The sequence below is a fragment of the Stenella coeruleoalba genome, assembly GCF_951394435.1.
Source record: "Stenella coeruleoalba genome assembly, chromosome: 1".
Taxonomy (NCBI): domain Eukaryota; kingdom Metazoa; phylum Chordata; class Mammalia; order Artiodactyla; family Delphinidae; genus Stenella; species Stenella coeruleoalba.
The window spans coordinates 160147552-160269447 of NC_137169.1; the positions used below are offsets into that span (position 1 = coordinate 160147552).

Genomic DNA, 121896 nt, shown 5'->3' on the forward strand with positions numbered 1-121896 from the left:
AATCTTGAGTGGGTGAGAGTAGATAGAATCTAGCCTATGATTGGAGGGGTTGTCCTCATCAAGGAGGGTAGACAATGTATACACAGCAGCAGGGGAAGGCAGAGCACAGAGGCACAGGAGCATGGAGGTGGGTAGGTGGGGGTAAGGCCTTTAAGTCAGAGTAAGGATGAAGGAGGAGGTGTTAGCATTTTGGAGGACAGAGGAGGGGGTGTGGAAGTGTTGTCCAGAAGAGTGGGGACTATGGCATGATTGCCATGCAACGTTGAGGGTCACATGAGATGAATGGTCATGAATTTAAAGCAGACCATGCAGTATAGCTGTGTGTTGCTCCCAGCCATGCTCAGCTGCATGGGAGCAGGTACAGAGTGGTAGGTGAGTTGGGTTTAAACGAAGCTGTGGTTTGGCTGAGCATGACAATGAGTAAGAGGTGTCATGGCTCTCCTTTAAGATGTTCCCATGGCTGTGAGGACCACATGTGCTGGTTTCCCAGAATCCTCCTAGTTTATGCCTGGTTTCCCAAGGCAGCTAGTAATAGTGCCTCCTTTCACTTTCAAAACTATTGATTTGGGTAATAAATGAAATGATCATTCTACCTAGAGCCAACATGGAGTCACTGAAGTTTTCTGAACAGAGTGTTCATCATTGTTTGACTTTTTAAAAACACTAAATAGATTGTAAATTCCTTGAGGTCAGTGTCATGTTTCATACGTCTTGTCTCCTGTTTCTAGCATAACTTCTATATGTGGTCTTCTCGTCTCTCAGTTAACCTAGTAAAAGCACAAGTGATTCAGAACTAGAAGAGCCATTGAGGATAATTCCAACATTAGCTAAACTTGCTTAAATCTCAAAACAAAGGAAGGGGATTGAGGCAATTTACACACCAAGAGGACTATTCATAATCCTGCTCAGGAAGATTATGGGGGCAAAGTCTTCAGTACGTAAGAGTAGAAGGGAGGCCAATCAAGACTAAGAACCCTGCAAGGGGCAGGCTAGCCAAAGGAAAGATTTCAAACTCAAATGTTCTGCTTATCTGTTGCTACATAACAAATCATCCTAAAATTTAATGACTTAAAAACCACAGCAACTGTCTTACTATCTCTCATGATTTCTGTGGGTCAGGAATTTGAGTAGGGGTTGGCTGGGCAGTGGTGGCTGGGGATCAAGTCTTACATGGTTGCAGTCAACTGGCTAGAGCTGCAACAGTGGAGATCTAAGAGTTTGGGGCTGGCAAGGCATCTCAGTCTCTTCATGGAGTCACAGGGTCTTTCCATGTGGCCTCCTTGCTTGGGCTGATTTCAGGTTGCTCCCAGCATGGTGGCCATGTAAACCAGACTGTGTACACAGTGGCTGAAAATTTCTAGGATGAATGTGACGGAGATTTCGCCTTGGAAGTCAGAGTGCTACTTCTGTCACAAGTCTGACTAGTGTCAGATGAAGAGGACATGGAAATTACTCTTCAATGGGAGAAGTGTCAAAGTCGCTTTATAAGATGATCACGTGGGGTGGGCAGTATTGTTTTGCCCATTTGTGGAAAATATAATCGTGACACCAAGTCTGGGTTCTTCTACCTTACTACCTTCCAAGGAGTCTTATTGGAAGACTCAAGACCCCATGTTTTTTTGTTTATTTGTAACTTTAACCACTTTTATGTTGAGGATGCTTCCCCAAAAGGAACTTCTTACTTAGCTCCCCTTCCTGATATGTGTGATGTGTGTAAAGGGTTTGTCTAATGTCCAAATGGTTTAGAAAATGGAGGTTGTAAGCTGTACCTCCTTAGAGAGAAACTCGACAGTATAATATGTACAAACTGCTCCATTTCAGCAGTTCAAAAGAGTTATCAGTATGACATCACATGTTGTATTAGTTTTTGTTGATGTGGATCAAGTTACTATAAGTTTAGTGGCTTATAAAAACACCCAGTTGACAGGAATAAAGACACAGACCTACTAGAGAACGGACTTGAGGCTACGGGGAGGGGGAAGGGTGAGCTGTGACAAAGCGAGAGAGAGGCATGGACATATATACACTACCAAACGTAAGGTAGATAGCTAGTGGGAAGCAGCCCACAGGGAGATCAGCTCGGTGCTTTGTGACCGCCTGGAGGGGTGGGATAGGGAGGGTGGGAAGGGAGGGAGACACAAGAGGGAAGAGATATGGGAACATATGTATATGTATAGCCGATTCACTTTGTTATAAAGCAGAAACTAACACACCACTCTAAAGCAATTATACCCCAATAAAGATGTAAAAAAACAAACAAAAAAACCCACCCAGTTGTCATCTCATAGTTTCTGTGGGTCAGGAGTCTGGCATGTTTTAGCTGGGTCCTCTGCTCATAGTGTCACAGGCTTAAACCAAAGTGTCAGCCAGCTTGTCCTCATCTGGAGGCTCAGCTATGAGAAGGTCCAGTTCCAAGCTCCCTCAGGATGTTGGCAGAGTTCATTTCCTTGCAGTTGTATAATTGAGATCCCCATATTCTTGCTAGCTGTTAGCCGGAAACTGCTCTCCGCAACTGGAGGTTGCTCACAGTCCTTTGCCGTATAGACTATAGGCTATTTAAACAGGGCAACCGGGCTTCCCTGGTGGCGCAGTGGTTGAGAGTCCGCCTGCCTACCGCAAAAAAAGAAAAACAAACAAAAAAAACATGGCAGCCTACCTCTTCAAGGCCAGCAGCACAATCTCTTTCATACTTAAAATCTCTGACTTTTAAGGTGGGCCTTGTCTCTTTTAAGAGCTTACATAATTAAGTCAGGCCCATCCAGGATAAGCTCCCTTTTGATTAACTCAAAGTCAACAAATCTGGAACCTTAATTACACCTGCAAAATTCCCTTCATCGTTGTCATATAAGCTAATCTTGGAAGTGAAATCCATCCTACTCACAGGTCCCATCACACTCAAGGGCAGGGGATCATACAGGACATGTACTCTGGGGGATGGGAATCTTAGGGACCATCTCAGAATTCTGCCTACTACACTTGATCTTGGGAGAACTTCTGGCTGGTGGGTGTCTTATATCAATCAGGTTAAAGATTTTTGAATCAGGAAGGGAATGTTGGGCCCATTAAAGGAAGCTGGAAGGGTAAACTAGAGGGGGAAAACCCTCCAGCCTCCTTAGCTTATGGTGCAGGTCGTGTGTAACACAGCTCACCTTAGAACTGTGTTTATAACTCCCATTTAATAACTAACAGAAAATAATTTATTTAAAAAAAAAAGCAATTAAGATACTTCCCTGGCAGTCCAGTGGTTAAGACTCTGTGCTCCCAAAGCAGGGGGCACGAGTTCAAACTCTGCTTGGGGAGCTAAATCCCACATGCCACATGGTACGGCCAAAATAACTAAATAAATAAAATCTAAAAAATAAAAGCAATTAATAATGTGATAAAGAAAAAAAGATAGAAATAAATGAAAAATTAAAACTGTAGTAAAAGACAAGGTTAAAATAGGGTAACCATAAAGTTAAAAGTGATAAAGAGAAACAAAAAATGGAACTGAGAAAAGTTTAAATGAAATAAAAGAAAGAGGTATAAAATAGTAAGAAAAGACAAAACACATTCAAAACAACGAAACCGTGGCAAATCAGTCCAAGTTAAAGACCAAATGATTAAAAGGACCAAATAAGTTTTAAAAACAAAAATGATGGAAGTAAACAAAATGTAAGAAACAAAGAAGTAAGGATCCCATGATAAATGGGTCTAAATATGGAGCAGTGACACATTCAAAAACTTAGTTAGCAGTCTTATGCTTTCTAGGTCAACCAGAATTCTTCAAGCCGAAGCAACCATAAAATCCAACATACCCATGTGAGTGTCTTTCTCAACCAGGGCTCCTTGTCTAAATTCCAAAACACAGAAAATTGAGTAATGATTTTCTCAATTCTCCTGAGGATGGTACACAACTAGTACCATTTAAATGCAAAAGAGAGAAGTTAATTCATTGCACACAGTGGGTGCCTAGAGCATTAGGGCTTAACTCTTTCACCAGACTGGCTAATCTATGTCAAAAAGTATGCAAATGAGAAAGGATAAGTCTATTAGACATAGAGTCCTGTGATGCTTTTTTAAAAAAATTTATTTATTTTATTTATTTATTATTTTTGGCTGTGTTGGGTCTTCGTTGCTGTGCAGGCTTTCTCTAGTTGTGGTGAGCGGGGGTTACTGTTTGTTGTGGTGCACGGGCTTCTCGTTGCAGTGGCTTCTCTTGTTGCAGAGCACGGGCTCTAGGCACACGGGCTTCAGTAGTTGTGGCTCGCAGGTCCTAGAGCACAGGCTCAGTAGTCGTGGCGCACGGGCTTAGTTGCTCCACGGCATGTGGGATCTTCCTGGACCAGGGCTGGAACCCCATGTCTCCTGCATTGGCAGGCGGATTCTTAACCACTGCACCACCAGAGAAGCCCCTATCTTTGAGTTTTTAATGAGTGCAAGATTCCTGGAACACCACCCTGTTGCTCAATTGGAAGAAAGTCTGCCCACAGTGGAAGATAATGAAGACTCTGACCCCCTCCTCAAATGATTAACTGTGATCAACTTTTCCTTTCTCCCTTTAAAAACTCTCATGGTCAAGCCGACTCTTCAGAGTTCATACTTGGACACAAGTCCTCCTTCTCTCCAGGTTGCTGACCTCCTGAATAAAGCAACCTTTCCTTCCAACCAACACTTGTCTCTCAAGTATTGGCTTTGGAGCAGCGAGTGGCTGAACCTGAGTTTGGGAACAAAGGGACTCCTACAAATACTTAGTTAGCTTTGCTCAACTCTGAAACTTAGTACCTACTGGAAGGTAAATACGTGTACAACTTACTGATTTCTGCTTGACTTCTTAACCGCATGAACATGTTTGATCATTCTTCCCTTGAAATAGTTATTTCCTTATTGTATTAGTTATCTGTTGTCATGTAACAAATTACTCCAAAACTTTAGTTACCTACAACAACATATATTTATTATTTCATGCTTTCTGTAAGTCAGGAATTCCAGAGCATCTCAGCTGGGTGGTTTTGTTCAAAGTCTCTCATGTAGTTGTGGTTGGGATGCTGGCCAAGGCTGCAATCATCTGAAGGCTTGGCTAGAGCTGGGGATCCACCAAGATGGCTCGTACACTTGGCTTTTGGCAGGAGACCCCAATTCCTCTCTGGTTCTCAGCTGGAAGCCTCAGTCCTTCATCATGTGGATGTCTCCATAAGATGTTTGTGTGTCCTTACAACATGGCATAACTTCCCCCAGAAAGAAAGGAAGGAGGAATTTGTAGACCTTTGATGACCTCACCTCCAAATTCACACACTGTCACTTCCACTTTATTCTATTTCTTAGAAGTGAGTCAATAAGTCCAGCCCACACTCAAGGGTATAAGGATTAAACTCCACCTTTATTTTTAAATTTTTATTTATTTAGTTTTGGCTGCACTGCACAGCATGCGGGATTCAGCATGTGGGACGGGGATCTTAGTTCCCCGACCAGGGATCAAACTTGCACCCCCTGCAATGGAAGCACGGAGTCCCAACCACTGGACAGCCAGGGAAGTTCCTAAACTCCACCTTTTAAAGGGAGGAGTATAATAAGGAAGGAAAAAACCTTTCTTCCTTTACCCTCTTAGGTTGATTGCCTGGGGCCCTGAAAATTAGACTGACAAAAGACATTAACAAGAGAAAGACAGAGTTTATTAATGTTTGCAGAGCTTGTACATGCAGGAAAAACAGTGATGAGTAACTCAGAGGGGTGGTTAGAACTTGGGCTTGTTTTTTGTTTTAACAAAAAAACAATAAATTTGTAGAGAAGTGACAGGACAAAGGAAAAGGGTTTCAAGCTTCCAAGAATGGCAAACTGTGGGAAGATAAATATATGCAGAAAATTCATGGAAGAAAGTGTTATTTTAGTGAGGTTTGTTATGTAGAGTTCTCTCAGTGCCATCTTTGGGCTGATAAGAGTCTCCGGTAATTAAGGGTTCAAGCCTGCTTTTAGGCAAATAGTGGGGCTTCTTTTTTTTTTTTTTTGGTGTTTGCTGTTTCTCAGTTGTCTTTAGTTCAGCATAATCTTTATACCAAAGTGGCATATTTTGGGGTGACATATTCTGATTCCTTACAGTATCAAAGAATTTGTGGACATGTTTTAAAACTGTCATACTTGTCTTCTGCAGCAAGACAACTCTCCTGGTTGTCTCCCTATGTCTCTGGTTGCTCACTCTCAATGTCCTTCTACGGTTCCGTGTATTATTCCTGTTCCTTGAATGCTGGGTTTCTCGGGTCTACTCTACCAGAGTAGGGTCACCCCAGTCTAACTTATATTGCCCTCTTCAGACCCTTCTCCTGGACTTCAAATACATGCCCACCAGCCCTCTTGCTGTTTCTTCTTAGATGTCTCAGGGGTAGCTTAAACTCATCTCACCCTGTTATTTTCATCCCCACACCTGGCTTTTCTCTTGTGTTCTCTATCTTGTAAATGACAGATATCCCTATCTGGTCAGTTCCTGGAGTCAGAAAGTTAGAAGTGATCCCTGCTCATCCTCCCTCATCTCCCACAACCAATTAGTCAACAATTAGTATACTTCCTAAAGTTGTCTCAAATCTATCTTCTTGGTTCCATCTCCATTGCTACTATTCAGTTTAAGCTAACATTATGTCCTGCCTGAAATTCCACAATAACCTCCTGTGGTAGGCAGAACAAAGGCCCCCAAAGATGTCCATGTCCTAATCCCCAGAACCTGTGAATGTGCCACCTTACATGACAAAAGGGACTTTGCAAATGTGACTAAATTAGGATCTTGAGATGGGAAGATTATCCTGGATTATCTGAGTGGCCCCAAAGTATTCACAAGTGTCTGTATAAGAGAGAGGCAGGAAGGTCAGACATGGAGAAAAGATGTGACAATGGAAGCACAGATTGGCATGATACCCTCTGAATATGGAAGAAGGGGCCACAAACCAAAGAATGCAGGTAGCCTCTGGAAACTGAAAAAGAAAAGGAAACGGATTTTCTACTCGAACCTCCAGATGGAGCCATCCCTGCCAACATCTTAGCTTTAGCCCATTGAGTCTGACTTTGGACTTTTGACCTCCAGAACTGTAAGATAATAGAGTCATGTTGCTTTAAGCCACCAGATTTGTGGTAATTTGTTACAGCAGCGGTAGGAAGTGAATACACATCCTATTCCTGCCTCCAGCCTCGCTGTACTCCAGTCTATTCTCCACACCACCCCAAACACAGATATCATCTGTCCACATCCCCATTCAAAACACTTCCATGACTTCTCTGCATCCTTAGGATAAACTCCAAGCTCCTTATAAGATGCTATCTCCAGCCCCTCAGCAGTTTAATGCCCCATAAATTCATATAATAAATTTATATCATCATGCTCTCTCCCCATTAGACTGAATGCTGTCTCTATTTAGGACCTGTTTTCCTCTGCTCTCTCACCTAAATCCTCTAAGTCAGTTCCCAGCTTAGACATCACTTCCTCAGTGATGGTCCCTGCCCCCATCATGTGTTTAGATCCTCTGTTGGAGACATTACTGTAATTTCCCTATCACACCCCCAACCCACTTTACTGCTATGACTGGTGAACTCAGAGACTGCACATCTGTCTTGTTTACCACTCTGTGCCCAGCACCTTGCAGGATGGCTGGCACATACAGGTGTGCAGTGAATACATAAATGAGTGAGTAGTGGGTCCAGGGAGACTTAGTGGAGGTGGTGGTGAGGAGCTCCAGGACTCCTCATTTCCCCTTAGAAAACTGGGAAGAAAAGCCCATGGGGGAGAGAAATGTGGAGCTGGCCGGAGAGCAGGTGGGAGTCTGAATTGCCCTCATTTCTCTTCCTGCTCAGCCTGGTGGGGAAGATGCTGGGAAGGGGAACAGGGCGTCACTGCCCTCCTGCTACAATTAGCTGAGACTTTCATTCTCCCTCTACAAAGAGGAGAGAGCAAATCAAAGGAAGATAAAAGTGCACATCCCACAAAGGACATCGAGATGAGTGGGGAAGGAAGGGAGGGTGGTGGGAGAGAGAGGCAGAGGCAGAGAGAAAGCCCTGCGGCCCAAACAAAAGCCTAAAACCAGCCGATCCCAAGGATCAGACAGTGGAGACACAAGGACAGGAAGAGAACAGGCTGCATGGGGATCAGCAGCCCCGTCAAGCCAAGGAGGAGAGGGAATGAAGGAAGATAAAACACCTATGTGAATAGCCAGGGAAGAGGGTGGGGAGGGACCCCGAATGGAGTTGGGACAAAAGCATGAAAAGACAAGATTGCCACCATCCCATGAGCCACTCCGTGCCCCGGGGAAAGCAAAGAGCGGGGAAAGCAAAGAAGGGCGGGAGACAAAGGCTAAGAGAGGAAGGCAGAAAGGGAGGGAGCACAGCACTGGAGACAGGGCTGAAAGCACGGGGGGGACGCGGCAGTGCATCCTCCATGGAGGTAAGCCGAGGCTCTGAGGGGGAAGAGGTAATCAGCATCCTGGCCTGTATTTGCTGAAAGAAATCCTACCTGATTATGTTTCTTGTGTTTGAACAATATAGATATCCATGATATAGATATAGGTATAGAGATAGAGATAGAGATAGAGATAAAATTTAAGAGATGAACAAAGAAAAGCACGTCTTGAGCTTTCCAACAGGTATGCTTTCGTGTCTGGCTTCATTCTCTCAACATGATATTGCATGTAGTGTAGATAAGCCATTGTCACTGCTGTATAATATTCCAGTGTGTAAATACACCACAGTTTATATATCCATTCTTCTATCCTCTGGTAGAGGAGTTTAATTCTTGTCCACAATCTCTTACCTGAAACCTTGGGGTCAGATGTGCTTCAGAATTTTAGAAAGACCGTGAAGTGCATACATCCTTTGTTACACAACTCTCCATGCAGGGTCTGTAATAGTCCCCTGTAATCAAACACATCAATGCTTCTGCAAGGAAATACATGAATATTCCTCCTAGATATAGCTTCACTTCAGTTCAGGTTGGGTTATGCCAACAAATGAGTTCCGGCCAGATCAGGTGATGCCTCCAAATAAGAGATGACAGCCTTCTTGGTTTTCAGGGCTTTTTGAATTTCAGAATAGAGAACTGGTCATTGTGAACCTATACTTTATTAGTCCCCAATAAAATTTGCTTTGGGAAACCCTGGCAGAAAAATAAATAAGATACCACCCTACAGATATCAGCAACAGTCAGGACAAAGGTCCAGTGATGTTTAAGCAGTAAGATGTAATTTAGAAGGGTTGTCAGGGTTGGCTAAATGGGGTTCAAACCCCGACACTGTGTGGGAGGAGGGGAAGACTCCTGCTGGCGGCTTACATCTCTGACTGCCTTGGTCTGTTCAAACATTGTGAACCTTCTCTGTTTTTATGAACGCTCCTCATCTTGTAAATAGTTGGTTATATTTTGTGTGCAATTTTAAAGCTCATTTTTTTCTTTTAACTTTTTTGTTTGTTTGTTTGTTTTTTGCGGTACGCAGGCCTCTCACTGTTGTGGCCTCTCCCGTTGCGGAGCACAGGCTCCAGACAGGCAGGCTCAGCAGCCATGGCTCACGGGCCCAGCCGCTCCGCAGCATGTGGGATCTTCCCGGACGGGGGCACGAACCCGTGTCCCCTGCATTGGCAGGCGGACTCTCAACCACTGTACCACCAGGGAAGCCCTAACTTTTTAATCTGTTAGTCCTCTAGTTCTGTTTTACTTATCTTGATCATTCCTCATCTCTGTTTTGTCCTTCATAATTTTATATTACATTCTTTTATCTCATCTTATCTTCTCATTTTTATTGTTATTGTGCTATTTTTTGTTTGTTTGTTTGTTTTTTGCGGTACGCAGGCCTCTCACTGTTGTGGCCTCTCCCGTTGTGGAGCACAGGCACCGGACAGGCAGGCTCAGCAGCCATGGCTCACGGGCCCAGCCACTCCGCGGCATGTGGGATCTTCCCGGACCGGGGCACGAACCCGTGTCCCCTGCATTGGCAGGCGGACTCTCAACAACTGCACCACCAGGGAAGCCCCTGTGCTATTTTTTTAGTGATGGGGAAAAGACCCCGGGGGTTTGGAAGGGCAAACAGTGATAATTTATCCCGTCCCTTGAAGCCAGATTGCTCTGTACTCAGGAAAATTTCTTTTCCTGAGGAGATTTCTAAGGGGTGGGGAGCCCTCAAAATTTGAACTCAAGCCTTAACCAAGAATTGGTCCTAGCACTTTTGAAGCCTTGGAAAACACCTGGTCGCAAAGCAAGAAGCTGTTCTAAGTGGTGGGGATTTATTTCTGGGCAGATATATCTTTGTTCTAGGAGACCAGACCCTGGGCTTCAATAAGCCGGCATAGATACCCTTCACTGTCCCCACATACAGGTACTCATCATCCTTTCACGTGCTGAGGATGCAGCAATATGTGTTTAATCTCTCCCCGAGTTGCCGGCGTTTCTTTTCCACAGGGCTGTGGAAAGCGTTGTTCCTGTAAATCAGAGATGAGTGAATATGTGTCCCTTTCTAGCTATTGCTACATGGGGCACAGAGAGGAAGCTGCCAGAATGAGGGCTGGGCATTATATTCTCCCCATCTGGCACAGATGCCCTTGGACAGCCAGACTGAGATAACCTTAGAGCCACCAGGGGGGAATGCTAAAGTCTTCTCATGGGGTTACGCCCAACTGAAGAACCCGACTCTGGGGAACGTGTGAAATGGGGAGAGAGGCTGGTTAAACCCTTTCCTCAGAGCTAGGCAAAGTCCTAGACAAGCTCTTTTGTCCCAAAGGGGTGCACATCCTGTCAGTTACCCCAGGAAGGGGCAGATCCCAAGAGGGAGACCTGGGAAAAGTGGGCCTGAGAGTGCTTTGGGGCTCCAAGGATAAGATGTCCTCCCACTCCAGGAAGGAGAGGGCAGGCCTGGGGAGCAGGGAAGGGGCTGAGAATGGGGCTGGGGGCACTCAGAGAATGTCCCTGCTCATATGGTGCGTTTCTCCCCAGCCTTCATGCAGGTTTTGTCTGAACAGTCCCACCAGATTCCACCTCAGCTGTGAGCATTTAGGGAGCTGCCTGTGTCCTCACAGAGCAGTAGAGGGAAGACCCACATCCGCAGCCCATCCTCCGGGCAGTGCTGTTGGGACAATGGGGGCTCCATGGGACTAGAGGCCATCAGCCTCAGGTCAGACGGCCACTGGAGAGCTGTGGGCTGAGTTGGGGTTTATTTTTAGTTCATTTCATTATTTAGTTGCACACTGCTTTTTACATCATTTTAATAATCTTTTTATTTCTTTTAATGTACTTTATTTTTTTAATGAACTGCTATAATATTTTCTTTTCTCTTTGTTTTCTATTTCTTCGGCTTAATAAACTGAGTGCTGGGGGCCCAGGCCTCAGAGGAGAGCTATGCGGCAACCCAAGCAAAGAAGGCTGGACGCTCTGCCCTCTCTGATTGGACCCGCTGTTCCCCTTACCAGATGCATCTTGTCCCCAGTAGCCCCTCCTGACTCTTAAAAACTTCTACCTGTGGAATTCAGGAGCCCTCAGGCCAGAATTCCTCCCGAGGGAGATAATAATACCTATACTGATAATACCTCTGAACTAGGGAGATGATGGTAGCACTTACTATGTTTAAAATTAGAAAGGTAGTACGTGCTCATTAACAAGAAATGCAAATACAGAAGGGTATGAAACTAAAAACTGTGTGTCCCCCAACTCCCCCAAATCCTAGCTCCAGACTCAGAGTAACTTTGCTAACATATATACGGAAATATATCTGTGGCACATGCACATGTCCATTTAAAATTTGGTAGGTAACGTCAAATTGTGCCCTCAAAACCTCTAGGCCAATTTATATTCCTACCAACAGCTTATAAAAGGGCCCCTTGGGGCTCCCCTGGTGGCGCAGTGGTTGAGAGTCTGCCTGCCGATGCAGGGGACATGGGTTCGTGCCCCGGTCCGGGAGGATCCCACATGCCGCAGAGCGGCTGCGTCGGTCAGCCGCGGCCGCTGAGCCTGCGCGTCCGGAGCCTGTGCTCCGCAACGGGAGAGGCCACAACGTACTGCAAAAAAAAAAAAAAAAAAAAAGGCCCCTTTCCTTTGTCCGCACCCTCACGAGCACAGCAAAGAGTCTAAACCGGACCTTTTGAAATTCTTTCCGTATCAGACTGCCCCTGTCCTGCACCCCTCCCCACCCCTTTCTCAGGCTGTTTGGACTCAGGAAATGGGGTTGAGGTGACTGTTTGTCCATTAATCTAGGGAGATACAATGTCCTTGGCTGGACGAAGCTCCTGCTCTGGCTCCACCCTCCAGGCAGGCTGTGTGCTGTCACCTTGAAGGTCCAGATCCGGAAGCAAATGCCAAGGGGCTCCCTTTAGCTCAGCAGAAGCAGTAACTTATCTAGTCAAGCAGAAGACCCCCAGGCATGCTTGAGAATGGGTGGGTGCCTATCTTCTTGTTCATGTGGGCAGACAGCCCACTGAGCACCAAGTGTGAGTCATACTTGAAGGTCCATCTGGGTTTTTCTCAAAGCCTAACCCTCTCCCAGTGGGAGCGGGCAGAGCCTTCCCCTCCATACTCTCCCACCACATCTGACAGCGTTGCATTGCTCTGGCGAATGTTCCCAGTAGCGTGTGTACGCCCAGCACTGGACTGTGGTTAGGATGCTGGGTCTCCCTGCCAGCCCACCGCAAGTGGGGTGCGCAGTAAGTGGGTGAGCAGGAAGGAGGTGGGTGTCAACACTGTCAGTTTCAGACGTACTCCATCTGCACGTGAGAGAGATGAATGAGAGGGCGGTCCAAACTAAGGTGTAGCTAGCAGGTGGGACAAGGTGGCGGCAGAGCCAGAGATGAGGAGAGAGGAAAGTGGGCAGAGCTGGCTGGAACGAGGCCCTGATGTTCCCCCGGACCTGGATACCAGCTGTCTCATCAAGGCCTAACGACTGGTTGAAAGATGAGAACTAGTGGCCGTCCCAGACAACTGATTTGAGTACTTCCTCTCTAAGTTAACTGAATATGTATCTTTGACCTCAAAAAGCAGCCCTGGGACTTCCCTGGCAGTCAGTGTTTAAGACTCTACCCTTCCACTGCAGGGGGCACGGGTTCAATCTCTGGTCAGGGAACTAAGATCCCGCATGCCATGTGTGGCATAGTAAAACAAAACAAAACAAAACAATAACCCTAAGTTTCGTTACTTGGAAGTTAAGACAGACTCCATCTTCTTCTCCTGCAATGGTGGGGCTCTATGTGACAGGAGCCCCCAGAGGAGGAGACGTTAGTGGGCTGTAGCCCATGGTGCCAGGTGCTTGGATAGATCATCTAGGGTCTGCCTGTTGTGGTGGGTGAGGGGTCCCTGACAGGGCAAGAGGTCCCTTATTCCCCAGCTGCCCTCGAATGGAACAAAATACCTCCTTAAATAGAGGCAATTTGAGTCAACAAGCATCCTTTTAGCTATAGACTGGCTTATCCCACACCCATTCAAAACCTCCTTTCCCCAGCCAGTCTCCACTCTAGAGGCTGAAAAATGAAAACCATCTTTTTATCTTCCGTAGCTGTAGGTGACTTTTGACCATGTCCTGGCCCATTAGACATAAGAAAAAACCTGTCTGTGTTTTGGGAAAACCTTGTTTTTTAATAAATGGGATAGGTATATCTGGCACCATTCTTTCCCTCTGCTGCCCACCTTGAATGGGGATATGATACCTGGAGCTACAGCAAACATATTGTGATTCTGAGAAAAAGGCCAAGAAAAATACAAGACGTTAACCCTAATATTATAGGGCTCTAAACCCATGCCAGCTACTGACAACCTCCAGTAAGCAAAATAAATCCCAATTTATTTAAGCCCTTATAAGTTAGCTTTTCTGTTTCTTGTTATTGAAAAGCATTCCTAAGTGATAAACTTGTTTATGGTTGTTTTCAAAGGAAGGAGGCTTAAAGGAGCCCCTCAGACTTTACAGTTGAACAGGGGAGGAGTCAGCACAGCCCTCGATCTAGGAAGGATCTCTCTCCAGCAAGACCTGGACCTCCTAACACTGCTCAGGGGCCCCACGTTTGCCTCATCAACCCCCAGGTGAAGGGCCCTATATTGTTCACTCAGCGCAGGATAAATCTAGGCCCCCGGGCTGAATGCCAAAGAAGTGAAAGAGACAGCTTCACCCTGATGGTCCTTCTGCCCCTCTGTTCCCTGAGGATCCCACGTGTGCTCCTGAGACGTGAGCCAGGTCCTGGGCGTCACGGCCAGGTTGACGCTGTAGCTGCTGTGGAGGCAGCTTTCGTCTGCCGTTCCCTCAGCCCTCCTCCTGGGCATCCTCTGAGCACTGAGCCCCATCTCATGAGGGTTTCCAGGCAAACTTTGGTGATCCAAGCAATGCAGAAAATAAAGAGCAAACCCAGGGATAAGCAGTGAAACAAGAGTCTTCACCGTGTTAGCCCTTTGCCACCTTTGTGAGGGGATGTTAATCCTCTAGTTAATCCTTACTAATGTTTCCTTCTCTCTCCTTCAAAAGTTCCTCTGCTTTTCCTTCTCGGCCTGCCCTCCAAGTATCCTCCATCCTTTATTCTTCTCACTCTCATCCTTTATTCATTTTTATGGCTTCTAAATCTCCTGAAACCCTGGGTCTCTTTCCCCAGCCCAGATGTCCTCCTAAGCTCCAGCCTCAAATGCCCAGCTATTTCTTGCACATCTGCACCTGGGCTCTAGAAACTTAATATATCCCAAACATAAATTTCTCTTGTCCCCAAATCTTCTCCTACCCCTTCATGTCTTAATGGCACCAATACCCACTAAATTAATTTCCTGTTGCTGCTATAACAGATTACCACAAACCTAGTGGCTTATAACATAGTGCATTTATTATCCTACAGTTCTGGGGATCAGAAATCCAAAATGGCTCCCACTGGGCTAAAATCAAGGTGTTGGCAGGGCTGCATTCCTTCTGGAGGCTCTAGGGGAAAACCCATTTCCTTGTTTTTTTTCCAGCGTCTAGAGACCACCTGCATTCTTTTGCTTGTGGTCCTTTTCCGTCTTCAATGCCAGGAATTGTATCACCTTAACCTCTGTATCTGTCATCACATCTCCTTCTCCAAAAGTCTGGCTTCACTCTTTCACTTAGAATAATTCTCTGGATTACATTGGACCCACCTGAATAATCCAAGATTATCTCTCCATCTCAAAATTCTTAATTTAATTACATCTGCAAAGTCCCTTTTGCCACTTAAGTAACATTTTCATAGTTTCCAGGGATTAGAATGTGAACATCTTTAGGGGGTCATTATACTGCCTATCACACTCACCTAGACTCTTCCCTTTAATAATAATCGCTACCATTTACTGAACTTTTTTTGTAGTTCAGGCTCTGGGCTCTCTTTTTTTTTCCCCTAAGTATTTTCATATACTACAGAGACAACACAAAATGAAAACAGGCCTTTTGACTCCCAAAATTCAACTGGTAGGAAGCAAGCTAGGAAACTACTCAGCTGCAAACACATGTTAGCTTTCATGAAAAATGAAGGATGACACAGAGGTCAGAACCAAGAACTCAGAAGGGAAAGCCAAGAGCCATGAAGAATTATTCCATCTGCCTGGCAGGATTTCAGAATTGCTATGGACCACTTTCCCCCTTTTTGAATAGCTATTTTATGCCTTTCCCAAAGTGTATATTCGGTGTGTAGTGGGGCAGGGCGGTAGTCAGGTAACTCATCTCTTTGTTTAACTGGTCAAGAGGAACCTTTCATGTACTGAAGGAACTGCACAGAGGAGCCTTATCTGCACCTGGACTTGATTTAGATGATGAGATACAGCTGGTGCTATAATGGGGCAAGACTTCTGGGTCTTGGGGGGTGTGGGGGTGTGGGTGGTGAGCGTATTTTGCATGTGGAAGGGATGTGAACACTAGGAACCAGAGGGCAGAGGTAGCCAGCCTCCACAATGGCCCCCAGTGATCCCGGTTTCCTGATAGTCACACCTTTGTGTAGTCCCTTGAACACTGTACCAATAGCATATGGCAAAAGTGATGGAATGCCACTTCTGAGATAGCTTATCAAAAACTGTGGCCATTGTTTTGGGTGTGCTTTCTCTCTGCCTCTGTCTCAGATTACTCTGGGCAAAGCAAGCTGCCATGTTGTGAGTAGCCCTATGCAGAGGCCCACGGGGTGAGGAAGAGAGACCCCCCTGAGCCAGAAACACCCAGCTAAGCTGCTTCCAGAATCCTGATCCTAAGAAGCTATGTGAGATAATATGTTCATTGCTTTACGTCACTAAATTTTGGGGTGATTTGTTATGCAGCAATAACTATTTCAAGGCGCTAGAGAAGTAGGAGTGAGGGGATCATTTAAACCAATTCCACTGTTCAGATGTCCTCAAACAGCTCTGTTGACTGGGGCCTCATTTGTGGCTGTTTCCGCTGCCAGGATGCCTTATTTTCACATGGCCAACTTTCTTATTCAGTTCTCTCCAGAAAGGTTCTTCTGGCTGCCCAACCCAAAGCAGTGCCTCTGTTACTCATCCACGTGCCTTCCTGCAGTGATTCTCTGCTTGCCACTTATCACTCTGATATGTTTGTTCGCTTGGTTTTTACTGTCTCCCCCGCTAGAATAGAAGCCCCATGAGAGCAGGGAGCTAGTCTCAAAACAGTGCTTGGTATAAATAAATAAGCCCAACCAGCTCTCATTTCCTGCCAGCACTTTCCTACAGCCAACCCTCCTGTTTGACCGAACTGAACTACTTGACATTTCTTTTCAGTCATTCTGTTTCACACATTGTTCTTTCTCCTAGAATGCTTTTTCCCTTCTTCAATTGACGAAAACCTACATATCTTTTTTTTTTTTTTTTTTTTTGCGGTACGCGGGCCTCTCCCGTTGCGGAGCACAGGCTCCAGACGCGCAGGCTCAGCGGCCATGGCTCACGAGCCCAGCCACTCCGCGGCATGTGGGATCTTCCCAGACCGCGGCACGAACCCATGTTCCCTGCATCAGCAGGTGGACTCGCAACCACCGCGCCACCAGGGAAGCCCAAACCTACATATCTTTTAAGAAAGTTCAGCCTCCTGAGTCAGGTGTCCCTCCTGCTTGCTCCCATATCATCCAGAGCTTTCCCCACCCTAATATTTACGATCCATAAGGTGTGATCAAATGTCTCAGTGTCCGTGCCCTGCCAGAGGCTGAACTCTAAAGGGCCTGGGCTGTGTCTCCTTCACCATTGCATCGCCAGAGACCTAACAGAGTGCTGAGCCTGTGGCAGTACTCAGCAAGCGTTTGACACGTGGAGAGATGAATCACAAGAGAGGGAAAAGCCCTGTGAGAGGTGGCTGGCATTGGCATGTACCCGCACCGCGTCCTTGCTCCTAGGGCCTCGCTCCACCTAAGTGAAACTCACTGTGTGAAAAGATCCTTGAGAGAGCCAGGTGAATTGTGGGCATTGGAAATATCCCTGGGGGCGGGCAAAGGAGTGACCTTGGTGGCCAGGCACTCAAACCCCAACGTGGGATGTTGCTGCTTCACCTATCCCCCAACTCTGGCTTGGGCGGGTTCTGTGGAGCTTCCAGTGGCCCTGGGACTTCAGTAGACTAACAGACTGCACCACCATCTTCCCTGCTCTCCTACCACATAATGGTTGGAAAGCTAAGTTGGGGGTGGTGACGGCATTGGTGATAGGAAGGAAGGTATGAATTAGAAACAAAGTGGGGGAGAAGAGGCGCCACTGCTGGCTTGGATGATTTAAGATTCTCCCACTTTGAAACTCCTAACAGCCCCGTGGATGCACACATTCCTCCCAACCCCAACATAAAAAGCCCTTTCTCAGGACAAAAGCCCTGTCACCGAAAGCACTTATTTAACAACAATAACAGCAAAACACACAAGGTACAAAAACATTTTTCTCAATTCAACAAATATTTATTTTCCTGAAAAAGCAGAGCTATATAAAGAAATAGAAAAATGCGGATTTTTTTTTCTTGTTTTTGATTGAAAAGCCTATTGGCATAACCAGGAGAACAACATTGCCCCAGTGAGCCAAAGCACAATGGGAAAGCACTTTTAAAATAGAAAAGAACTCTAATATATAAATATACCAAGGTAATTTTAAAACACGGTAGAGCCTCAATGCTTGAGTACGGGATGGGTCTCATGTTCACAGGCAACTTGTGTTGTGAGTCCCCAGTGGGCTGCCTGGGGATACAGTTTAATCCAGGGTGAGCCTCCGTCATCATGTTAATAAGCCGTATGATATAGGGGCACATGTAAAGCTACCATAATGAAGATATACCTAACTAGCAAAAGACACTGAAAAGTCATTTAGAAAGCCAATGAGAGTCCAGACAGCCAGCTTTGGGTTAGGAAAGAACACTCAGTTTCCCCATCTGTAAAATGGACTTGGAGACCTTTACTGTTCCTTCAGATGCTAAAAGGCTGTGATTCTAAAGGGGTTACTCGGGAATCCAAGGGCAAATATGGTGGAGGAGATATAAAAATCCCATTAGGGTCCTTATGGGTACCTCTATTAGAAACAAAGGACCAGGCCCAATGAATTGCAATCCCAAAACTCCTCTAAGGAAAACCAGTGGGCCCAGCCCAAATCCTAGCAGGAGTGTGTAACCTGTGTGCCATGATTCCTTCACAGGTTTCAATCATCTGTGAAATTGATCTCTGCCACTGCTGTGATATATTTTAGTGATGTATGTCATGCAGAACGTGGATCTGGGCAAGTTGGGTGAGACCGTACCAGGCCTATCGCCAAGTGGAGGCAAGAGGCTTTGCTGAACATGAGAGAACTTTCCCGGGATGGAGACTACTGCAGTGTTGACAAGCCGGGTGAGTAGGAGATGACTGCAGATACTTTCCTGGACTCTGTGTCTGCGTGGACTGCAATGGTGAGTGCAATAATTAAGCTGACTTGTTTAGTGTTGTTTTGAGTTCTTTCAGTCCCTTCGAGGATACTGCCAGCAACTGTAGTATTTGAAAAGGAGCCGTTAACAGCGTAAAGAACGCCTCGGTAAGAGGGCTCCACAGAGGACAGCTTTCCCCAGGTACCTGCCTTACTGCGCAGAGAATGAGGACCCTAGGGCTCACTCTCTAGCCCTGGAGCTCTTGTCGGCCTCAGCTGCCTCTCTACCTCTTCTCCAGTCTCGGTCCCCAACCCTCACCCAACCCACACAGAAGCACCGAGGGGGACCTGCCACGCCCTCTGTCTCCCCCCACCCCGACTCCCCCCAACCCCCGCCCTAAACCCACAGACACCTCTTTCGTGAAGACTATTCCCTGGCTTAATTATTTGCAGATCTTTCTCTTTTGAGTCTCTCAAAGTCCAAAGACTCTTCAGATAATTAAACCTGGAAGGACAGGAGGAAGAGACCCACCCCCTGGGCCTTTGAAATGGGCTGGGCGATTAGGTCACAGCTGATCTTTATTGTTGCAGCTGAAGATTATTTACCTCATTCCCAGAGGAGTTTGTGTCACCCGCCTGCCCCACCTCCAGCTCTGCGAAGCTGAAGCTGACCTGCCTTGGGTCTGGAGCCCTGCCGTCAGCCTCCAACGAGAAACCAGGGACAGTGGCTGGCCTGTTTACTCATTTTCTCTCCTTGGGGGCCTCAGCAGTTGTGTCCCCGCCCACCACCCCAGACTTTACTGCATTTCTCACTCTCCTTGTCTCTGCCACACCTTTTGTCTTTCTGGCCCTGGGCCTCCTCCCCTGTTCAGGCCTCCTGGGGACGAAAGCCCAGGGTCAGAGAGAACTGTTCAAGCACATCCCTGCAGCAGCCTCTGAGCCCAAGTTCAGAGAGCTTTCCCAGGCATGCCCTAGAAAGGAAACCAGGGCGGGAGGAATGAGTTTCCCTAAAAATATATCTAGATTTCCCAGTGGAGGGACGAGTGGGAGGGTGGAAGACAGGGCCATGGACTACACTGGACACTCAGCTCCTCTCTGAACCCGAGGTGAGGAGGCTACTACTGGAAAAAAAAACCTCCCTGGAAAAGAACGGAAAGAGAAAAATTCTTCTACCCACAGATAAATCTCTAAGGGCTGTCCTGGGCCATGGAGATTAATTATATTATTATTTGTGATAATAATACACTTCATAGAGTACTCTAAAATATTTTTAACTGATTTCATTCTGCTCATCAGCATGACCTCATTTGTCTGGGGCTATGAGGCAGGCAAAGAAGAGCTCCATGTCCTAAAAGAGAGAACTGGGAACAAGAGCCAGCTAAGTGACTTGCCCAAGTCAAAACCAGAACCCTAGTGTCCTGCCTCTCCACCTCGGATCATTTATGTGGTTTCCTTGTGACAATATGGGGGTCTCCTCTGGGAGGTTGTGACTTTCACTTTGCTGGGTTTAAATCCTCTGGTAAGATCACCTGGAGATGCAGAGCTTCACCTGACAGGGGATTCAAAGTCTCCTACTTCTTTTTTTAAAAAAATTTATTTATTTAATTTATTTACTTTTGGCTGCGTTGGGTCTTCGTTACTGCGCACCGGGCTTTCTCTAGTTGCAGCGAGCGGAGGCCACTCTTCATTGGGGTGCGCGGGCTTCTCATTGCGGTGGCTTCTCTTGTTGCAGAGCTCGGGCTCTAGGCGCACGGGCTTCAGTAGTTGTGGCTCGCAGGCTCTAGAGAGCAGGCTCAGTAGTTGTGGCGCACAGGCTTAGTTGTTCCACGACATCTTCCCGGACCAGGGCTGGAACCCATGTCCCCTGCATTGGCAGGTGGATTCTTAACCGCTGCACCACCATAGCCTACTTCTTTTAAGTGGTAGGTCCTTCCTGGGCCCCCACCCTCATCCCATGTCATCTTGCTTTAGAGAGCGGTAACGCCTCAGAATGAAGGACTGACCACTGCTGCCATTCATTATTGCACACCCATAGTGTGCCAGGGTCTGTCCAAGAGTTCACATGAATTATCCTACTTAATTCTCCCAGTAACTCTGGGTAACTCTGATGGGATCAGAGATGTCAACCTTCCCTAGGTCACACAGCTAATAAGAGGCAAGGTTTAAGCCCAGGACCTCCTGGACTCTGGAGCACATGCATTTACCTGTGAAAGATGTACTGCAGAGGAGAGATGAGAAAGTGGAGGCCCACGGAGAGAGAGGGATTTGCCAGACATACAGCCCGGGTACCCTGGCTTCCAGGACCAGAGCAGTCCCTTTGACCCATCTCAGGTCATTGGCAGCTTCCTCCTTCAGAGTCATAATTTTATCCCCCACTGCCTGCTATGTCAGATGATCTATGACCATCACCCATTTTCACTTTATAAAGAAACTTCTTACATTAAAAACAAACCCCCAAAACTCACGCAAACAAACAATTCCTCAAATAATTAATGAGATCTCTGAGTAATCCTCCTATAAGTGTCCTCATAGATGCCTGATATGTTCAACTCATGTGGTCTCCCAATCCCAACCCCAATCCTTGCTGTGTTTGAACCAGGCCAAAGAAACACCAGAGCAGAAGTGGTCTTCAGCACCCCGCCGGAGTTTTTGGTTTGGCTCCCATCCCTCAGAGCTCAGTGTCGTATAGAAGAGACAACTCTTCTCCTAGCTCCAGCACTGAGTCCAGTAACCTACATCTCACTGGCCACTCCTGCCCTACTACTGCCTGGATGGGGGCCATTAAGTGCTCAGGCCTCCAATCTCCAGGGGCCTCTGTCCAGAGGGCACATAAGCCACACCTGCTCAGTGAGACCTGGATGGGGAGTGCAGTGGGGTCAGGATAGCACTGAGTGAGCCTTCTGCAGACCCTGTCTGAAAAACCAGCTCTCAAAAAAAAAAGTCCTGATCTGTAGAGATTTCTGATTTCTGCAGTTTTAAACCCCCTGTGGCAGCTGATTGAAAGCTACCATTGGATTTAACACTCCTGAACATTGAACACCTGGCTCCCGTGAGCTGGCACAGGCTGGCTCCAGCACACAATTGCCCCCTCCTGTGATGCCCACCCTTGACTCCTAGATGTCCTTGACGCAGGGGCAGTTTTTACGTTTTGTCTCAGTCTCTGGCAGGTGCCTGACAAACAGTCTAGGAAAACTGGGTCCCAGACTGTGCATCTCCCCAAGCTCCCAGGTTCCAGCCACAGTGCAAAGAAGCAAACAGTATAAAGCCTTGATGTCTAAAAGTTTTTTTTTTCTTCCAAGGAGTTCAAAGCAGTTGCTGTGTCTGATCTTACCTCATCCTCCCAACACCCTGGGAAAGTAGAGACACAGCAGGAATGATTTTGGTACCCCTTCCCGAAAGTTGGAGACACTGAGGTCCAGAAAGCTTAGCTTGGTCAAGGCCACCAGCAGTTTGGAGCAGAGGCTAGAACGGGAAGCCCAGTTATGCCTCCCATTCTCAACCTCACAGCCCCTTCCCCCACTCTGCCTTCTCATGACCCATAGCAGGAGGCGGATGGGGATGGAGAAGCACGAGCTCTCCCTGTGGTTTTCCCAGACAGAACAGAGGTCTCTACTTCCCAGCTCTCCCAGTCTCAGACCACACACCCTTAGCTCCTCCAGGGGAGCTGGCCCGACAGGCTTCCCTTGGGGCTGTGCCAGCTCTGTCTCCGCTCATTAGCAGGTCTGTTTCCAGGTGGATCCACTGTGGGGTCATTAAAGCAATAAACAAGTTCCCGATGGTGGGCTGGACCTGGCACCCACTGATCCCTGCATTGTGCAGAGTTCCAGCGGGCCCACACAGCCCCCGAAACAATGCCTCACTTCCTCCCAGGAAGACGCAGACCTGAGCCAGTCTCCTGGGCTGGCCCACGTGCTCTGGCCAAGTCATTGTCTTCAAGTCGGACGGGTCCAGCCATTCCCATGACCAGGGTAATTGCATCCTCTTTTCTGTCCAAAAGTACGAGGAAGACAAGGGGCTGGGGCCAAAGAACCACAGCTCCCCTAAGGATGCTGCTGCTCAAACCCCCCCAGTTTCTGGTCCTCACTGCCCACCTGGATTCCACGCTTTAGCCTCTTCCTGGAACAGGGTGCAAAGAAGACTCTAGAAACAAATGCAGGGCAGGAGCCCTAACCAAGCCTCTCAGTCCTCTTGGCACCCTTTTTATATGCTTAGCTAGGATTGTTTCCTTTGTCTCCAAATGGTTTGTATATGTATCTCCCCGGGGGAGGGAGGGGTGAGTGGGGGCAGGTCCATGAATAATGTGAGCAACAAGGTCATCCAGCCTTGCAAAGAGTCGTTCGCCTGCTGGGGAGGAACGCAGGCCAGCTCAGGCTGCTCCTTCTCAAGGGATTCTAATGGGTCATGGGTGGGGCCCTAAGCCACAATCACCGCCAATCTGGATTTCTTTCTTTTAAACAGTTCTATCTGGGATTTCCTAGGTGGAATGACGTCTTAGGGCAGGAGAGGACCTGGGACAGAAGGAGCTAGGATCCGAAAAGAGGATGAGACTCCGGTGGAGAAGAGACCAAGAAGCCTAGGCCAGGAACTTCATGTACAGGCCAGAGAGCCTGGGCCTGTGGTCCACAGGATAAGTGTGGAGGTCTGGAGGCAGAGGTGCCAGAGAGTCTGTGTGCAGTCTCTCACCCTTGTCAAGACCCAGTGAGAGCTGGTGAGGCTGATGTGTTTAGTCGAGGGCCAACTCTGCATCAGCTGAACACAATTTGCTAAGACTGGTCAGCTTTGACCTCAAGCCCTTACCTGGGAAAACACAGACAGCTTATCCTTAAAGCCAGCTGGTCAGGGGTACAGGAGGTTCTGGATTGTGGAGGCTGGTGAAGAAAGGTCTGGCTGGGGGTGGCAGGTGGGGAGGACATGCTGGGAAAGAGACCTTTCCCAGAGAAAGGAGCCCCTGCTGTGGGATGGCTTTGGGGAAAAGATGTTGGTAAAGGGGGGATGCTGAAGGGAGATGGGAAGATAGAGACTGAAACCAACCTCAAACTCTACTCCTTCAATGTAGGATGTGGCCAACGTTGCCTTTTTTTCTTTTTATTTACTTATTTTTTGCCGTTTTTTCTTTTTAAATTAACTTTATTGAGGTGTAATTTACTTAAAATAAAACATACCATTTTTAGATGTATAGTTCGATAAGTTTTGACAAATTTTTAAACCTATGTAACCACCACCACAATCAAGATATAGAACATTTCCATCGTCCCCAAAATGTTCCCTCCAACCACTGGCCCCAGGCAACCACTGATCGGTTTTCTGTCACCATAGACTAGCTTTGCAAATTCAAGATTTTCGAATAAATGGAACCATGAAGCATGGACACTTGTGTCTGGCTTCCCCCAGTTGTTGCATGAACCTGTAGTTTTTCTTTTCATTCCTGAGTAGTATTCTATTGTGTGACTTCACCACAGTATCTTTCTTTATACTTGTTCATGGACACCTGGATTATTTCCACTTTGGGGCTGTTATGGATAAAACTTCCTTTAACATTAGTACAAAAGTCTTTGTGGGGCTTCCCTGGTGGTGCAGTGGTTAAGAATCCGCCTGCCAATGCAGGGTATGGGTTCGAGCCTTGGTCTGGGAAGATCTCACATGCCGCAGAACAACTGAGCCCGTGCGCCACAACTACTGAGCCTGCACTCTAGAGCCCGTGAGCCACAACTACGGAAGCCTGCGTGCCTAGAGTCCGTGCTCTGCAACAAGAGAAGCCACCACAATGTGAAGCCCATGCACCGCAATGAAGAGTAGTCCCCGCTTGCACAACTGGAGAAAGCCCATGCACAGTAACAAAGACCCAACGCAGCCAAAAATAAATAAATAAATTTATATTAAAAAAAAGTCTTTGTGGGTATATATTTTCATTTCTCTTGGGTATATATCTAGTAGGGGAATTTTGGGGTCATATGCTAAGTGTATGCTAATTTTATAAGAAATCATCAAAATCTTTCCAAAGTGGTGCATTTTATGCACCCATCAACAATATATGAATGTTCCGGTTGCTCTGCGTCCTTGCTCACACTTTGCATTGTCCATCTTTTTTCTTTTAGCCATTCCAATAGGAGTGTAATAAAATCTTGTTGCAGTTTTCATTTGCATTTCCTTGATAACTAAAGATGTTGAATATGCCTTATTGGCCATTCACAGATTTTCTTCAGTGAAGTTATTATTCAAGTATTTTGTCCATTTTTTAAAAATTGGGTTGTTTGCCTTATTATTGAAACATAAGAGTTCTTTATATATTCTGAACACAAGTCCTTTGTCAGATACATGTATTGCAAATACTTTTTCCCAGGCTGTGGACTGTGACTTCCTTTATTGTTTTCCCAAAATGTCCTTTGAAGAGCAGAAGTCTCCAATTTCAATGGAGTCAAATTTATTGTTTCTTTTTTGGTGTCCTTAGAAATCTTTAATAACTCCAAGGTAACAAAGATTTTCTCCAATGTTTTCTTTTAGAATTTTATTATTTTTGCTTTTATGTTTAGGTCTATGATCCATTTCTAGTTTACTTTTGTATGTGTTATCAGGTTGTGGTCAAGGTATATTTTTTTCCATAAGACTATGCAGTTGTTCTAGCTTCTTTTGTTGAAAAGATATCCTTTCCTCTTTAAATTACTGTGGCGCCAAGGAGCCCTCATGCTGCAACTAAGGAGCCCACCTGCTGCAACTAAGACCTGGCACAACCAAATAAATAAATAAATATTTTAAAAAATAGGCTTAGCATCATATTAAAAGTCATGGGAAAATAAATAAATAAATTCATTAATTACTGTGGCACCCTTGTCAAAATCAATTGACAAAACATGTGTAGGTCTATTTATGGACTCTCTGGTCTGTTTCACTGCCCATCCTTACACCAACACCACACTGACTCCATGACTATAGCTTTAGAGTATGTGTTGAAGTCAAGTCCTACTTTGCTCTTCTTTTTCAAGATAGTTTTGGATGTTCTAGGTCCTTTGAATTTCCATGTAAATTTTAGAATAAGCTTGTCAATTTCTGCAAAAATTACTGGGTGATTATCTTAGTCCCTGGGGCTGCTATAACAGAATACCATAGACTTACCGTAGGCTTAAACAACAGAAATTTATTTCTCAGTTCTGGAAGCTGGGCAGTCCAAGATAAAGGGACTAGCAGATTCAGTGTCTGGTGACAGCCTGCTTCCTGGTTCATAGATGGCCATCTTTTTTTACTGTGTCCTGACATAGCAGAAGGGGCAAGGGTTCTCTCTGGGGACTTTTTATAAGGGCACTAATTCATTTAGTGAGGGCTCTGCCCTCATGACCTAATCATCACCCAAAGGCCTCACACCTAATGCAATCATTGGGATTAGGATTTCAGCATGTGAATTTGGAGGGGGGAGACACAAATTCAGTCCATAGCAGTGATTATGATTGGGATTGCATTGAATCTATAGGTCAGTTTTGGGAGCATTAACATTTTAACAATATTGAGCCTTCCATCCATGAACATTGCATATCTCATTTATTTTTTTAAAGGTAATTTTTAAAAAAAATTATTTATTTATTTATTTTTGGCTGCATTGGGTCTTTGTTGCTGCACACAGGCTTTCTCTAGTTGCAGTGTGTGTGGGCCACTCTTTGCTGCGGTGCGCAGCCTTCTCATTGTGGTGGCTTCTCTTGTTGCAGAGCTTGGGCTCTAGGCACGCAGATGTCAGTAGTAGTGGCACACAAGCTCAGAAGTTGTGGCTCGTGGGCTCAGTAGTTGTGGTTCGCGGGCTCTAGAGTGCAGGCTCAGTAGCTGTGGCGCCTGGGCTTAGTTGTTCCGCAGCATGCGGCATCTTCCCGGACCAGGGCTCAAACCCGTGTCCCCTACTTTGGCAGGCAGATTCTTAACCACTGAGCCACCAGGGAAGCCCTATTTGCAAAGATTTTGTTAAGGCTTTGTGTCTATGTTCAAGGGATATTACTCTGTAGTTTTCTTTCCTTGTAATATCTTTGGTTGTGGCATCAGTGTAACTCTGGACTCATAATATGAGTTGAGAAATGTTCCTTCTTCCTCTGCTTTCTGAAACAATTAATGTATTATTAGTATTATTTCATCCTCAAATCATTGATAAAGTTTTGCAAGTTTTTCAAAAAATTATGAACTCAAGTCTTGAATAGATAGAAGGCTATTCAGATATTCTATTTCTTCTTGGGCCAGTTTCTCTAATGTGTATTTCAAGTAATTTGTTCATTTCATGTAAGTTGCCAAATTTATTCTAAAAAGTTGTTAATAATACTCCCTTCTTACCCTTTTAATGTCTACAGGATTTGAAGTGATGCTCCCTCCTTTTCATCCTGATGTTGGTAATTTGTGTCTTTCCTCTTTTGCTGTTGATCAGTCTAGCTAGAAGTTTATCGATTTTACTGATCTTTTCAAAGAACCAGCCTTTACTTTCATTGATTTTCTTCATTGTTGGTCTGTTTCCTATTTCACTGATTTCCACTCTTATCTTTATTATTTTCTTCCCAACATTGCTTTTTGAAGGTCATAGAAGGCATAGGTTCTCACTCTCATCTTCAATCATGAATCATGGAAGGTCTGAATGGAAAGGGATCTTAGTCATAAACTTGTCCAATCCCTTCATTTTATAGGTGAACAGAAATCTGAGGGGGAAGGAATTTTCCTCAGGCTACTTAGTTTTTTTCCAAGGCCAACTCATTTATTTATTCCTTCCTTCATTAATATATTCTTATTCATTCATGTAAGACATATTTGTTGATCTTGTACTATGGGTCAGAGACTGCTCTGTTCTAAGAACAAAGTTGAATAAGTCACAGTCTCTGCCTTGAAAAAATCTCCCAGCCTAATGATGGAGATAGCAAGTAATCAGACAATTACAATGCAGTGCCAAGTACCATAACAGAGGTGTTTTCAGGGTGCCATGGATGGCTGGTGTGAAGATAAGGGTGGCCAGTAAAGGCTTCAGATAAGACATTTTAAATGGATTCACCAGTCAAAATAACTCTTCTTCACTCCAGAAAGAGCTCTGCGAATCTACAAACTATTTGTTTTAAACAAGGCAAATAGAAAGCAATGCAAATCTCAATAAGCAGTCATCAATTAATCAATTAGCTAATTTTGTGTCCAGCATCATGATATGAGGTTTGGGAGAATACGAATTATGCAGATGATTAAATCATGCTTTCCAGAGAATAAATATTCTCTCAGATTCCTGTTTACACATTGATTTTCTTTTTTGCAGATGGCTGATCCCATCCATAGACGGTAAATATATGTCAAAGCTATGGAGTTATCTTACTGATACTGACATCTTATCTATTATCTCCCTACCTATTGCTGCATAAAAAAATGACCCCCAAACTTTGCATCTCAAAATAATAAACACTGTTATCTCACACAGTTTCTGAGGTTCAGGAATCCAGGTGTGCTTAGCTGAGTGATTCTGGCTCAGATTCTCTTAGGTCTCTTGGGAAGTTATCAGCCAGGGCTGCAGTCTCTGAAGACTTGACTGGGGCTGGAGTGTCCGCTTCCAAGCTCACTCACATGGCCGTGGGCAGGAGGCCTGAGTGCCTTACCACATGGGCCTTTCCACAAGGCTGCTTGACATGGCAGGTGACTTCTCTCAGAGTGAATGATCCAAACGCCAATCTGCCTTTTATGACCTGGTCTCCGAATCACATATTGTCACTTCTACCGTATTCTGTTCATCAGAAATGAGTCACTAAGTCCAGCTCACACTCAGTGGAAAGGGATTACAGCAGGGCAAGGGCATGCACACCTAGAGGTGGGCATCACTGGGAATCCATCTTGGAGACTTACTACCACAGATATCCTCACAGACTGACTACAATTTGAAGAATCTAGAAGCTTAGTGACATTGAGATTGAAATGGCCAATTCACCTTTGCCTCATTTTCCACATAGAACTGCAAAAAAGGACCTAATTCTTAGAAATGAAATTATTTCATAGATCTAGTTACATCCTAAAATAAAAAGTAATAGGAGTTTAGGGCCAAGACGGAGGAGCAGAAAGACCCTGAGCTCACCTCCTCCCACAGGGACACCAAAATTACACCTATTTACAGAGCAACTATTGATGAGAAAGACTGGAAGACTACCAGAAAACAGCTTCTGCAACTAAAGATACAAAGAAGGAACCACAACAAGATGGATAAGGAGGGCAGTGATGTGGTATAGTCCAGACCCATACCCCCGGGTGGGCAACTCACAAACAGGAGGATAATCACAATTGCAGAGGTTCTCCCTGAGGAGTGAGTGATCAGAGCCCCATAGCAGGCTCCCCAGCCTGGGAGTCCTGCACCAGGAAGACGAGCCTCCAGAATGTATGGCACTGAAGGCCAATAGGACTCATTTCAGGGGAGAGCTGTGGGAAATAGAAACTCCACTCTTAAAGGGCACACACAAAACCTCACATGCTCTGAGACCCAGGGCAGAGCAGTAATTTGAAAGGAACCTGGGTCAGACCCACCTGCTGATCTTGGACAGCCTCCCGGAGAGGCAGGAGGAAACTGGAGCTCAACCTGAGGACAAAGACACTGGCAGTAGCCATTTCGGGGAGTTTGTTCTACCATGAGGACCCTGGCGCTGGTAAGTGCCACTTTGGAGTCCTCCCTCTAGCCTATTAGGGCTGGGACCCAAACCTGCCCACCAGCCTGTGGGACCCAGGACCGGGATGCCTTAGGCCATGTAACTAGCTGGGCAGAGTCTCAGCCCCACCCACCAGCAGGCCTGCTGCCTTAAGGCTCCCTGAGCCCATAGCGGCCCTGGAACCTGGGCCTGTGCAACAGAGGGCCCAGGACCCAGCACCACACACCAGTTCACTGGCACTAGCCCCGGGACCCGTAGGGTCCTGCAGCCAGGACACAGCTCTGCCCACCAGTGGGCCAGCACTAGCCCCAGGACCTGGCCTCACTCATCAATGGGCAGGCACCAGCCCTGGGATCCCATGGACCCTGGCCCCACCTGCCGACAGCAGAAACCAGCCCTAGGACTACCATAGCCTTGCAACCTCCCAAACCAGGACACAGCCCACCCACAAGCAAGCTAGCACCAACCCCAGGACCCCCTGGGCCCCAGCCCCACCCACCAGTAGGCCCATACCAGCTCCGAGACACCTTGGACCCCTCAGCCAGCTGTCCCAGGATCCAGCCCCACTCACCAGCAGGCCAACACCCCAGACCCTGCAGCCAGCCACGTCAGGAACTGGCCCTTCCCACCAGCAGGTTGACACTAGATCTGGGACCCTCAGACTCACAACCACCCACTGCAGAACCCAGCTCTACCCACCACTGGGCCAGCACTAGCCCCAAGATCCTTCAGGGCCTTGTAGCCAGCACCCTTGTGACTCAGCCCTGGCAACCAACCAGACCAGGGGCCAGCCATGCCTACCAGACTGCCCACAGTAGTCAGCCTGCCACCAGAGGAGGACCTATGCAGCCCAAATATAGGGCACCCCTAGAACATATAGCTCTGATGATCACAAGGGAGAGCACTGCTGGAACGTATAGGATCTTCAAAAGGCCATTTCTCCAAGGTTGGGAAATGTAACCAACCTACCAGTTACACAGAAATAAAAATAGCAAATTAGGCAAAATGAGGTGACAGGAATATCTTCCAAATGAAAGAACAAGGTAAAATCCCAGAAGAAGAACTAAGTGAAGTGGAAATAGGCAATCTACTCAACAGAGAGTTTGAGGTAATGACTGCAAAGATGTTCAAAGAACTTGGGAGAAGAATGGATGAACAGAGTGAGAAGTTAGAAGTTTTTAACTGAGTTAGAAAATACAAAAAAGAACCAAACAGAGATGAAGAATACAATAAATGAAATTTAAAATACACTAAAAGGAATCAACAGTAGATTAAATGATACAGAGGAACAGATCAGCAAGCTGGAAGACACAGTAAGTGGAAATCACTGAAGCTGAACAGGAAAATGAAAAAAAGGAATAAAAAGAAATGAGGACAGTTTAGGAGGCCTCTGGGACAACATCATGCCCACTAATATTCACATTACAGAGGTCCCAGAAGGAGAAGAGAGGCAGAAAGGGACAGAGAGCATATCTGAAGACATAATAGCTGAAAACTTCCCTAATCTGGGAAATGAAACATCCAGGTCCAGGAAGCACAGAGTGTCCCAAATAGGATCAGCCCAAAGAGGACCACACCAAGACACACTGTAATTAAAAATGAAAAAAAAATTAAAGATAAAATATTAAAAGTGGCAAGAGAAAAGCAACAAGTTACATACAAGGGAGACTATCAGATGACTTTTCAGCAGAATCTCTGCAGGTCAGAAGGGAGTGGTAGGATATATTTAAAGTGATGAAAGGGAAAAACCTACAACCAAGAATGGTCTACCGGGCAGGACTTTCATTCAGATTTGACGGAGAGATCAAAAGTTTTACAGACAAGCAAAAGCTAAAAGTTCAGCACCACCAAATCAGCTTCACAAGAAATGTTAAAGGGACCCCTCTAACCAAAAAAGAAAAGGCCATGAGAAACATGAAAGTTACAAATGGAACAATCTCGTTGGTAAAGGCTAATATACAGTAAAGGTAGTATAAATCAACCATGTATAAAGCTAGTAGGAAAGTTAAAAGACAAAAACAGTAAAATCAGCTATATCCACAATAAGTAGTTAAGGGATACACAAAACAAAAAGATGTAAAATATCATGTCAAAAACATTAAATGTGGGCTTCCCTGGTGGCGCAGTGGTTGAGAGTTCGCCTGCCAATGCAGAGGACGCGGGTTCATGCCCTGGTCCGGGAAGATCCCACATGTCGCAGAGCGGCTGGGCCCGTGAGCCATGGCCGCTGAGCCTGCGTGTCCGGAGCCTGTGCTCCGCAACAGGAGAGGCCACAACAGAGAGAGGCCCGCGGACCGCCAAAAAAAAAACCAAAAAAACAAAAAAAACATTAAATGTGATGGGGGTGGGAGGAGTAAAAATGGAGGGTTGTTAAAGTGTGTTTGAATTTAAGAGATCAGCAACTTAAAATAATCATATATATATATTGCTATGTACAGTATGGGGAATATAGTACATAACTATGTATTACCTTTGTTATAGTGACATATCATAACTAGACTTATCGTGGTGATAATTTTGAAATGTATAGAAATACTAAATCACTATGCTATGTTGTGTTACAGGAACTAACATAGTGTTGAAGGTCAATTATACTTCAAAAAAAAAAAGGCCAGGGCAGAGGGATAAATTGGGAGATTGGGATTGACATATATACACTACTATATATAAAATAGATAACTAATAAGAACCTACTATATAGCACAGGCAACACAACTCAATATTCTGCAATGGCCTATAAGGGAAAAGAATCTAAAAAAAGAATGGGTATATGTATATGTATAACTGATTCAGTTTGCTGTACACCTGAATCTATCACAACATTGTAAATAAACTATACTCCAATAAAAATTTTTTTAAAAAGCAAACAAATTCATAGAAAAGGAGAACAGATTTGTGGTTACCAGAGGCAGGGGTGGCTGGAGGGGGAACTGGATGAAAGTGGTCAAATGGTGCGAACTTCCACTTATAAGACAAATAAGTACGAGGGATATAATATACAGCATGATAAATACAACCCACACTGCTGTATGTTATATATGAAATTCTTGAGAGTAAATCCTAAGAGTTCTCATCACAAGAAAAACAAGTTTTTTTGTTTAATTTTGTATCTATATGAGATGATGGATGTTCAATAAATTTTGTGGTAATCATTTCATGACATATGTAAGTCAAATCATTATGCTGTACACTGTAAACTTATAAGTGCTGTATGTCAATTGTATCTCAATAAAACTGGAAGGAAAAAAAAAGTAATAGGAGTTTTTACTGAGAAACCTATCCAGCCCCGTGCTGGGAGAACTACTTTAGATATTAGGAGGAAACTTCAAGGAATCTTCTGGAAGGATGTAACTATTATCCTTTGATAGTTTAGAATTATAAAGGATTATGACTCAATTTATTTATTTTAAGGACTGAAGACAGAAAGGAGTGGGGATGAGGGGTATTATGGACTGAATGTTTGTGTCCCCCCAGAACACACATGTTGAAGCTCTAACCCCCCAGTGTGATTTGGATGTGAGACCTTTGGGAGGTAATTAGGTCTAGATGAGATCATGAGGGTAGGCCTCCATGATGGGAATTAGTGTTCTTATAAGAAGAGGAAGAGAAGAGAGATGAAAGCTCTCTCTCTTCACCAAGTACAAATACAGGGAGAAGTCAGCAGCTTACAGGCCAGGAAGAGAGTTCTCATCAGGAATTCAATCAGCTGGCACCTAGATCTTGGACTTCTAGCCTCCAGAATTGTGAGGAATGAATTTCTGTTGTTTAGGCCACCCAGTCTACAGCATCTTGTTACAGTAGCCTGAGCAGACAAATACAAGGGTTTACTGTCACTTGATTGGGTAGAAGCAAGACTAAATTCACAGTGTTAGGATTCTACTGAGCTTTCAGTGGTGGAAGAACCTGCAGGCTTTCACAGCAGCCTCTGTTTGCAGAGGGGCCGGGCTGATGGCAGGGAGCTCCAACAGCTGAAGAAGTAACTGAAAGTGTGACTGGGGAGCATGAAAGTAACCATTTTCAGGGCCAACTTGGAGTTCTAAGCCAACAATAGAAAATTTGGAGAGGAATCACATTGCTGGTGGAGGGGTGGGGTCAGTATGGTCATTGGTGTAGATTCCTTTGATGAAAGATAGTTTTTAACAGAATAGGTTCTTCTGTTTGCATAGTTTTTTCATGAAAAGGATTTTTAAAGTGGGAACAAGAGCTAAGACCTAGCTTACTTTTCCAGGACTCAAGAAAGCAGGACGCAGCGAGGAGGCTTGTACAGTCATGAAATGTGGCAGCTCATCCACCCTCATGCACCCTGGTGACAAGGAAATGTTCTCTTTCTTGCCTACAGGAGCAACCCAGCAGGGATATATCTAACTCTTCTCTGAAACTTCTCAGAAGGACATGATTCCAGGCTCACCTCAAAAGAAGGGAAAGTTTTGGAGGCGACCTACATGCTAAAGAGAACCGATTCAGCTACTGTAACAAAGGCCAGTGTCATAGTGTCTCGGTTTATTAGTCTCTCCTGTAATTTTCCAAAAATAAGCTGTACGGAGCTTCATGGGGGCTCTGTAGTATCAGAGACCCAGACTCCTTTTTTAATGCCCCATCTCATGGTCTGAGATACCTAGTACAGCTCCTGCCACCATAAGGGAGAAAGAATGGGCAGATTACTTCCTTTCTTGTTAAGGACATGACCAGAGAGTTGCACGTATTACTTTACTATAGGGCAGCCAGGAAGTTGTATTATCACTTCTGCTTAGGTCCTATAGGGCAGAACCTAGGCACGTGGCCATGTTTAGCTGCAAGGGAGATGAGGAAATGCAGCCTTTTGATTGGCAGTCAGTTTCTCAGCAAAAACTTGTATTATTCTAGAAGAGAAAAACATCTTGTGGGAAAACTAGCAGTCTCCGACACAATAACCTCTTTTAATCTTGCATGGAAGGAGGGCAAATCAGATTAGTCATAGGTAAAGATACTTTTATTAGACTATAAACTTTATGATGGCAAGGAGACTAGCTCTTTTTGCTCTTCACTTTGTCATCATTGCCTAGCACACAGTTCATGCACATAGTAGGTTCTCAATATTTATCAAATATATGAATGAATGAGAGACAGCTAAGATGTAAGGATTTCAGAAGACCCTCCACTGTGCCTCTTCCCAAGGACTTTTGTTGCAAGGATCCAGAGAACTTGGTTTCTTGTCAAAATTAAACCTGAGGAGTTATGCTGGGATTCCTTCCCGAAGCGAAATTCCTACCCACCACAGCCACCCTTACAAATAGTGTGGTTTCTTTACAGCCTTGGTCTAACATCTAGTGATGCTTAAGTGTTAGATGATGCAGTGCAGTCTGATGGCATATGATGTGAGAAAGCTAGGCTCTTCCAACAGTTCTAATGTGCTATTACTATAAGCAAACCTGATATCTTCCGGGGAGAATTTTATCCCAAGGTCTCTTATATTACACAGATTAATTCTTATAGATGGGAGGAGCCAGCTTTGCAGCAAACTGGGCATCTATTGGGAATTGCTGGGAGGGTCAGCTCAAGGAGGTACAGCCTCCAGCCTCCTCAGCTTGGGGGCTGGGTTAGCATCCCAGCTCTCCCCTGAGGGCTGTGTTTCCAGCCTCGGCATTTAATAAGCTGAGAGAATTGAAAACAGTAAAATATGGAAGATAATACAACAGTCAATAAAAAGATAAACTAAGAAGAAATAAAAAGATGGTAAGACCAGTTCTACAAAAAGGCAGCAGGCAAAGTGATAATATGAACTAAAAACAAACCAAATAAACTAAAAAGAAATTAAAAGATGGAACAAAGACATGGTAAGGCAAAGGTTAGAAATAGTAGATGGAAAATAAAAAGATAATACAATAACAATAAATCTAGAAGATAAGATGAGATAAAAGAGTATAAAATATCTAGAAGAAAGAAAAAACAGAGATTAAAAATGACTGAGATAAGTAAAATCATTAAAACCAGAAAAATAAAAGACTAAAGGGATTAAAAACAATAAAATGTGTTAAACCGATACCAAAAGAAATAAAACATTTAAAAGACTGGTCTATGAGGGAAGAGAGTAATAGCTCAGTTTTGTTTCAAGTTAAAATAGTGCTGCAATGCAAGTGCAAAAGCCTTCCCCTTCATGCAGACACATTCTCTGAGTCCAGGCAGCCTCAAGGTTGTGCAGACCTCCCAACCCCTAAGCACCCATGGTTACTTGCTAGGGCTGGTCTAACAAAGTGCCACAGAGTGGGTGGCTTAAACAGCAGAAGTTTATTTTCTCACAGTTCTGGAGCCTAGAAGTCCACAATCAAGGTGTTGGCAGAGTTGGTTCCTTCTGAGGGCCACAAGGGAAGGATCTGTCTCAGCCCTCTCTCCCTGGCTTGGAGGTGGCCATCTTCTCCTTGTCTTTCCTCTGTGCGTGTCTGCATGCAAATTTCCTCTTCTTATAAAGACAACAGTCCTATTGGCTTAGGGCTCACCCTAATTACTCCAGTTTAACTTAATTGCCTCTGTAAAGACCCTGTCTCCAAATATGTCACATTCTGAAGTATTAAGAGCTAGGATATAGGAATCTGGGGAAGGGCCCATAATAGCATCCCTAAAAGGAGTTCCTGGGAGGATACCCTCCAGGCAGAGAGATAAGAGCAGAGAGCAGAACCTTTGACTTTTTGCCTAGTTTGGGGCCTCTGACAGAGCTGAATTTTTTTCTCCTTGATTTGGATTTCTGATTAATAGTCTTCATTTCACTTGAACCCACAGGGCAGTAAGGCTGAGCCCAAGAAGGATAAGACTGTGGAGTCCCTGACCCATTTTGTCTCATGACATTAGGGCTGCTGGGAGCAAGAAATGTCCTGGCAGCCAGTCTCCTGTGCCTAACGGAGAGGCCCACCCACAAGGCTGGGCTGGTGTGCCTAGCTTCTCCTGCCAAGACACTTCTGCTCTGGCTACAAACACCTTGTGATATCGAAGGTGCCTTCTAATTCCCTGCAAACCCACAGCAATGATCTCCAGCTGGGTTGTGGCGCTTGTACATCATTGTCTTCTGCCTTTTCCAAGCAGGGGAGCCTTGGAGAGCTGGGCACTGGAACACCCCACTCTTAGGAATGAGTGTTCTGTACTTGGTTTCTCTCTGAGGTGGAGCTCAGAACTGTGTGCAGTGGAGAGAAGCCTGGAAAGTCCTTCTCTTGGGGAAGAGGAAGCCCTGACTCACAGATGACCTAGCCCAGATCACCTAGTTCAATCTCCTCCTTAATGGATGAGGAAATAGAAATCCAGGAAGGAAAGACTTGCTCCAGAGTGTTCTCTCCCTCCCCCCTCAACACGCACATTCACTGGGCGGGCAGGCAGAGCCCAGCCCCCAGGCTGCCTTCTGACAGGGCCAGCTTCCAGGGCCTTCAACCTGTGCAGCCATACATGCCCTGCGCTTGATTTAATGCTGCTATCGCCATCTTGAATTCTTAATACTTTGAAACAAAGATGCCACGTGTCATTTTGCAGTGGGCCCTGTAATTTGTGGCGGCCAGTCCTGCCCCTCGCCCCACTTCCCACTGTGTTCCGATGAGGAAGTAAGCACGAGCCACCCAAGCTCTCTTGGCCACGAGCTGTCGGGAACAGAGACTTTGGGTACAGTTCTTAGCACAAGATAAGCCCTTCAGAGAAGGAGGAGGAAGGGAGGACGCCTTTGCTTCAGGTCCAAGGCTGTCCCTCTGGCCTCGATTCCTCAGTGAGTCCTCAGCTGGGGCACGAGCCTCAGTCACCCACCTCGAATCTGCAGCCTGCGGACTTGGCCTGTCCTAGCCCTGTTCTCTTCAAAATCCCCTCAGTCTCCCCGGCAGAAACCCAAGGGGGCGGGAGAGGGGAGGGATGAAAGGAAAGTGAAAGTATCAGCCTCTCTGGATGGCCCTTCTCCTCCTCCTCCTTCCTCCTCCCCCCCGGTTGCCATGGAGACCAGAACAAAGCCTCTCTTTCCCCTCTTTTCTGGATTGTTAATTGTCTTTACTCCATGGTGCCTTTGTTAATTGTTGCCAGTCCCTCCCAGGATGAGATCTAGGTCTCCTCAAGACAGGAAAGAGAGTTAAAAAAAAAAGTTAGGGGGTGGGGGTGGGGCAGTATAAGCCCCGGGGTGGGGTGGAAGTGAGGAGGGGAGGCTGCAGCAGGATTTTCTAAATTGCCCAGGCTTCTGGGAAGCGGACACCCTCTTTACCTCTTTCACTCCGTCCCTCAATCAGCTGCCTTTTCAGGTGGGGCCCAATGGCCCCCCTCTGAAGGAAGGGATGGGAAAGAATAGAAAGAGAGAAGAAAAAAACAACCATTGTGTGTACGTGCACGTGTGTGCGTGTGTGTCCGTGCATGCGTGTGTGTGTGTGTGTGTGTGTGGCAGGTGCCCTCTCAGAGGGAGGTGGCTGTCCTTGCACTGCACCCATTCCAAGTTGACCATTGAGACATGTGGCCTGCTTTTTATCCCCAGCATTTAGGACTACTAGTAATTAAATTTACAGAGAGAATGCCTGCTAGTTCTGGAGGTGAGAATGACTACTCCAGCCCTCTTCCCCCTGCTCGATTCCCCATAGTAGCTACACATGTGAAGAATAGAGCAAAGATGTTTTAGAAGCACACACGTGCGTGTGTGTGTGTGCATGTGTTTGTATATGTAAAGGACTCAAGTCATCAGCACTAGTGCACTCAAGAGCACACGCACCGAGTGGGGTCCCTGTGTGTGCACACGTGCAATTGTGTTGCGGGGGGTAGTATGGGTTGAGACCTCTGTCCTTCATTGGGAGAAAGTCCTCCACTTGGGGGACGGGAGGCTGACTGTCACGTAAGAAGCAAAGAGCTGTTTCTACTTCTAGGGTCTAAGCTAGAATCTAGGCTGTTAAATAATACTCAAGTGTTAGTTTGTATGGTTCAGAGTCTAAGGACCCCATAAGAAGTGAAGCAGGGTGGTATAGTAGAAAAAGCATGAATTTGAGGGCCAGAAACCTGAATTCAAATGTCAACTCTTGCCCCTTCATTATGTGGTCTTGGAAACTTCCCTTCCTCTCTCTGAGTGTTATTTTCCTCATCTGTAAAGTGGAACTGTTCCCATCTTCACAGAGTTGTTGAGAGATTAAAGGAGATCACGTGGGACTTCCCTGGTGGTCCAGTGTCTAAGGCTCCACGCTTCCAACGCAGGGGCCCAGGTTCAAACCCTGGTCAGGAAACTAGATCCCATATGCATGCCACACAACTAAGAGTTCTCATGCCACAACTGAAGATACCGCATGCCACAGTGAAGATCCCGCAAGCTACAACTAAGACCTGGTGCAGCCAAATAAATAAATAAATAAAAATTAGAAAAAGAAAAGGAGATCATACGTATAAAGTACCAGCCTTGGTACCTCTCCTTTCTGTGCACAAAGAGAGGACCAGGGAGATGGTTCTGGGAGGCTGATTCCTTCCAGATCTTATATTCTCAGATTCCGATAGGCAAATTAAACGTTCTATGAATCCACCTGTTATCTTCCTGATCAGCTTCCATACTAATCAATACTGAGGGCAACTCTCTGGAAAAACTTGGGTTAAACTGAGTTAGAGGCCCACCAGCGTCAGCTGGAAGGGAGTGCCTTCTCTGAAAGCCGAGGCCCACCTGAGTGAATACTCCTGATTCACTCCTGACTCAAATGTCTGACTATAGGGACCTAGAAAGGCACTTCCTCGGTCAGTAGGAGGAAGAGCTGGTGCCCAGACAAGCTCTGCTAGGCTGGGCCTACCCTGACCTGACCCAAGCTACAAGCTCCCTCCTCTAGGCTGCACAGAGAAAATGGCCCGTGGAAGGTGCCGGTGGTCTTGCGGGGAAACAGGAAGGGCTTCAGGCAAAGCAGCCAGACAGGGATTTCCATGTGCTCTCAGCTCACTTCCTCTCCTGGAGCTTCTCTCCCAGGCCCTGCTCCTGTAACAGTGAGGAAAGCAATTCACAAGATTCTGTGAATTTAATCCTTGTATACTTCTCCAACATTCATTTGCATTTTACACTTTGTCTCTAACCTTGGAGGTTAAAGCAGTGTGGAGAACCTCAGCAGCCCCGAACACTGCAGCCCCCACCAGTGTCTCAGGAGCATGTTTGCCACCACACGAAGTGGATTGGAGACCACACTCCCTGAAGCCAGTCAAAGGCGTTCCTTCAGCAAATTTATTTTGAGCATCTCCTATGGGCTCTGGAAATTAAATGGAAAGTAGAGCAGACAAGTTTCTTCCCTCACAGAGCCTACAGTCTAAAGTGGAAACAGAAAAGCACAAGAAAACAGAAAACCGATAAAATAACTAAATATCAATTGTTGTAAGTGATATGAAGGCGGCAAATGGGGCCTAGAAGAATAAAGGTGGGAGATGGGGGTAGGGGATGATTGTAGGTGGGGAAGGAGGAAAGATGAAGGAAAGGACATTTGTGTTGAGAGCAGAGAACGAAATGGAGCCACTCTGGGAAGGGCAGGGTTTGGGGAGGCACTTTCCAGGTAGAGAGATATTTATAGGGTTTGAGGTCTGGTTTAAGGCTGATACTTTAATATGGGGATTGGGCAAATTTTGTGAGATAACCATTCAGGATTGAAGGACACAGCAAGGGGAGGGTCTTGAAAAATAAACAATTGTTTGATAAGCTAGTGGTTTGCCAGGTTAAACAAACTATTGTCCTGAGAAGGGGGCTGTTTGAGCAGTCTATTGTTCAGATAAATTGATTTTCAGGAAGTTCCTGAGGCAAATAATGAAGTTACTTACTGGTTTACAGTCTTATTTTCCCAGGCAAGAAATTTCTGGAACAAATATTAAAGTCACATCAATGTAAGCAGCCTTAGTTAAATTATGTGGCTGCAAGGAGTCTCAGTTCTCAGAAGCAGCAAGGCTGTGGTAGTCTAGCTGAGATGACGATGGCCTGGGCTAGGGTGGGGACAGTGAAGACAAAGAAGTAGATGGATTGGAATATATTTTTGGAGACAGATCAACAGCACTCACTAAGTAGATTAGATCAGAAAGAAGGAATCAAAGATGACTCCTAGGTTTTAGGTTCAAGCCACTGGGTAGGTGGTACGATTTGCTGAGATGGGAAAGATGGTACAGGGTATAAAACAGGCTTAGGGGGGTGGTTATAGGCTCAATTCTGAACATGTTAGGTTTAGGATGTCTGTGAGTCCTTGGGTAGAAATGTCAAGTGTATGGTTGGATACATGGAGTCCTGGAGACTTAAATAAAAAATTGGGAGAAACATCAGTGCCTCATTTGTATTTAAAGTAATGGAAACAGTTAAAATTTCACCCAGGGAGAGAAAGTAGAGAGAAAGGAAAATGGGGTACAGGAGAGCCCACAGGACACACCCACCTGGAGACAACGGTGGAGGAATAAATATAAACAAGGGAGGCTGAGAAAGGGCAACCAGCGAGGTCGGAAGAAATTCAGGAGAGTGTGGAATCCTGAAGTGTTTTAAGGAGGGAGTGGTTAAATGTGTAAGTTTGATTGGTGTTCCCAGGAAATAGTGTTGTAGTATAGAAAGACCTAGAATCTTCAGAGTCAAATCACTTCCTCCCATCACTTACTGGCTATGACTCTGAGCTTCATTTTTCTTACCTAAATGGGGATAATGACACCACCCTCACAGAGTTGGGATAAGGTACAAATAGATGTTATATATGAAAATAGTACTGTGCCTAAGACACAGTAGGCAGGTACTATAAAGATCCCAATTCAAGTGGCAGTGATTGGGAAGGGTGCACACCAATGAAGTAAGATATAGTGGGCGGGGATATTGGAGAGCGGAAAGCCCACTTGCCACCTCTCCTTTCTTCCTGTCTCAATTTGCCACAGCTAAGGATAGCTACAAGGAGGGATCCATAATGAGACTGCCCATTGAAGCTGATCAGGGGCCAGAGAAAACAGCCTGACATATGGAAAACACAGGTATGCTGGCTGGGAGGAGGAAAGGCTTGGTGGTACCTGGCTTCATAGTTTCTGAAAGGGCTTCATCCACAGTCGTCCAAAAGCCTGACTCTGAAGAGTTAATGTTGATTTCCCTCGCCTCCTTACGCCCACCTGTTTCTTCCTTTCCATCTTCCTTACCCCCAGCTCAGGCCCACATTATTTTTACCCTGGTTACCGCCATTGTCTGGTCACTGGCCTCCCTGCCTTCAGTTAGACTGATCTCATCAGAGGCCCTGCTTAGAATTCCTCAGTGACTGATTGATTCCCTTCAATCAACCAATTGATTGACAAATATTTATCAAGGATCTGCTCTTTGCCAAGACCTGGCTAAACACAAGGGAGCCGGAGAGACACATCCCTTCCCTTGTGGTGCTTACTGGGGAGTCAGACAAATGAACAGTTACCATATACTATCTATGACTGGGGGGCTTCCCGAGCCCATACATAGGTGAGGTACCTGACGCAGATTTGGCCATCAAGAGAGGCTCTGGAAGAGTATATATCTGGGCTGAGACCTAAAAGATGAATAAGACAACTTAGCCAAGGAAGGTGGTGGGGAATGATGAAATCCAAAGCCTCAGGAAGTCTTAGAGCCTGGCTGACCATCACCTGCTGAGATGCCGGCCACCTGCACTGTGGGCACAGTGTTATTTGCAGATCCAGGATTGCCACGCCTTTAATCTGCTCTACTTTCCAAGATGCAGTTCAGATGACACCTCTCCCAAGAAGACTCTGATCTCTGTCCCAGACGCTAGTGCTCTCGATGGTCTCCACGCCCCATGTGCCTGGCTGATCTCAGCACTCTTCCACTTCACTGTAATCATGTGTTCACTACCTGTCTCCTTCCAGAAAGGGCAGGGCATTTCTCATTCATCCTGGTGTCCCCAGCACTCATTTGGGCCAGGCATAGCCATTTAATAAATACATTGATTTAAAGGAATCCCACCCCCCCACCCCCTGCCATATCGAACAGGTCAGGGAAAACAATAAAAGACTTGAGAGAGTGCAAAATGACAGGACTAGGGAGTGGTCTGACACATCAGGAAGCAGTCTAGCTGCAGGTGGGATCAGGTTCCTAAGGGAGGTTCTGAAACGGTTTTTAAGAAACCCTAAATCCAGGTTATCTGTCTGGAGGGGTTAGGAGACTGGGAGTTGGATTGACAACTTCTTGGGTCTTGCTCTAAGGAGCTAAGATCCTCTATAACGACCTCATACCTGGGCAGTGAGAGTGGACAGAATCCACCTCTTTCTTCTATTCCTTCCATCCCCTCACTCCACTTCCACCCATCTCCGCCGCCCAGGAACCTCAGCTCTTTCCTTTCCAACAGAGGATTCCGGCTGTTGATGCCTGGAGGGACCTGGCTGCAGGGAGGAGGAGGGAACTCTCTGTCCCTCCCTCCTTCTCCATCTCCCCACCCTTCCTCCCTCCTCCTCCCCCGGCCCGCTCTCTGTCTCCCTCCCTCTTTCTCCTCTGAGGCTGTGGAGTCGCCTCGCAGCAGCGAGCAACGAGCGCCCTGCTCCCAGTCCCGGCTTGGAACTTAACTGTATGAGTGCGGGTCCTGGAACCCCGGCCCCGGAGCTGCGAGTCCGGGTCTGAACCTGGGGCGCAGCGGTCAGCCTCCGAGGCCCTGATTTGGGACCGAGCCGAGGCTCTGAGCGCGGAGCGGGAGAGCCGGGCGGGCCGGCGCAGCAACCGGCGAGTCAGGGAGCAGTACCGCGGAAGGCAGGGAGACGGCCGCGAGCTGAGGGCAGAGGGCAAAGTGCAGAGAGCGACCTGGCTCGGCGGAGGGCGCCGCCCGGCCGGAACGGAGCTCTCCGCCCCGGACGGCGGCCAGTAGTAGGGTGCGGACCCGGGGTCGCCACGAGTCCCGAGCGACTCCCCGGCCGACGGCTGGGGGCGTGCCTCCGCCCAGCCCAGCCGCCCCAGCCCAGCGCGCCCGTTCGTAGCGTCGCCGGGGCATGTGAGCGGGAAGCCCAGGCTGCCAGCCGCGAGGACCCGGACGGAGGAGTAGCAGGAGCGCGGAGCCGAGAGCCGCGAGCCCAGCGCCCGGCTGAGTAGTAAGTGCGCCCCCTCCGTGCCCAGAGCGCGCCGCCGCGCCCCCCTCTCCAGCCCTCCGAAGTTTTGACACTCGCGACCTCGCGTTTCTGGGCACACGCCGGCTCTCTTCTCTGCGAGTTTCCATCCTTCGCAAAGTTTTTTAAAAAGGAGCGGACCCCCACCTACCCCTCACTACTCCGGCGGTGGCGTCTGTTCGCGGGCAGACCCGGCTCCTTGTGGAGAGAGGTGGCAGCCTGGTAAGGCCGTGGGTGTCTGTTTCTGTGTGCGCACCACAGGAGCCGGGCTTGGGGTGCCCCCACCCCGCCACGGCCGCTTCTCGCCCACCGGCCGGGGGCACTAGGTCTTTCTCACCAGCCCGTCTGTGCGCCCAGTTCAAGGATTTCCCAGCGGGAAGCCGAGGCGACCAGTGCGCGTCCGGCTTGGGGCTCCGGTGCCCGCACCGAGGCGCGGATCTACCCCTGTCCTGGTTGTGTGGGGTGCCGGGGGCCAGCCACGCAGCCCCTCTCACCCTTCCAGGTTCGCTTCCCAGCGGACCAGCCGGGCGCTGCATCCTGTTTGTTTTCTGCTCCGGCTGCTCCAGTTTCACCCCCCTCTCTCTTCCCACCCTAGCCTTCTTCTTACCACTCCTCCACCTCCTGCCTTTGGATGTCGGAGGTGAATCTTTTCATCCCTGTCTCTGTGCAAAAGCAAATGTGCCTGGGGGTAGGGAGGTACGGAGGTGGGAAGGGGGGCTAGTCGCTCTGTTACCAGCGGCTCGCCATTGTTTTCCCACCCCGCGCGTTCTGTGCGTAAACACACACACACACACACACACACGTACACACACACACACGTACATGTACACACACACGTGCGCGCCGGCTGCTTCCAGTCCCCAGACGCGCAGGGATCGCCCGCGGGATTCTCCCATCTGCCCGCCTGGTCTTCCAGTCTGGAGGTGCTCCATTACTTAACTGGAGCTGGGGAGGGCAAGAGACGTGGGGGTTGCCGGAGAGTCACGGGCGGAGCCGCGAGCTGGGCCTGGGCGGGAAGTGAATTTTGAACTTCAGCCCTGGACCTTTCCGGGAGGACCCCGAGCGCACGAGCGGCGGCCTCCAGCCCTGGAGGGCCGACGGCAGCTGCAAGGACTCCAGCGGCGCTCTTGGCAGCCGCCTCCGTGACAAGGGCTAGGAGGAAGCCGAGGAGTTTTCCTGGGAAGTTTGCTTTGACTCTGGGAATTTCCGGGCAGGGCGCCTTGGCGCTGGCGCTTGAAGGGGTCTGGCGAAAGACAGAAAGAGAAGATGCTGCTGCTCTGGGCGGAGTTTCCAGAGACCCTGCTTTCTACTGTGCGCCCTTGGGGAGTGGCGCTCGAGATGCTGGGGTTCAGCATACTTTGGTCCTAATTTCCCGTCTGTGGACAGTGTGAGCTTGGGCGAGTCCCTTAACTTTTCTAGATTTTCCCCTATGCAAAATGGTCAGAGTTAATGCACACATCTTTGAAACTGGCATCTAATGATCAGTTAAGGGATACTGGTTTGGAAGGTATGAATGCCAGGATGGTAGTTGGCCCATTGCAAGCCTAGCTTAGAGGTTAAGAGACAGGCCTCTGGAGTTGGATCCCAGATACTGCCACTGGAGACATGGTCTAGAGAAGTTTAATCTTACTGCTCTGTATCTGCTTGCTCATCTGTAAAACGGGTTTAATATGAACAGTACTCACTTCGTGGGGTTGTCTTAATAAAGTGAAGCTCATACAACAGTACCTGGCACATAGTAAGTGCTGGAGAAATGTGACCTGTTATTGCCATTATTACTTAGCTGACTTTGTACAGACCCCAGAAGAGCATTTTGGGGTTGTGCTCATTTAATCAATTATAATAGTTGTCCACTTTTGGGAAGGAAGAAACCTCACACTTCTTCCCACCCTTTCCTGATTTTAGCACCTCCCTACTCCTTGCATAGTTCCACCTTGTGAAGTCGTTTTTTTTTTCTTTTTCTCCTTCCTCTCTTCTTCCCTCCCTCCCTCCCTTTACAACTTTTGTGAAAGGCATTTTATTCCCTCCTTTTCCTCATTCTTAAAAATAAATCTTGGCCCAACTGTAGTGTTCTCAGTGGAAATCAGGCCCCAGGAAGGAAGCATATCCCCAAGAGTGTCCTGACCTGGGCTGCTGGCTCAGGATTGGATGCGCATTTGTGTCTCTGGGGCTGACAGGAGCCCCAGTGTCTGCAGCCCTGGGGAAGAATCAGGTGGGATGGGCTGAGGATGTTCCAGGGGGAGCTCTGCTCCCGAGGTGGCATAGGTGGCATCTGTGTTGCCTGCTGCCGGGGCTCACTTGGGAACCTGGAATATCCCAGCTGCCTGGGCAGACTGGATGTGGGATTTGGGGTAAGTAAGGGGCAAAAGTTTCACCTTCAACTTTCAACTTGCAATTGGAGTGTTTACTAGGAATTTGGGTTTGTCATAAGCTTCTTGTCTGATTCTGGACCCTGCAAATGCACAACACAAGTAAGGGGTAAGCTGTGTGACAGTGAGGAAGAAGAGCAGGCAGCTGCTGCCCACCCACAGTGCCTTGGACAATGGACTCCTCTCTTTCTCTTCTCTGACCCTCTAACCCCATCACCAGTCATGGGAGAGGATGGCCAGGAGATTGGTTCTTGGAGCTTGGAGATCCTGCAGGTAGGCTCTCAGTGATGAGAACCAGCATTGCAGTCACCCTCATTCATCCCTTTAACAGAAATTTGTTGAGCTCCTATTATGTGCCAGGCCCTGTGCTAGGCAGCAGGGCTTCAAGGGTGACCAAGACAGGTAGTGTGCCTGCCTTCAGAGAGCCTTCTTTCTAGAGGGAGGAGACCGGCAATAAATAACTTGAAATAAGTAACCAAGACAATATTAGATCCTGTGTGATTTTCAGAAATATGACACGGTGATGTGATAGACAGTGTATGTGTGGGGACAGGCAGGGGAGGTCCTAGATGGTGAGGCCAGTGAAACCTGCCCTGGAGAGAGACTAGCTCAGTCCAGGCCTGAAGGGTGAGAAGGAGCCAGCTGCACAAAGACCTGAAGGAAGGGGATTCCAGACAGAGGGAACAGCAAAAGAAAAATCCCCGCAGCCAGAACAGGGTTGGCAGTAACAGTGGGGCTGGAGAGGGAGACTGGAGAAGCCAGGAGGGCCAGAGCCTGGTCACACGGGACCTGGTTAGGAGCCTGGATTTTACGGCCAGGGCCATGGGAAGCCATTGGAGAGTTTTAAGGAGGGGAGTGACGTGATCTGCTTTATGATTTTAAGAGATTATTTGGTACAGAAGAAAAAAACCCAGCTTATTTGGTAATCAGAGTTGCCCCAGGGGAGGGAAATGGTGGCTGAGGGATGAGATGAAGGAAAGATGGTGTTTTCAATGTAGACTCTTTGTCCTTTCCAAATGTAGTACCATGTGCATGTATCAACTATGCAAAAAAAAAAAAAAAAAAAAACCCAAACCAGAAAGCATAGTTAAAAAAGAATAGCTTAAGCCTGGAAAATGTATATAATAAAAAGTTTTTAAAAAAATCTAAAACTGTTATCATAGTACCAATTTTGTAAAGATAATGATATGTACATGCACGTCCATCACGCACCTACACAGATGGAAGACTAGGTGGCTGCCTCAGTGTTTACAGAGGTTAATTCTGGACACTGGATGTATGGGGGATTTTTATTTTCTCCTTTATCTTCTGTTGATTTTTCCAATCTTCTTCAATTGTCATGAATTACTTTTATAAGTGGGGAAAGATGTGGAAAAGAGACATCACTCCGGCTACTACATAAAGAATAGTTTGAAGGGGAGCAGGAATGGAAGAAGAGAGGCTGGTTAGGAGGCTGATTTGAGTTGAGATGATGACTTGGATAAGGCGGGCCAATGGGAGATCATTCTGGAGGTAGAGCCAATGGGTCTCACTAGCACACCGTTGCCTAACACGATGCACTGCTCTTGCCTAGAGAGGGCATTCCACCCCCAGCTCAGATTTTGTAGTCAGGAATGCTGGGATCAGTAATGGTGACAGACAATTTCCAGTGCTGCCTTGGCTTTGGAAACGTCTTGAGTTTTATCCACATCCTTATTTCCATCTTTCCTCCTAATAGGGAGAGCCCCATCCTGAACATTTTGCTACTATGATAATTGGCAGATTCAGGGCAACATGATAGATACAATACGAAGGATTTAGAGCCAGGAGAGATGTTCATCACATAACATCTCTGAGCCTCCATTTCCCCATCTATGAAATGGGGCAACAGCAATACTTATCTCTTAGAATTTGGGAGGCTCACGTCTGATTAAGTCTGCAGCAGTGCTCCATGAATGATAAGGGTCTGGGTTTGCTGTTGCCAGACAAGTGTTTGCTTGAGCGAGGCCTGCTCCTCCAGAGGATCTAGGTGTTCCTGTCCTTGAGGGCCTGACACCTGATTCTACACAGGTTTTCTCTTCTCTGGGGGTGCCTTTTGAGATTGGCCCCTATTGGGCAGCTCCCTGAGTAGGTCACCAGGAAGCTGATGCCACTGGAAAAAGTGGAATTCAAATGCAGCTGTGCCTGCACGCCCCCTTCCCCAGCCTTATTCAGGGCTGAAGCTGAGTGTTTGAAAAGGGCTCTGTGCTCGGAAGGCCTGGCCAGGCCCACAGTAAATCGTGCTTTGAATGGGAATTATTTTTGTGCTCTGTGTTTGCTTAAGAGGGCTCACTCCTGCCTGAACTCGCTGCAGTCCTCACCCTTTGCTAGTCCTCTTCCTGGAACCTGGATATGTTAGCCAGGAAGGCTGTAACAGTGCCTGTCACCACGCGGGGGACCAGGACCCACGGAGGGTTGCTTTCATATCTCCTGTCATCTCCCTCTCTCCCCACTCCCAAGCAGGAAGGCATGCCCTGGATGGGGTTCTTTGGCTGGATGACAAAGAACCCCTTCTTTGGGTGACGCCCCTTCCTTGGTCCTCCTTCCAGCTCCTTGGGAAGACTCAGTTAGGAGATTTGTTACAGGCCATCTCAGCAGGGCCACCTTCAGCCTCTGCCAGCTTCTCTGATCAGGAGTGACTCTGTTCCTTTTAAAAATTCAAATACTTTCTCTAAGAAGCAGTGATATGGTAATTCCCTCCTAAGAGAGGGGTGGAGTAGGGTGGATGGGGCATTCACTTCCGCTTGAGTGCCTGTTACATCCGTGGGCCTAGCCAGAGAGCCCTGAGACTGGACCTGCTCAAGCCTTATGATGGTGAAGGCCCTTGTGGCTCTCCTAGGAGCAGGTTTCTGTCCAGAGTGACAGTGGTCAGAACTCTGAGAGGCTGTGAGGTGAGGAGGAAGTGGCTGGGGTTTCCCCTGCCTGCTCCCACGGTCATCAGTGGGTGAATCCAAGGCCTGGGCATGGCTCAGGATGTGCTATATGTGGCCCAGCATCTCAGAGTGTGCACATGAGGGCAAGACAGGAGAGCAGCAGGGACCGAGATTTGTACCCAAAGGCCGAAGATGCCAGCCAGGGGTGTTCTTATGGGGGAGGGGTGTGTTGGGGGGTAGAGGAGAGAAAGGAAGAAGTGGGGACAGTATCTCTAGCTGCCGCCTTTTTTCTTAAATAGCATGATTACCCAGGCTCATTCGGTCACTCAGGGAAGCCTGACACATGTCATCAAATCTGAATTCAGTTCTCTTGATACACACAACAGACTCCCCTCCCCTCATCAGTGGCCTTAGCATTTAAATGGCCTTGGCACAAAGCCCCATAAGCAGCCCTAGGGATTGTGGCCAGGTTGGGGGGGAGGGTTTAGTGTTACTCCCCATCTTGTCCCTCTGTGTCTTCTGGGGACATGTCCGAGGTAGAGTGTCAGTGTTTTGGCTTGAAGGGAAGGGGCCACAGATGGGGCAGAAACACTCAGGCTCCGTTCTCCCCTGGTGGTTTGGGTCTGTAATCCCTGCCAGGCCTGGAGCTCCCTGGGGGATTCGCCCCAGAGGAGGCCAGACTGTTCTCCTCCCCTCAGCCTTACCTCCCCCAGTCCCCACCCCCTGCTTGACTCAGAATGGAATGTGCAGCCTGTGGAACAGGATGGGGTGGGAACTAGTTCCCAGAGGGCCTTGGTCCCCATCCCCTCCCCTCCCCCCACAAAGTGGGTAGGAGCCTCAGGGCTGGGTCCTGTTCCTGCAGGGCTGGAGGTGCCCCGCTCCAGTCGCAGGCCCTGTGCTGAGTGAGGGCAGAGGCGGGTACCACGGGGACCCAGGTCCAGGCATCTGAAGGAGCAGCCAGGGTGGGGGCATTTCTTTACAAGTCCAAGACGTTGATGGGTGGCCAGTGAGAGTCCAGGGGTATAGCAAGCCAAGCAGGCCCGTCCGCAGCTCTGGTAGCTGGGGTGGCCTACCCCAGACCTCCACCCTCTGTTGACTTCTGTTTTAATTGCGGCTTATATTTTCTAATTCCTATTTTCTGTAGTTTCCAAAAGTAGTATAACAATGTGTATTACTTTTGTAATCAGGATGGAAGGGATTTAAAATATATGTAGAATTGCCAGACAGGGAAACAGACAAAGTAGTCAGTGTTTCTTCTCTGGAAGACTGGGAGTCAAGGCTTGACCAAACAGTAGAATATTCTGCAGAAAGAGGGGTCCCTGGCAGGAGGGGCAATAGTTGGAATATGATAAGAAGGCCTGTGACACTGGACTGATACCTTTTCAGGACGACCATTGAGTAGGCCTGTTGATCCCCCCGGTGGGCTCTGGGAGGGGGGCTCTGGGCTGAGGTGGGCTGTCCAGGGGCTGGGCCCAGAGGCCTCCTACATTGGCTCTGGCACCTGGGGGGAGGCAGGAAGGGGAGTGAGCTTTGGTTTAAGCTGCCCTCACACTGACTCAAAACAATTAACTCCTGCCTGGCCACACACGACAGGTCCGGTGCAGCCCAGAGTGGAGGGTGAGGAGTTTCCTGTCTCAGTGTGAGGTGTGAAGCTCTGGAAACCTTGCTCCTACTGAAACACTGCCCTACTGAAGGAGCCTAAAGTCATTCACCCATTCCTGTGAGGCTTTGGTTCCTGGCTTGTCCCTCAAAGGGTGGGGTGGGGTGGGGGGGTGAGGAGGGAAGGACGAATAAAAGGTTATTGGGGAGGGACTGGAAGGAAGCCTGTGTGCAGGTACAACCAGGCTGTCCGAGGCCAGTGGGGAGAGGAGAGTGGGGAGTGAACAGGGAGCTGTTGAAAGCAGAGGGGAGAGCCCCTCCAGCCCCTGACATTTCTCTGGCTGCCTGGCTCCCCTCTCCGTGGCCGGTGGAGAGGGAGGGTATATGCGTGTAAGTGCGTGTAAGTGGCTAGGCGGGACCTACACCCTGAAGACCTTGGTCAGCCCCTGCTGGACCCCAGGGGACAAGGCTGTGCCTCTGAGAGCCCCCAGGGGACAGTGGGGACATTAGACCAATGTCAGGAAGGCAAGGGGAGAGCGGACTGGGAGGCAGAGAGAGAGCCTGGCCGGGGCGCTGCTGAGGAGGCCCGCAGAGCAGAGCGAGGCCTCCTTTCATCCCTCCTCCCTGAGCTTCAGTTCTCCAGAGCCTCTGGTGCCTCACACAGATTGGGGGTTCAATTCCAGTCCACCTGGTGAGGGGGGGGCAGTGGGTGATCACCCTCCACCCTCCTTTCCCTCTCTACAGAGATGCAGTCTCCTCCCGCTGTGTCATTGTGAGCATGGGACTGCAGTCACCCGCCCCGCACCGAGCCGGGGTGAGGGTGGAGTGGGTCCGGGAAGAGCTCTGGAGACTCAGTGGGGTCCTCTAGCTGGGGCTGGTGGGGCAGGGAGAGGGAGGCCTCTCCTCTTAGTCCGGGTGAAGGGCTCAGCTGTCACAGGTACCGGAGCCAGGAAACAGGGCAGAGAACAGAGAAAGGGGATCTGTCACATCTTGCCTGGGGTAGAGGTAGGTAGCAGAAGAGCTTTCTTTTTGGTATTTGAGGAAGTCAAGGGATGAACGTGACTGTCAAGTTGGAATAAGCATACAAGTCTGGGTGAATGGGGTTCTTGGAGTTGTGCAGTGCACAGTCTGCACAGCTGTACATGCTGGCCCTTTTGGAACTGGTTCAGAGCATCAGGTCCCTGTGGTTTTCACAAAGCGAGTTCCTTTCTCTTTTACCAGCTCTGCCTGGCCTTAGGTCCATATTCCTCAGCATGAGACCCCCAATTTGGAGGTGATTTTTGGCTGTTTGTTACCCCTTTCTAGGTGTTGATTGACCTGGATTTTGGGGAACCAGAACTGAGGAGCGGGCTTGTGTGTGAGCGAGGGTATGGGTGCGTTGGGCAGTTTAGAGAGGGTCTGGAGAGTTTGACCACCCTCCTTGTGGAGTCAGAGTCCTGTTTGGATAACTGGCCACAGGTGCAGCGAACCTCCTGACTCCTGAGTGAAGGCTCGCTGGGTTTAGGAGTTCTCAGATGGGGCAGGCAGGTGCGGAGGAGGGCAGGGTCCTGCCTTCCCCGACGGTGACCCCTCCCCCAGGCACCTTTGCTGGCCTGCGACCCACTGGGTCTTCTTTATGTCCCTGCCTTCCTCTCTCCCCCTTCCATCATCAAACTCACTCATCCCTTGTCCTTCAAGATCCTGCTCTTTGATCTCTGAAGAGGTGACTGGCTAATCGGATTTACCAATCTAAATTCATGTGCTGGTGGCAAGTTAACAGGTAACTCTTGAAGCTCTTTTAACTGGCCACCAGGCCTTATCAATCCAAGGGGGGACTGTCAAAGTGGGAACCTGGGGTGGAGGTGGGGTAGGTGTTTGGGCCTGAGGGGGCTGTTCCATTGCCCATCCGCTCAGCAGGTAGGAGGGGAGCGCCTGCCTCCAAGCTGTGCTCTGTACGCTGGGGCTGAGAGACCAATGCAGCCCTTACACGGTTTTGAGGAAGATAAGGATTAGACATTCACTGACAAAAGTGAAGGTAGGGAGGTGTGGGGGAGGGCTGTGGAGCATCAAAGCATCAGGGAGGGGCACCACAACCGGATTTGGGCCATCAGGGGAGGCTCCCTGTAAGAGGAAACAGAATGACCTGGAGGGTGAGGAGGAGATAGCTTGTCAAGAGCATGTCAGAGAGGAGAGAAGGTTGTAAGGACAGATGCCCCCCATGTTTTCCAGGGCCCCCACCTGGGTCTCCCAAGGGCATATCCAATGGTCCTGTCCCTCACCAAGGACCCTGGGGCATCATGACTTTGCGGGGGAGGGTGATTGGTGGGCACTCAAAGACAGGGTGGCTAGGGGCTCCTGACAGCCTTGTTCGACTATGAATTGTGTATGACAGCATGGGGGAGCATGGGTTTTGGGGTACACTAATAAACATGGGGTGTGCGGGGGCTGCCTGTGGTGTGTGGCCCAAGTGACCCAGGGATTGGAAGCCCAAACCTCTACCAGGCAGCTGCGGTGGGAGTCGGGGGGCGGGGATGGGGTGCAGGATTGCTAGGGCCAACTGCAAATTAGCCAGGCTGGCGTTAAATGCCTTTGCTGCTTCTCTCCTCCCCTCCTGTCCCTCCCTGCCCTCCCGAAAATCAACAACTGTGTCAACAGCGGGGTAATTGTGCTTGGCCGGCAGCCTCTGGGGCTTCCAGGACCAGGCAGGTGCTGGCAGGGGCTGCCGAGCCCCACGCTGGGAGCAGTCTGGGTCTGGCTGCCAGGGCTGCAGGATAAACAAGGCCTCACACAGGCTGGCTGGGAGGGAGGGAGGCCGCAGGCAGGCAGGAGGGAGAACAGGTGTCTCAGGAGCATTGCAGAAACAAAGGGCCTCTTGTCTCCTCCTCCCCGGCCCCAGGGAGCAGCCCCCTCCCCCCTCTCTCAGGCCCTGCCTCGAGACCAGTGGCCAGGTCAGCCAGGGGGTGCTGGGAATGAGGGAAGGGCAGGTGCTGACCTCCAGACTCCCCTGCATCTTGGTGCTTATTTTTTCTTGCTTGAGGCAGAGGTAAAACCAGTCCTTACGAGGCACTAGCCCTGGAGGCAGGGTACCTGCCTCTGAACAGACCCACTGGCCATGAGGCCTCTGGGGGTCTCAGTTTTCCACCGGAAAGACAGAAAGACCCTCACCACTGCTGGGACACCCAAGGAAGAAATGGATGGGAGACAGGAAAAGGACCTGGAGCTTTTTAGAAGAAAGAAGCAGCAAACGTCAGGAGTGATGGAAGGTGGGGCAAGAAGTAGGGAGACCTGGGCCAAGGGATTCCAGGTGGGATTTGGGGTGGAGTTGGCTGGGGTGCAGCAACACCCTCTTCCCTCCATAGCCCTTAACGAAACAGACCTTTACTGAACACCTGCCATGTGCCAGGCACTGTACTAGGGATGGAGAGGCAAGGAAGAATAGCATAGTACCCGCACAGACAGATGGACTGGAGCCAGACTGCCTGTATGGTCTTGGGCAAGTAACTTAACCCTCCGTGTCTCAGTTTCCTCATCTGTAACATAGGGGTGATAATAGCCGCTGCCTCATGGGACTGTTATGTAGGTTAAATGTGTGAAGAGATGCCTATTGTATATAGTAAGGGATACATAAGAGAAGGCCGTTATTGTTCCGTTATTGTCCTTGTCCCTGAGAGAGTATCAGGGGCTCAAATCTTGCCAGAGTGCAGGAAGCAGACAGGTAAACAAATAATTGCAGTCCAGTCAAGTGCTAGAGACTAGGGATGTCAAGGGCTCTGCGATGCCCTGGAGGAACAATCAATTCTTCTAGGATTATTAGGGAGTGATTCATAAAGGAGCGGCAACATTTGAACTGGGCTTTGAGTGAGGTATAGGAGTTTTCTGGTCAGGAATGTAGGAAGGGCCTTCCAGGCAGGGGCACTGTGTGAGCTGCAGCCCTGAGGTGTGAAGGCGCCTGTTTGCACCTGCATTAGGGTCTGTGAGCCCGACAGCTGGAGGGTGACTGGGCTGGGCTGCAAAGGGCCTGAGCTGCAGGGGGTTTGGGCTCATCCCTAGTCTGTTCCAGGGTCAGGTGCCAACTTTGGTCGTCACTCGGTATCTTTCTTCCTCCTCCCCACACCAATACATTATGAATCACTCAGTCTAACGCTGGAATATTCTTCAGCTTATAGAGAAACAGGATGGTTTGGTGAAAACACCATGGGGTCTTAGAGTCAGAAATTTCTGGATTCGAAGCTTTTGTATTTTGAATCTTGATGTTGGGCCATTTACCTAATTTCTTTGAGCTGCATAAATTGGGGTCATGGCTTCTCCCCTCTGGCAGAGTTATGGTTGGGATTGGAGGAAAGTTTCTAGATATATAGCATTTGCCCAGTAAACGGGAGCTGTTAGGGTTACTCCCTGTGTGGTCTTGCCGATGCCATAAACCTTTCTGGGCCTTGGTCTCTATCTGTAAGGGGGAAACAGTGGTCTGTCTACTTCCTTCCACGATTTTCAAACTGGTAATGGGCCAGGCTGCCCATTTCCTGGGTAGATCAGTCAGGCCCAAGACCCAGGACCAAAAGGATCAGCTGGCAGCCTTCCCAGGGAACCAGCTGGTCCTGCTGGACTGAGTGGAGGGAGCTGACCTCCGGTGGTCCAGCCCAGGTGCTGCTCCCTCTGCAGCAGGCAGTGGGGCTCCACATCCTGCCTTTCCCACAGGGGTGAAGCCCTCCAGGGTTCCTCTAACAATTGCTGTGCTGGTATTTGAAGGGCCGATGGGCAGTAGAGGCCAGCGGGCACCAGAGGAGACCAAGGCCCTGGTCTAGACTGTGTGTCCTCAGGCCTGTCGCTTCACCTCTTAGAACCTTGCTTTTCCCATCCGCAACTTGGGGAGGACCATTTGGACCCCTCCTGGGATAAAACAAGAATGCTGTGTTGCTGTGGCAATAGAGTCAGATGAGGACGATGACAGCTACCCTAGTAATTTTGGTTGCAGTTTCAAAATCCAGATGTGGAGTCAGACACTTAGTCACACTCCCTCGTGTATACCTGGTGGTGCCGTCCACAGTGCGCTTCCCTCCACGCAGCTCATCTCAGGGGTGCCTCCTGAAACCTTGTCAGAGGGCAGAGAGTATCTAGCCCCCCATTTTTTTTTTTTGTGGTACGCGGGCCTCTCACTGTTGTGGCCTCTCCCGCTGCGGAGCACAGGCTCCGGACGCGCAGGCTCAGCGGCCATGGCTCACGGACCCAGCCGCTCTGCGGCATGTGGGATCTTCCCGGACCGGGGCACAAACGCGTGTCCCCTGCATTGGCAGGCGGACTCTCAACCACTGCGCCACCAGGGAAGCCCCTAGCCCCCCATTTTGTGGATGAGAAAATTGAGATTTAGAGACAGGGTGGTGGGGCCTCGTAGTTCCACACTGACTGTGGGTCTGAAGGGATGAGGCTGGTCACGTGACATGTCTGACCACGCAGCAGCACAGGAGGGAACCCACTCCAGGATCCTGCTGCAGGGTCCCCTGGTCTCCTGCCCTGGCATGCTGCCACTGGTTTTGAGGAACTGTTGATGGGACGGGCTAGGGGCATCGAGGAATGCCTGGAGTCCGTTGGGTCTCCTGACAGTTGCAGGGAGCCCATCCCGGGTCCAGATCTGGAAGGGTGTTTGCCTTGGCGAGGCCACCATCCTCCTCTCCTCCCTCATTTGCTACCTTGGCTGTGCCCATCGTGGGCATGACCCCATTTTCTCTTCCTCCTTCGTACTCACGTTTCTCCAGTGGCTTCAGGGTGAGGTGAGGTCAGGGAGAGAAGCTGATTCAGGAAGATGAGGCTGGGACAGTACTTTGGGGTCTCCTGGCCAGGTGATCAGATAGCTTCCTAGGTAGCCCTGGAAACTACCTGAGTAAGACAGAGGCAGAAAGAGCAGCAGTGACACTTGGATTTTTCCAAGGGCCATGTACATGTTTACATATAATTTGCATATAACGAATACACTGAACACAATTTTATAATCTATCCCCAGGCGGATTTGCCTTCTACTATTGTTCTTTTCAAAGATGGCTGCTCCTGGCTTTTTACTCTTGTCTGGCCTCACTTCTATTCTGTTCTCCCCATCCCCCTCACAGAGGGCAGGTGATGGGGGGGGCAAGAAGACACAGACAGAGGGTCAGCTTTAGGTCAGCCCTGCTATTGATCACCCTCCCTGGGGTGAGCACAGAGGGTGGCCCCCGCCACTGAACACACAGGCCTGGCCTCCCTGCCGCTCCCCAGCGGCCCTCTCACCTATGAATGTGGCTCAGGGCACCTTCAAAGGCAGGTGCACAGAGCTTGGCACTTAGCAGGTGCTCAATAAATCTCAGGATAAATCGAGATTAGAGACAGGCAGGAACCTTGGAAAACAAAGAGATACCCTGTTCAGGCTCCTTGGTGCCCAGCTTTTGTGCCCGTGAAGGACGAGGTTGATGGGGAGAAGTGAGCCTCTGAGGAGAGGATTTCTCTCCTGACTGTGGCCAAAGGAGGCATTTCTTTCTCTTCTTGGCCTTGCAGGAAATAGTGGTGGGGATGAGAGGAGCAGAAAGAAAGGGCCAGGCCTTCTATTATTTTGTTTTTCAGATCAAGAGTCTGTTAATAGCAATTTATGACGACCAGGTCTGCAGCCAAGTGCATTCTGTTCTCCACTGTTGGGGGGAGACTCGCAGGGCCATGGCAAGAGGCTGGACGGGAAAGACAACCAGGTCAACACTTTTATGATCGACCGTTCGGTGCTTGTACCAGGGGCAGCTTTAGCACGGGGCCAGCTTGAGCCCAGTCCTGTGTGGGGATGGCATGGCCTCCCTGTGTGAACCCAAATGGCTTCAGTAAGTGGGGTGAGCTCCCCTCCCACATCATGCTCACTGAGGCTTGGGCTGCAGATTGCTTTCTGTGAAATGGGGTCAGGGCAGTGACTCTCAGAGCAGAGTCACTGTAGAGTTTCTCAAGACGGCAGGGCCTGGGAAGAACCCTACAGAGAAAAGGAGAGCAGCTGTGTGGGAGAAGACCCCAGAAGAGGGGGAGTGGGCAAGATGACCACCCTTGTGGAAAGAATGGTGCACAAGCAAAACAACCCCCTCTCTGCAAAAGAGCTGAGCTGGTGGAATTTAGCTCGGCGGCTGTGAGATCGGGGCAGTAGATAGAGCTCTGCGGGCACCTGGGCTCCGTGTGTGCAGGTTGTTGTGTGGGGTCCTGGAAGACAGTGGAGAGGACAGGCGCAGCCCCCATGGCGCCCCCTCCACCAGGCTGGCCTCTACGCTTCCCTGGGCTCATCACCAGTCCCCATTCCTGGAAGCAAGCCCCCTTCCTCCATCCACTCCTCCTGTAGGTTGGTTTCATTCTTCCCTTGATTTCCCCTCATCCCCCTCCCAACTGTTTGGCTTTGACTGGAAGTAGCTACATTAGCCATTCTTCAAGGGGTCAGCGTCCCCCAGGGGGCCAAGGTGCCAAAGGGCAGAGAACTTTGGTCGGTGGAGGGCTTCTCAGGGTTAGGGGCGGTGGTGCCTGATCCCCGGGCCTCTGCTTCATGGCTGGGGGGAGCCCATGCTGCTTCAGGGAGAGCAAACCACTCAAGTGGCTGTTTCTCGCATCCCAACTATGTCCCCAGGCTTGGTGCCATTGGACGGTTGTTGAAGGGCAGACTCGCTGGAAGGATAAGAAGCTTTTGTGGGACTCTGGAAAGAGCCAGGGCAGAGAATGTAATGCGTTGGGTAGTGGGGGAGAGGGATGTTGGGCAGTGAGAGAATGGGCCTGGTTTCCAGCTGTGAGGATTGGACTATTATCTTATTATTATCCTCACACAGCTGACAGCCACTCAGCCCTGAGACGGGTTCCTTGTCCTCTGTTCTGTGGGTTGACATCCTCTTGCCCGGCCAGCTCAAGGCTCTTGCCAGGAGTTCATGAAAGGATGAGCTCTGAGATTTGATCTGGCATGGATAAGTTCATTAGGTGTGTACGGAGCATGTACTCTGGGCCCAGCACCAGACTCGGGGCTCCATTAGCAACCCCTGTGTCTTGCTAAGACAAATACTAGTAGGGCTCCTCTGTGCCAGGTGCTGTAAGGAACAACGGGGGCTAAGCTACCAGCCGAGAGGCTAAGGAGCCCTGCTGCGGTAGAAAGGGGGGCGGGGGGCGTTAGCTTATAGTTCAGTTAGGAAGAGACCTCCAAGGTCAGAGGGAGCCTTGAATGCAGGCCAAGGAGCTAGGACTTTGTTGACAGCGAGGAACCAGAGAGTGTCTCAGAGAACTTTCAGAACGGGTGGCTCACTCATTCAGGCTGAAACTTCTCTCTCATTATTCTGCAACAAACTTCCAACAGAACCCTGTGCTTTTCCTTTCCATTCAAAGACATTTTTGCTGCCGTCAGGTTGTGCTGAACCATCTGGTAATCGGACAACTTCCCTTCCCCTGCAGGGCTGCGGCTTCCCAGGGTGTGAGGCCAAGCCTGGCAGCCTGTGGAGGGGAGGTCCCTTTTCCTGGTCTGCCCTGACCCACACTCACCCCGGCTTTGGTCCCACAGGGGCTCAAGTGAGTGAGTGTGGCCAGCTTTCCTGGGATATGCCATTCCTCGATGAATGAGCAAACTTACTTTGTTCAGGATTGATCAATATTAATCTCTGGATGTCTTTTTTGAAGGCGGTGGTTTGATATGTAGTTTTAACAAATAAGGTATTCAGGGATGAGTAAGCTCTACCAATTCCTTATTATGTGAAGGCACTGGGTGGTGGTGGTGGCGGGGAGGAGACCAGACCCTGCCCACAGGGAAGCTGTAATCTGTCTGGGGAGGTGAGACAGGATCATGGGAAATAGCTGCATTGTGGGAACAAGCCCTTTCAGCTGAGTTGGCCTGGGCACCAGGACTGCTGGAGTCATTTCTGTCTCCATGGGCTTGGTTTCGGAGGCTAGGTACGAGGTGGAGTCAGACAGATCCCAGTTTGAGTCCTGGCTCTGCTTCTTCTGAGCTGTGAGATTTCTGGCAAATACTAGAACTTTCTTAGAGCCTAGTTTTTTCACCTACAAAGTGGGAAAAGATTAATACCTACTTCCCAAGGTTAAAAGGATTCAGTGAAGTGATGTATATGTTACAGTGCTTAGTTCGGGGCCTGCAGTATAGGAGACTCCAGTGAGTTGGGAGCTGGTATTAGTATCGCGGCCACTGTGGTGGTGGCTGTTGGGGCTTGTGCTGGGGTGGGACAGTGCGGCTCTCCTGGGGCCTGTATGGATGTGGGGCAGCTCCTCCCTTGGGTCATGAGCACAACCTCTGTGGATTTGGGAAAGGGGGAGGAGCACTTCTCCAGAGTGTGGCGGGTACAGACTTTGTCGGCTATGACACCTCTCTCAGCCTCCCACTGTATTCTTCCTTCAGATTTGGCACACAAATGTGCTGTGCGACCCTGGCCAAGTTACTTAACTAATCTGTGCTTCAGCTTCCAGAACTGTAAAATGCTGCTGACAGTCGTACCTGGTACTGAGAGGATTAAATAAAAAGGGTTATATGGAAAGTGTTCAGACAGTGTCTGGCACAGGGGGTGTGTCTTATCCAGGCATTTGCTGCTGTAATTATTGCTGTGGTTATTCTGTTACAGGAGTGACCCATGCACTCAAAGAAACAAGGGAATGAGCTGCTGCCCCAAGTGTTCCAGGAGTTTGGAGCAGGGGTGGGGGTGTGGGATGGAGGTGGGCCGGGGCGTGGGCCCCAGTGTGTGGACCCCGCTCTGCTGGCGCTGGGGAGCAGCCCAGAAAAGGGGGTGAACTCTATCACACACTAGCTGCAGGCAGGGTGTTGCCAGGTATAGAAGAAATGATATGGCTCACAGTGCACTGCCTTTTGTCCTTTGCCCAGTGTTGTCCCTTAAACTGGTCACTAAGGGGACAGTTCTACACCAAGTAGAATGGATTTTTGCAAAACTGGTGAAATTCACGTATAAGTTGGGATCGCTTGGAAGCATGAAACCACCACATTCACCAAACCCAGCTGCTGGTGAATTTTAATAATTCATAGTAATAGACAGCCTTTAACTAACCTTTGGACTCTGGGCCCTTGGGAGCTGCCTGCAGGAACCTGGCAGGAAGTGGAGGCTGTCCCCCGGCACCCAGCTCCAAAGCCGAGAGGGCTAATTGGGTTGGGAGTGCCTGCGGGGAAGCAGCCTTTTCTCCAAGGTCCTTGTGCTGTGGTTTTGGACTTGGAGTCAGGTGGACGGACCTTCAGTGGGATTTTGCTTCCACCCCTTAGCTTCAGATGCTTCAACTATAAAGTGGGTTTTATTGCTGCCAAAAATACCTGTGAGGCGCTTAGCTTGTTGTGCTCGCTGGAAAAATGGCAGGTGCTGTCATGATCCTTCTGCTGATTTGGGCTGCAGCCTGAGGGTAGAAACCAGGGGCTTAGCAGCACTTATATTTTTGCAACATCAAAGACCTTGGAACCCCACCCCCCCCAGCTTAAAATTTTATCTCTGAGAGAAGAAGTAATAATTCATCCCATGTGCAAATGGAAAAACTGAGACCTTGCAAGGTTGGGTGGTGTGTCTCAGGCCCCACAGTGAGTTACAGGCGTCCAAATCCCTTATACTTATATGGGGCTTTCTAAACCATCAAGTGTATTAAGTGCTTTGACATTTAGAAAATCACTATGTTGAGGCTCCAAGCAATCTGGTGGGGTGTATTTTTTTTTTTTTTTGGTGGGGTGTATTTTGACTCCCAATTTACAGATAGGAAAACTGAGGCTCAGAGAATTAAGACTTGCCCAGGATTGCACCTTGATTTCGTGGCAGAGGTAGGGCTCAAACTCAGACCTTCTGCCTCCAAATCCAGGGCTCATTTCCACTGTGCACTCAGAATTATCACGTGGGTCTGTGTGATCCTCTCTGCAATAACTTTTCCCCTCCATACCCGTAGATCTGCTAGGTGGATAGTCATGAGCCAGGAGGGAGAGGGTTAAATTCCTTCCTAAGCGAAGGAGCTGGTTTTGAGCTGGGTGCCTCCAGTGACCCCATCATTGACCCTCACCCCCTGGGTCAGGGCGACAGGCTGTGGGGGAAGGGAAGCAGAGCAGCTTTAATGGCCCTGTGCGGGCAGAGGGAGGGCCTAGGGGAGGCAAGAGCAGGGGAGGGGACGCTCATCTCTCTTCTTCTTTGGACAAAGATGGACAGAGATGCCAGTGGCTTTTTTCAGTTTCCATAGAAAATCCCTAAGGTTCTCTTGCAGTAGAAGGCCATCAGCGTGGCCTGAACTCTTAATCAGGCCATGGAGCACAGGCAGCTCTTAGATACTGGAAACGCTGGGATGTGTTCTTGGGTAAGTGGGAACTGGGATAGTTTTTACTGGTAAAGGTACCAGTAATAGAAAACGGAAATATCAAATGAACCTTAGGGGAGGATGGGACTTTGGTCCCAGCCTGTCATTCACTGAAGAGGAAAAGGATGATTCGAGTGGCCCACAGAAACCAGCACCTGTGCAATAAGTGGATGACTCTGCAAACTGGGAAGGCTGCTCCTTTCCCTCCTTCTCTCCCCAGGTGGCCCCACCCCAGTCACCCCCTCTGTTAGCTCAGACCTTCTTCTTCTTTTTTTTTTTTTTTTTTGCGGTACGCGGGCCTCTCACTGCTGTGGCCTCTCCCGTTGCGGAGCACAGGCTCTGGACGCGCAGGCTCAGCGGCCATGGCTCACGGGCCCAGCCGCTCCGCGGCATGTGGGATCTTCCCGGACCGGGGCACAAAACCGCGTCCCCTGCATCGGCAGGCGGACTCTCAACCACTGCGCCACCAGGGAAGCCCCAGACCTTCTTCTTTAGACTATTTGTTTGGATTATTGTCCCTCTGTCCTCCCCAAATGGACCTCAAGGAGGTCCAGAGCTATAGAGTAACTGCCCAGGGTTGTTCAGCAAGTCGGGAGTGGGGAGGTGGGGAGAGAGCTGTTCTGGAAACCAGGCGTCAGCCCGGTGCTTTCCTTGAAATTGCCACCCTAAGAAGGACAATTGAGGCAAAGATTTCCGGGAAAGCCAAGGAACTGACTTAGAGGAAGTGAGCGAAGTCTCTTCCTCTATCCGCATCTTCCTGCCCCCAGATCCCTTTCCCTCCCTGCTGAGGAATCCTGAATACACCTGTCTCTGCATGGCAGGTAAAAGCCTTTCATTGTTCCTAGAGGTGAGGGAGGCACCGAAAGGAAGGCCTAGCTGGTGGGGCGGGTCTGGCACTGTCTGGCTCTGGCCTTTTTAGACACTTCAATTAGTTACGTTAATTATGGCTTTGTGAGCAAGGGGTTCTCTAAAGGCAGCCAGTCTCCAGCCTGTGCGCTCCCTGACCCCCGGCCGGACATGAGTCCCCAGCCTGTGAGTCTGTGTTATGCTCTCACCTCTGCCTGTCTGCAAGATTAAAGGTGCCATGAAGGTGTAAATTATTAACAGTTTCATGTTCTCCATCTTTGTTTTTGTGGTAGCCTATACGATAATGAAATTTACCATTTTAATCATTTTTAATTGTACAGTTTGGAGGCATTAAGTACATTTACATTGTGCAACTGTCACTACTGTCCATCTCCAGAAGTTTGTGTCATCCCAAACTAAAACTCTGTATCCATTAAACAATAACTCCCCCTTTGCGCCTCTCCCCAGCCCCTAGTAACCTCTATTTTACTTTGTCTCTATAAATTTAACTGTTAAGTACCTCGTATAAGCAGAATCAAGAAATATTAGTCTTTTGATTATTTCACTTAGGCTTACTTCACTTAGCGTAATGCTTTCAAGGTTCATCCATATTGTAGCATGTGCCAGAATTTGCTTCCTCCTTTGTTAAGGCTGATAATATCCCGTTGTATATGTGTACCACATTTTATTTTATCCATTCATTCCTCCACAGGCACTTGGGTTGTTTCCACCTTTTGGCTATTGTGAATAATGCTGTATGAGCACAGGTGTGCAACATCCTTCAAGGCCCTGCTTCCCCTCCTTTGGGTAACACCCAGAAGGGGAATTGCTGGATCATATGGTTATTCTATGTTTCAGTTTTTGAGAAACCACCATATTGTTTTCCACAGCAGCTGTATCGTTTCGCATTCCCACCAGCAATTGTCTGCATCCTTGGCAATACTTCTTTTTGCTTTTTCTTTTCTTAAAAACAATACCATCATAATGGGTGTGAAGTGGCATCTCATTGTGGTTCTCCAACTTTTTATGGGGAAGTCAGGCCCCGAGAAATGTTGAGACGTGTCCTCCCCATTGCAGAAGCAGTCAGGCCCTGGGCCCACGCTTCCGGGCCTCTGTCACAGCCTCCATATTCCATCCTGTACTCCTTTTGCTACATACTTGTCCCATCAAGAGGAGGCAGGTGAGGGGAGGGGGTATAAATTAGGAGTTCGGATTAACATATACACACTACAAAATATAAAATAGATAACCAACAAGGACCTACTGTATAGCACAGAGAACTATACTCAATATTTTGTAATAACCTATAAGGGAATATATATATGTATAACTGAATCACTTTGCTATACACCCGAAACTAACACAACATTGTAAATCAACTATACTTCGATTAAAAATTTAAAAATTAAAAAAAAAAAAGAGGCAGGTGAGGTCCTTCTGCTACCTTGCTCTGTCTGCTGTTTGTCAGGGCCCTTTCCTTCCCGTCTGTCATGGGAGCAGAATGGCCCTGGCCCACCAGAAGTACCTGGAGGGTAGATGACCTTGTGGGTGAAGAGGAGGTTTCAGTAGTATGAGATTTAAAGAGTTGGATTGTTTTAACTATGGGCATTGGATAAAGTAAATTATGGTACAGCCACTGAAGAGATGGGCAACCATTACAAATGACTTCATGAAGAATTTTCCTTTCTTTCTTTTTTTTCTTTTTCTTGGCTGTGCGGCTTGTGGGATTTTAGTTCCCTGACCAGGGATCCAACCTGGGCCCTCGGCAGTGAGAGCGAGGAGTCCTGACCACTGGACCGCCAGGGAATTCCCTAAAGAATTTTAAATAATTTCCATTTTTTAGTAACATGAAAACTTCCCCTGATATACTATTAAGTGTGTGTGTGGGGGGGGGTATAGTACAAAAGCTTGCTGATGAGCTGAATGATGAAAAAGAAAACGACACACAGGAAAAATATTTGATGGAAAGAGGCCAAATTGTTATCAGTTGCCACCTCTGGATTAATGGGAAGTGACTTTAATTTCTTTTTGTCTTCTTTATGTTATTCTAAATTTGCAGATTTTCTACAATGAGTACACATTCCTTTTAGAGTCAGAAAAAAACTGATAAAATAAGATGACTGCAACAATAGTTAGGAACATATGTTGGGGGCGTCTGTGAAGTGCACAGCTCTGCTCGCTGCTGTTGGTGAGAAGCTAAGGGAGAGGGAGCGGAGGTGTTGGGGTAGAGGCCAAGGAAGGATGGCCAGGAAACAAAGAAGAGGTGATAGCTTAGGGAGCTCAGGGACTGAGGCAGCCCTGCGCCCTCCAGTGCTGCCCTGAACTCACTTGGAGGATGCTATGTTAGGACCCTGGCTTTGAGTCATTTGATGTCTGCATGTGGCGTTTGCCTTTGACTTTTCTAACATCAACTGAGCCAGGACCTGCTTGGGTCCCTTGACCCCGCATCATGAGAGCAGCAGACGGCCAGCAGAGGTTGGGGTTGAGGGCCTGGTGATTCAGGCTCCAGGTGATGATTTTCCATGGCTCTTGGGACCTCAAACAAGTGGAAGAGAAGCCAGTGTAATCCAGTGCTTGAAAGAAAGGACTCGACAGCCAGTTTCTGGGTCAGTGTCCTGCTCACTCTACTCACTGGCAGTAGCTTAGCCTCCTTAAGCCTTTGTGTCCTCATCGGTAAAACAGATAACAGTAACTATTTCACAGGGCTGGGGCAAGTATTAAAAGAGCTAATGCCTGTCCGTACCCTTAGCTTATTGTGTGCCTGATTCCTGATGTCTGGTTGAGAGGTGGATTCTGACGCTAGACGGCCCGGGCTCAGATCACCTCTGCGCCTCAGTTTCTCCATCTGTAAAATGGAGATCATAATATCATCTACCTCAGATGGTTATGGTGAAGATCGATTAAAGTGATTCAAACAGTGCTCAGAAAATGTTAGCTATGATCAGAGGGGTACACACCAGAGTGGCAACCGGTAGTGTGTGTCTGGCATCTGCCAACTCATCTGATTGTCCCAAGAGTCCTATCTCACTGGTTAGTGCCCGTCATTCAGTTGTTAAATACTTTGAATGTCACCATTGTTATTTTATTATTATTACCATTGGGGGCTCCAGATGTCAAGGTCCCTCCCAGAATCATACCATACCCCACCCCTTCGCCAGATCTAGCTCTTTTCTGCCTCAGTGTCCAAAGGGTGCTGGTGCTGGAAGTTGGAGTCCCAGGCAGACTAGGGTGCAGGCTGGCTGCTTTGGGGATTGTTTGATGAGCATTTTAGATGAAATCAAAGACTATGAAACGGTTCTCCTCCCCTTGCTCCCCTGCCCTTTCGAAAAGGAGCCAAAGCCAAGAAAAAACAACCACTCATAAATAAAGGGGACCATGAAAATAACAAAAAGAAAGAAGAAATCTTTTGTGGCAGGCTTGTGTGCCGATGTGGTAGATAATGGGAGAGGAAACATGGACTTTGCAGAGAAACAGAACGGAACACTTTGTTCACTGGAAGAATGAATGCTGCTTGAGTAAGAGCTGCTCAACTGGGCTTTCCCATGAGTGAGCTTGTCTTGGGGGAGATGGTGGTGATTAGGTTTTCATAAGGCACAGGTGGCATCCCGCGCAGAAACCCTGGGTTGGGGGAAGGGGAGGCTATGGGGGAAGCAGCAGACCTGAGCAGGGTGCCCTAAGGTGAGGCTAATGCGTCCCAGTTCAGGCCACGGGCCCCGCCCGGTTCAACCCATGGGCCTCGGCCATGATGACTGCGGTGCTGCCAGCCACCTTGTTCCTCCATTGTCTGCCCAAGCTGGGGAGCTGGATGCTCAAACCCCTCTGGAAGCCCCCAGACCTCCCCTCAAGGTGTATCTTTTATGGAACCTTAGGGAGGTACATCCCAGGGAGGAGAAGATGAGGCCAAGTGTATTTGCTGATTAATTGCGTGCTGAACTTCTGGGTCAAGACCGTGTCCTGTCAGCACTTGCCTGGTGGCCTTTCTTGGTGACTGGCATCTATTGACTCCTCTTTCTTGTACCACTTACCCATCTTGATCGCTGCCCCATTTCCCCTGCCCCTGCAGTGGCTGGCTGAGGCAGGAAGAGGGAGAAGTAGGGAAGGAACCAGATACTTTTCCTGAGCCCTCAGGGACCTGAGGATGTGGTGTGAAGGTGCCCACTTTGAGAAGGGGCTGTGGGCTCGCAGATGTGTGGAGGCTGGTATTTGAAATACCTTTAAGAAGGACCTTCACAACGTTCACTGGCTTGGGGCAGAGTGCTCTGGCCGGCAGAAGTTCCCTGGAAGCACAATCATTCATTCATTCAATCATGATAACAACACTCTAAGTGCCAGTCTGCTTTGTGCCAGGCATTGCACTAGTATTTTTTTTTTTTTTTTGTGGTACGCGGGCCTCTCACTGTTGTGGCCTTTCCCGTTGCGGAGCACAGGCTCCGGACGCGCAGGCTCAGCGGCCATGGCTCATGGGCCCAGCCACTGCGCGGCATGTGGGATCTTCCCAGACTGGGGCACGAACCCGTGTCCCCTGCATCGGCAGGCGGACTCTCAACCACTGCGCCACCAGGGAAGCCCTAGTATTTTATATACAATACTTATTAACTCTCCAACAACCACGAGAAGTAGCTATTGTTGGTCCCCTTTGCAGATAAAGAATCTGAGGTGTGTAGAGGTTAAGTCTCAAGTATTCACTGGGCTCCCTCTTGGAGCAGCGAGGAACTGGCTGACTCTCCACCTCTCAGCCGTCACCCCCAGCTCCAGATTACAATGGTTATGCCGGTTACAGCTGTTTAGCACGGCTGTGTTCAGGCACTGGCCTTTGCCTGTTATGTTGTTTACTCCTCACAACCACACTAGTGGGTATATATTACTGATCACATTTATAAAGAAAGTAGTAGGTTTGGAGAGTTGAATAAGTCGGCCTGTCCATGCCACTAGTTAGAGGGCTGCTGGGGTTTGAACTGACTGTGCCTGTCTCCAGAGCCTCCGTGTCACCATAGACCCTGAGAGCCTACCTAGTCCACGTGGCTTGGACTTGTCACCAAGCAGAAGCCAAATGCTGCTCGGCCCACACCAGCCCCAACAAAAGGGATGTCTGCAAAGATGAGACTTTGTTCAGCCTGGTGTTCACAGGCCACTCCCACTTGTCCTTTTCCCCCTCTGCAGTCATTCTTCTAGTCTCAAACCTCCTGTCCCCTCCTGGGGTTGGCAGGGGATGGCAGGGGTTAATGGAACAACACTTTACCCTCGAGCTCCGGCTCTGGAGGAGATGAGGGAGCTTGTGAGGGTCTGCAGAACTTCAGTGCCATCGGGAAGGGAAGGCACGGGGGGTTGGTCAGGTAGGCCGTGGCACTGAGGATGTGGGTTTCCTGGGCAAATTCAGGTCCTTTCAGCCTGTCTGCACTAAGCGTGGCCTGGGTGTCTGGCTCAGTGTAGGCACCGGCCAGGGGAGATTTCAGGGTGGTTGGGGACACCGACAGAACACGCAGACAACCTAAGCAGGGTAGTGAAACAGCGCCAAAGAGAGGGGGACCTACAGGGGACAGGTGGAGATGGAAGAAGATGACACTTCCAGTTGTCCTTTGGGTGTGGGTCTTCTGCGTGTTTGGCATGCAGGGGTGGGGGAGGCTTCCCCAAAAGGTGAATGAGAGGGTTCAGTGAGCAAACATTTTTTTTGTTTTTTACAAACATCACATTCAGTCTTCTCAATAATTCTACGAAATAGTTATTATTTGTTCCATTTTAGTGATGGAGAAACTGAAACTTGCCCATAGTCACACAGTAGTATATGGTGGAGCCAGGCTTCAAACACAGGTCTGGGTGACAATAAAACCCAGTTCTTCTAGCCGTATCAGGATGACTCCCAGCAATGCCAGAGGGTCACACACACCTGCCAGCCTCTGGAAAGCCAGGGACATTCAGGGATAGGTGTCTCACTCTGGGTGCTCTGGGGGTAGGGAGGGAAAGACAGCCTCCTTGCTTTAGGTGTCTCTTCGTCTCTCCTTCCCTGAACATATATTCTGTACCAGATTCTCTAAGCTTGTGATTACCTTCTAATCACAAAGTAGGTATTGGAATTTCCATTTTACAATGAAGAAGCTAAGGTTTTCAGAGGTTGAATCTTTCCCCCAAGTTTCCAAAGTTGCCTTGGTTTCTTTCGATTAATTCTTCCTTGGCCATGACTCAAGTCAAAAACAACTAGAATCCTGTAAGCAGCAAAGGCAGTGGCAGATCTATCTTTGCTAGACCGGATCCTGTTATCTGGGGTAGAGGAAGAGCAGCCAGGGCACCAGCCGACAGATGAAAAGACATGCGTTTGGGCATCAGTGAGGCCTGAGTTCAGATGGCTCCACCGGGCCTTGGTTGGGTGGGAAAAATGAGTGGCGAGCTCCTCACCCAGTGCTCTCAGCCACGTGGGTGTTCTGTCACTGCATGCTCTTTGTCGTGCTTTCCCTTTGGTTAATGTTCAGGGCTGTCCCAGAAGGGAGGCCTCTGACAAGGCCAGTCGGCCTCGGCTGCACCACTTCTGCTGTGTGCCTGCTCTGGGCTGGGCACTGCTCGTGTAAAAGGCCAGACACTCCTGAATCCAGGACGTAGGCTTGGACCTGGCCACTGGGAGGTAAGGCCAGGACTGTGGCTGCTTCCTAGCATTGTGGGTGGGCTGCTGATGGGGCTTGGGAGGGGCTGGAGACAGCATCGGGTGCAGGCAGGAGGGCCCCCAGAGAAGGGAATCCTGGAGACACAGTTTACCTCCTAAATTTCACCCAGGCCCGTGGGGCAGGCACTCATCCTGTTGGGAGCCTCAGCAGTCCTTCCACGCTGCCCTCTCTGTCTCTTCCTGGACTCTCCAGGAAGAGAAGACTCAGATGGGGCTGTGAATGGGAACGGCACGGCTAGTTTCTCCTCAGCTTCTTCAGCACTTCGTGCCTTGGGCTGTCAGCTCAGTCTTGGGGGCTACCAAGGCTCTGTCTGGAGCTGGGCTTCTGGGCCAGAGGTGCGGGGGAGGCTGCCTTCTCCTGCTGACTGGGAGGACAGGAGCTCTTTGGGGGTTCAGCAAGCCTCAGTCTGGCTGGTCGTAGCCACTTGATCAGCCCAGAAACAGCCCAGGAACGGGGGGTGTTGGCTGTGGCCTCCGCCTGAGCAGGGCTAGACCAGGCTGGGCCACGCCATGGATCTGATACCCCAAGGGCCCACAGAGGCCGGAGAGGGTGAGGGGGCCTCTCAGGAAAGCTTTGTTCCAAGCGTGCAGCCAGCCCAGCTCTCAGCTCTGAGTAAACAGCAGAGATAGGATCGGGCGTAGCCAGGAAGGGTGGCAGGGTGCGGCCTGGGAGAAGAATGGCAGGATGTGGCACCGGGGCACTGTTCTGGGCACCCACGCCTCAGGCTATTGTTAGGGCTGCCTGAGGCTCTCAGCTCTCTGGGGCTTTGAAAGGAAGTGACATTCCCCTGGGACTCAGGCCCTGCCCTTCTCTGCCACATGGTTCTCTCCCTGGCAGTGCCCCTCGGCACCACCTGCTCAGGGTCAGCTTGGGAGTGGGAGTCTCAGTAGAGAGGTTAGGTGTGTGCCTGGTGGAGAAGTGTTGTCATTGGCTCTCCTGGGAGGGTCTGCCTGTCTGTTCAGACTGTCTTCCTGTACCCCTGGGTCTGAGTCACCTGTCATGCTCCGATGACTAGAATTTATCTCTATCTTTATCTGTATCTAGATATTTATGGGGGGGAAGGGCTGTCGTTGTGGAGGGAGAAAGGTCTGAGAGTAAGAAGCCCTTTGATTCCAGTCCAGCTGGGTTGTTGTTGGCTGATTGGAAGAGGAAGTGGCTGGTGATTTGTCTGGGGGAGAAAGGGGCTTGGTGTGTGTGCGCCTGGGGTGGGTGGGGGTCAGAGGAGCTGGGAGAGGGTTGGTTGTGGGGAGGAGAAAAAGGAGATCAGCACCTGTAGTCTGCTTTGTTGCATAAGAACCGTGCTTTGAGCCATTGGCCCTCTGTGGAGGGCAGGCATCTCTCTATGCCTTGTCCTAGGCACTGGATTTGGGGGCCCAGGGCCTCAAAGCCATCAGCTCAGAGACTCAAGACGCTGCGGCATCCAGGTTGAGGCTGGCCAGAGCCCTCTCTCCCTAGGGGCCTTCACCTCCTACAGATGCTCAGGTGAGGTAAGGCCAAGGAGAAGAAGACAGCAGAGGGTCTATGGGTTAGGTTCCCCGGATGGCAGGGAAGGCAGAGCAGGAATACTGTTCCATGTCCCAGCTGGTTGAAGGTCTTCTGACTCTGTATTCCTGAAACAGTACTGCCCAAACAAGCCACATGAACTTGACCTCTCTGGGCCTCAGTTTTCCCATTTATAAAATATGAGTAAGGCTGGGTGAGAGGGAGGAGATTGGGTACATGGGAGCACTTCCACCCGAGTGAGAGTCCCACTGGAGAGTCCTGTGGGCTTGTGGCCTCTGACCAGGACCTGGGTGGGAACTGGTGGAGCCCAGTAATTCACATCTCCTGTGTACTAAAAGAGTCTTTGACTTCTGGGCGTCTGGGGAGAGGGGAGGATGTGGCTGCTGACCTTAAAACCTCCTGAAAAACCATGTGTATGATTGAAGCATGGAGCATGCTTTGTAGGGAAAGGGTAATAAGGGAATTTTTTTTTAAGTCTCTGGAAGAGACTTAAGGGAAGACTCCAACAGGGTCTTTAAATTCAAAAGGTGGTGTGGAAAATGTTTCTTACCTGTCCCAAGGTAGGAACAAAAGGAAATGGACTTGCTTTGCTACTGGGAGATTTGGGTCACTCATAGGAAGAACTTAGATGCAAGGAAGATGCAGCTGAGGATAACTGGGTGTGGGAGGTGGAGATGTGGGAAATAAACCACAGAGAGCAACATCTATCTAATAATGATGGTAATAATAGCTGTCACTTACTATGCATTCAGGTCTGCCTTGTGCTGAGCTGCTGAACTGTATTAAATTCTCTGAGTGTTGTACAAGGATTTATTGAGCACCTGTATGTTCCAGGCACTGTGCTAGACTCTGGGGCTACAATGAAGAGCAAAGACAAGGACCTTTCCACAGTGTGAGGTTGGATGGGTTCTCAGGCTACAGGGCGAGTCAGAAATAAAACATGTGAAGGTATCATTACCAACTGTGAAAAGTACTTTGAAGGCCAAGATTCAGGGTGCCAAGAGAATGTAAAACAGTCACATCTCATAGGGTCTGGAGTGTTAAATGGAAGGCTCATCCCTTCATACAGGTTTTTTTTTTGTTTTGTTTTTTTTGCGGTACGCGGGCCTCTCACTGTTGCGGCCTCTCCCGTTGCGGAGCACAGGCTCCGGACGCGCAGGCTCAGCGGCCATGGCTCACGGGCCCAGCCGCTCCACTGCTTGTGGGACCTTACTGGACCAGGGCACGAACCCGCATCCCCTGCATCGGCAGGCGGACTCTCAACCACTGCGCCACCAGGGAAGCCCCATACAGGGGGTTTTTATTCCCATTTCACTGAGGAGGAAACTGGGGTTTAGAGAGGTTATGTCACGTGGCCACCGTTGCACAGCAATTAAGTAATCAGAGTTGGGATTCAAATGGACTCAGGTCTATCTGACCCCAGAGACTTTTCTCTCAACCACCTGGCTCTAGGAGCATCCTGGGCTATATGACAACTTAGTGGGTGCTCACCCTGTATCATTAAATGTTCATGGACACCTGTGACGTGGATTATTACACCCATTATGTGGATTAGGAGATGGAGGCTCAGAGTTAACTTCCCAAGGTCACACAAGTCAGCTGGTGGCAAAGCATGGATTTGAATCCAGACTGTTGAACCCAAAAGCCTGCATGCACTCTGCATCAAGCCTGGGCTGTTGCTTCTCCATAAACCAGTGGGTCCAGAGAGGGGACCAAGGGAGAGCCAGTGCCAGTGCCTGAAGTAGAGCCAGGCGCCTGTGGGAATGAAGGGCCCTTGTCTGGGCTGCTAGCAGGGTCTGGCAGGGTTGTCTGGTGGGTACCACGCCCTGGTGAACAGACTGACACCTCCACGCTACCTTGGCTGGTCACCAGGAGCCGTTTTCTTTGTTACCAGGTGCTGTGCCAGAAGCCAGGGTGAGCGGTTGGGAGCTCCAGGAGGTAGGCTTCCCAAATAAAGATAATCCCAGTACCCAGGTGGAAGTACTCTTGGGGGTTAAGTGTGGGTAGAAAAGGCCATCAAGCTCAAAGGGAGGAGATGTCTTAGTGCAGCACTGCTACAACAGAAATATAATGTGAGCCACTTATATAATTTTTTAAAGACTTTCTTTTAATGTGGACCAGTTTTAAAACCTTTATTGAATTTGTTGCAATATTGCTTCCATTTTATGTTTTGGTTTTTTTGGCCACAAGGCATGTGGGATCTTAGCTCCCCAACCAGGGATTGAACCCGCACCCCCTGCACTGGAAGGCAGTCTTTAATAAACACTGGACTGCCAGGGAAGTCCTCACATATATACTTTTAATGTTTTCTCGTAGCTACAATAAGAAGTGCAAAAAGAAACAGGTGAAACGAATTTTAACAATGTATCTATTTAACCCAACAGTATCCAAAGTGTAATTTCAACGTGTAATCAACAACCAGTTATTAATGAGCTGTTTTACATTCTGTTTTTGTACTAACCCTTCCAAAGTAGGGATGTAGTTTGTACTTAGCACGTTTGCATTGGGACCGGCCGTGGTACAGGTGCTCAGCAGCCGCGTGGCAAGTGGCCACGGTCCTGAGCATTGCGGTCCTGGAGTTCATTAGGGCAGATCATCGTCTCCTCTGCCTCCGCCTTCAGCTGGGGGGATGCACAGCGGGTCCGCAGCTCTGGGTGGGCGGCTGTCGCTGGGGGCCCAGCCCGGTGTCCGACGCTCCCTTAACTGTGCGCCCTGCGGCTGCCTCCGGGGTCTCTGGGCTGCAGTGGGAAGAAAGGCTTTGAGGTAGGCGCTGGAAGGCCATGAAGTTGGGACCGCCGGGAGGAGAAAGCCCTCAGGACCCCAGTCCCGAGCGAGGAGGCCACCCGGCGGCTTGGCGGGCGCAGTGGCTTGGTGGGTGTGGGCCCGCGGCGCGGAGGCGGCCGGGGATCAGAAGCCCACAGGCCCGCATTGTTCGCCTGTCACACTTCCTTTGGCTTTATTGCCTTTGTCCAACACCCTATTGTCTGGTTTCCTTTTGTCCCCATTTCAGCGCTGCTGTCTTTTATTTTCCAGCCAGCCTGGTTGTTTTCATTTCTTTTGTCTGAAGTTCCTGAGAGGAAGGTTTTATTTTCAGCGGTTTGATTAATTCACAGCTTGAGCCCCGGGTTTGTTTGTTATGTAATTGCTGCCCTCAGCTTCAGGATAATACCACTCCCCGACTTCCCCTCCCCCACGCCCAGCCCCCCTGCTCGGGGCCTGGCTCTGCGCCCCTCCCTGTGCCCGGATGGGCCGAGCGCCTGCTTCCTGGCCACTCTCCGGGTCCCTGGGTGGTGGGAGGGGACCCAGAGCTGCACCCTAAAGCCTCAGGGTGAGCTGGGCTGGGGTGTCTTCTCCTGGGCTGACGTATGTCTCCTCTGCTCATCCTGCAGTGCCCTGTCCTGAGTCCCACGCCAGCCCCCAGGGCACCCTGCCCTTTGAAAGTGGAGGGAGAGTTTAGTCTCGTCTGATCTGTAGGATGGCATCAAATCAAACACATTAAGTTATTTCATGTGAAATACTGTACATGTATTGTACACAGTGTATACATCTATTGTACATGGCACGTTGCATCATTCGTTATACATTACAAGAAACATTTTATTACACAGTTGATGTAATATACAAATGTTATACTGCACCTGCAGTTTAATTTAAGGGATGTTTTACTATATATAGTTTTTGCCTTACACTCCCCTCCTAAAAATTTAATGCCCATGTAAGCAAAGTTTAAAAAAATTTTTATTTAACAGTGCTTTTCAAACTAGTATGTATCAGAATCACCTGGAGGGCTTGTGCAAACAGATCCATGCCCTCCTCACCACAGAATTTCTGATCTGTGGGTGACCCATGACTTTGTCTTTCAAACAAGCCTCCCACGCCCACCCCCCCCCAGCTATGTTGAGGCTCTTGTCCTTGTGCTGCATTCCACCCAGCAGTGCTTTAACAAAGGCTACTTCGGTGCTTACTAGTACAAAGCATTATTCTAAACACCTTGTAAATATCAATTCATAGCCCTCACACCACCCATTTTACAGATGAGGAAACAGGTGTGGAAAGGTCAAGTAACTTGCCCAAGGTCACTCAGCAGCTAGTGAAGTAGCTGAGGCAAGACCCATGCATACTTGGAACCTGCTGTGTGTCCCCACCTGTCTTTTCCCGGTCACTTTGGAGGGTGAGCAAGTGAGCTCTGGGCAACTGCTACTCTGACCTTGAGCTTGACATAACCACTGAAAACTACTCCCAGGATCCTGCTCGTCTATGTAGTGATCCCACGCAGTGGGATGTCAGCAACAGGAGGCAGGGGATGCAGTCTCTGCGTATATTACACCAGGGACTACAGAGGCCTACAGGGGCCAGACTCTAATTGAGAGACTCTAATATAAGAAAATATTTTTCTGAAAGCTACTCATCTCTCAGCTTACTTCATTCCTCACTTTTGGTAGATAGATACACGGATATAAGAAATTGTTCCAAATAGTTCACTTTTATCTTGCCTCTACTCTAAGGAAAACAAAGAGTAAGTGTATAGGGTAGTTGATACTTGGTTTCCCTTTTGGGGAGTAGGAGGGAGTGGTGGAGAGTAGGGCGAACTGGCCTGTTCATAGAGAGTAACTGCTGCTCAATTCCAGCCAATTGTTGCCACAGACCAACTTCAAGAGAAGTTCAAATCCAGAGTTTTATGGGATATCTCTTGATTTTTAAATTTTGGTAACTAATTACAAGTACGTACATACACAAACACACACAGACACGTACTGTATATATGATCTTGGCTTTGTTGGGCTCAGAAGGAGCCAGTTGACAATCTCTAGGCTTCTCAGGGAGACCCATCAGCCCACTAGTTCCAACACTGCAACAGGCAGGGCATGCCAAATGTTGGCCCAGTCTTCTCTAGACCTTTCTGTTAAAAAAAAAAAAAAAGGTGGGTGGGTGGGGGGGACAAGAATCTTTTCCGGTTTGTCACAGTGAGTTCCAAATGGAAGCTTGCCTTTTGCATGAGTGTACCTCTTTGGGTCTGGGGGAACAGTCACTGCCTCGGGGTTCAGGACTCGCCTCCCTCCCTCTGCCCCTTCTCCCTCAGGATGTCCATGAGAAGCCCTGGCTCTGCCCAGCTGGCCCTGGATGACGTTGGCACCATGGTGAACTGTACTGTCAAGTCAGAGGGGAAGAAGGAGCCCTGCCACGAGGCCCCCCAGGGCTTGGCCACCGCAGCTGAACCCCAGCCCGGAGATCCAGCCCGGGCCCCACAGGATGGCGCTGACCCTCCAGCTCCAGCCCAGGTGCCCAGCACTCTCCTAGGGGTTCCTGGGTCAGTGTCCCCACCCCGCCTCTGTAGCTCCTATGCCTGTGCCCTTTCCCCTAGTGGGTAGAGCAGGCACCCACCAGCCTAGCTGGGCAGAGGGGCAGGCAGAAGCATTCTCCTCTGGGGCAAGACTTAGGTGGGTGGGTGGGTCAGGCTACCTGTCAGAGCGGGACATGAACTCACTTCTGCCCTCACTCACCTGATATGAACTGCTCACCTATGTGTGACCAGTCCTTACCCTTGAAGACTAGTTGAGAAATAGGACACACATGCTCACAGGCTGGCTTAAAGATAATCTAGTAGCTTTTTCATATGATTCGAGAAAAGCAGCCTTATTAACTGAACCAGAGTTAAATTGCTATTAAAGACAATACGGTTCCTCATCCTCAAAATGAAGGAGCTGAACTACATGAGTGGTGAAGATTCTTGCAGCTCTTAAAAATTCCATGATTCCATGCAAGAGATGTGAAAAGGGAATACCAAATCAAAAGCCAAATGAGTGAAAATGAGGAGAGTTTTAGGGCTCTGAGGAGGGATCCAGCCAGGAGGAGTATGTGAAAGGGGGCTAAGGGGTAGGGGTGGTGATCGAGGAAGACTTCCTGGATAAGTAGGGCTTTAAGCTGGGTCTTAAAGAATGGAGAGGACTCAGATGAGAAGAGGAGAGAGGGGACAATGTCTTAAAGAGGGTGGGGTGGGGGCCTTGAGAGTAACCTGCGGGGCTGGAGTGGTAGGTGCATACAAGGGAGTAATAAGTAATAGCTGGCTTTTGGCCTCTTAAGTCTGCAGTGGCAAACCTCATTCACGTGCATTATCTCCCTTGATCCCAGCAACAATCCTATGGCAGGGGACGTATTAGTATTTCCATTTTTGGAAGACCGAGGTCAGGTTCAGAGAAGTTCAGGGACTCATGTGGGCTCAAGCACCTTGTGAATCACTGAGCCCAGGTCTCTTGTCTTTAAACCTTTTGTTCTTTTCACCAAATCTATCAAGCCAAGTCAGAGCAAAGGTTGGGAAGGTGGGAAGGGAGGGCCCTACTGGAGGGTGGGGCTGGGTAGATTCTGGAGTTCCCCTAGGATACACATCCCCGGGGCGCTCAGCCCCCCACACTGCAGTCTGCCCCCATTCCCTTGGGGGGTGACAGTGATATTCAGTGTGTCTTACAGGACAGCAGCTCCCTGGAAAGCAATGGGTCTCCAGAACCCAAGAGACCAGGAGGCTCTGAGGCTGCTTCTGGAAGCCAGGAGAAGCTGGACTTCAACCGAAATTTAAAAGAAGGTAAGACGTCGTCTGCCCTAGTTAGGGACGGGGGCCTGGGTGGGGAGGTGTTAGGACAGTTACTCCTTAGCCCTTTGGTATCTTCCAGTCGTGCCGGCCATCGAGAAGCTGCTGTCCAGTGACTGGAAGGAGAGGTTTCTGGGAAGGAGCTGTGTGGAAACCAAAGATGTCAAAGGTGAGGGCCCATATGGGTGGGCAGGGGACAGATGTCTGAACCCCTTTCCCTTCTCCAGGCCTGGCCCTGCAGTCTAGGCCTGTAGGGCAATTTCTGGGGCTCTTGGTGCCCTCACGCCTGGCCTGTGCCACTCTGGCTCCTGCCTGGTCCTAGGGGTCTGCACCATCCCTCACCCGGGGGGGTCCAAGCACTAGGCTTATTCCCATGCAGCAGAGGCCTGGTGGGAATCAAATCCCCTGGGACCCTTGAGACCTTGGGGATGTCTTAGCCACTTCTCAGATCTCACTATAAAATGAGCCGAACATTCCCTTTCACTGCTGGAAATTAATTCCAGGCCACCAGGACCTCACTAAGTGAATTAAAGTGTTGCCTAGGTTCATCAGGGTGATAAGTTTCCCAGTGTGGTTAATCACACTCCCAGAGGAATCTTTAAACCAATGCAGATCCCCAGGTTCCACCCCTGCCTACTGAATGAGAACCCCAGAGGATGGGGGCCTGGGCATCTGTATTTTTCATAGGCTCCCCGAGTAATTCTGATGCACATGGTCTGCATCCTGGCACTTAGGAGTAACTGCTGCATCTGACATGAACTGGATTAGAGACAAGGAAGCACTGACATTGCTAGTTGAGGACCGTGTGCCAGATCCGGGACTAAGCTTTACATTCAATACCTTTAACCCTCCCAGCAACCCTGTGAAGTGTCGATCGTTGTGCTCATTTATATATTCAAAAACGAAAGTGCAGAGAAGTTGGTAGCTTGTCCAGCAGCTCCCAGGAGGGATGAATTAAAAGGGGAATTTGAACCCAGATCTGTCTTGCTCCAAAGCCTAAGCGTGTCACCCTCCAGTGGGTTAGTTATCCACCCTGACCCAGTGGCACTGGGCACTTGAGGACATCCCAGAGGTGGGCCAGGGCTGAGATGCCCCACCGTCAGCATTTCCAGGGCCTGGAATCGGTGAGTGATGGTGGGGACCTTCAGGTGACAAGGTGAGGAGGCCCCTCCAGGGCAAGGACTGTATCTCAGTCATCTCTGTGGTCCAGCCCCTGACGGGGGCCTGGGGCAGAGCGATTGCTCAGTGTCGTACGGATGGACCGGTAACAGATGAACAAACAAAAGTTCTCAATGGTGGTTGCTTCACTGTGGAGCAGGGACCCAGGAGAGCCTGGCAGAGAAGGAGCTCCAGCTGCTGGTCATGATCCATCAGCTGTCCACCCTGCGGGACCAGCTCCTGACAGCCCACTCCGAGCAGAAGAACATGGCTGCTATGCTCTTTGAGAAGCAGCAGCAGCAGATGGAGCTGGCCCGGCAGCAGCAGGAGCAGGTAGGCCCTGCTTGGTGTCTGGCTTTCTTTCCAGGGATGGGGGTCTGGTCCAGGGCCTAGAGCGGAGCATGGTGGGGGCAGGCGGGGAGGGGGCCGTGGGCAGGGGCTGGGCATTCCCACCTCTGGCGGTTCATCAGCCCTTGTGAGGGGACAGGGCGTGGAGCGGTGCTGCGGGGCTCTGAGTAAAAGCAGCTGGCGGCTTCCTGCCTAGCCTTCATCTTTGGTCTCTGAGGAAGGGGTGAGCTCTCCACAAAAGGAGAATAAATCCTGAGGGTTGGCTGTTCGGCTTCTTGCCCTGTCCAGCTGTCCTCCATGTCCTTGCGCTAGGCACGGGAGGCAGGGTGTGGATGGGGCCGCAAAGGCTTGTGGGAGGTGGGATCCTGGGGCCTAAGGTGCGTGTTCCCATCACCTACTCTTTCCTTCTGCCAGATCGCCAAGCAGCAGCAACAGCTGATTCAGCAGCAGCATAAGATCAACCTCCTTCAGCAGCAGATCCAGGTAAAAAGAGGGGAGGGCTGGGTGCTGGGATCCAGGTAAAGAGTGGGGAGGGCTGGGTGCTGGGATCCAGGTAAAGATGGGGGAGGGCTGGGTGCTGGGATCCAGGTAGCCGGGGGGAGGGCTGGGCTCTGGGGGAGCAGGGGCTTGAGGGGTTGACACCAGTGTGGAGAGGTACTGGAGACAGGGAAAGGCAGGGAGTGTGGACTTGGCAGAACCACTCAGGCATGACCCTAAGGAGGGCAGCTCCTCCCCTGTTTTTGTCCCCTATTTCAAGGGCAGGGCCCAGAGTATCTTCCTCCCAGCTGGGACCTGAGGGCAGGAAGACAGAGGCCCACAAAGGGGACATAGGGTCAGATGGATCCTTTTGAAAACTGTCCCTGCCCCAGGCCTGTGTCTCTCATCCCCAGGTCCAACCTCTGTGTCCAGGGATGACCACAGCTGGGTAGCTGGTTGGGCCCCCCAGGGACTCACACAGGGTTTCTTTGCCCTCAGCAGATCAACATGCCTTACGTCATGATTCCAGCCTTCCCCCCAAGCCACCAACCTCTGCCTGTCACCCCCGACTCCCAGCTGGCTTTGCCCATTCAGCCCATTCCCTGCAAGCCAGGTGAGTGTGGGAGGGGAGGGTTGACCTGAGGTCAGGGAAGGAGCCCAGGAACCACTCTCATCCATTAATGTGCAGTGTGGCCTTTCTGGGCCTCACTTTGGGAACTGTCTAGTCAAAGAATAATCCCTTCTTTCTGAATTTCACTGGGAGAATGAAAACAAATAGCACACTGAAAACCATAAAGTGCTTTCCAGACATAAGAGGATGTTGCCTATCTAGGTCTAGCCCCCCAGTTCTGTGGGACATTTCCTGTACCAGAATATTAATGTTTTGAATGTTGACTGAGATTTATCCATCTCCCAAATTCATGCTGTTGCTCTGCCCTGACAGTGGCATTGCTGCCTTCTGCCCTGTCACTGAGGCTCAGTGACCACAGATAGAGCAGCAACAAGCGTCAGGTGCTGACTGGTTGTTGGGCAGCCACGAGGGTGATAAAATGTGGACTTTGAGCTCAAGGAATTTACGGTCTGGGGAGGGAGACAGAAGGATACCAGCAGCCGGGGAATCTGGGAAGGCTTCTTAAGGAGGTGGTGCTCGCTTGGGTGCTGGGGGAGTAGACTTGTGAGGGTGAAGCTGGGAGCTGAGGGTGGAGGGAAGGGGCCTGGATCCTGAGGCAGAAAGCCCAAGGGGGTGTTGGAGTTGAGGGGAGCACATGGCAGCTAGTGGGATATGCCTGGGGAGGGCAGTCGGGGCTGAGCACGGACTTTGGGATTTATTTTGTAGAATGTGGGATGCACGGGAACATTTCAGCAGAGGATGTGTTGTCACACTGGCTGTGGGTGGTGGGGAACAGAGGGGTACCAACTGGAGGTAAGACGGGGTAGGGGCTGCTGAGGGGATTCTAGAGATGGGGGATGACAGTCTGGACTAGGGCAGTGACCGTGGGATGGAGGCAGAGATGGAATTATTAGCCTACGATCATTGATTCCTTATGAGAGGTCCTGGGGACAGGGCAGAGATGCTGCCCATAATTGATCCAGGAGGGGAAAGGGTTTTAAGTCAACTCCCTTTGGTCAATGCTCCCTGTTCCATGTGAGAGAGAAGGCAGGGGAAATCTAGCTGGGTGAATTCCTACGGGTCCACCAGCAAGGGCTTTGGGCCGTGGGCACAGTTCATGGACCAGCACCACTGACTCCTGGGTGGGGGAAGGGAAAACACAAAGGACTGAGAAAGTCAGGCCCTACTTTGAAGGCAGTTTCTAATTTGGGGTGGAGGAGTGGGGAATGGGAATGGGGAGGGGTGAAGGGGGAGGACAGGTTGCACAAAACCATTGCACCTACAGGTGTCCATAGAGCCGAGCTGCAGGGGTGAGGAGGGCAGCGGCCTAGTTGTGGGGAGGGGGCCACACCCTTGCTGGACAAGGGGGGCTGGGGGCAGGAAATAAGTTGTGGAGGAAGACCTGGACTGGCTAGGCTGCCCCCTGCTTTGTTTGCTCCTGAATCCTAGTAAGCAGGAAGCCTGTGGCTGTCAGATGCGCCACCACCCCCTCCCCCGCTACCCCCCCCCCCCCCGCCCCCGCCTCGGCTGAGTACGAGTAACACCTCTCCCAGGTCAAAAGCCTTAGGTGGTGCCCGGGTGCCTATAGCACAGGGTCCAAACTCCCGGGCTCAGGCTTCACAGGCCCCGAGCCCTGCTTGCCCATCGAGTGCCAGCCTCATTTCCCACCTCCCGCTTTCCCACCTGCCCACCTGCCACGCCTGCTCACGCCTCCCCTCCCCCCAGGAAGCCTGCTCCAGTCACCCCAGCTGAACAGAGTTCTCTGGTATGCCACCCATGCAACCCGTATCACCGCCAGCCATGTGGTCAGTGGTTTGTCTACATGGCTTATCTCTCCACCTCAATTGTCAAGTCAGGGATGCTGGTCCTCCTTGAGGGAGAATGAAGCCAGCTAGGTAGCAGAGAGAGAGTGCATGTAGGGGGGAAAGGTCTAGAGGATGCGGCTGGGTTCAGAGTTCAGATCTCAGATCTCAGTGCTCCCATTCAGTAACTCTATGGGCACCCATGTAACTTCTCCCAGTCTTCATTATCCATACAATGGGATGATGTATTGAGCACCTATTATATGCTACATACTAGGGATTACGTTGAGATGATGCGCATGAGGCCGGCTGCTTTTGTACCCTGCACGTAGTAGGTACAAAACACAAGGACCCGTAGAAAGAGTGGATGGTGTACCTGATCTCGTTTCACCATCGGGTGGGAACTCCGCGGTCAGTGGGTTGGGAAGGGCAGGAACAGGGTGAAGATGCTGATCGGTGTGCCGGGCAGTGGGGGACGAGGGCACAGGAGGTCCTCAGCAGTGCTTTGGGGCTGGGAGGGCAGTGGTTGGAAGCCAGCTGGGCCAGCTCCGAGCCTCTGCCCACTCTGTGCTGCCGGGACCTCGTCAAGCAGGGCGTCTGCTGTTCTGTGCTCATCCAGGACTTTTCTCCTTGCCGCCTTTTCCGTAGTGGAGTATCCGCTGCAGCTGCTGCACAGCCCCGCTGCCCCAGTGGTGAAGAGGCCTGGGGCCTTGTCTGCCCACCACGCCCTACAGGTACTGCCCCCGCCCACTGGCCGGGGGCTCCCGCCCTCACCTGTGGTGGCTGGCTGCCCGCCTAGGGGACCATGGGGTCCTTTGTCCTTGTTCTCCTGCTTCTTCTGTCTTCCTTTCCTGTCTGCTTGTCTCCTCTGTCACCCTGTGTCCCCGCAGTCCCTCCATGGAGGTGTCCTTTGGTGTCTCTAACCCTCTGGGTCTCCCTCAGGAGCCCTCCCAACCCCTAAACCTCACGGCCAAGCCCAAGGCCCCCGAGCTGCCTAATGCCTCCAGCTCCCCGAACCTGAAGATGAGCAACTGTGGACCCCGTCCTCCCAGCCGTGGGGCCCCCACACGGGACCTGCAGGCCAGCCCCCCCAGCATGCCTTTGGGTAAGCCGCCCCTACACCTTTCCCTTCAGCCCTCTTCTAGGAGAGAGCTAAGAGGGCAGGATATGACCCTGAGCGTGTCCCTTCCGCTCTGTGGGTTACAGTTTTTATAAAACAAGGGGTTAGACTTGCTCTCTTTGGCCCCTTTTAGTTCCAGCACTCAGTGTCCCGGAAGAAGATCCCCTTCCTGCTCTCCCCACTGTATCTGATTGGGCACCTGAATCAGGGATTCAGGCCATTCTCATTTCCAGTCTACTGTCACCAGGACTCCAGTGTAAATGGCGCCCCCTTGGGGATGTGCAGTGCAACAGAGGGGAAGAAGGAGCACCACCCCAGGGTGGCAAGACATGAACTGGGTGTACCTCCCTCAATAGCCCCTCCTTTCCCTTCCTTTCCTTCCCCTGTCCCATAGGCTTCCTTGGTGAAGGGGATGCTGTCACCAAAGCCATCCAGGATGCCAGACAGCTGCTGCACGGTCACAGTGGAGCCTTAGAAAGTCCCCCCAACACCTCCTTCCGTAAGGTATGGGCTCCCACTACCCTGCACCTGGGTGGGCAGGGGTGGAAGACACAGTGTCTGAGGCTACCAAAGGGAAGAGCGGGGGAGGGGAGCGGGGTGCTGCAGAGGGGGCTGATGTACACGTTGCCCTGTCTACCCAGGACCTCATTAGCCTGGACACATCCCCAGCCAAGGAGCGGCTGGAGGAGAGCTGTGTGCACCCACTGGAAGAAGCCATGCTGGGCTGTGACGTGGACGGTGAGGGCTCGGGGTACTGGGCTGATGGGCAGGAGGGCCCACCTCTGCTTCCCACCAGGGCCAGGGTGGGTCAGGTTGTGTCTGTCTCCAATCGCTTCTCTCCCTTAGTCTGTCTGTGGAGTCCCCTTACGTATCTGTCCCTTGTCTGTCTCTGGGCCCCTGCTGGTCTTACTCCTGGCCATCCCTGGCCCTGTGGGAGCCTCCCGGCGCCCTCTGGTGGTCAAGTAGGGGATGTTTTTTTCTGCCAGCCCTGGAGGACTCTTCCTTACCCCACACTGGCTGCCCTGCCTGGCTGACTCCTCCCCTGCTTCCCAGGCTCCCGCCACTTCCCTGAGTCCCGGAACAGCAGCCACATCAAAAGGCCCATGAATGCCTTCATGGTGTGGGCCAAGGATGAGAGGAGGAAGATCCTCCAGGCCTTCCCAGACATGCACAATTCCAGCATCAGCAAGATCCTTGGTAAGGGCCAGTGGGCGGGGGGGGGGGGGGGGGGGGGGCGCGGGTCTCGGGGGGCTCTAGGGGCTCCAGGAGCCATAGTCAGCAGGATCTAGTTGCAGGAGTCAGCTGGGTCTAACTGGGGCTTTCTGGGTGATGGTCCACGCCGTGGTGAACTCCAGTGGAATCTGATGGCGCGTGGGAGGCAGGCAGGATGTGGGACAGCTGGGTCCTGGAGTCCGGTACCATTGTAGGGCTCTTCTGATAGCACCTGCACCGAAGAACTCAGGTGGAAGAGAGTGTGTGTGTACGTTCTTTAGCTCCCCGACCCCATCTCTCCCTAACTTGTTCCCCTGTTTGCCCAGACCCTTGGAGCTGGCTCTGGCAGGAGACAGGAGAGACTGGTATTCTTGGGCTCTCAGTAGAAAGGTCTTTGAAATTATATGTCCTCTTTGGAGGCCAAGGAGAAATGTGGGGCAGGGCCGCTGGAGCTAGAAGAGGGCAATTGTTCTCAAACCTCAGCTCCTCCAGTTCAGGTCTCTTGTCAACTGAGACACCAGGTATTTTGTCCTCAGCAGGGAGCCTCTGGGGATTGTTGGGGGCCTGGGTGGCTACTCTTTTGTTTATGCAAAACATGCAGACCAGAGGCCTCCCAGAGTCGCTGTGGAGTTTGGTATGTGGGTGGGTGCTGTGTCTTAAGGTAGCAGTTGGATATCCTTATACATGCCAACCTCATTCATTCGCTCAGTATCTATGGAGCACCCACACTGGGCCAGGCCCTTGCTGTGTATAGGTGCTTGCGCATATATCTGGGGACCAAAACCTTCTCGGGGCCTCCAGGATCTGCAGGGGGCTGGGGGTGTCAGCAGAGCCCAGCTGACTGCCTGCCCCTGGGGGCTGGGCCAGGCTCCCGCTGGAAGTCCATGACCAACCAGGAGAAGCAGCCTTACTACGAGGAGCAGGCAAGGCTGAGCCGGCAGCACCTGGAGAAGTACCCTGACTACAAGTACAAGCCACGGCCCAAGCGCACCTGCATCGTGGAGGGCAAGCGGCTGCGGGTGGGCGAGTACAAGGCTCTGATGAGGACCCGGCGCCAGGATGCCCGCCAGAGCTACACGACCCCGTGAGCAGGCCTCCCCAGCGCCTGAGACTCTGTGTGTGTGTGTGTGCACACAGCTCTTGTGAATGGCCGGGGTTAGCGTGTGGCCTTAGTGGGATTCCAGGGGAGCTGTGTGTGTGCACGCATGTGTGTGCATACGTTTGTGTGGGCATTATGTGTGTGTGACTGTAGTGGTGACTGTGACCATGGTGAGTCCCTGGTGGATCAGGATATAGATTTGTGACTGACAGGGGACTAGTGGGTATCTGGAGAAATGTATCTGTGGGTCCCCTTGACAAACTCAATAAAAATTCAGGGGTACTAAAAATCAAGGTACTAATAATCATACGGAGGATTCCGGAGTTGACCAAAACAAGCATCCTAGTGGGTTTCTTTAAATCGGAAGCTCCCTGGGGCATATGAAATATACAGTTTCCCAAAACTGGATTTACACACGATCCTCTGGGAATGTCTGGACCCGTGGCCCTGGGGCTGCATGTGTGTGTTTGGGTTTGTAGCTGACAGTGAATTTGCCATCAGAAAGCAGCCAGGGAGCCGGGTGTATGCGTCTTGGAGCCAAAAGGGTGGGAGCTCGGAGGGCACGCCCTGCGGGGGACCGGAGGAGAGCAGGGTCGGGGTTGAAGTGCGGGTGCATCTATAACCATGCCTTTCTTCTGTCCCGCAGCCCGCAGGCCAGCCAGGTGCAGATGAGCCCCTCAGATGTCCTGTACCCTCGGGTGGCAGGCGTGCCCCTGGCACAGCCCCTGGTGGAGCACTATGTGCCCCGCAGCCTGGACCCAAACATGCCTGTCATCGTCAACACCTGCAGCCTCAGGGAGGAGGGCGAGGGCACAGAGGACAGGCACTCGGTGGCTGATGGCGAGATGTACCGGTACAGCGAGGATGAGGACTCAGAGGCCGAGGAGAAGAGCGACGGGGAGCTGGTGGTACTCACAGACTGATCCCGGCTACGTGGGCCTGGCCCTCCTCCATGGGGAAGACCGGGCCCCACGCCAGCAGGCACAGCAACCCCACCCGGACTGCGTTGGTACTTGGACTTGCGCATGCCTGGGAGATGGGCACAGCTGTGCATTTGTAGATACATTCATGATGGGAGATGCCCCCTCCCCACCACACCTGTGGGCACACCTGAGGATCTGATGGCCCGAGTGGGTCCTGCATGGCGGTGATGGGCTGGGCTGGCTGAGCTCCGTGGTGGCCCTTGGGGCTCGTGGCCAGGGGACACTGTATGACCCTCCCCTCCTGCAGGTCTGCCCACCCCAGGGGTATGGCAGCTACAGACCTGTTCTCCTGGGGCCACATGCTTTGTTTCCATTCTTGTCCTGGCTGGACCAGCCGCCATGGGACCAACACGCACCGCCCCACCACAGTACCCCAGATCGCTCCTCTACCACGAGGATCGCTTTGTACTTTGTGCAAAGAGGTCTGGCTCTCCTCCATGTCTCTATCTTCTGCCAAGCCTTTCGTGCCTCTGGCTGGTGTGTGTGTGTGTGTATGTGTGTGTGTATGTGTACCCATGTGCGCAAGTGCACATGTTTTCATCTGTTCTTTCATTGCACAAGGTATTTATTGAGTGCCAGGCACTGTCGCTGACTTCCTGTGGGTGTGTCTCTTGATGCCATTCTTGCTTCTCCGGGGGGCTCTTTCTGTGCTTCTCTTTGTCCCCAAATTGCTACCTCTTTGTCAGTCTGGGTGTCTCAGGTTCTGTGTGTCCTTGGTGCATTTCTCTGTCCTTGTTTCTCTGCAGGGCCTTTTTTTGTGTCTCTCCCTTTCTCCGTGTCTGCCCTTGCCCCTTTAACGCCTGCTGGGTGTCTGTAAGCCCCTGGTCTGCCCTGGGCTCCCCAGCTATCCTGACCTCCCCTGCCTGCCCCTTCACTCCCTCCCTGACTCTGCATGTCAGTTCCCATGGAGCCATTTTTAGCTCCCAGCAGCATGGGAATGTGCTCAGCTTCCAAGGGGCTCTGTCATGGTGCCCCAGCCCCTGGTCCCAACCTGAGTGCCAGGAGTGGGGGCAGGAGGACTGATGGTGCCCCCTTCTGTAAGTGACAGAAGCCCTGGAGAGGGGGCTCTTGTGCAGCTGGTCTCCACTCCTCTGTCCTGAGCAGGGGATGGGAGCTCCCCACCCCCACCCTGTCCTTGGAAGGCTTCATCCTCTCCCACCCAGCTCTGCCCCTACACCTGCCCGCTCCCCTCCCCTCCCCCACTCTACACCCCCCCTCCCCTCCCCCACTCTACACCCCTAACTTGCCTCAGCTCCTGATCCCTTTCACAAGGTCTTTCCCTAGGAAAATCAAATCCCGTTGGCACCTGACTCCAAAGATCCAGAACAGCCCTGGGGCAAGGTGGGAAGGGAACCCCAAATCCTACAGGGACAGATGTGGAGTCTGTGTCCGTTCCCCCATCTTCTCCCCTTCTACTTCCCCGAACCAACTTCTCTCCAGGCTGTTTCTTTTTTTTATGACTGTAAACATAGATAGTGCTTTATTTTGTTAATAATAAGATAATGATTAGTAACTTAACCAGCACATTTCTCCTATTTACACTTGGGGGAATTTTGTTTTCTGTTGACATAATAAAGACAGACCATTTCAGAATCTGGTCTTTGCTGGGACGGGACGGGATGGGGTGGTGAGGCTGGCCCAAGTCCAGAATTCCTAAATGTGCCACCAGCCCGGGCACCACTGCCCCCGGTGGCAGCTCCATGGAACTTCAGGCATGGAGCCAGGGAGGAAACATCCTAGGCAAGGGAGCCCCAGGCCAGATGCCACCCCCAGAGCCCACACTCGAGTAAGACCCCGCCCCTGCTTCAAGGAGGTGAGCAGACCTCACCACAAAGTGCCCACCCAGGTCCTAAGAAAGAAGGCAGTGGTTAAGAGCACTGTAATAAGAGTCAGGAAGCTCAGGTTCTCCCCAGAACTAGCCACATGGCCTTGTGTGTGTGTGTGTGTGTGTGTGTGTGTGTGTTGGGCGGGTGTGTGTGTGTCAAGTCTCCCCTTTGGGCCTCATTTTCCTCATCTGAAGACAAGGAGTTTATGCCTTAGCCATGGCTCTTCTTTTGGAGAAGGAGCCCTTTGAAAATCTAATGAAAGCTGTGGACCCTCATTCCAGAAAAGGGCTCACATGGACACCACGAGCCCATTTATAAGCCCCCCAGGATACTGATTAATGAAGCAGGGTCTCTATGTACTTCAGGGCTCTGTGACCTTACGCTTTGAAATGAGATCTCAAAGACCTACGTGTCACACTAAGAGAAATAACCATCCCATAGACCTAAAAGAGCTGGGTGACTGAAACTCAAAATGCAACAAGAGTTGATAAAAAGACCAACTCTTGTAGCTGAAAAATGAACCCCATTAATATGGAGTGGGGGCAACAAAGCTGAACAGTACCGTGTCAAAGAGTTGGGCTTGGGTTGGATTAACAGAAGCATGTGTTAACAAGCAAGGTGATGGGCCAGTGTACGCCACACAGTCCTGGTCTCAGGTGCATCATGCCAGCCCCAGGCCCCTGAAAAGAAAAGGCCATTCTCACACTGGAGGGGCCCAGAGGCAGGCATCCTGTACAGAGGACTGGAGGGAGCCTAGTGGATGGACACGTCCTTCAAGGAATGGTTGAGAGGGCCAGGGATGTTTAGTCCAGAAAAAAGGAGACTAGGGTAGGGCAGAAAGGACAAGATGGCTTTCTTCAAAGCTGTCAGCTGGGCAACACATAGATATTTGATGTAGCTCATGAGGGAGCACTAGGACTTGGCCTTTTGATGGAAGTCGCGAGGGTCAACATTTTTGACTTAACATAAAAAACTTTTTGACAAAGATGGTCAAAAGTGGTAGTGAGCTTCCCAACACAGAGGCTCTTGAATGCTGGAAAATGGATTTCTAAATTGGAGAGGGTGGTGGTGAGAGAAGGTAGGTATGGTTGATTCCCGCGCCACAAACTTGGGAGTAAAGACACCCCAAGAATTAGGGTCCCGATCTTTTGATCTAGGGAGGATCCTGGCTGCTAGCCTTTGCTGGTTTCTCCCAGCCCAGCCTCCCAGAGCTTTGAGTTTCCTTTTCTTTGCCCTCCCCACCCCAGGTCACCGGCAGGGCAGTGGCAAGCAGCAGAGCCCAGCCTCTTGGGCCCCTTGCGGAAAAGATGAAGGTGCTCTTTGCGAAGAGGAGCTTGGCTGACTGTGGCGCCTGCCCCCTAGTGGTCACAGGGGAGAGTTGCTCATTTCAACTTCCCTGTCCATCTCCGCAACCCTCCAGTCCCCACCACCACCCCTCACTATGTTCCAAACCAAATCTGGGCAGTCTGGTCAGGACACTCCTGGCCAGGCTCGCCCTCACCCCCTGCCAGTCCTGAGTTCCTCTCACTTCCCTATTCCCAGGTCCTCTGTGGCCTCAGGAGAGCCTGAGGCCACTACTGCCCACCTCCTACTCCCTCCAGCAACCCTTGTCCTGTCCTCATTCCAGCTGCTGAGAGAGTCACGTGCCCTGCATCCTCCTGGGGTGGGAAAAGCTCTGCCCGGGAACCTGTGGTTGGTGCCCTGGAGCCCCACCCCCCTGGCCCCCGGAGAGGCAGGATGGGGTCAGATGGGTTAAAAGGCCAGGAACAGAGCGTCCTGGACATTACCATTACTGGGAAGGGTGGGGCACGAGCTTGTTCTCTGCCCTCTCTGTGCCTCTCCGGAGGTTAGGGGTGAGAGCCCAGCAGAGATGAAGAGTCCAGGAGTGCTTTGCCTGGAGAGCCTGCTAAGTGTCAAGAAGTGGCCTGAGGGAGTGGAGTCAAGGCCACCCTTGAGTCTCCAAGGCCTGGTGCCGAGCCCGGTGGGCAGGGGGGCGGGGTGGCAGTGAAAGGCGAGACGGTGGGCTTTGTGCGGGAGGGGTGTGCCTAAACTCCCCTGCCCCCACCTGCCCATTCCCCTGGAGAATTGGAGGAATGAGGATACTTTCTTAAAGGCGGTAGTGGGATGGTGCCTGCAGGTTAATTCCTTTGGTGCTGGTGGTGGCCGGGCTATAGGGGCACAAGATGATACCTGGGGGGCCCTGCTCACCGCTGTACCACCATCTCAGTGCTGTGACATCAAGGCCCCAGGAGGCTGGAAACGAAGCTGCCTTCACAGTGGTTTTCTGCCCTCAGCTCCAGAGGTGGATCTGAGAGGAACAAGGAGCGTGGGCACTGCCATACAGTCCTCAGGAAGGTGGTGCGCATGACCACCCGACCCCACAGATGACCTTCAGAGGCCCTACCTGCCCAGCCCTGGCACCCTCCCTATGCCGGGGAAGATCTTTCAGCCGTGTCCTCCACTAGCGCCCTTCCTAGATGCGATACTGCTACTCGTCAGGGGCCTGGCCACCCTGGATCACCATGACCTTGAACAAGGCCCCAGCTGCCAGTGCCGGCTCAGCTCCAGCGGCTGCCATGGCACGCTGGTACTTTTGTAGGCAAAAGCCAAACAGGCAGGGTCCACCTGGAAGGCACCTGCTGCTGCTGCGGTTGCTACCAATAAGGGAACCAGGTGCCTTCTGGGGGCCCTGGGAGTGCAGCCTGGGAAGCTGGGAGGGTGCCCCACTCACCTTGGAGCTTCCGTTCTCCCTCCCTCTGGCTTTCTGAGAAAGTGACATATTGGGTCCGGAAATCACCCTTGCCTGCTCTCAGGCACAGCAACCTTCTGCTCAACTCAACTACTTGGGGCCAGTGAGGACAAAGGAAGAAGTCCTGAGCACTTGGATTTGGAGTCTTACTGGTCCATCACCTGGATAGGCCAAGTTCTTGGAATCCACGGTCTAGTTCCCTCGAGGCTGTGTCCTCTCAGGGTCAACTTATTCTAAGATGGTCAAAAGCAGAGGAGCTGTGAGACCACCAGCTCTGCCCAGGTCTACCCAAATCAGGACCCCAGGCCTTGTGAGCCAGGTAAATGGAGGGTGTGGTGCAAAGTGTGCAGCCCAAAGGGACCCCAGAGAAGAGGGACTGGAGTGCCCTGCCACCCCCCACCGCAGGAGAACTAGTCACACCATCTGAGTCAAATCCTACCAGTGGCACTCAGACACAGAGTGGTCCATAAATGGCCGTTTTAATGCAGAAAACCATGATAATTTACAAATGAAAAATTTTATAGGCCAGAGCCAGAAAGGCCTGAGAGGTTGTGAGGGCAGAAAGGAGGTGGAGGCCATTGAGAGTCGGGGCAACAGCTCCTTCAGCACCTTCACGACCGACCCCACCCAGGCTCCTGCAGGCTGGCAAGCCCCGGTGGTCCCTGGCCCCTGCCCTCAGACTCCCACTAGTCATTCCCCAGTGTGGAGACCGTGGGTCAACTTCAGGACACAAGGTGGACATGGAGAGACTGTTCCTTGGAAGTGAGGGCCTGGAGGGCAAGGGAGGGAACAAGGCAGGAGCCTGCTGGCTATGGTCCAGCCACCCCACTCCTGGCTCTGTCCCCTCTGGCCAAGCCACAGCATGAAGCAGAGCCAGGCTTTGGTGGCCCATTCCCTTGCCTTCCCTCCCAGCAGGAGGCAGAGGTACAGAACACAAGCCTGGAGCAGAAAGGGCACTGGAGGAGAGCACACGTCGTCAGGCTGAGGTTTGGGATGGGGTTATTTGATCGGATATGGTTTGGAGAAAGGGAGTAATCTCAGATGAGGTGGCTGCTGGGGGAGCCATCAAACCCAATTCTAGACCCCCCCCCCCAAGATATGTACATCCATCTGTCAGAGTTGGCAGGATGCTGGTTTGGGCTCAGCACCTCCCACATGGGGCATGCAGGGGGAAACAGGCTGGAGGCTCAGGGCCCTGGAGGTAGAAAGGAGCCCTCCCACCTTCCCCCTTCCCCAAGCCAGGAAGGTCAAAGACACGTCTAAGGCAGCCCAGATGCCAGGATGGCCCGGGGCTGGGAATGCCAGCCTTTCCAGGGCGGTTGCGGTCTGAGCCCTGGCAGGCTGCAGGCACTCCCCACCACCCAGTCTGGCAAGGTGAAGAGGACCCCCAGAGCTGGGGCCTATCAGCCCCTCCAACCAAGAATGGTCACCAGAAGCATCACTGGGGGCTGGCGACGGGCAGAGCCTTCTCCTGGGACAGCCACCTGTCCCCTCGCCCACCTTGTCCAAAGGTGAAGACCCCAGAGCAGAATGGAGCCCTGGAGAACAGGTCTGGCCAGGCAGATGGGAGGGGAGGGTTGGGAACGCTGGTCACTTTGGCATCTCCAAGGCCGACACTTGAGGCTTCACCTTGAAATACTGGTTGAATCGGATCACTGCATACCTGCCAGAAGACAGGAAAGGGAACTGAGGGTGAGAAGGGCAGCCAGGTGAGCCCTGCTGGGGGCACTCACACCATGAGGAAAGTTTCTCACCAGCTCAGCCCATCTAGGTCTGGGCAAATGGACCCTAGCCCAGGCTGGGGTTTTTTGTTTTGTTTTGTTTTCACTTCCACTAAAATTTTATTTTTCTTCTTAGATTAGACTGGAGCAACCCCTCCCCAAACATATTGGTTTGTCTGTTGAGTCTTTACAGCTCAGTGTGGTCAGTACGTTCACCTTGTTGAGCAACGGATCTCCAGGACTTTTTCGTTCTGTAAAACTGGACTCTTATCTCCCCCACACAGCAAGTGCCCAGTTTCTAAGTAGTCAATACTCAAGTACAGTCTCGGTACAGCCCCTAGTATATCACTAGGGGCCACTAAAGGAGCAGTTGGGTCTGATACCCCATGCAGGGAGGCAGCACAGTCAGCTGAGCCACCAAGGGACCTCAGCCGGTCACCCACCCCTCTGGAACTCTGGCCCCTCTGCTGTAAAATGGGGTTTGGACTCGTGATCTTTCAGACTAATTTCCAGCAATTCCCTTCAGCACCGGGCTCTGTGGGGAAGAGCCCTGGCAGAAGAGCCGGGCAGTGAAGCAGATAGCAGGCGGCGGGGTGCAAGGGTTTCTGACCACTTCCAGAGAGGGATTCTGGGCACACGTGCTTCCCCAGGCATCCCTGGAGCAGTGACCCGCCTCGCATGGGCTGGCTGGAATGGGGATGGTGAGCAGGGCAGAGGAATGGACCTGGACATTCTCTTTGGGGTGTCCTTTACCCCCACGTACTGGGTTCAAGGCTCTTCCTTTCCTCCACGCACCCCCCACGCCGCCACTGACTTTCAACTTGCTCCCTGCACTCACCTGAGGAAATTAAAGTCGATGGTGGAGAACTGGCTCTGGATGAGGGCCCAGAGTGCCCAGAAGAAGTGAGACGCCTGAAAACACATCAGAGAAGATCAGTGTAGTGAGCCCCCCAAACCTGTCATGGACCCCCATAGCTGGAGGGACACAGGCACTGTGGAAGACACAGAACTAAGACGCTGGCAGAGACACAGTGGGGTTTCCCCAGCACAGGTGGGGGATATTCTAGAGGTCAAGTCACTGGATGGTATCTGGGGACTCCACTCCTAGAAAAAGGCAAGCAGAGTAGGTTCTACTGCCCTCAGGCTTAAGCAGACTCTCAGCTTGTTCCCCAGCCTAAGCCAAACCTGAACTCCAGCCCTGGCCGCTCCCCTACCCAGGAGAATCTTCAAGCCCAAGGTATCCAGGACAAGAGAAATCCCTAAGGCAGAGCTCAGGCCTGCTTGCCAGTGGAGGGGGTGGCACCCCGTCTGCAGTGCCCTGGCCACATGGGCATCAGAGGTCCAGTCACTGGAAGACCTCTAAAGGGACTTCTTTCACCCCTTACCCTCTCTTCTATCGCAAGGTGGGTGAGGTCAGACAGTGAGTGTAGACATGAGCCGGGCTGCTGACCAAGGGTTCAACTGCCTCCCCAGAGCCAGAACCCCCCCAGGGCCCAGACCACCCTAGGCTCAAGAAGCTAGAGCGCCGTGGTTCCTGCTGCTCCAGAGACCCCCGGCCAGGGCTCCCACTCCTGTGGCTCTCCTGCCCCACCCCAAGTCCTGCTCACTCTAGGGTTGGCTCTATAGCACCTCCCCCCATTTTATTTCCTTTTCACGACTTAAAAGGGGCAGAGATCAATTAGCAAGTGGGAATGGTTACTAAAAATTTAGCAAGATGAAGGCATAGGTGGAACAGTTAAGAGGAAGAACCTGAAAAAGAATCACTTGGTTGTACAGCAGAAATTAACATAACATTGTAAATCATATGCTTCAATAAATTTTTTTTAAAAAAGGAAGAACCTGATAAGAATCAGTTTTATACCAATGAGGAAAATAGAATAGGCAATTTAAAATTACAGGTAATTAAAGATTTTATTTAAGTTCTCTGATATATTGTGAAATTCAGGGCAGCTGACTTGTCTTCTCGCTTATGCATGGCTGACATTAGTAAGACTAGTTAGCAATCCCCTTGGTGCATTCCGTGGAGACCTGGCATGAACCATGTACCTTGGATAATTAGCACTCAAAATCACGAACTGACAGCACAGTAATTTGAGAAGAAAGAGCCTGATGGGAAAGGCTTACACTGAGTTCTGAGTGAGTCAGTGGAGACAGTTAACAAGGAGGATTAGAACTGACATTCTCTATCTTCTCCAAAGACGAAAAAAAAAAAAAACCAACACAAAACTTAAGGGATGTATTTAACTGTGGCATGAAAGGCTAAGGTTAGACACTAGAAAGAACTTGTCCAAATGAGAGATTGCTAAAATAGGAAGCTGGGCTCTTTCTTGGAAGTAGTTCTCTAGGAAGGAGAGAACCTGGACTTGATGGAATGGGAGGAAAGCAGGGAATAGGGTGTCAGTATTAAGAGGATGCCCAAGATGGCTCTTCCCAGAGTCCCCCTCTAGGCTGGGGTTCAGGAGCATATGATGGGACTCCCCCAGGACCTCACCCCTGACCCTGGGCTCTGCTTCCTCCTCCACCACAAGGCTGTGAGAAGGTAGGAGCTGGGGGTGGGCCCTGAGTCCCTCCTCCCAGCTCTCCTTCCCCCACCCCTTCCAGTCACAAGCACTCACCAGGGCAAACTTGTTGACTTGCACATAGAGCCTCTCCACCTCCCTGGGGGTCACAGCCATCCCCTTCTGTGCCTGCAGGTAGTAGCGCAGCCACTGCAGCTGGGTCTCCCGCGCTGGGTACCAGCAGTAATCGACCTCATTCACACCTGATGGGGAGGCAGCCGCACAGAAGTTGCTGGGAGACGGGCCCACCTGGGGGTCTCCTCCAGCTCAGTAGGTGTTCCCTGATCCCCTCAAAACCTCCATCTCCTGTGTCCTGTGGGGCTGTGCAAAGAACGCAGCTTCTTTGACCACCAAACTCTAATGTGTGGAGGGTCGACCCCCATCCCAGCTGGGGGCACTGCTTTCAGTGGGCTGAGCTGGAGGAAAGCACAGAGACAGGCAGACTCGTTGAGGGGCAAGGCACAGTCCTGGAAGTGATGGGGAAGCCCTAAGACAGCACCACTGTATCCCTGAGCCCTACACAAAACCACGGCACACCGGAGGCGCTGGGTCAGAGCCCCGAATCGGGAGCCTAGCTGTCTTAGATCTGACGCTAACCTCCAGTTAACTTCGGGCAAGCCCTTTCCTTTCACTGGCCAAAATCTCATTTGTAAAGCAAGGGCTGGACGTAATGCACCTCAAATACTGCTTCCTGAACCAGTGTTGAGCTGGTTAACCTAAAAACATCGCCTGGAGTGCTTGGCGAAAATACAGATTGCCAGGCACCCACCCATGTCCAACTCTCCAGGTGATTCGGAAACACAGCCAGGCTTGGAACCCCTAAGCTAAATGGCCTGGACTCCCTCTAGTCCCACCCTTCCTTGAGTCCTTAGACTGCCAGCCCAGTACGCACCAGCCACATCTTGGGCATGATGGCAGAGAGCCTAGATTCAGAGCTGGTACAGAAAGAAACAGTTTATTAAAGACAGGACCAGGACTGGGCCATCTTGTCTGGTCTCTTCCTCCCTCTTCTTTTCTTCCTATCTTTCCCAAGCTTCCCTTATATCCCTGGAGAAACACACTCAGACTTCTGGGCCCCCAAGAGTATGGCTGGAGAAGAACGTCCTGGCACAGATGTAGACACTAAGGCCCAGGTAGAAGAAAGCTGTTCAAGGCCACACAGCCAGTTACTAGAGGCTGGTTCTTAGCTCCCAGCACTGGGTCTCCCTGCTCCTGAGAACACAGGAGATGCCTCTCTCCTCTACTGCCCTCCTCCTCCCCCCATGCTAGGTTCCTCCTCCTTCATTCTCAACTTGGAAGCAGGATGCAGTCTGCCCCCTTGGAGAAATTCCAGCTGGACTTTGCTCCAAGCGCTGGGCGAGAAGGACTTAAAATGCTTAAAAATTATCCCTTTTGGAAAGGCCAGTGGGTCTGTCAGCCGAGCAATCACAGGCCCAGTGCCGTGCGGGTGCCAGCCTCTGCTCCAGGCCACACCCACAGCTCAGCTGCTCTGCCCAGCTGAGGCCCCATCTGCCCCTTGGGTGCCTAGATGCAGCTGGTGGCCACCCTGGGGAGTCATACCTTCAGGTACAAGCAGTGCTTGACAGCCCTGGTCACCTGGGGTTCCAGAAGGGGCAGGATTGGCCTGTATTGGCCTGGGGAGTGCCTCAGGCTGGCCCAGGTGCCGGCTCTACAGTTGGCCTGGGCATGCCTCACCTATCCTAAGCCATACGGACTGGCCACATCACGCTGAGCACCCCGCACTGCTAGCCTGGGGATGTCCCTCCAGCCCCAGTGTCCACCTCCATCCACCAGTTGCCTCTTTAGCCCCATCGAATTGTTTAACAATTAAGCCCTTGAGCTGGAAAAACTTGCCCTGCTTCCTTTACACAAATGATTCTATTGTACACACCTACCTTTATGGAAGGACGGCATATGCCAGGACACACCCCAAATCCAACCTCTTCCAGGACACACCCCAAATCCAACCTGTTCCATGGCTGCTGCAGCCTCCCTCGGAGGCAGAAAAGCTCCCCTGCCTGACATCAGCAGCAAATACCAACGTGGAGCTTAGTATGTGCCACACTGGTGTGTGTGTATCGCATATCAATACTATGAAGTAGGCACTATTATCATCTCCATTTTACAGAGGCACAGAGAAGGTAAGTAACCTGCCCCAAGCGTCATGCAGCTAGTAAGCAATGAAGCCAGGATGTGAAGTAGGGGAGTCAAGTTGCAAAGTGCACACTGTTAACTAGTTGCACCATGATTAATCTCATCAGGTCACCAGGCAAATAGCTACTTGCAACTCGTTCTGCCCCTTATCTGCCTGCAGGGCCCCTATGTACGACTGCACGGGTTGACTGGGCATAAAGGAGCTTGGACAGGGGGTGAGTGGAGGCTGACATCAAGCTGAGCTGGGCCAGCTGGCGTGGGCTGTGTCTGCCCAGAGGAAGGACGGGGTCTCTTTAGAATTCACATGCCAAGCCGAATGTCCTCAGGGATCCTACAGAGGGCACGTTTCCCTAATTTGTACCAAAGTGCCACATGGGCCAGCAGGGGCTTGCTCTGTGCATGTGGGTCTGCCCCGGCCCCCCACCCCACCCCCCTGCCCATGAGACCTGGTGCTTTCTCAAGGCAGGCTGTAACTGGCCCCTCCCTCAAGCTGTGATATCTTGAGGACAGGGGTGTCCAGCCTCCATTCCCCATGCACAGAACCCCCTCCAACCCTTCCCCTGGACCTGGCCCTCCATCACAAGGAGGATATAGGCCAAAGAGTAATGCCCTTCTCACCTGCAAACTCATTGAAATGGTTGCCAATGTCAAAAGCTTGGTAGTTATAGCCGGCATATTCATAGTCAATGAACCGTACATGACCTGTGAGGTAGAGGAAAGGCAGTGAGGGTTGGCCCCAGATCTGGATATAGGGCTTGGTCAAGCTTTCACAGACCTCAGGAATGCACCCACTGACTCTCACTGGCCTCTGCAGCAACCCAGCCTCACCCAACTTCTCAGTGGCAACTTTCTTCTAAGTTGCTTCCTTCCATCTTTCCATCTGTCTGTCTGCCCTTTCCCCAGCTCCGGCTGTCCCTCTCACAGAGCTGGGTCCTCAGACTCTCCCCAACTAAAGACATTTGTCCTCAGCATGGCTGAGGACCAGAAAATAAAGCCAAGTACTCCATGGGGGTGAAGCTATCATCAGGAACACAGGGAAGGCACAGGGCAGCCAAGACGTCCTCGTTGTCAGGGGAATGGCTCCACAAACCATGATTTTGAGTTCTTTCTTGGCAAAGATTTTTCTAAGTAGGAATTTGTTTCTTTTTCATTTCTCTCCTACAAATTAACTTGAGACCTACACCAGAAGGTCTCACTTTGCTTGTCCAAGTACCAGGCTGAGGAGTAGGACCCCAACGCCAGCTGATCAAGCAGCCCGAGCCCTGCTGCTGCCTGGCCAGGGCCAGGGAAGCTGTACCTTTGGTGCTGTCGTAGATGATGTTCTTGCAGAGCAGGTCATTGTGGCAAAACACCACAGGGGAGTCCAACTGAGGCAGGTGCTCCTTCAGCCAGGCCAGCTCCCGTTCCAACACCTCGACCTTAGGGACATCTGCAGAAAGGCTGGACAGTGGCAAGAAAGGTGGCCGGTGGAGGGAGGGCTGATAGCAGACAGGCACATGCTTGGTCTCAAAAGCCCTGGGCTCTGGCCCCATCACTACCTCTTATTGCAGAGGGACCTTGGACAAACGGCTGACCTTTCAGACCCCCACTTTTGTCACTTGTAAAATGGCACTCACCTTTCCTGTCCTTCTGACTTCCTGTGGTTATTCTAAGAAGCTGATTAAAACATGGGCATAAAAGCATTTTGCAAAGCGTAAAAGTCCCTGACCGGACAGTGTCCTGATACTTCGTGAAAGGGAGAGGGAAATAAGGATGGGGGCACGAGGAGGTGTCAGGGGAGGGAGAGTGAATGCCCAAACTCAATTATTCCAGAAAGAACAAGGGCAGCAGGGGAGGGATGCAAACAGACCTGCTCTTGGGATGCTCGAAACAATTCCTAGGGGAAGGTGAAGCTCTCTAAAATAAGACCCCAGAGCTCCTCCAGTGGAAGAATGGCAGTGCCCTGGGAGTGGCGGCAGCAATGACACCCTCTAGAGGAGACAGAGGGACGTTGCTGTGAGTCTCCCTCCTGCTCTGGTGGCTGGCGTCATGGTTGGAAAGGACTAGAGATCATATAGACTAGCTTCCCATCGCACAGCGAGACCACTCAGGTCTACAGAAGAAAGCAAAAAAAACTGCTTCTTGGGCCCACTCCTACAAGGCCAAGGGGATACGAGGGCCTTTCAATTGAAAAGCACTTGCTCTGCTGCGGCTCAGTAACTCACCTCGTCCCCCTTGAACTATGGGTGTGTTTCCCTGCCCCGGCCCCCTGCTTGTGTAGGAACAAAGATGCATGAAGGCCACCTGTCCCTCAGCCCACCCCATCCTGTGGCCCACGGCAGGCATTTTTGCTAAAAGTACATGTTGAGGAATGAATGAACAGGTCAGTCAATGATGTTCTCAGAGGTCATGGGGAAGTTGGTGAGGGTGCACTGTGCTCCGATGCTCTGAACTTTGCTCCCAGGAAGCACAGTTCTGTGTATACTGAAAAACCAAATAGTTAGCAGAACCCTTAAAACCCTAGCCTCCTCCCCTCCACCCATTGGTGGTTCCGGGGTTTTATCTCCATTCACATGACTCCTGTTTGCTTTCTTGTCCAGGGCAGTGAGGGTACACGCAGGAGGGTGTGAATGAGACATGTCCTCTCTGACCCTCCCCCAGGACGCCCCATTGCCCCTCACGCAGCCCAGAAGCCAGAATACAGGGAAGAGTAGTCAGCGACTAAGGCATCCCCATGTTCCCCTGGACACGGATGAGCCGCAGGCTCCCTCCAGGCTCTGAGAAGGTCACCGCTAAAGGGGATCTCAGGTCTCCCGTCTAACCCCATGGGGCATCTGAGGCTCAGGGGAGGGCAGAGACTTCCTCCCGCCTCCAGATGCGTCTCACACAGCTGGGTACTCTACTCCCTCACCTAAGGAAAGCAGTGCTCAGCCTATCCAAGGATCCAAAGTCAAGCTGAGCCTCTGAACTGAGGGGGCCTCGGTGCCCCTCAGGGGCTCTGCACAGGCCACTCTGAGTCTAGGGGTCTATTAGGGGTGGGATGGGGGAGGCCTCCCCTCACCCTCACTGGAATTTATCTGTGTTGACAGGTCTGCATAAGATACATTTTAATCCGGGCTCTTCTTAAGAAGCTACCTTTTCCTTTAAGATTCTTTTTTTTCCCCCTTGGACTGAGACCATCCAAAGATAAGAATTAGGAGGCTTCCTTTGGTTTGCCCAGGTCTTAGCCTGAAAAACATGTCTTTGACATCCAAGATGACTGCTGCCCAGGCCCTGACCTCTGTCTGACCCCTACCCTACCCACTCCAAGGCCACACAGCTGCTTACTGTGCGAACAGTCCAGGCCTTCTACCTCCCTGTGCAGCCCTGCTTCCCTCCCCTGAGCGCTTGAAACGTCACCAGCTTTGCTACCTTCAGCCCTGACATCACTCGACTCTCTCAAGGCTGTGGGGATGGCAGAGTATACCCACCACTGCATCACAGAAACTTCCACATCCCAGGCAGAACAGCTCTGTCCCTCAGAGGAGTAGGAGGGGGTGAAGGGGCTGGGGGCCCTCCTCAGGGAAGCCTGGGGGTTCCCCTGAAGGGACTGCTGCCTGGCAAGTGTCCACTCAGCATTCAGGATCCGGGCGGGGGAGGGGGAGGAAGTATCTTCTCCCCACAGGGAAAGGACTTTCTAAGTGTTCAAACTTACTGACTCATCACGTTTTTTTTTTTTTTTTTTGCGGTACGTGGGCCTCTCACTGTTGTGGCCTCTCCCTTTGCGGAGCACAGGCTCCGGACGCGCAGGCTCAGTGGCCATGGCTCACGGGCCCAGCCGCTCTGCGGCATGTGGGATCCTGCCGGACCAGGGCACGAACCCGTGTCCCCTGCATCGGCAGGCGGACTCTCAACCACTGCGCCACCAGGGAAGCCCCTGACTCATCACCTTTGCCCTCATACCAATCAACTCATCCAAAGCTCCTCTTGATGCCTAACCTTAAGCAGTTATCAACCCCACCTTCCCCAGCCAGGCTGGGTTCCCCCATGTCCCACCCAACACCAAGACTATCAAATCTGTTTCCACAAGACCTGACTCATCCCCCTATTCTCCATCCCTCCATGAAGCTTCCCTAGGGCAACGTTCCTCAGAGCATGGTTCCTTGATCACCTGCCTCAGAATCACCTGGAGAGCTGGTCAAAAGGCAGATTCCTAGGGTCTAATGCAAGACCTCCCAATCAATCTCCAGGGTTAGGCTCGGAATCTGTACTTAGCAAGCACCCAGGGGAATCTCATGCTCCAATTTGGGAACCCTAGTCCTAGATGTTGCCCACTGAATTACAAGACTCTCCCAGCTGGCCTCCCTGCCTCGAAGCCCCCAGCTCCCACCCAAATCTGTCCTTTACAATGAACCCCTGGCTCCAACACCTTCACACTGACTCTCCACTGCCTGATAAATTAATCTGGGCTCCTTAACCTGGCACTGAAGGTCCCTCACAGTCTAGCTCCAACTCACCTCTGCAGCCCCATCTCCCACGACCCATCCCCAATCCCTCCTGAAGATCTGCTCCAGGGCTTCCCTGGTGGCGCAGTGGTTGAGAATTTGCCTGCTGATGCAGGGGACACGGGTTCGAGCCCTGGTCTGGGAGGATCCCACATGCCGCGGAGCAACTGGGCCCGTGAGCCACAACTACTGAGCCTGCGCGTCTGGAGCCTGCGGTCTGCAACGAGAGGCCGCGATAGTGAGAGGCCCGCGCACCGCGATGAAAAGTGGTCTCCGCTTGCCACAACTAGAGAAAGCCCTCGCACAGAAATGAAGACCCAACACAGCAAAAAAAAAAAAAATTAATTAATTAATAAACTCCTACCCCAACATCTTAAAAAAAAATTAAAAAAAAAAAAAAAAGATCTGCTCCAGCCAGGCCCTCACCTACTCAGCATCCACAAGCAAGCTGTGCTCGTGCTGCCTCCTCCAGCCGGAGGCCTCCCTTTTCACCTCTGCCATACTACCTCTGCCAAGAAGACTTTCCCTGGCGCTCCCACCCCTGCATACGTCACACACACTGCAGAGCCAGGTCCTATTTACAGGGACGGTTTCTAAGCTCCTTGAGGGCAGGGCCCCTGTCACCTTCAAGTTTTTTGTTGTTTTAAATCCCAATCAATCAGTGTTTGTGAAATGAAGGACTGACTAAATCAGGGTTATTAGGCAACGACTGGAGCTCAAGTGCTTCACCCCATCCGAGCGATTGCTCATCGCTGCCCTGCTTGTGGCAGGTTAGACAGTTTAGGGCAGGCATCATCCCCTCAAGAGGCTCAATTTAAGCAAACTGATTTGCCTAAGGTCAAAGGTGAGACAAGAGAAAAGGAAGTTGGCCAGCTCTTCCTCAGGGCACACTCCCCTCCTAACAAGGTCACCCCCCGAGGCTACACAGTGACAGTACAGTCAGAAGAAGCTGCAGTAACAAGGGTCATGCCCGAGCATTAGGCCTGGACTCTAGTCCTTGAATTGCCACATATCAGTATAACCTTGGGCAAGTCCCATCCTTCCTCTGGGCCTCAGTTTTTCCATCTGTCAAACGAAAGTGGTGGGCTGGATGATCAGAGGGTCTTGCTCTCCATGTGCTGTTCTAGTCCTAAGGGGGAAAGCAGTCCTTGTCCCAGAGCCATCTGACATAGAAGGTCAGTGCCATCTGAACGTCCTAGACAAGTAGTCCCAAAGCGGTGCTTAATAATCTCTGACAGGGAGGATCTAGGTAAAGTCATGTGTGCATGCATGTGACAGAGACACACGATCGGGATGGTTAATTATTACCATCTTAGAGGGAGAAGGAGATACCCTTCCTCCAAACCTCTTCTGTGCCCTGCTCCCACGAACATTTGGAGAAGAATGATGTTCAGCCCCAGTGGGGAACATGGAGGGATCAGAGACCCACTATGGCCTTTTTTGCAGGGGGCAGGGATGACGACCTCGATCTTTTCTCCATGCCACCATCCTTTTCTCAGCACTCAAGGGTATGCTGGGGAGTCAGGCATCTGAAGGCCAGAAGGACTCTCAGGTTGCCGGTGAGAGCATAAGGATAGGTCCAGGGAACTGCGTCTTACCTGGGGAAAGGCAATGTCAGGATGGGTAGGGTGCGCCCCTCCCCGGGAAGAGCAGTGAGAAAGCAGCGAGCTGTCAGTTTGAACAAGGTGAGGAACCGGGGCCCCAGAGCCATGTGGGGACAAGAGGTGCCCAGGCAAGTAGCAGGAATCTTGAAGTCCAAGGGCTTGTCAGCTGATGAGCTGAGTTCTTCTGACTGACTCTGAACTCAGCCCCACCCCATTCGCAAGAAGGTCGGTCCCTCCCTTCTCATTGCTCAGAAGCCAGCTCAGGTAGAAAGGGCCCTGTGTGGAAACAGAAGCCCTGCCTCTGACAAGCCCTGTGACACTGGGCAAAGCTTAGTCTCTGAGCTCAGTATCCTTCAGGTGAAATGGGGAGATGCTGACCCTATTCCCCGCCACAACCAGAAAACTGAAGGAGAAATAAGCACATAGATAGGGAGGGTGGGAGGGAGGGAGACGCAAGAGGGAAGAGATATGGGAACATATGTATATGTATAACTGATTCACTTTGTTATAAAGCAGAAACTAACACACCATTGTAAAGCATTTATACTCCAATAAAGATGTAAAATAAATAAATAAATAAATATTAAAAATTCTAAAAAAAAAAAGAAAGAAGCTCATAGGTATAAAACTGCGGAAACAAGTTCCTGAGATTTCGTCAATCAGCCCAACTCTGCTTGGAGACAGAGGCTCAGGAATCAGGACTGAAGCCACTAAACCTTCTGTCGGGGCGGGCTGGGGAAGGGAGGTCATATTAAGGCAGCAGAGACAGTGGTAGCCTTGAACCCTCTCAGATCTTTGTACCTGGGGTTGATCTCGTTCTTCACGAGGGTGAAGTAATTGTGCATCTTGTGCCAGAGGATGGGCTTGGGCAGGCTGCCGTTGGCGTGGATGGTGTGAATCTTTGCCATTTCTAAGGCAATTAGCCTACAGCAGAAAACAGGAAGAGTAGAGTATGAGTGTGGGGCAGGCCCTCCCCAGCTCAGCCACTCCTGAGCATAAAGAAATGGCCCTGCAAGGTCCACTGGGGCCAAGTGTAGGCTATTACAAATCTGTTAGGAGCTCTTGGTCCTGCAGAAGGAAGGTCTCAGCAGAAGGCGTGAAAATGAGATAAAGGCCTTCAGCTCAGCAGCTCCCCTTCCAGAACCAGAGCCGGGGGAGCTTCAGGGAGTGAAAGGGCAAAGCAGTGGGCCGTTGGCCACGGGTCAGTGACCCTGCCCCACCTCAAGGTTGAGTGCCTACAGCAACCCCTGAGGACAGAGGGGTCACCTGGAGAGGGAGGCGGAACCCCTCCCACCCCCCACCCCAGCCCCGCCCCCTTGGACTCAGACCCACACCCTCAGGGGGAGGTAAATGCAGGGCACCGAGGAATCAGGGGGTGGTAATGCCACGCAGGGAAGAAACGCTTGTCTCTTATCAGTCTGGCCAAGGTGGGGAGGGAAGCAGGCTGGCCCAGGGCAGCCCCTTCCTCTGCGGCAGGGAGTTGATGCTGGCGGCTGGGTGCCAAGGACGCAAAACAAACCAGCGTTCTATTTTCAAGTTTTCCTGTGGACATTATCCAAGGTCCCGGGAGAGAAGGAGGGGGCGGTGGGGAGAGGAGAAAGCAGAGCTGGGGAAGGTTGCTGGGAGAGGGCGGGGGTGGATAGAGGACTGACTGGGCAGAGAGGGAAGGCCTTGATAAGGACCCCAGCGTCTGAGGCCCTGTGTCCCAGCTGGGCTCCCCCAGTCCTCTGCCTGCTCTCCCTTCTGGAGCCCCACCCCCCCCTCAGCTGCCAAGCCTCCAGCATTCAAGCTTCCTTCGCCTCTGCCTGTTGCTCGAATAATAATCACTGGGAAAGACAACAAAGGCATTGGCTGTCTGAAACCTTGTTGCCGAGCTGTTCCAGGGGCACCCCCTCCCCTGGCCAGGTCCTTGGAAGGGACAGCCATCGCCCAACAGGATAGCAGGGCAGACTAGGGGCTCCTCCAGAAGCCCCCAAGGCTCCCACCTCCTAGAGGGTGGAGGGGGCAGGGGGCGTGGCAGCGACCGAGTGGGTGAGAGATGAAGGCTGTGCTTTCAGAGGCGAGAGGCCCTGGGGCAGGAGGGAGCCCACCAGGGCTTGGGCAAGGCAGGGGAGCAGCCCCTGAGACCCGGGGTTCCCCTACCCAAAGGAAGATTCCGAAAAGAGCCTAAACAGAGTGTTTCCTTGAATATCAATAGGGCTGTTGTCTGGAATAGCAATGAAAGTAACCTCAACAGTCAGCGTTTTTGTGCTGCAAAGCCTCGCAGGAGGCGGAGGTTGGGAGGTGAGGGTCCTCTTCCTCCCTGCCTTTCCCTCAGAGATCCACCTTCATCCCAGAAGGATAATGGTCTATCCTGGGAAAATCATCAAGGAAGGGTCTACCTCCCATACTTATCCCACTTTCTGGCTCTCCCCCAAATGTAAAGTTCTTCTTATCATCAAACCTAAATCCATCTTCAATCTTCCTGACAATGGTAATTGTTTCCATGAAAGAATGAGTGACAGCATCAGATTCCCAGAGGTGGCGGGAGACTGGGAGTGGTGAGGACCTGACAATATCTGAGCTTTTTTGCACAAGACTGAGGGAGAGCTGGGAGGGGTACTGTGGGAGAAGTCAGGACAGAGTTCCCCCGGCCCCGCTCTGACCTCACATCTCTAGCTGCGTGCATTTTGAACTACCACCTGGAGCCTGAGAAGACCCTCGCACAGGGCTGCATGTCCCCCACCCCCACCCCAGATACACACACACACGGCTACAACATACAACTCCACATGAATATCCTGAGGCTCAACCAGCCCGGGAGGCAGTGCTCTCAGATTTCCTTCTTCTAAGTCCCTAGAGGGCCTGCTAGGGGTTCCCTGCAAATAGGGCCAGGCGCACTAGCTTGAGGTCAGCTGGGTAGCAGGTGACGGCTAAGAAGCTTCTTGGTCTACTCCCTGCCTGGGCTTTCCTGTTTCCCTTCAAGATCTGAAAGGCTCCTTCCCCTTAGGTGGGACAGGACAGATCCCAAGGGTCTCAAGCAGACCCCCATGCTGTTGTTCCCGGTGTCAGGGGTAAATTTCAGTTTGCCTCAAGCGTCACTACGGTCTGAGGGCCCTGCACATGGGCGTGGCATTGTGGGGAGGAAGAAGGATCCTGCTGGACATCCTTGCTCAGCATGGTCAGAGGAGAGCATAATATGGGCTCTTCTTTGGTTCTCCCCCTTCCAGACCCCCAACAGTGGCATCTACAGGGCTTAAACGTTAAGTCCAGTTCCTGGGTCCTACACATCCAGGCATTTAATAGGAGCAGCTCCCTGGGGGCCATGGGTCCTTGTGAGCCTCTGGAAGGAAGCCTCAGCAGTTCCCTAAACCTGGGCTCCTACCTTGTCAGGAAGCCCAGAAGGAGCTCAGACTGGGATGGGGAGGCATCTCTCTGGGTTGGTACAACCACACTCACCCTGGATAAGGCCCATTTTCCAGGAATGCCTGAGCCCTCGGCAGGAGGGGAGGCACAGGAAACCCTGAGCACTCTGGGGATTTCACTTCCAAGGCTCCGAGATGTTTCCAGGTCAGACTTGGGATGGGTGGAGGACTGAGGCATGGGCCAGGAAGCAGATCCCCCTTTGGTCCCATGTTCACCAAAATTCTCACTTGCCTCCCCAAGAACACATCCTTTTAGCAGACCCCACTGAAAATCTACACAGAACTATAGCTCCTCTCTGCAGAGCAAGGCACGTAAACACACACACATTTTTCATGCAATTTCAGGGAGTTCACAGATCTTAAGAGTCTCTTTCATGGACGCCACTCCACCAGGGAAGCTGGCCAACGATTTCAAAGCCCAAGGCCTGTGGAATCATGGAGATGAATGATACACTGGGCACCCTCCTCACCTGAAGAGCCGGGGCTCACGGATGTGCTCTGGCCCCAGGGCCATGCCCCTCATGTACTCGTAGCACAGCCCATTCTGGAAGGTGCAGTAGAGTTTGGGGGCGCAGCCATGTGCTCGCAGCAGCTGGAAGTTCCTGACCTCATTCTCCCGGTCCACCAGCAGCTCTGTCCGCTCCCCGTACACCCGGACCAGCACACAGTCCTGCATGTCCTCCTCCACGTAGCAGGCCACCAGCTTGTTGGTAATGCCATCAGTGAAGCGCTGGCATGGGGGAGAGGGATGTGTGGGGCAGGGACTCTGCTCTTGCCTCGTGGTGACCCAGCTCCAGCACAGGGTGCTCGTTTGAATGCTGAGCACAATTGCACAGAACCCCCGTCCTTTAGCCCTCTCACTTAGTAAAGAGCTCAGCACTGCTCCTAACCCTCCACCCTCTCCCAATGCTTGAGGTAGACCAGAGAGTTCAAGAAAAAAATGGCAGCTTGGGCTCAGCCCAGGCATGCTTCTCCTGGGTCTGCCTCTAGTGGATGGGATTTGGCGGTGGAGGAATTTTCACACCACTTACCTCCCCCCTCCACTTTTCACTCTCCCATCGGGCCCTGAAAGAAACCTCCATGGACCAGGATGCGGCAGACGGAGGGGAGTGTACAGCCTAGGACGTGTACAGCCTGACCCAACTTGCCTCTCACCACCTGCCAGGCAGAGGGCTCCTTGCGGTCCCCCTTGCCCCACGCAGCGGCAGGGGTAAAGGAGGGCACTGAGGTTGGCACCCACCCCAGGGCCAGGGGGTCAGAGCTCCTTAGGGCCAGAAGAGACAGACAGTAGATCCTGGGAAGGTTCTCTGGGTAGGGTGACAAGGAGGAATGAACCATGGAATTTATGGGGCACGGTGTGAGAGAGCTGGAAGGGATCTTAGGGACATTCGAAGTAATAAAAGGTGGGGACACTGAGGACCAGAGAGGGGAGGGACTGGAAGACATCATGTTAGGCCAGTGCTGGAATTAACCTCAGGCCTGCTTGATGCCCTGATGGTTTTACACTAGAGTTGTCTTTTATTTTGAAAATGTTACCCACTCACCCCTCCCCCAAAAGGGGTCTGTCAACCTTCACACATGGTCCTGAACCGCACCTTTCCCCACCCAGAAGGCCCACCAGCATGGAGTTCCTACCACTCCAGCATAAGCTGCAGGTGCCCACTCAGGGCAGCATCCTCCACAGGCAGCTCCCAGAGGGAATGGGACAGCTGAAGACTCTTTACAGAGGAGGCAGGTCTGCTGGGAAGTCAGCCTGAGGCTCCTCAGGGGGAGCCTCTGCCCACGTCTGTGTCCCTGCCAATGTGCCCAGCAGAGCGAGGAGGTGCCCTGTGTAGGGGGAGCTGAGGCAGAGCTAGGGGCGATGGTGAGGCTTTCCACGCAGCTCAGGGCTCGGGGCTAGCTGGAATTCCTCAGGGTGGCTCCTGGGACCAGCAGGAACAGCCCGGAGCCCGGAGGCTTTGCTCCCACTATGGGGTGTGTGAGTGTGGGGGGTGCCCTTAAAAGTTCCTGCCTCCGCAGGTTTCAGAGCCGGATGGCTACTTGCTTCTGGGTAGCGAGGGGCACCGGCGCACACCGACAGGGGGTGGGGCCCGCACGCACAACGTGCTGACAGTGGGCAGGTGGATCTCCCGCGTGCCCGAGAGCCCCAGGAGGAGGGGTGTGTGTGGAGGGCCGAGGGAGGCGGGAGCCTAGCTTTGCTTAGGGACCAAAATAGATGGAGAAAGAAATACATACGCAAACCACCATTTCAGCCCTCTTCTGGGCAGCAGCCGCGCACCCCTGGGACCGACACCCGGAAGGATGCACGAACACACGTCCACGCATCCCCGTTCCAGCCCCGGCGGGGCCCCATCCCCTGCCCCGCGCCCGCTCTGCTACCTTGGTCCGAACTTGCTGGGGCTTCCAATGTGGCCGCAGCTCCCGGATGAGGCGCAGGGCGCCGGGGAGGATGTCGTCCTGGTCCACGGATATGCCGAAGCACGGGACGGCGGCGGCCCTCGGGGGGCCCGGCGGTTCCCGGCAGCCCGCGCCGGCCGCAGCCTTCTCCTCCATGCCCCATGAGCACTGCGGGCAAGGCGCCTGCCTCCTCAGGTAAAAGGGCGAGCACGGCAGGGGAGCCGAAGGGGGCACAGCCATTCCCTGCAGCCCCACCCCCTCGGAGCCGCCGCGCGGACGCTAGCCCCCGCGGGGGGGCCCGGCGCGGGAGTGGGAGTGGTAGAGGAGGGGCCAGGGGAAGTCCATGACTCAGGAGCCAGCGGCCCGCTTCAATCGCCGCCTCGCAGCCGGGCGCCCGAAGCCGAAGCCGACCCGGGAACGCCGGGGCCCGCCGCGATTGTGACATCACGGGCCGCGGGGCGGGGGCCGCGGGAACGCTCCCACCCCACCCCGCCCCGCCCCCCTGGCCGGTGGGGGTGCGCTGCCTGCCACCGCGGGCGGCTGCGGCCACAGTTACCTGGAGAGCCTGGCGGGGTGACGCCCCCGGAGAGGCCGTGACGCAGGGGGCGGGGCCCGGGTGGGGCCGGGGTGGGTGGGCCCGCCCCCACCCGGGTCTCAGGCCCGGTAGCCCCCGGTTCACTCCCCCCGCTTCCGTGGCAGCGAAGTGGCCTCCTCCTTCCCACCTCGGCTGGGGCCGCTCTCCCTGTGTAACCCGGGGCAGGGCCGGGGGAAGCCTCTTCCCGCCCACCACTGCGTCCTGGAGTGTGGAGATTCCGCTGCTCCCAAGAGGTCAGCTTAGGCTAGACCACCTGTCCGCCAGCTTCCTGCCCCCAATCCCTGGACTCCTGGAAGAGACTCCGTGGGAAGAGGCCTTTTCCGATGGCGAGGGGACTTTGGGGGATGCTTTTTGGGGGTGGGTGTGCCAATGGGGACCTCACTAGTCACCTGGCCGCGTGGGAGAGCTCTCACTGCACCACCCAGAAAAGTGCCTATTTCCCCACGTTGACCCTTTCACCTATTCAGGAACCTCTCAACCACAAGCTTCCTGTCCTGATTGCTGTGCAGAATCCAGCTCTGCGCAGTGGAACTTCTGCGACGATGGACATGTCCTATATCTGTTCTGTCCAGTGCAGTGGCCACCAGCCACATGTGACTATCCAGCAATTGAAATGCGGCTAGCGTGACATTTAATTTAATTTTATGTTTAATGTAAATAGCCATATATGGCTGTCTTATTGAACAGGGTAGGAGATGATCGGGGGACCTGCCTACTTAAGGTCATGGAGCCCCAGTCTGTTGAGCTGGAAATGACACTGACTCCAACCCTTCCTGCAAACAGTGAGGAAATAAAGCCAAGCAGGCAAGAAAGTTCAGAGGATTGTGCTCTTGGCTCCGCACTGGGATGCTGGCAGGTGTGGGAGTGCTGCCCTAGAGAGGCCCTGGTGTTCTATACAATTCCAAGAGCCTGTAATTCTAGAGGTACGAGCTTTGCTGGGCCCTGGGTGGGCCGCTCAGTGCCTCACCTTTTTCAGTCAAAAGAAAGGTGAGCAGCTGTCATGAAGAGGGACAGTGTCAGTGGCTTCATTCAGGTAGCTGCTGCCTCTCATTCCCCAAGCTACACATCTCCTGCAGATCGTCCAAGGGGTCAGAGTGGGAGAAGACATCAGCCTGAGTCCCAAGTCTTGTGAGATGGGAGACAGCAGTGCATACATCTGTGTGCTTGTGCACCTGGCCCCATACCAGGGTGGGTGAAGCTCTGAACCTGTGAAGGTACAACTGTATGTGGCAAGGTGGGAAGCCCCCAGACCTGAGTCAGACGGGCAGCCTTCACACTTCACTGAGCACTCTTGGCCAAATGCTTTCACTCTCTGAGCCTCAGTTTCTCCACATGTAAAAAGGGAGCATCGGTCGGATCTCTGGTGTTCTATGTTTTTAGGTGTTGGTGCCTTAGACTGCATGGGTAAATGGCTGTGTGGGGTGGGGGGTTGCAGTGCCTGAGCGTAGAGCCTGAGCTTGAGGCTGGCTTCCATGAGCTGGGACCATCTTTCTGGCCCACAGTCCACTGCCACAGTGTTAGCCCTGGTCCTCAAGGGGCTGGCTCTCTGCAAACTTCCCACCCAAGGTTGTGTAAACCTTCGACTCCACTCGAACCCTGCTGATGTCAGATGGATGGCATCAGCCCTGCACGCAGGAACCTGTGCTTGTGAGTGAACGTATAGTTTGCCATTCTGTCACGTTCCTGTCTGCACATGATCTCTTGGTCGTGCTTCCCTCTGTTTCAAACCCTAGTGAACCCAGGTACAGTGGGGTTGTGAACATGAAGTCTTTATTCTGTTTGTCCTCAAAGTAGGGAAGAGCTGGTGCTGGGGGCAGGGCGCACATCCAGGAGGTGCTCCATGCCCCTGAGTGAGGGCACAAGCACAAGGAGGGGTTGGAGAGTCCCAGAGAGTGCTCTAGCCCTGGGCTAGAGCTGAGGGCAGGACCTGCAGGGCAGCAGAGGGCCTCAGCGGGCCAGGGCAAAGCCAATGCGATTGTTACGCCGATCGAACTCCGTGTAGAACTTGCGGATGAAACTGGCACCCAGGACCCAGACTGGCCCCGTGGGCGGTGGGACGTCCAGACCGTGGAGGGCCAGTGTACACAGATCATCACTATTGTAGGGGTCCTGGCAGGAAGCAAGAGGGTTTCCACACTGCCCAGCTGATAACCACGTTGCCTGACTCCAGCAGCCATCCTCAGCAGCATCCCCCCACCCGTCCTCCATCCACACCGGGCCTCCGTCACATGCTGGCCCTTTGAACCATCATGGATCGCAGCCCTCCGAGACGCAGGCACTAAGCTGGACGCTGCTAACGGTGCGTCAGGCACAGCACTGCCTTCAGGAGCTTACGGTCTGGCAGAGCTTCTGGTCCTAGACAAGGTATTTAACACCTCTAAACCCACTGAACATAAAAAGCAGGTAAGAGTATAGGAGCATAACGTTACTGGGGGCGCTGGATGAGAATGGAGATCAGGAGGTGAGCACAGCGATCCTCAAATTTGGCTACAAGTTGGAATCACCTGGGGAGTTTTGAAAACATTGATGCCCAGGTGCCACCCCCAGAGGTATCAATAGGTATGGGATGTGGCTTATTACTGGGATTTTTAAAAGCTCCCAGGTGACCCTAATGTGCAGCCCAGTTTGAGAACAACTGGTCTAGCAGGTAATCTGTGCATAATGACTTGTCTCTTTTTGAGGGTCCCTGCCCACCCTTCCTCCCTGTTGCCGAGGGGCAGACTAGAGTCTCACCTGTAATACATAGTCCGCGCTGGTGAGCGTGTAGGCTCTGCCTCCGAGGTGGAAGGAGATGTCAGGGAGTGTGGGCACTTGGTTACAGTTCACGACATACTGGTGGTGGGGAGGGTCAAGGGAGCCCCTTTGAGTGTGGGAGGTCCCCCAGCAGACACAGCCCTGTGCTTGTGGCCCGGCCCTTCTCCTGGAGAGGGCTGGGCACAGTCCCCAAGTCCCCAATCCCCTCTCCCAGGGACCAAGGACCAAGCCACACATGGGAAGAATGTGAGAGGCAGGAGAGGAAGGCCTGAAATGGTCTCGTTTGGGACCGAACGTTTCCTAGGGTCATTTGGTGGCCTGGACCAGGTGGTGCTCCCCCCACCCCTAGCGCCCTCCCCGCCAGCTCCTTACTTCATCTGTGCTCAGCTCCTTGGCCCCCAGGGTCTCCATGAGCAGCCTTAAGGAGCTGGTGGGACCCGAAATGTAAGACGCACCGGTATCCACCACTACCATGCAGCCCTCCTCACAGAGCAAAGTGGTCGACCTCACAGACACCCTGGGGAAGGCCACACAGTCAGACAGACAGATGGACAGCAGGCTGATGGGGCACCACCAGGCTGCATGGCTTTCCCGAGTGAGGGCAGATGATGGGAGGGAGTGCTGGTGGTCCAGTGATTCAGTGAAGGAGGGGTAATGCGTGAGCTGGAAGAAGAGAGGTGCTGCCCCCTCCCTCGGCGTGTGGCTTAGTGACCCTCCGCTTCCTCCCAGTAGGCCCCCTCCCCTCTGAACCATATATCTCAGTGTTCCCCATCCCCGGACAAAGCAGGCAGAGAGCAAGTGTTGGCCAGACCTTAAGAAGCGGCTGCATTAGGAGAGAGGGCAGGATGGTAACCCTGCCCCTTCCAGACCGCACCCACGGCAGCAGCAGCATTTTTAGAGAGTGAGGAGGGTTGAGGATTCCTGACCCTTTCATTCTGATCTGCCAGGAGCCAGTCTTGCTGACGCTCACGTAGTGGAAATTCTCTTGGTAATACTGGGGGTCGCTGCCTCCCAGCACGATCTCTCCCCCCAGCAAGTGGGAATTCCTAAAGGGAAGATCAGAGGCTCTTGGAGACCCACAACCTCGAGACTCAGTAACCCCAGGAACAAGGGAAGTTGGGCACAGGTGCAGGGTGGGGCAGAGGAAGGCGGGGCGGACGGCAAGGCTAGGGAGCTGCAGAACATGCCGCTTCTCCACCTTTCTTGCCCCTTCCCAAGCCCAGTCAGAGGCGGTTCCAGGATGGTCCGGCTGCGCCCAATAAAGCACCCCCAGAGAGGTCACAGAGAAGGAGCAGGCACGCGGACAGTGAGTAGACTGCAAGCAAGACACAAATCAGCCCCACCCTCCCTTGGGTTCGGGGAGCTGTGTGCTGCGCAGGTGCACGGGACATGGGATGGGCCTCTGGGAGCTGTCGGGTGGGGGTGGGCAAGGACATGAGGAGAGCGGGAAGGTGGAGCAGAGAGCTTGGGCCTCCAGTGCAGCCTGGGTCTGCTGAGGTGAGTTTGGGGCAGGTGGCAGGTGTGATTCTGGGCCAGGTGCTCTGGAGGGTCAGGGCCAAGTGGGGGGTTTCCGCCTCCTTACTTGGAATTTCTGCAGAGAAAGAGACACAGCAGAGAGGAAGACTTTGTTTCAGGTGAGCCCCGCCAGCCTGTTGTTTGGCAGGGTGGGTATTACGCACTCTTTTTACCCTACAGGCAATGGAGTCACCAGGAGGTGAAGTCACTTGCCTGAGTGGGGCACTGGAGCCAGGGCTCCTGGTGCCCAATCTGAAGCTGGTGCCCCTTGCTTTCCTCTCCTCCAGGTGGCATGATGCCTCCCAAAGCTCAGGGCCTACCTTAGGGCTGGTTTCCTCTATGTGTGTGTGTGTGTGTGTGAGAGAGAGACAGAGACAGAGATAGAGAGACAAAGAGAGAGAGAGAGAGGATTTTCCAGCATTCATAGTAGACGGCAAGTGTGCATGCACACGGGTGCACAGCGTGTAGGTTGCACGTTATTGGTGCACGTGCAATTAATTGCATTTTTATAAATCCAGTACATATGCATATTCGCTAGCACAATTTCCCTCTGCCTCTCTCCCCAAACTTCAAGATCTCTCTGGATGTTGCCTCCTTCTCATCCAGTGTAAAGGAAGAGGCAGGCCCTCTCCTCAACAAGGCCCGCCTTCTTCCTGTTTGCTGGGATCCTACTCCCTTCCATGGCCTCCAGGCTCGTATACCCTCAGTTACCTCCTCCTTTTTCCCGCATTTTCAACCTGTCACTTTCCACTGGCTTCTTCCTCCACCTGCAAGCACACTCAGGCATCCTCCAGCATTTAAAAACACCCACCCTTCTTTTCCCTGCTTCTCTGTGCAGCTCTGTCTGCACCCCACCTGGTATTCCCTCCCCTGACGAATTTCTCAGGGCAGCCTACATCTGCCTTTGCCTTCCTGACACACATCCACCTCTTCACTGCTTGCCATCTGCCCTTGCCTGGCCTCTAAAACGCCTCTTCCCAAGACTGCCCCTCACAGCCAATTGGTGGCCTTTTCTCAATCCCTCCCTTTCTCTCATCAAACCAGACACTCCTTTTCATTTCATCTCTGTGATTTCTCTGGACACTGACCCTCCCCTCTGTCCTCGCTGCTACTGGCCTCCTGTTCTCACCCTCCTGATCTCTTGTCTCCAGCTCATACAGAACAGCTGAGAGCAGATCACATTTCTGCTCAACAGCTGATAGCAGCTTCCCCAAGATTGGCTGAGCTGCACATAAGCTCAGCCTAGAGTTGAAAGCGTGGAGTTTCAGCCTCATGTCCCCTGTTGTTGCCCATCACTTTGTAATGTTTCTTGTCTTCCCTGCCGGACTGTAAGCTCTGTGAGGGCAGGGACTCTGTCTTGTACGCTGTGTTCATGGCTGTATCCCCAGAGCCTCGCACAATGCTTGTCATATCAGCACCCAATATTTGTTGAATCAGTGAATGAGCAGATAAATGAAGGGATTAATGAATGAATGAAGTCAGCTGTCTATGTGAGAGAAGCCAGGGCCCTTACAGGGAGGTCCGCCAGTCACGGCAATGCCTTACTCCCCACTCTGCATTCTCCTCTTGTTCTAGAGCAGTGCTGAACTGAACAGAAAGTAAAAACACTTTCCACAAAGACAGAAATGTGCTACACCTGTACTATCCAAAGTGGTAGCCGCTAGTCGCTGTGGCCGCTGAGTACTTGAAATATGTAGTGTGGCTAAGGATTGGAATGCCTAATTTTAATTAATTTTAATTTAAGCATCGGCTTCCATATCGGATAGTATAGCTCTAGATATGGATTGAATACCACCTGGTCCTGAATACATCAAAATCCTGGCCCAGAACTCCCTTCCTACTCTCCCAGCTCTCCTGCCTCCTTCCCTCTCCCGGCCTCTGCCCCTGGAGTCCAGGCCTACCTGCTGTAGTAGACAGAGAAGACGTCCTCCTTCAGCACCCTTTGGGAGAGGATGTGGTCAAAGACGGGGGTGACCCCCCCAATGGCCTGTGCAGGGAAGCCCATGCCCAGAACACCATCAAACTTGGCCAGCATGAAAGGGATCAGGGGCAGCTCCGTGACCTCTCCAAACGTCTGTGTGACTGTGATTCCGCCCACCTGTCGGAGGAAGGACCAGAGGAGACCAAGCCCACAGCCTGTACCCTGGCCAGGGTCTGGTCTAGGCTTCCACACTGGGGCCCCCAGGCACACACAGGCCCCAGGGTGTGACAATCTGGGGTAAGACCATTTCATCAACACTACATGCATATCACCTCTCCTAATAAACATGTAGGCGGCAGAGTCCAGAGGTACTGGAAGGGGCAGAGGCGGAGAAGGTGGTATTGCCAAGCAATAGTAGTAGAAGAAAAGACGCCAGGAGCTCCCCAGGGCCCAGCTTTCACATCGGCAGGACTGGCTTTTTGTCCCCTACCCACAAGATGGGCCAAGGATTTCTCCAGCACAGCCAGGCCTGCCCTTCATGATCCTTCTTCCCTAATTTCACGGACAAGAGGGAGTAAGGGCTCACACTGATTTCCTCTCGGTTCCATATGTATCCTTCCCCTAACTCTGTCAGAGCAGTAGCTGGAGAAACCCAGAAATGGAGGAGGGTCAGACACAGGCCTAGTGACAGTGAAAACCAGGACTGACATTAATCCCAAACTCTGAACTCAACTATGACCTTAAAACCTAAGCCTGACTCCAAAAGTGATGCTGACCTTAAGGATGACAAGACCCCTGACCCCTGACCCCGACTCTGACTCTGGATTTCAGTCTAGGGTCTAGTTAAGAGCCCAGTCAGAGCTGGGTGACCTCAGGCAGGTTACTTGACTGCAGGCTGTGGGGCTCAGGAGAAACCCTATGAGTGCGTTAGATGGAAAGGCCTCCACAGATCACCCAGGTTGAGCCAGGAGCTCAGGTCTGCTCTGCCCCAGGTGCTTTGCAGCTCTGGAGAGAAGTAGCAGAGGAGGGTGCTCTTCAGCTCTCCGGGCTCCAAGGTGGACGGGCCTGCACCTTCCCCAACCACAGGCCCTAGGGTGGCAGGAGACGTCTAGGGACAAGAAGGGCAGGAGGTCAGATGACCTGGGATGGCCTCACTTACAGTCACCAGGTCCTGGCTCAGGAAGCCTTTGACCTTCCCAGATCCATAGTGGATGGTGAATTCCGTCCCATTCTCCACATAGCTGGAGGATTCCGAGGAGTCGTAGAGGCTGTGAATCTCTGGCAGGGAGACATAGGCTCAGGGCCAAGGGAGGCCCAGGAAGGGGGCTCGGGGGCAGGCGCTGGCTATGGCCCATGCGTTGAGGCCTGAGTGCAGAGACAGGGTGGCCCTGAGCTTGGAGGCTTGGAAAATGTGTTTCATCAATCAAGGACTGTGTACCTCGGGCCCCTGTAATGTGCTCATGTCTCTGAGAATTTTGTCTCAAATGAAGTATTTTAAAGTAATTGCTAACACTAGGGTGGGGAGAAGATTCTGGTCACAGTAAGCATTCAGTAAGTTCACGGAGGGTAAGGACGGCAGAGCCCAGGAGCCTGGGATGGGTCTGAGAATTCAGTCCTCTCCCAATCTCAGGAGGAGTGAGAAATGGCTTTCTGGGTGGGCTGGGGGCTCCTGGAGCCTGCTTTTTTTTTTTTTTTACCTTGGTGGCCATATAAGAAAAATGGGGGACATTTTCTTCTTCTCTCTTCTCAGGGGCAGTGGGAGCAGAGGCAGAGAGGAAGCAGCTCAAGTGGTAGCAGGAGGGATTTAACTGGGTGTGAGGTGGGACTGCCCAAGCATGACAGTGCAGGGGCTTTGAGGAGGCACCCCAGGTCCTGGGTCTCACCACAGGCCGTGTAGAGAGGGCTGCACTTGGTGGAGGGCACCCAGAGGTTGGCTGAGCCCGTGTCGAAGATGACTTTGAAGGTCTGTGGTGGGGTGCCAATGCCGATCTCACCATAGTACTGGGTCTGCAGGGATGAAACGAAAGAGGTGGCTTGTGGGGCTTGGGGAGCCTTGGGACTTGGGGTCTTGCCTGATACCCCCTTGGCACTTGGGGCCAGATCAGGCAGATCACACAGCCTCTCTGGGCTTCCATTTTCCAGCAGGGATGGGGTGGGAGGCTTAGCACTGTCTTATGACTTCCCAGGAAGTGGGAGGCTTGATGAGACAAGAGGGCAAAATAAAAGTACTGCAAACGAAGCAGGAAGGTGCCCCAAGCCTTAAGGAACCACTGATGCAGTAAGTAGTCAAGCTGCACTGAGCCTGGTCACAGAAACCTGCATCTGAGGTCATACACCCCTCCTGCCCACCCCTGACACCTGGGCTTGGGGCCCAGAGCCTGGATTCCTGAGTTCCAAACCTGACCCTGCCTCTGGGCTCCTTCCCGCCCTCTGTGCCTCAGGCTTTCCAGCTGTGAAATGGGAATTTCGTGAGGTGCTCAAAAAGGGCAAAGAAAGCCTTAGGCCCGAGAGAAAAAGGAGAGGGCAGGTGGTGGGGGCCAAGGGACCGAGCTGGGCACTCACATCCAGGTAGTTGGTGAGCACCACAGGGGAGGTGCGGTTGCCAAAGGAGAGTGTCTTGGTGAGCTGGCTCCACTCAGCACCCAGCCTGGCCATGTCCACGCCTCGCTCCTTCAGGCTTTCCCAGACGGAGGGCATTTTCTTGAGGAAGATCCTGGCCCGTGACGCAGTAAGAAAAAGTAGAAGGGCTCTGTCCTGCCCCATAATAATGGTAGAGTTCCAGAAGCTTCTGATACAACTACCCCTAACCTTAGCCCAGGCACCTAAGAATCACTCTTGAGCCCTTAGGCCACTAAAGGAGAATTTACAAACCTCCATGGTCACCTACGCTGGTATTAAATAACCCTCAACTAACTCCACCTGTTGTCTAATTTTGATCCTTATCACTGCAAGGCCATTTGTTCATTCATTCATTCCGTAATCACAGGTTGAACACCTACCCTGTGCCTGCACCGTGCTGGATACTAGGATATAAAGATCATCACTGCCTTCAAGGAGCTCCAGCAGGCCAGGAGACAGAGGAGGAAACAGCACTGACTTCCCCTCTAAGGAGATGAAGGCTGGGAGTGCCCCTCTCAAGGCGGGGCAGGAGGGGGCAGTGCCACATGGGGCCTGCAGGTGGCAGCAGACACTCTCAGTGGCCTGCGGGGGCTGTGGGATGTTGCGGGCGGGCGCCCAGCCAGGACCGTGGGGTGGAGTGGACCGATTGAACTGGGTGCGGTGGGGGAGGGGTGGGCATCTCCAGAGTGCCTGTGCAGCCTGTCCTTGGAAAGATGTGCCTTCTGAAGCCTAAGTCCCAGTCCCTCGGCTTCTTGTCCTGACACTTTCCTATCAGCTTTGGGAGGCAGAATTAGACCTGGGAAACTCACAGCACACTGAGCTGCCACCACGTGAGTGCCAAACACTGTGCACGCCACCCCACCGATGTAAGCCTCATGACAACTCTGCAAGCTGGCTGTCGTTATCCTCACTTTATGATAAGGAGTGAGGTGCCTCAGAAGCGATGCAGCAGACATTTAAAGCGGCGTGATTGGCCCTGTTTCCCATATAGGGTCCCCTGGGCTCTGACACAAAGGCTGTGTGCCAGAGGCTGGAGGATGTCCTGAGCTGTTAGTGGGGGGTCCCAGGGTTGCAGCCCAGTGTCTGGAGTATCCCTCTTTCTTATTCTGTACTTGGCACTATCCTTTCCTGCTCACACCCCATGTATTCTGTGTACCCCATTATGCCCACAAACATGAAGGCAGCTTTCACGCCTGTCGATATAATATTTTAACGGAAATGACTTGTCAAATTCATAACATAGTCTGCTCTTCAACAAAGTATTTTCACAATTATGATCTTCTTTGATTCTCAGCCATCTCACGAGCTGGGTAATTCTACTATTCTCATTTTACAGATGGGAAAATGGAGGGGCAGAGAAGGCTTGACCCCAAGGAGGGCTCATTTTCCACTATTTACTATGAACAACCTCAGCTCTGGACCTTTACTTTTACCTTTCTCCTTTTAGGAAGTCCCTTCCTTCTCCCCTTCCCCTTCCCTCCCCACACCCCAGCACGTTCATCCTTGGAAGCCTAGCGTGCACCCCCATCCCCGTCCCGGGAACTTGCCCCATGAACTCCCTCCACAATGGCCTCACCTTTGCTTGGACTCCTGTTCTGTTTTCGCGGGGTGCTCACAGCCAGCACTGCACAGCCTCATGCTGCCTGGTGCCGAGGGCATAGTGGTTGTGGGGACATGCTTGAATCTCTTCCTACCAGCGTGATTCTGAGCAATTTACCTAACCTCTCTGGGCCTTTCCTGAGCTCCCATTAACTCCTCTGTAACAATGGACTGAATGGTAGTACCTACCACGGAGAAGCACTTTGCAGATTAAGCAAGCTGCCCACTGCTCAGTAAGTAAAAGGCATTTGTGTATGTAAAAGGCAAGGACACGCCTTGAGAATGGGGTCTGCTGTTTGGATCTCTCAAAGAGCCTTGCATCATGCCCTGCACATGGCAGGTAGCAAAATTCCTGTAAGTAGGTTTTAAAAGCCTGACTCCCTCTTCACCTTGGCCCAATTCCATTCTTCTTCTCTTTCTGAAGAGAACAAGGGAGAATGTTTCCACCTTTCCCTGCCTTTATCCTGGGGGTGGGGCCGTGCTCAGGCACACGCTGCTGCTGGGAAGCCCCCCGCTCTCTCACACCATGCCCCCAACCCAGCAGCTACTCTCCATGAGCCTTGGAGCAGGGGAAACCAGCTTTGGAAACAAAAGGCCCAGTGCGTGCCCAGGCTCAGCCTCTTACGTGTGACCTCCGGGAGCCTCAGTGTCCCCAGCTGCAAAATGGGACTGCTGAGTTGTTTGGAGGATGATTTGAGATGAGATACGGGAAACGATCCTGTGAATTCCTCAGCATTTTACAGACTTAGCAACTATTACTGTTATTAAAACCTGCCCTCTTACCTTCAGGTCTTCTGGTCCCATCTGCACTCCCCAACCTGAAACCCTTTCTCCACAGGCCCCCCACCCCCCTGCCTCTCCCCTTCTGCAGCCTTGAAGAATTGCTTGTTCCCACAGGGCCTGGCACCAAACATGGATGTTAAGTCTCTCTCCTCCCACCTTTGGGCTGCCTTAAGCCTTTCTTTTAACAGTTGTGATAATCACCCTGGAGTATGATAACAGCTGGGTTTTTACAGCGTGCCTGCACCAGGCCGAGGGATTTACATGCAATATCTCATTCAGTCTTCAAAGCAGCTCTGTAAAATAGGTGTTTTAAAAATGGTAAACTGAGACCTGGAGAGGTTCACTGTCTTGCCCGTGGTTCCAGAGCTAGTTGGCTCTGCTAGTGGAGCAGAATTTAAACCAAGACTACCCAATTCTGGAAGCCTTGCATTTAATCACTGTGTTGTGCTGCTTCCCTGGTAGACTTAACTGTACTGCACCCTTCTTAGTAATTAGGCTGTGAGCTCCTGAGGGGCAGGGAGTATGTCTCAGTCATCCCTGGGTGCCCCCACTGCCTAGCACGGTGATCTATGCAGGAAGTGAAAGCTCTGGTCAGGGATCAAAAGACACTGCTTCCAGGCTTAACTAGTGCCACTGCGGGCTGTGTGATATTGGGCGAGTCACCTGACCTCTCTGAATGGAACCATAAACCTTGCTGCCCTGCTGGTGGTGAGGACTGGGTGACATCACATATCTGAAAGCCTAGGTGTTAGGAAAATGAGGACCCCTTCTCCCCTGCCACCCTCTCTCCCAGTTACCGTCTGAAGGTGCCAGTGTCTGCGGGGAGACCGAAGGTGCAGGAGCCCCAGAGCACCAGCAGGAGTCCCCAGCGAGGCATTCTGCTCCACTGGTCCACGCTTCCCGTGGGTCCACGCTTTGCCTGTGTCCCAGCTCTCTCTGGGATCCACGGAAGGACCCCTCTCCTTTTGTACGCTCCACACTTGGGATGCCTGCGATTCTGCTCTGCCCTAATTTATTACCGTGGGGCAGATGGCAGGGCAGCCAGTAATAAATCCCTCCGTGGGACTGAGCTAAGTGGGTGAAGGGTGATCAGGCTTCTGACGCGGAGCAGGGGGGCCAGAGGAAGGAAGGTTGTGGGAAAGCAAGGCTGTGCCCAGTGACGCCAGTAGCCCTGTCTCGGCCTGGCCCTGTGACCCCTCAGGGAAGACAGGCTGATGAGAAACAACACTGCTAGGGGACAAGGGCAGGGCTGGGACAAGCATGGAACCCTGGTTTCCAGTCCCTCAGCCAGTCTCCCTCACCCCTTGCCTTTGTAGCTCTGTCTTCT

General features: G+C 51.3%; 3 protein-coding genes across 8 annotated transcripts; 1 reads left to right on the top strand and 2 right to left on the bottom strand.

Moving 5' to 3' along the window:
* The first annotated feature begins 42580 nt into the window (after positions 1–42580).
* On the top strand, positions 42581–87739 carry SOX13 (SRY-box transcription factor 13). Of its 6 annotated transcripts, none has more exons than XM_079928127.1 (14): positions 42581–43365; positions 75596–75794; positions 76969–77092; positions 77181–77267; positions 78417–78589; positions 79019–79087; positions 79580–79694; positions 82142–82227; positions 82436–82598; positions 83008–83117; positions 83255–83351; positions 83667–83810; positions 84693–84909; positions 85571–87739. In XM_079928127.1, exons 2-14 carry the CDS (start codon positions 75597–75599, stop codon positions 85845–85847), a joined length of 1860 nt encoding a protein of 619 aa, XP_079784253.1. In that variant the 5' UTR covers positions 42581–43365; position 75596; the 3' UTR covers positions 85848–87739. The 6 variants fall into 6 exon arrangements, with proteins under 6 accessions (XP_079784253.1, XP_079784254.1, XP_079784252.1 ...); XM_079928128.1 differs by having other exon boundaries at positions 79583–79694; XM_079928126.1 differs by having other exon boundaries at positions 76981–77092; positions 84627–84909.
* Positions 87740–90924: 3185 nt separating this feature from the next.
* ETNK2 (ethanolamine kinase 2) lies at positions 90925–109360 on the bottom strand. The gene is made up of 8 exons (XM_079914129.1): positions 108766–109360; positions 106857–107116; positions 103784–103906; positions 98213–98355; positions 97534–97617; positions 94819–94964; positions 93042–93115; positions 90925–92145 (listed from the first exon to the last, which is right to left on the bottom strand). Exons 1-8 carry the CDS (start codon positions 109021–109023, stop codon positions 92073–92075), a joined length of 1161 nt encoding a protein of 386 aa, XP_079770255.1. The 5' UTR covers positions 109024–109360; the 3' UTR covers positions 90925–92072.
* A 1911-nt stretch (positions 109361–111271) lies between these two features.
* Positions 111272–121446, bottom strand: REN (renin; the record flags this gene model as incomplete). The annotated part of the gene is made up of 9 exons (XM_079940926.1): positions 111272–111487; positions 112112–112210; positions 112505–112649; positions 113059–113178; positions 115549–115745; positions 116728–116846; positions 117452–117575; positions 118131–118281; positions 121367–121446. The coding sequence occupies 9 exons, from the start codon at positions 121444–121446 to the stop codon at positions 111326–111328; spliced, it is 1197 nt and encodes a 398-aa protein (XP_079797052.1). The 3' UTR covers positions 111272–111325.
* Positions 121447–121896: the final 450 nt, after the last annotated feature.

Excerpts from the sequence above, each read along its gene's own strand:
- SOX13 (XM_079928126.1), top strand. The coding sequence starts at position 75,597 with ATGTCCATGAGAAGCCCTGGCTCTGCCCAGCTGGCCCTGGATGACGTT. Across the intron at positions 83,352-83,666 it reads GCTGGGCTGTGACGTGGACG|GCTCCCGCCACTTCCCTGAG; the intron begins GTGAGGGCTCGG and ends CCTGCTTCCCAG. Across the intron at positions 83,811-84,626 it reads CAGCATCAGCAAGATCCTTG|GATCTGCAGGGGGCTGGGGG; the intron begins GTAAGGGCCAGT and ends CGGGGCCTCCAG.
- ETNK2 (XM_079914129.1), bottom strand. The coding sequence starts at position 109,023 with ATGGCTGTGCCCCCTTCGGCTCCCCTGCCGTGCTCGCCCTTTTACCTG. Across the intron at positions 97,618-98,212 it reads CATCTACGACAGCACCAAAG|GTCATGTACGGTTCATTGAC; the intron begins GTACAGCTTCCC and ends TCTACCTCACAG. Across the intron at positions 92,146-93,041 it reads ATCGACTTTAATTTCCTCAG|GTATGCAGTGATCCGATTCA; the intron begins GTGAGTGCAGGG and ends GTCTTCTGGCAG.